The following is a 144179-nucleotide window of genomic DNA, read 5'->3' on the forward strand; positions in this document are numbered from 1 at the left end:
AAGGTTTTTAAGTACAAGCTGTTGTGTATGCACAAACAAATCTTAAACTGATGTTTTCCTTGAAATTACTTTGTCTTAAGCATACAGATGGTTACCAGCCCTTCTGCAAACTTAAGAAAAAGGGTACTCATTGCAAATAAACTCCCTATATTTAATTAAGCACTGGTAGGACCCTTATCCCTACATACAGTCTGTAAGGAAAACACAAATACAACAAACTCTCAGAGAATACACCTATGAGGAAAATGGAAAGGGTTAACAATATGATATATTGTTTTTCTACTGAACGAAAAATCTTAAGTATAATAAAATAGTTACCATACTCCAAAAATTTGTAAGTGGGGCAGCACTAATGTATTTACTACCTTGTTTCTGAACACTTTGTATCTTTGGAAATATTAAGATACCTGGAACTTTTAAATACTTAGCTTTCGGAGGTTTGTGCTTTTCTAGTTTCAAAGGGACTGAGTGGTGTTGTGCATGTGAAATGACATAAATGTGAGTGTTTGGAGTAAAGAGAAATTTCTAAGTCTAATGACTAATTATTTATTAAATACAATATTTAAAGGGCATAAAGTTCTGTGAAGAATAAGGAATCTTTCACATCTTTTCTCAGCTTAATGCTTTTCAGCAGCTGTCTCTTAATGATGGCAAGGAGTAAATCACTCAAAGGTTTGCTGTTATGATGTCAAAAAGACTTTCAGGACTGTCACAAACACTGGCACCTACTGCACACCTAAAATAATATGTTTAAAATATAAATTGCAATCCCGTCATTGCTTGCATTGATTGCATCAATTTATCAGTATGATAGTTCTTTAAAATACAATGAATTAACCTGTCTGCCTTTATCTTATTCCATATACATTTCTTTAAAGTACTAGGAATGCTAATAGTATCTGTTTTCTTTAAAAGCATCAAAGTCTTGTTTAGAAAACATACAAAGTTATGAGCTTTGCAGGGAACAAGTTAAAATATAGGTTTATAAATATTTTCAGTGTTATTTTTACTTTTAATTGCTTCAGAAATGTGGCTGAATACATATACTGTCACTGTTTTTGAATGTCTTCAAAAACTATCCTCTGGTTTGTTTTTTTGTCTTTCACTTTCTGCTTATTATTTTTGACACACAACCATTGCACTTTAATAGACAATGAAATTATGACATCTGTAACAAGCAATTGAAACTTCTCCCTTTAAATTGTAAGAAAAGTGGTTTCAGGTGTTTAAGTCAAATTGAATAATAAAGTAATTGAAGATATTTCTCCTAATGTGCCTTGTTACATATATCTTTAGGGGAGAGGATTTAAAAAAATTGTCAATTGTCACATCTTCATTCTTGTTCTATTTTGATTTTTTCTAATTCATTTGGTTACTTTATACAGTGTCTTGTTCAACAGACTTTAAAACATTTTATTTGACAATCTGGAAATGCTTATTTGGATCAAAACCAACCACATCATGAAGCAGTATGTTCAGTAATTTAGATTGTCTCATGCCTTTATCTCACACTGAAACTTACTTACAGGTTCCAAATTTCCTTGAACATCTCAATCCTTATATTTTATAGGAGGCTATTATGCTGCTACTTCTCAATGGCTTGCTGTCTTTCACTAAGTTAAACAACAGCAGACTGCTCCTAGCTGATGAGATACATATGCTTGTATTGATGAACTTCATTCTTCATTTTAATTACTGTGCCAATGAAGTTGTTGCCATTGTAACTCTCCCCCTTGGACAAGGAGGCATCTTTGCAGGTTTTAAGCTACCTTTCTTCAAATGAATTTTATTGCATAGGTACTTGTATTCACTTCTAAGATGTTGTCACGCGCTTAGCTGTCTCTGCATTGTATGGCATTATTGCCTGGCAGCAAGGGACAGGCAGATAATGTAATGCTTAAGTGGCCTAACAGGGACAAGGCTGTATTTGACAGAAGTTTGTTTTCAGCTGTTTCTTGTGAGGAGTTTATAATGATGAAAAGTTTGTCTGTGAAGTGTTCTTTGATGACAGCATGAACATACTGCTTAATAACTCAAACAGTGAAAGAAATCGTAAGTGGCCTTATGTCTGCAAAACTTGGAACTTTCATTCCATATCCCTAGAAACAGTGTTGTTAAGCATAAGGTGCTTTAGTGTTTATGTGTGTGTGTATATATATATATGAATGAATGGTGGCTTTGTGGAGTATGTTTTTATACCTGACACGCTAACAGCTGAAATAGCTTTTTCAATAAAAAATAAAATTACTTTAGATAGCCTCCCCTCCCCCTGTCCCTCTTAATGAAGCTACAAAGATATCTTGTGTGTGAATGGCACAGATGGTACCCTGGTTCACCCTTGGACAATGCAGTGTTGTCCACACAGGATGTTTTAGCACTATCTTCAATCAGCTCTGCCTGTCTCTGCATTGTGTCACTGGGCACATTCTGCATTGTGCAGAACAAATAATGCATCGACGCAGTTTAATATTTGGAAGAACGGGGAGTACTGAATATATTATTTAATGTGGAAAAGCTACTGTTTTTTTTAGAAGCTGCTGCTATCAAAGATTTAAACATTCCACACACTTTCAATTTATCAGTATAACCATAGAATTAAAGAATACTAGGTTGGAGGGGACCTCAGCCATGGTCTGGTTAAATGTTTCCTGTCAATAGCATGGTCTAGACAAGGTGGCCCAGCACCCTGACCGGCCAAGTCCTTAAAGTGTCCAATGCTGGGGAGTCCAACATTTCCCTGTGGATTTTGTTCCAATGGCATTATTCCAGTGTCCTACTGGAATATCACAAAGTAATTTGTATGAATGACCCCTCACCTTTTCCATGTGACTGCTTGTAAAAAGGGAGTCTCTTCTTTGTAGCCACCCTTTGAAAATTGGAATATGGTGATAAAGGCTCCCTTAAGCCTTCCTTCTTCAAGGCAGAATCAACCCAGTTCTTTGCCTTTCCTCATATGTCAGGCTTCCCAGACCTTTGATTATCCCTGTGGCCTTTTTCTGGAGCCTTTCCAGCCTGTCCATGGTTTTGTGTGTTTTTTGCATGTCAGGGACCAAAGCTGAACACAGAGAACCCAGTATTGCAGGTGTGGCCTGGCAGGAGGCTGAGTGAGATAATGGTGATTTTATCTATGCTGGTGATGCCCTTGTTGATGCAGTCCATCATATCAAGGATCCCATTGGCTTTCTTTGCCATAACAGCACACTGCTCACTCACATGGAATTGCTTGCTCACCAGGACCCCCAGATACCTTTTCACAGAGCTGCTCCTCAGACAAGTCCATCCCAGCCTGTGCTGCACTTCTGGATTGTGTTTTGTCAAGTGCAAGATCTTACCCTTGTCCTTGTTGAACTTCCTAAAGTTCTCTGTACATCCTATCAATGTCCTTTTACTTCTCAATGTGTATTTTTCTGCTTTTCCATCTCTGGTACACTTCTTTTCTGGATTTGAGCAAATTCAGAGATTCACAGTTAAGCCAAGGAGGTCTCTTGCTCTGCCTCTTTCCTGACCTTAAAGAGGATGAACTGGTTTAGTGTTTCCAGGAGACTGTTGGTGAAAAACTCCCAGCACTCACTAACTTCTTTATCCTCCATGGCATCCCTGCCCATGGGCTATGAGCGTAGTGAAGCTTTCTCTTCTAAATCTGAAATGTTTGTTTTAACACTGACCTTCAGCATGCTCAGCAGGATCCCACTACTGTGATCATGGCAGCCGAGGCCATCACTGATTGGGATTTTACAAAGCAGGTTTCTTTGGCTTGTGAGTAGCAAGCCCAGCAGTGCCTCACCCTTGACTGGCACATCTAACCATCTGTATTCCAAATATGTTGTCTACATACTCCAGGAATGTGATGGATAACATGTGGCGTGCTGTATTGTTCTTCCAACAAGTGTCTAGGCAGCCAAAATCACTCATAGAACCAGGTTCTATTGACCCAAAGCTTTCTTAAGTGACCCAAATATTGTTTAATTGGTGTTATTTCCTTGGTTTGGACGTCAGTAGCAGATGCCTACTTGGAGATTCCCCTTGGAGATGACCTCTCTGACGTTGACTCAGGCATTCAGTAGAGCTTCCACAATCTGTGTGCATTGGTACGCATATACTGGAGGTGGTTGCTCTTTTGGTTCTCATCTTGGGAAGCAGCTAAGGAACATTTGGCAACCACTCTAGTTGGCTTGACTTACTCCCTAGATCAAAAAAATTTGTTTTGATTCAAAACCTGCAGCTATGTTTCTGGGAAAAAAGCTTCCAAATAATTATTGTCTTTAATTTTCTGGGTAATTTTGAGTTTATGAAACTAAGCTGTATGCTGTGGCTAGCCATGATTTGCTGTTGATTTTTTTTTAAGAAACAATAATTTAACCAGTTTTGAACATTCAACATGGATGTGAAGCTTGTCTAAACTTGTCTAAAGTAGCTTTCTATGTTTGAAGTACACTGTTTTGATTTTGATAAGGAAAATAGTGTTTCCCTCTCAATATATTGTATATTGATATTTATTTTGCTTACAATTTGTATTTGAGTTCTGTTGTGGGGGGCACATATATAATGCCCTTTGAGCAGAAACTGTAATGGAGTCTTAATAACTGTAAGAACTGGGTTTTTTTGTTTTAATTTATGTATTTCATGCACTAGGCATATTTTAATAATACTTTGCCTGCATTAAATCTAAGTATTTATATCATGAGCATATTATACTGGATGTTTTTGTACACAGCCATCCAACATCACACGTGTATAATTCCAGATGAATAGACACAATAGCATTGCTTGGTGTATTGAATTGTGGATTAATCAGTTAGCCCCTCTCCCCAGAAAGTATGTGACTCTAATAAGGCCTAGAAATGCAATTGTGAACCTGAGAATTTTTTCAGTTGCTCTTCTGTTTCTAGAAATAGGTTTTTTCTTCGTATTTGTATTTCAGTTAAGGGGAAAAACATGGAGCTAGGTCACAGTTTTCATCCTAAAAGCCCATCTAATTCCAAGCAATTTGAGACAAAACTGAATTCTGAATGTTGTTCATAAATTATGATGGATTATTACATACACAAAAATGCTAAAGAATAACTTTTTTTCAGAGTTACCAAAATTTAACATACAATTGCATCAGCATATTGATGGGATACCTTTTGAATTATAACTTTTTCTTAGTCTTTAGACTGGGAGCAGCTCAAGGTGGAAAGACTGTTCAAATCCTCAGCTGAAGTAATAACTGTTCTTTGAGCAGAGATGAATTTAAGAGAGCTGAACATTTGTTTTGGGCTAATGGTCACATATTTGGTGGTGATGTTGGTCACCACCATCACAACCTTTCAAGTCAGTGGGAAAACTATTCTGTCCTCTATTACACCAGTGGAATCTTCACCTGGGTTCATTAATTTGTGTATGCAACTGCACACACTTTTGGAAAAATGAAGTTATCATAGAAAGTAGAATTCAGCCTGAGTACATATGTTTGATACCCTAAAATTGTGACAGATTATGTCCTGAAGCATGCTGTTTCTGCTGTTTCCCATAATTGTGCCTGAAGTTACACATGAAATTCAGGCTGTGCATTAATTCTAAATGTAATCACAAGGACATCTCAAAGTCTGTGAAGATGTATTACTGCTTGGGGTATTCTCCCAGTGTAGCAGGTATAAAAACAATCAGGCTCTAAAAAAAATGATCTAAAGAAGTATTTTCTTTCAGGAACATACATTTTGTCACTTCTAATTGTTCATCCTCTAGGTACTGAAGAATTTAGGAAGCTACTGCATGAATCCTAGCAGTATTTGACAGCTGTTGAAGGGAATGGATAATATGTCCTTTTGTACTTCTTCTGTGGACTGGAAAACACCAACTCTAAGGCAAAGTAAATACTGAAGAGACATTTTCAGTAAAATAAACAATACTTGATTGATACAAATGGCATTCCTTTTTATTTGAGACTTAACTTTCTAGGTTTACTTGAGAAATTTAGTATCAACACTAAAATAATTTTGGATTATTCATCAATATAAGGTATATGGGAGCTAAAAATCTAAAACCTTTTAAAATTACTTGGCTAGAGGTTTTACTTGCTTTAAATGTGCCTAAATTTTATACAGATTATGAAATTCTGAAGGTCCTTAATATTTTGGGTGTTTTAGAGGATGATCAGTATCTACAGAACTAAACTTTTGACTGTGACAATATATAGAATAGCACACAATTCTTCAGAAGTGATTACAGAAACCACTAAGAATAAATACCTATTTTACAGTTAGAAAAAGTATTTAGCATCTGTGTTGATAACTTTAACAGTTGTACTATAAGCTTTACAAATACAAGTGTTATAACCATTTGGATTTGGCTGAACAAATAGGAGGAGAGGAAAATGAAAATTTTAAAATCTTTTAAAATTACAAAGGTAAAAAATATCCATTAGTCCACTGACAGACTTGTGCTCCTTCAGTACAGCTTTTCATCAAGCATGACTTAAACAACATAACATTGTTGGTGTCTTACCATAAACTGTCTTGTTGATAGATTGCATTCTTCGAACTTGTATTAGAAATAGATGTTCATATCTTCACTTTTTGAAGTTACCTAAGCTAAAGTGTTGTGACCTAGGCATTGTTACTAAGCTCAAAGATAGCAACAACAGTGATGGAGAAGAGTGATTTAACATTTAGTTGATTTATGCTTTGTACAGGACTCTGTTATAATGTGCAAAAGGTATTTGTTTTGAGTGGTGGATGTCCTGCATGCTCATGTAATAGTTTAGCTCCAGTTAAAAAAAGGATGGGATTTAAGTTGTAAATACTGTATACTACTATATTTCATTTTTAAGCAACTTTTTTATTTCCCTGTTTGTGTACAGTTCTCTATGTACATATTAAAAAAAAACTCAAACAAACCAACCACAACATTTTGAGAAACTTTTGTAGTTATCTTTTGCATTTTAATTGTGTTAGCAACCTAAATATGTCCATCCAGCTGTCTGTTTAGTTTGAAGTTTTCATTGCATGCTTTCAGGTTCTTTGAAAAGCAGCAATAACATTTGGACAATTATTTAAAGTAAAACATTCTTCTGCACAATTTCCACTTCCATTCTTTAGAATGCAGACACTGTGGAACAGTTGTCCAACTGTAAGTTTAAAGAATCTTTAATTAATTATTTATATTTCTTTTTCTTTGGTGGTAGGAAATGTCTCATAGTAGCTTATAAACATAATTTGCAAGTTAAACATGATTCCTCATGCTCCTTTATCTAACTAAAGTTTTCTATTAAAATATTTTCATAAACTTTCTGTAGCTTATTGCATGTTCTTCTAAGTAATCATGAAGCTATGTGTCAACCTCTGTATGAAATACTCTGACAACACAAGTTTTACATTTTGTGGCTCTGGTTGAAATGTACAGATGTACACATAAAATAAAGCTAAAATTAGTAATTCAGTGATGTACCTTTTTGTAGACCACAGTGGTGTGTTCCTGCAGTTGTCTTAATTGTGATTTATAGATAGAAAAAAACCATCACTGGTGCCTGTGTTAGCAGAAGACTGAAGCGTGTTGTGGGCAATACCTTCATTTCTCTGTGTTGTTTCCACGCACAGCTTTATAACCTATGGCCTCTGTTTCTTACAGTTGAACTTTAGCATGTGGGGAAAAAAAAAGCCTGAGCAAATGAATCATCTGTAAATGGCTGGTTACAGCAGAAACTGAGGCAGCTGCTTCTGTGGTTATAATAAGGATTTGTTTATGCAACTGGGTGTATGTAGTTTAGAAAACAAATTGGTTGCAGAAGTGAGAACCAGATTTATATAGTTCATCAGGTTAAGCCAGTTGACAAGGGAAAGCTGTTTGGGAAAAATATGCTTAGTCAATGTGATTTAAATGTTTTTATAGGTGTTGTTTTTTTATGTTTTGTTTTGGTTTTGTGGGTGTTTTTGTGGTTTTTTTGGTGGGTTTTTTTTTTTTTTTTTGGTTTTTTTTTTTTTTTTTGTGGTCCTGCTGAGGTATATAGCTGCTAGTTATTCCTGGTTTTGTCCCACGTACTTAATTTTTAAGGAAGTCTAATTTACCATGATTAGTCATTCTCTCTTGGAGATATTTGACAGACTGTAGTGTAAGCTTTTTATTGCTTATTTTAAAGAAAAAAGTTTGATTTACTTTATATTTTCTAAAATAATCTGTCTGAGAACATTCACTTGTAAATCTGTGTGTCTTCCATGGAGACTGAAAGTACTGCATTTAGAGATGGCATTGCAGGAGCTGACTTATGAAGTACTTAAGGGGCTTTAGAGAGTATAAAACTAGGTTACTTTGTCTCAAAGTAGTGGTGGGTTGTGAGGTTTTTTTGTTTTCTTGGTAATTTTTTTGTGCATTTGAAATTTTTGTTTTGGATTTTTTTAATTTGTAATTTAAAGTTGCTTTCAAGATGAGCTTTTATTGTGAGTAATGGAGGTACAAAAGGGGAAATCAATCTAGAGGAAAGGATTCAAAATACTTGAATCTTCTGATTATAAACTCTGGATGAAGTTGTGTAAGGCACAAGGCAATGCTGTGCAAAAGTATCAGCTTTAAGAGTAACTGCCAGAAGCAAGCAGCTACTTTGATTTTGCACCCTGCATGGGGTGGGGTACCTGCCTCTGCAGAACAGCTGGGTACCCTCTGGATCTGCCTCTGGACACAGCAGGGATGTTCCACTGGCACCCTGCTCCCTGGCTGCCTGCCCGGGACCTCTGCTGGAACATCTGTGAAATCTGGGCTGTGTCCCCAGCGGGAGCCAGGGGACAGCAGGAGCTGAGAGCACAAGAGCTGCTCCAAGGTAAGTCATCTCTGTGTCCAAACTGGAGCCCTCACCCCAGGAAGAGCAATGTCCAAATGCTATTTCCATTTCCCCACAATGGCTCATTCACAAATGATTTTTTTTTCTTCTTAAAAAATAAGATGTGCTTATTTATAAGACACATACTCTCCCAAAGAACAATTTTCTTGTTTTCTGAGAAGCTTATTTTCAGGAAATGCTGTTAAGCGTTGCATCTTACATTGCTTCATAGAAAAGTTTTTAAATCAGTTTCCCTCTTCCTGACACACAAGAGAAATCATAGGTCAACTTTAGAATACCAGAAGTAATTAGCCTGGTGGGTTGGGTACAACCAGAATAAAACTGTGTTAAAGTGTTCCACATATTTTAACATATGTCTACAAACATATAGGTAAATATAGACATGTAAATATATATATCCATATTTATTTGAGCTTCTCTTCCTGGCTATACTTTGTAAATGGTGGTGGGGTCTACCTTTTCTTTTAGAAGTATTTGTTATTTTTCAAATATTCCTAGTAAGCTTGGGCACAGAAGTACAGTGTAGGTGAAGCTTGTTCAACTGTAAAATAGGATACAAGTTTAAATTTTTCAGGGAGCATGAGGACACAATTTTTATTTCAAGTATGTTCCTTTTGTCCAAATAAATCATGGCATGTGTCAGCTCAACTCTGTTGATGGATAATAGAACAACACTGATTACTGACATTCCAGGCATGATAGATACTGGCACTATCAGGGGTTTTTTAAATTGTTAAAAGCTGACTGAAAATATTATTGTAGAATAGTAGCTTGAAATGTTATCAGTGGAAGGGGAGCCAGAGTAATCAGTAGTCTGAGCCTATAGCTTCCTATTTAACATGGAATTTATCCCAACACAACTGTTTCAGAATCAGACGAAGCTGCCCCTTTGCACAGCGCCTATCTGCTGAGCAGCACCTTTGTACTGTGGTTGCATTTTACTTTAGAGCTGCCTAAACTGTCCCTGGTGCTATCTTAAAAAAAAAAAAATCAATCATGGTGTCTTAACAAAGAATATTTCTAATGCCTGCACTATTTGTTCTCTCTTTAGCATCGGAGCAGTTAAAGCTAATGGATGCCTTTCCATTTCCAAACCTTGCCAGGCACAGCTTCTGCTTTTAGCACAATTCCAACTACCCTCCCTCATTAGAGGTTATTTGTTGTTCCCTAACTACTCTGGCAGAGGTGTGCAGCCCTGCTCCTAGCACTGGACAGCCTAGAGCCTTGGTCCCTGACTGTAGCCCTCTTGTGCTGGCATGCATGCACAGGACCTATCCTACAGAGGCTGTAACTAAGTGTAAGACTAGAAAACTGTCACCTAAAGGCAGGATGGGGGAAGTACGAGGCCACAGCATTGTTCAGCATGCTAAAATGATACGGTTTAGAAAATTGTTTTTTAAAAAGTCCAAATTGAGGTTGTTACCACATAGCTGTGAGTGATTGTGGATAAAGCATAACAGTGCTTGAGAAGTCAGTCACTGGCACACAGTGCCGTGACAGGCTCACTGGATGTAGGTGAAAATGCCCTGGTAGTCCATTAGGTGGCCTGAGTGGCACATACTTTGGAATACCTTAAAATAAAAGCATGGAACGTAGCTAGGGTGGGGAAGACAGGGTGGGCAAGACGAGGATGCACTGAATTATGGTGAGGATCTTTGTAGAGTGTGAAAGGAAGCAAGGAAAGGTGTATTTCTCTGAATGGGGGAAAAGGATGCTGCAGTAACAAGAAGGGAGGCTGCATGAGCTTCATCTGAAAGGCTAGGAGAGTTTTATTATTCTGAATATAAAAAGGTAGATATCCACATCAAAGATCATGCCTCAAGTTTAGCATTTTTAATTATGGCAGTTCTGTACAGGAAGGGAAAGAAAACAGTGAGATGGGAAAGAAAATAATAATGCGCTGGAAGAATTAAAGACAGATTCCAGACCCATCTTCATAGTTCACCCAGCTCTCCTTCAGAGTCAGGTGCTGCACAAAGGTACACACCCAGGACTGTTTCCCTCATGCAGAAGGAACACTTCCTCTTTCATTAAGTACTTATTCTGTGTTTTTTGGGATCCCACCAGTTTAGAAAATTCACGCTTCTATTAACTACTGACAAAGTAATTAATTAAAAAACTGTTCATGTTCAAATAATATTTAAGTTATTTTTACCTAAATTGTTACTTTGGGGGATATTAGAACAAGTGCTTAGCTACATTGGTTTTCCACAAATTCAAGAAAATATTTTTCTTGATAGTTTTCAAAACAAGCAAACAAAAAGAGCTAACGAGGTGCTACGTACTTCACTGTACCAGATCGTGTGCTATGAATTTTTTCGTAATCCTGAAGCAATATATAATCCTTCCTTTAGGGGACCGTTGTTGTATAAGGGCTGGATGGTTTGTTTCTCTGGCACCAGGAGTTTGTCTGGTATTTAAGCAAACCCCCTGCAAAGCAGAGGTTCTGTCACTAGGTGGTAATCTTGGCCTGTCCATGATTTCTCTCCTTTCCTCCCATACTGCACTTCTAGATAATGACCAAAGCAACAATCCTGTTTTAATGCTGCTTCTGAATATTATGTCTACAAAGGTAAATAGTCCTAGCATTTAAAAGCTTTGGACAGACTGAAACTATTCGTTCTTACAGATTTCCTCATAACTTTATCTTTGTTTATGATGTCTGGTATTCAAGGTATTAGTTATTCTTTATTCCTGGTCGCATGTTTAACATTGTGCTATATGACACAAATGTTTCTAAACTTCAAACTAAAAAATACAGGAGGAGATGAGAAAATCCAGATCTCGAACACTTAAATGTAAAATTCTCTTTACCTGACTCAAAAGAGAAGTGTGTTTTTAGTGGTGGTGGTGGGTGTTTTTCCAAATAAAGGAACAGAGCAGTAGTGCGTTGACTTGGGAATTCAGGGCACAAGATTTTGCCTGGTGAGACAGAGTAAGGAAACAGGAAAAGTGGGAGAGTGCAACAAACTGGGACAGAAGGGAATCTCTTCTTGAGGCTATACTTCTATCTGACTTGCCACAGCAGGTACTTTCTTTGGAACACCTCCTTTCTTTCCATGCAGTGCAGCTCTGCAGGCTGACAAAGTGGGCCTGTAAAACGGGGAGTTTTCAGGAGCTGAATGTGACGGTTTTGCCATCTGTGTTCGCTCGTGCAAGCTGGGACTCAGAATCCCATAGGCCAGCTTTAGGCTTGCCTCTCTCTGTGCACAGCCATTGCATTAAGTGCTCTCATTTCACTGTGTGTTTTGGAAAATGAAGTCCTGCTTGGCTTTCTAGTTGGTCAGATTGAGATATGAGATACTTCAGGAAGAAGCACTTCAGTGCCAAGACAGGGTCTGGCATTTAAAACTTTGTAAAGCACTTCCCAAGCGTCTGGCAGTCAGAGTAATTACTTTGCAGACAGAAAGGATCTTGGTCAACTAATGCCTTGACTGGCGTGTCCAAGGAAGATCAGCCTGAAAACAGCCAGATCATCAAAGTCACATTAAAATCTCAGTGAACTGCAAGAGAAACTTACAGTTCCCACTGGAAGTAGAGCTATTTCACAGGATTTCATGTCCCGTGGGAAAGATTCCAAACAGTTCTGTAGTGAACTTCAACAGCTTTACAGTAGAGAGGGAAAGTGCCTGAAATTCCTCATATAAGCATTAAGCCCCCCATACTTCCACTTATCTGCCTAAACAGTCCCATAATCACAGTGATTGCATATTCCCAGAGCTGAGTCACCCATTTTCATATTGACGATTTATGACTATTTTTATTTATTTTATAATAGTGTGTTATCCTGGAACCCATCAAGGGGAAAATAAGAACTTCAGCCTATGACAATCCTCTTGATTTCAAATTAACTCATTTTTGGATCAGTAAGATAGTCAGCTCCTTATATTTAACTTTGTCAGGTTATGAGTACAGATTTCAAGTAGGTTAATAAGATAAAGAAGACTTATAATATCCAAATTTAAAAGCTGTGGGAGATTGTTTGTTGAGGTTTTTCCCCCCTTTTTCTTTTTCAAGTAGGTTTAACAGTCTCCGGAGTGCTTCTTCTAACTGAAGTCATCCAACTAATTCTTTCAGCATGGTGAAATCTCTTAAATCTAAGCTATAAACATCTTTTAGATATCCTGTGGAAACTTCCAGTTGAAAAAATAAATGGTGAGTACCTGTTGTAAACTTTCAACAATGCCAATAACAGCAATATTCTGCCTTTTACCATAAGTCTGAAGAGTGACTTTTCTAGTAATTTTACAATTCAGTAGTTGAATCCTCTTGCTTTTGCTGAAGGGCCTCTAAGCACAAATAGTGTAGTGTGTGGATCATGTGCTTGGAAGGTACTTTAAATAAACTGTAAAGGAGAAATTCATTACTTCAGTAATTAAACAGAAAGAGTAAAGCAAGCAGGTATTTAATGCCAGAGATTGCATGAGGGATCATTGTTCCATGTCAAAACACAAACTTACAAGTGGTAGAAGAGCCATTAAGTAAGTTCACATAGTTCCACTTTTGAACCTGAAACTTGTAGAGCTATGAGTTTTGAAGACATCATGCCTTAATTTAAAAACAAAACAAAAGGCTAAATAGTCTGAGCTATTGCAAAACAAGTCCATACTCAAAGGTCAGACTGAGTTCGGGAAGAGCAGGAGGAACGAGCATGGATATTCGTCTTCTGAGAGCAGAGAGTCCAGCCTAACCCTCTGAACACCCAGTGCTCCTCAGCAGAGCACTCAGGGTGGACATGTGCAGCTATGGCTGGTCAAGAACCTGTTTCGTTGACTTTTCTCTCCAGGTGAGAGAAGGGGATAGCTTCCTTTAGTGAAGTCTCAGTGTTAGCTAAACAATGAACCCTATTCACCTGTGAAAATGTGCATATGAGGCTTTATCTGCTCTTTGATAAAATGGCTATTACAAATCTTATACCACAGGTCTGCAAGGTACAGCCTGGTCTCAAGCTTCTTAAGGGTTGTCTGCTCTGATCTTCCTGCAAGTGTTTGACACCGGTCTCCCTTGGTTTGTAAAGATTCAACATACCAATTTCATCCTATACCTAAATCAGTGAGCTAGGACTGAACATTTAATAGCCCCATGCCAAAAAGAGAAGAAGCAGATAGTGCTGCACCTGTGTGAAAGTATTAGTGATTGCAACACTGCCTGCCCAATTGCTTCCTATGAACAACAGATGGGTCATAAACAGGTTATATCAATTGATCTTTCCAGCTTCTCTTCAGTATTTGCCAGGAAATTTCCCTTTCCAGGCTCAGTTTCACAAACATGTTATTTAATGGGGGCATGGTTGAATTGCTTGGCTCCTATGGTTATGTAAAAATAAATGCTGAGAGCTCAACACCAGAGCATGCACAGTTTGGGGGGACAGAGTGGAGTGTCATAACATTTATTGTTAGTCTGTAGTGAAAAAGTGCCCTAAAAAACCAAATATGGTGTAAATTTTGGGTTCTCCTTTCTGTGGCAGTGAATATTCTGTGAAATCTCTCCACTGCCTGCACAGTTTCTGCTATTGTGTAAACAGCACAGGGAGTGGTGTGTAGGCAGTGGTTAGTGGTAGCCTGCCATAAGTTCCAGGTGTGAATATCTTTAAGGCTAGCTTCTTTCTCAATAGTTCCTACTCACTAACAGCTGCTACTCTCTTGCCTTCCCTTTGAAAGGTTCTTGATGTGGTTTTTGCAGCAGGACTCTTCTAAAAAGCTGCTACCTACTTGCACTGGTTCCTGCTCCCTACTGGTCTCCCTGGCCATCAGTAACTCACCCCTTACAGTGAGCATGAGATTAAGAAAAAATATGGGATCCATTTTTTTCATTGCCATAGTCAGCTGAGATGTTTTGATACAAAGCAGTAATCCTCTGGGTATGCCCTGTCTCATACATACATATATTTATTAGAGCAACACAAGCTGGGGTGAAGGAGTAATTCAGTCCTGCATCACACACAATAATACTCAGTTGGTCTTAACAGAGCACTTAAAGGGTTTCTAAGTTTCAGTAGTCTGCCAGATCATATACATGTTGTATGTTTGCCAGCACACATGCTGACTATATGCTTCTTTTTCAGTGAAAATAATTTTCTTTCAAAGAGCTTCTAATACTTCTGGAGACTTCTCTCTGACATACTCTGTTTTATTTAAGATGACACATTTTTTTTAATGTTTTCATTTATGTTCTGATGTGAAATTACAGCTGCTTTTGCATGCTCCTGCATTACTCTCCCCTCTGAACCCAGTTCCAGTAAAGCTTGCTGCAAGATATTCAAAATTATTTGTCTTGAACTGCCTGGGATAGTTGATATTACAAATATGATGCTATGCATAAGTACTGTCAGATATTCCTTTTCACCTAGGTTTACTTTTGGCTGGATTCCTTAAATGAGCTGTGGAAAAGAGAACTTTATGTTCATGCAGCTTGAGATAGAAATTATGCAGCCTATAACTGCTTTCTTAAAATATATTTTTTAAATTAATTAAAAGAAAAAAAAAACCCACCATTATATTATGGGCAAGAAAATTACTGTTTTTTCCCTAGATACTCCTGAGTATCTTTTTCCAGTTGCTTTAAGAACATGCAGCATTTGTCTGACTCTATGCATTTATGACTCATTTTAGTTATATAAGAGAAAAGAAATAACTGACTTATGCCAGACAAAAGGACACCAGTACAGAGAATGTGTCTCTTGGATTTTAGGAATGAGGGGTAACATATGGGTGTACAAAAGTAAAATCTCCTCTCCTTCTTGTTCTGTGGTGCTCTAGGAAAGACAATCTGCCATGGAGCAGTAAGGAATTTCAAGGTGAAGATGAGCAATATTATTGCAAATGTGTCTATCTTACAGGATATTGTTGTTCATTTGCTTTCCTGCCTTGAGGACTTAGTGTTGCAACTAGAGTGAAGAAAAGGGGAAAGATGTACTGGTGTAGTCCAATCTTTTATTCTGAGACCCAGAGTTATTTTAGAAAATGGCAATTCTAGGATAATAGCTTAAGTTAGCTAGATAAGCACTACCACAGCTTTAGTTAGCACATGTACAGGGTTGAAAATTTACTTTTGTAGATATGCATATCTTAAAATCTCTGATATCTTTTTCCTAAGCTAAAAGACACTTAGAATAAAAAGAAACCAAACCAAACAAGAGAAAAAGAAAAAAAAAAAAAAAGAAAAAAACCCCACAAATAAACAAACCCCCAAACCCAGACATGGGCATTTCAAAACTTTTTAATTATGCAGGATATATTTAGAAGTATATTGATGATTTTAGGCTTTGCAGAGGGCTGTTCATATTGCAAATGCCGCCAGAACAAGCTACTAGTACAATCTGAAGGATGACATGTAATGAACGGGCTTGGCAGTAGAATGGCTTTCTTCCTGTAAGTGTTTTTCCTGTGACAATGATATCACAAGAGAAGTGGTGAAGGTGTAGAGAATGAGAATATGAAGAAGTCCTATTGCTTTTTTCTGTGGCATCTTGATTTATGGGTAGAGAGAATGTTCCCTGTCTTAGTACCAAATAGTATTTGTCAGCCCTTCAGGAGAATTACTGTTATTTTAAGCATGTTTTGATTTATTTTCATAGAAAAACTTTTGAAAGATGTTTCATGCCACTGACCTTTGTAAGTAAGTGCTCCGTGTTTCACTGAAGCAGCAGTAAAAGCAAACCATACATTAGGGAATGCATTTCACTCATGATTCTTCATTGCAGCACACTTCACGGGGGCATTGACCCAATGTCAAAAGAAGGGGTCAATTTAGTTTTAATTCCTTAGCCTTGTGACAGTGGTTCTGGATCTGAAGAAGGATAAGGTGTACCAGGTGCAATGGCTACAGAAACAAATTGCCTATGGATAGGCGCAATCTCAAACACTTCAAAAACCACAGAGACTTGCAAGGTAAGATGTGTAGGGCCTGGCTCCCTGTGGATGCCTTTCACATTATGAAGTTAAGGTGGAAAAGTAATTAATTCTGAAGTAAGAAGGTCTACAGAAAGTTACATCGAGTGGTTAGCCTGGATCAAGTGTAGACAAGTGTTGTTAAAACAGGCCTCTAAAACTCATGTGTCATGTGAAAGACTTAATTGATGGGTCCTATATGGCGCTGACAGAGATATCTAAAGACCCTTACGACTTACAAAAAAGTGATTGCAGTAATTATTGGCTAAAGCAGCAGTGACAAAGCCCTAAAACTTTTTCCTTTGTTCTTTTCTTATTTAAAGAACACAGTGAACATGAAGTAGAAGTTGGTCACCATGCTACCTACCCGTGCCTGCAGTGCGGTGGCCTGTTGCACACCTCTACTCCGCTTCTCCTACGTGAAGCAGAAGCCTCTATTCCTGCAGAAGTGACTTCGGCTGTCAACAGCAGTATGCTATGTCATATCTGGAGAGAAAAATAGCTCAATATGTCCATTAGGATATATTTTTTTATGGGCAAATGAACAACTGGTGAGAGGAAATGTCCTGTGGAAAAAGTTGCTGAGTGATGTAGGACGGTGAAAGGAAGCAAACAAGCAGTTGGTGATTTAGAGAGAGAGAGAGAGCAACAAAGATGTTACAGGTCAGTTCTGGGAGTAGCAAACAAAGTATTTCACGCTAATTAGCTAAAATAATATTGGCAGTTTTAATTTCCTGACCAATTAGAACAAATAGAAATGTCTTTTGCTTGCTCTGAAAAACATCAAAGAACATCAGGTTACAAAAAGAACTAAGGATCTACAATAACAGTAATGGGAAGTGTAATAATCTGCTAATTACACCTGGACAATAGATCCAGACCTCATAAATAAGATCACTGTCTGTCTTCTGGTTGGCACTGAATGAAATCAAACCTTTTGCAAAACATGTTTTGAATGAAAGCTAATTCACTTCCATATAGTGTCTGCTTATTTTCTCAGGAAAAAAAAAGAGTATAATAAAGCAAAGTACCAGGGAGTTGATCTTGTAAACTGGAAAGAGAAGTGTGAAATTTCAACAGAGAAATTTTATGGAATGCCAGTAATCCTTGGGAGAGCAGGTCTCCAGTTGGTACAAATATTCAGAACCTCATTATTCAGCTTCATTTTGTAGGTGGTTTTGCTGAAGCTGTAGGTTGCCCCTGGGCAGCCCAGATGCCAAGTCAAATTATTCCACAAATGGTATAAATGGATAAAATCGTTAGCTGTGTGTTCAGGCAGCTATTCCTTCCTATGTGGGAAGGAAGCACTGCTTCTCTTCACAACTTAAAGGCTCGCCCCCCATTTCATTCTCAAACCCCAGAGCATCCTCATGGCAACCTCATTATTACTTTTCTGGGAAGCTACTCCTAAATGTAACTTGTGGCCTCCTTGAGTATGATCAGCTTTCTGTCCTTGCAGGGCTGTCCCCTCTGTCACTGTGAAGCAATTGGACAGCAGAGCCATGCACGTGGCTCTCTGTGCCATATCAGCTCTACCAGCCCTGCTCAGAGGCCCCTGCACTGGGCTGTTGCCTTCTTCTTAAATTAATCTTTTTGGGTTCAGCTTTGCCAGAGTGAGTTCCTGGGATAGGTCCTGTTTTTCACCTCTGAACAATAAACTCTGAACTGGCACACTACCAGGAAGGGCAGTGGCTCGGGTGGGTAGGAAGGAAAGAATCATATAGGAAATAATTGTGTAGGAGGTTTTTAAGTATGAGGAAACAGAAAATAAGAGCCAGGATTTATATAGATTTGTGATGAATACATATGTTCAGCTATAAGTGATATCTGCATAGAAAACTAATCTATTTTTAGTTGGCAGGCTTTGAATCACTGTTCTAATTTGCTATTCTTGTTTTTCCCAAATGTATTAATCCCTGCAGGTGAGCCTAAACTGGAAGATTAAATGTGAGCAATTTATAGCGATGGTGAAAATTCAGGCTGCAAATCCCAACCTGAGATTCATACTCATCTCTGGTATGTGTGAGACTTTGAGAGATAATATCACCTGGAGATTTGAGCTTTGTTGGAAAACTGGATGACTGCCCAGGATAGGGAAGGGATGGAGGAAAGGAAACCTGTGATTGTTGCACAGCTCAGGTACTCACAAAGACTGCTTTTTCTGTAGCTGCAGAAACAACAAAATGTCCTGGCTTCCCAAACCCCTGTAATGCTCTGGCCAGTTGATGGCTAACTTTTTCTGTCTATCCAGAGCGGGCAGACTACTGCCAGCAGACGTTATTTGGGAGGAATGGGAGGCCTGTGAAAGTGAATGACTGACATTGCAACTTTCCTAAATTTCTAAGGCTCTGTGTTTCCTCAGAGGCACAGATGGGGGCAGAGGAGAAAGGGAAAGCTTTTTCAGTGTGTGGATTACCAGTGAAGCAAAGGGCTGATTGTCTTTAATGCACTTCTGGGAAGAGAAAGTAAAATTAATGGCAACCTTTGGACTTTTCTTCAGGAGGCAGTTATGAAGGCAAATTGCACTTGTTAAAGAGCTTATCAGCACTGTCTATGGTCCAACTGACACTTTCTCTGTTCTTGGTTACAAGCTGCTGGAGTGCTTCAGGATAATTTTTGGTCCTTGCAAGATGTGAATGACTGGTAACTTGCTAGCCTTTATTTATTTTTTTAAAATATGGTGATCCAAACAGTTCCTTCTGAGGGCTATTAAGAGGTTGTCATGTAATTGTAGTCAGAAATAGAGCACTACATAAACAGTAAGACAGGCAGAAAAATGCCATAAGAAACTGTGCCAGAAATGGAAGTTATTATACAGGACATCTACATGGTTTTGAACAGTGTTGGTTTCCTGGCTGTATGGTGTTACACTTGCGCAGCAGATCCTGTTCTAGAGGCTCTCTTTGTAGCTGTTTTCTGATGTAGCTGTGGATGTGTGTGTTTCATATTCACCTATGCATAAATTCTGTGTGCCTTTGAGAATAAGGAGTCAGTGCCTACCTTAGCCTGACTTAACAGCTTTTGGGGATCCATGTGAAAAACATGGCCTTGCTACAGACAGCTCAGCTGTGATCTTGGCAGTCTTTCAAGCCTTCAGTTTTGCTATTTTTTCTTTTTTTTCTTCCAGGTTTTCTACTTTTTTTTTTTTTCTTTGCAATTCACCTAATCATCTCTGGCTCTGGAGCTTGGCACAAAGGCCTTTATCCTGCTGAAGTGGTGTGTTGTGAGGTGCACTGTGATACTCTGCTAGGGAGAAGGGATCTTTGATGATATCAAAGAATTTTTACGAAGCAGCACCACAAAGATCTGGGCTGTTTGTACTGCTATTGGCAGGAATATCTGGAACAAAGGAGCATATGAGCTCAGATAACTTTCAGATCTGAAAGAGGAGCAGCAAACCTCAAAGTTGAAAGCAGGGTGAGGCAGTAAGCTTGATCTGATTCACAAAAGAACAGTGTTGTTACTTTCTGAATTCTGGGGCACACTTGATCTTTCCTTCCTTGATTCTCAGGACACCATAAGTTATGCTCTACCTGTGGAATCTCGTGCTTCATACACACGTCAGGATTTTGTCTGTCACCTTAGCAAGGGTGATTTATTTGGTCTCCCATTCCTTGTTCCCCTCTCCCACAGACCATGGGACTTGGCCAGTCAGCCAACATCAGTAATTAATAGTAAATAACATCTCCTCTGTGCAGTTATTTCATGATCTGTTTGCACAAACTTGTCCCTGAACAATGGCAAACAGAAGGAGTACATATCTTGAACTGTTTACTCTCAATTTATGAGCAGCAATGAAGTGACTACTTATTTATGAAAGCAGTGCAGTATGCAAATGAGAAAGGTAAGAAAGCAATTAAAGAGATGGCTTAGTCTAGCTGATGGCTAACACTATATTAAAACAGGTAATTATTTGTAATGTACTGTGGAAACATCTGTTTACCACCTCTTTATTGTGGCATTTACTTTATTTTCAGTATGTGGCTGCATATGCATATCAATTTTTAACCTCCTAAAGGTTAGAGATTCTTACATCTCTTTTCTGCTGTCAATTACACAGAGGCTTCAAGACAGACTAACCCTAAACGTTCGGTGTTGTTTTCAGAAAGTAGCCAGAAGTGACAGAACCTGCCAAATCTTTCCTTTTCCTTGAAAGAAAGCACAGTTGTCTTGAGGGAGTGCTGCTTTGCAAGGACTTTTGCAACCTTTGTTTTTGACTCCTCTGGAATGTGACACATTGTTATCGCACTTGCCTAAGAAGGCTTTGGTTGCAGGTTTATCATATACTCCAGGCTCATGAACTATTTCCCTGCGGACCACGCTGCGTTCTTGATTTGCATGGCGTCTAGTGGCAAGCCAGCACCATTCAATTCCTGTCCTCTTGGCATCCTGTCTTAGAAAATGACCTTCTATTCTCCCTCAGTATCTCCAAGTTGCTATTGAAAAAGTGCCTGCTGTTCAGGAAGACCCACAGGCGGGTCTGGCAGGAGAAAACAGCATTTGAGTCTAGGAAGTCTCAGTGATGCATATGTACACACACACACACACACACACAGAGACACACACACACACACACACAGACACAGTCATCTCAGGAAAAGCCGAGCTGTTTATGTTCCTGTCTTTGAAATGATGAAGAATACAGAAAAATTCCAAATATGTACAGTATGAAACAGGTGCAGAGCAGCCCAGTGACAAACAAAACGCAGGCTGAGTTTGTGCTTTACAAAGTGCTAATTCATAAGTTATTTCCAACATACAGCTGGGCAGATGCCAGGTTTTCTTTGATTCTGCCTCTTTTTTTTTTTTTTTTTTTTTTTTTTTTTTGATAACTCAGTTTTGAGAGGAAAACAGTAAATAATCCCTTTTTAGGAATTCATTGCCAAACCATCTTGCATCTCTCACATGGTAATACTGTAGACATTAAGGCATTTGTATAGTTGACAGGATCCCCCTAGAACATAATTTTTAATCCAATATGCACTTAATCAATTATCTTAGTTGAGGACACAGTGAAGCTGTCACATTTTTGGAAACAGGTACCCACTATCTCCTCTCCACCAAGTAACGACCTTCTAAAAATCACACTTTGACAGGAAAAGTTCTTCTTTCCTTAACTACCTCAGGAAAAATGTCAATTGTAATATATTTCTTTTTAATCAATGAGAATTTTCATAACAACATGGAAAAACATTTCTTTCACCTTACATTCATTAAACTGTCATTCCAAGTTTTTACAGCACATTCCTAATTGAGAAAATGTGCCGAATTTATACTGTAGCAGTCCCTTGTAGATCTTACCCTTTCCAATTTAGCAAGATGGGTAAATGCACATTCAGCTGCACACAGGTTGTTTTCAACAAGTTAAAGGTGGGGCACACACTCAAGTTCCTTGCTGATATGCATCTGCATGTGAAGTCCATGCAGTTTGGTATTTTTAACAAACACAGCCAAGCTGCATTCTAGAAGAGCATTGCTCTTATGGAAAGCCAGTGTGTAGGGAGGAAAGGAGCAGTTTTTCCCATCTATTGCAGTCCTATTTGGGCTCCACGTGTGGGGTTAATGGCCCTGCTAATTATTGACCCTAAAAGAGCATGGTTAAGTAAGTTTCTGACTGCAGCCCTTTCACCCACCTGGAGGACAAAAGGATTTCTGAGGCACAGAAACAGGTTCCTCTGGCATGGCTGTGCCTCCCCTGAGTGCCCCAAAGGTGAGTAGCTCTCAGTGCTGGAGCAGGGGGTGTCCTGCCTGCCTCCAGCAGGCATTCGAGCATCTCCAGGGCTGGTTTAGCCTTATCAAGGAGCATTGTACTACGTCTATTACTTAAAAAAAAAAAAAAAAAAAAAAAAAAAAAAAAAGTTAAAAACAATAATCTGCAATGTTTAAAAACCCAGCTAAGGAACAGTGCCCTAGGAAACCTTGGCTCAGTACCCAAGCATTTTTCACCCGTTTCAGTTTCAAAAATAGCTCTTGTTTTTAAGGCTAATCTCAAGACAATAACAAAGTGATGATGATGATGATAATAATAAAAAGATCTCCACTTCCCTCAGAGATTGGGTAGCAGTTTATGCCTCTTTCAAATCTTATTTTAAATGATGCCTTTTCCTATCATAGCCCTTAAGGCAATTTGAATGCTATTAGTGACCAAACAAAGTCACATCACTGTGGAGCAAGAAGCAGGAGATTTTCCCTTATTGTTTTAACAAAGAAAATAAAAAAGTGTAAGTTTTTCTCTTCAAATATTTATCTTTAGTACTGACAAAACTGATATCAAGAGCCAGAGGCATATGTCCACAGGTATGTGCTTTTCCAATCCTCCCAGTCTCAGTAAGTTTTAAGCTAGTGCTACATTGGTTGTGGTGGGCAGGTTTTGGGGTGGGAAAGGCTCTAAAATACATCTTTCCCTGATTTCAGACTTAGAGGGCACCCTGCTGCTCTCCATGTCAAGCTGAGGCCTCCCCAGTTTTCTCAATAGCTCCACTCTCAATGTTATTCCCAGGTCTTTGCCTCAAACACTGAAAGCAGAGGTGAAGTGTGCCTAGGTCTGACATGGTTATATGCTCCTGTGCTGACTTTTATGTTTGATTTGTAGGTTCAAATTGATTATGCAATAAGCTCTTCTGGTAATGCTGAATCTAAATTGCAGTCAACTATTACCACTTTAGTCATTAGTAATATTTGTTCTGATAAGTTCTCAGGACTTGCTATCAAAACAGACCAGTTTTGCTTCTTCTTATTAAAATAAAACAACATTAAAATGTCAGTATTTCCTTTTCCCTCTCAGGAAATAGATGGATATGATTGAAGTTTGTTGTTGTTTTTTTAAATATCTTATGACACTTTAATGTACCTGTTGAATAGAAAGATGTAAATAAAAAACTTGCATATAACATTGCTGAAAATTTTTGTAACAATTTAAAAGAAAATCTTTGTTATTTGAAAACTTAACAAAAATACAAATATTTTTTTCTAAAACCTGGGTTTTTTAGTTAAAAACTTTCCAGCATAGAAATATTTATATAGTTTCCTGAAAAGTTCTTTTTCATTCAAGTAGGGTTAACAATAGCAGTACAATCATTTCTAGTTATTACTACAGTCACAGATTTTTAGAGGGGAAGCATACTCAGTGAAGAGACTATCTGAAACATGTTGCAATTTCTTCTTAAAACAAAATTTTGCTTATCTGATAATGACAGATTTAAAAAAAAATTACTATAAAATACTGCTGAATGAAAATGTTCATCTGAAATTTAAAAATATTTGAAATCTGGGAGATTATTTGCTTAGTGGGAGAGAAAGCCTAGTTGAAATGGATCATATTGGGAAATTGTTGATGATAAAGAAAAAAAAAAAAGACAGGAAATTTCTCAACTGGTCTAATACTGGCTCAGTGTACAATAACTTTTCATTCCTGACTAGTTAGATGATGTTTCTTTGCTGGAGCAATTACACATTCACCTCCCCAGAGGCCCATGTCCTCATGGAAGTGTTAACACACATTCCTCTCTAAAAGATTTTGGGCATGTCCAGCTGAGGTCATGGTAATTAGAGATAGAAAAGACCCTTTGGATCACAACGTCTTTCTCCCTGCCAATGCAATTCTGTTTCTTCAGGAGGTGTATTTACAATTGACTTGACAAAGCTTTGGAAAAGTGACTCAAGATGAGGCTATGGAGACTGTTACACAACCAAGAGATCTTAAGAATACACTTTTTTTTTTTTTTTTTTTTTTTTGCATTTTCCCTGCTGCTATTATTTTGTCATCTGATAGGCACCTGGGAATCCCCAGGAACAATCCAGTTTGGAGCTTTTCTGTCATTAGCAGCTTCCTACTTCGTCACATTGCACATTAGCTCACTCCTTGAGCAGACATTCAGAACTCAGCACATGATGTGGACTTCCTTACCTTTTTATTACTCTGTTGTTGAGGCACTTGCTTTCCTGGAAATGCTTAAGCCGTCCTGGGCTTAAACTCAAGTTCGCTAGGTCTGAAAAACAGCATCAAAGTCAGACCTGAAAGTACAATTATTGTTTTGAGGGAAGTTTGTGTGGGGGAGCAATATTTTTTTCTGATTTCTTCTGCTACTTCTTGTTCACGATACTGCCTCAGTTATACTTTAGTTACTTGCCAACATTACCTCTCTCCAACACCTCCTTTGACTAGATTGAAAAGCCTGATTATGAGCTCACTTAGTCTGGGCTTACATCACTGTAATTCCATATGGCAAAGCCATAACTATAGATGCCGAAGGCAATACTGTTTTTTACCTCTTTTCCCTGAAGTTAACTGGTACAAGTCAGATGTCCACATTTCCATTGTCTCCGCGAATCCTTGCTTGTATTTGCTGATGTGTTTATTTACCAAGAGAGGCTTTTCTTTCCCTGCCTTGTTCACTGCTCAGTGGAAAAGGCTTCATATTAAAATAAATACCCTTGTACCTAAAGAAGAAAAAGAAATTCGTATGTAATTGTTTTCAGAAGCTTGATGAGGAGGAGGCTGCCTTCTAGTCCTAAGTGGTGTTTAAGATATAAACAAAAGGAATTGGGAGATTTGTTTTTTGAAACCCCCATGTTCACAGCTGACTCCTTTGTCAGGAGGCTGAACTGGATGATCTCCTTAGGCTCCTTCTAACTTGGCTCAGTCCATGATCCTACAAACCTACTTGAGGTGACAGCAGGTAATCTAAATGCATCACTTGAGGAAATTTCAGTAAAAAAAAATATTTGGTAGAAGTTCATTTTATGCTTCTCTCTTGCATAGCTGTTTTTCACAGGGAGACACAGTATTTCAGAAGTAGGTCTTTTAAAATAATTTTCAGAATTTATCTCCATGCTTCATTTGTTCTATTCTGATATCAGACACTTTATGAGACCACAGTTTTGTTACTTGAGAGTTAAATTGCCTGCCAAACTCTGCTTTAATGTCAAACTGTTGCTTTTACGGAGAAGATAAAAGCTCAAAACAAACAAAAATTTGAAAGAAAATCACACAAATCCACAGCAACTTTCGAATAGCATGCAGACAGCAGGGTGCCTTATAAACATCCCTGCTTACAAAGTCACCGTTTGAAATACCAGCAATTATACTGCATGAGGCACAGTTGCTACTCATGTGCCAGTTGTCACTTTTTAAAAGATGACTTTTAGTTATATTTCCTCCCTGTGAGACATTGTGAAGCTGCTTAGCATTTTGAGAAAGCAAGCATGTTTTCCAAAATGCATATATCTTAGAAAAAAAAAAAAAAAAAAAAAAAAAAAAACAAAACCCAAACCCACAACCAAACAACTTGGCACTTATAAATGGCATAGGATATTCATGGCATAACTAGAAGCTCATTTTCTGTTGCAGGTGAGGGCTGCTGTCTGCACTCTCACTGCAACCTCACCACTGGAAGACTGCCATAAATATGTAAAACATGTAGGAGACCAAAAAGGAAGAAAGCAGGAGCAAGTTGTGGAATAGAAAGTAAGTCTATAGCTCCAGCTCTGGTGTTAAAACATTTTTGTATCCATTGCACAGAGTTCCGACTGCTGTCCTCACACCACCGTGGTTTTTTAAGCATTTTAAAAATTTGTAATAAAAATGTTCTTGTAGGTTCATTGAACACCTTCACATAAAAAGAAAGAAAATAATTGAAAACATGGCTCAAAGGCTGTGAAGTAACATGGGGCTTTTAGATGCTTCTTCAACCTAATGTTGGTCTCAACCCATACTCATAGAAATTGGGAATGCAGAGACAGATTTAGCAAAAGGTTTTGGTTTGTAGTAGCTTCCAAATCTCTCTCTGTTATATTTCTTTTTTACTCTGTGTCTGACATTAAAGATGCCATTAGAGATGGAGAAGTGGCAGAGACAGAAATAGAAATACTATTCTTGGGGTGGGGCAGGGGGAACAAACCCAACCAAAGATTTTTCTAGAAGGCCAACCAAGGCTTCACATCGCTGCTCCTTTCTGCTCTCTGCGTGTTTAACAGTGAGTCAGCTGAACAGACATGAAACAGGACTCAGAGTCATTGCCAGAAGGGATAGAAGGTGGGCATGATCTTTCATCACCTTTATTTCAGCCGTCAAGTGCCCTTGCACAAACTGTCTGGCACTTTCTGATGGCATCCTACCTCCTGTGTCACCTGTTGTGTCCTGCTCAGCCATTCAGTGACTGGATGCCTCACATGAAGACAGCCTGAAGAAGATTAATTAAACAAATGGCACTTGTGCAATAAGGTGTTCTTGCCACTGTTCCTTGAGAAGCAACAGAGGCCTGGGATGGGAGTGTCTGCTGTTCTGGCCTTTCTCAGGAGCTCTGTGTTGTGTGAGCCTCATGTTATGTAATTTCTTGTGTCTGCCAGATTTACTTGCAAGCCTTTTCAGAGCTTGGGAATAAAATGGCTAGTAAAAAGTCTCCAGTGTACAACTAATCTATGCCACTCATTTTTCATTGCAATATTAATATCATGCATGGACAGATGAATTTATTAGAAATCATTGTATTAGAAAGCTCTCATTTCTTTCCTTAAGTGGTACCAGTTTTAACAAAATGCAAGCTGTTCTGTGGTCCTAAAGAGCCACAAAAAGTTGCTTGGGAAAGGCAAACTAGGTGTTTCTTTTACATGCAGTCAAATGAAATACGGTTGATATTTACCCCTCTAACCTGATTCTGAAGGCATTTTATGTCTCAGTTAGCTTCCCAGACTTTATTATAGCTACAGCCTTTATTAATGTGGAAGTTGGGAAGGGAAATAAAAAAGTAGGTGTAATAAAGGGACTATTTAAATTTTGGGTTAATAGGAATGAACAGTATTTTTAATTTTAATTTCTGAACTGTTATATTCCAGGTATAAGCCACCATGGGGTCTGATACCTACCGCTCTAAAATGTTATTGCTTCTTATTTCCATTTAGGGAGGAAACATCTTCATTGTTATGGGTAAGTAGTCACAGGAGAACCTGCATTAAATCAAAGCTAATCAATACTGTGCTTAACAATGCATTACCTGGAAAAGCAAAACAGATGCTTGAGAAGAGCAGAATTACCATTCAGAATTACCATGTTTTGTGTAAGTCAGTTCTAGCACAATTTTTTGAGGAATCCTGACCAGGTCCCTTCCCCTTATTTTTTGAGAAAGAACAAAAATTTTCTGCTTGCTATATCAGATCTGACCTCTAGCCTCTTATCAAAGAATTGTCTGCATCTTTTCCTCTTAATTTTGGGTATTCCAAGAATAGTTGTCTTCAAGGACTTGGTTTCATTAGCTCTGAGATCTAGAAAAGTTTGTTTTTGCCACCATATTTGAAACACCTCTAATTCTTGAGAAAAGGATAAATCTTACCATTTAATTAAACTGAATGTGATTTTTCTGTGGTTGCATTTATGAGAAAGGAGGTTACCACTCCATGACAAGCACAAAGTATTTGGGTAACAACAGATCTGTGAGTCCCACAAATAACCCTTGCTTTTTACAAGTTTTGGTGGAGGACCACTGCTAGATTTGAGGATAGCTGGCAACCTTTTCTCTCTAGCTAGAGAGCTCAAGAAGAGCTATTTAAGGCTCCTCTATATGGAGAAGCTGTTGAGGAATAAGCTAGCGGGAGAAGTTAAAGAACAAAAGATGGTCTCTGTGAAGAGGCTGTAGTACCAGACTATTTCTATGGAGTGCAGTAGCCATGTTGGAAGCCCCTAATTCCCTGAATGGGGGTGGCATCTTGGTTTAGAGTCCACTGTTCTAGTGTCACTTAATTGTGAGGAAATCTGTTTTTTCATAAATAGAGCACAAAAGGCAGAAAAAGAGATTCTAGACATCATTTTGCTTCTGAGAACAGCACAGGGCTTAAGGGGTCTCTGGGCAGAATACAAACAAAAAGAACCCCAAGTTGAAGTACTCTTATGTCACAGTTTTTCAACATGGCATTTAAAGTCAGTGAAAAGCAGAGTGTGGTGGCAGACCACACTTATCAGTAGCCTGAATCTCTAAGAGGCACAATTAAACTGAACCAAGCAGGGCTTAAACAGGTAACACTATCCACAGACTAGTTTCCAGATATTGAATTCAATTAATAAGCTATTTTAAGCTAACTTTTTGCAAATTTTATATATCAGCATTCATCACTGTGATCTGAGCATAACTACCTCATGCTAGCTCCTTAGAACCAAAAACATGACAAGCTGAATATAAAAGTAAAATGCTCTCATTCAACAACACAGTCCAAGATAGGTGAAATATAAATAAGAAAACAGCCATATATAGCTATATAGCCATAGTAGTTTACACAACTACTGACAGTGATGCTAAGAACAGAATTGGTTGCACAATTTCAATCTTCTGTGTGCACTTTTGTTTCAAAATACCTGAATGTGTGCATGTGTGATGCTCGTGTCTTTGGATTCTGTCTGAGAGTGAAAGGGGAACAATGTCCAAATCCCTTTTAATCTCTCATTATTGCTTTGGCACAGGGAGAGCTTTCAGTCAATCATTTGCATCCACTGGCTTCAAGCAACCTGGCCTGAAGTTTAATTCAATGTGCTTTGTCCTTTCCGGTGGTGTGTCTTTGCTGTAATATCATTTACTGCCACGTGGCTGCCAAGGTACACACATGTCACCCCTGTCCCAACATCACTTTAGATGGGTACAGCAGTTGGGTTGAATTCAGCTGCCCACACGATGCAGGGTCACTGCTCACAGCAAAGCTGCAGCTCTACTCCAGGTGGTATGCTGGCAGTACAGCTGGGGAGAAGGGAAGGCAGGACAAGAAGGTGAGTGTATGGGAATAAAACAAATAAGGAGCTGTAATTGCAAGTAATGTGCTTTGCTTGATTGCTTGATAACCTCTTTTTTCAGCTCAGTATGATCATGTGAACTTTGTGGCCCAAACTTTGCTGAAACAATAGATATAGCTATAACCTTTGCTAATTAGAACCACAATAACAGCACATGGCTGTACAGGAGGGCATAGCTGGGTGAATGGCCAAAGCTAAAGCCCAGTGGAAATATTTTTTGCGTGCATTGATACAAAGCCCATTTAAGACAAAGGGAATGAAGTCTCTGCCAGAAGCGAGAAGACCCAGATCCTCTTCTGATTAAGTCTGGAATGTTCTGTCCAGACCTTCTAGTTTCAGGTTGTTTTGAAGGTAGTTTTTGCTTTAAGTGCTCTTCTATTTCCAGGAAATCCAGTTTGATTATTGGAACACCTTCATGTATGGGCAGAGAAATATGCTGAGTGATAGAGTTGAAGTGGTAGCAGTGGCCTGTCCTGGACATCAGCAGCCCTGTCATGGAAGAAACCGTGCAGTTCCTTTTGTAGGAAGGTTGGGGAAATAGAATGAGAAAAACAAAGTGGGAGAGCTGGAAGCAGATGGTAATACTAATCAGTGATTATTCTGAGTTATATGAAATTTTGGGATCATCTAGTCAGGTACAGGGAATTTAGCAGGGCACAGACTGGTACAAAAATGAGGGGGGAAATGGATGGAGAGGTTTGAGAGCCACCTGCAAGCATGGCAGATCTTTAGGGCAGACTGAGAGCTGCACCATGGGAAAGGACAGTGCATTTCAGACTTGAATTTGCCATCATAACAGACTTTTCCTAAAGCTTGGGTCAAAATGACACCAACAAATTTCTTCCACAAGCAAATGCAAGTTGGGTGAAGAACTATATCCTTTTTTTGTCCCCCCTTTAGCAATTGCTGCTTGTAGGGCACACCTGAGGTGCACAGACCTGCTCCCCCACTGAACGATGGACAAGCTGTTTTTCCTCAAAGCCACGTGCCCATCCTGGAGTCCAGCGAGCAGCAGGACGCTTGTGTTGGTTGGGCAGGGGTGGAGAAAGCAGCTCTTCTTCCACCCCCTCCTTCTTTTCATCTAACAGGAATACCCTAATCAGGGAAGTATGCACAGGCTGTTTAGCAAGGGGTCAAATCCATTTGGATGAAATTCCAGGGCTTCAAGGATAACAATGGCAGGAAGAGAGGTTTTTAAGCTGGCCCACACAGTGCCTTGTTGACAGATATGGCCTGCTGCCTCATGCTGCCTGCCCTTGGAAAGCCCTGGCTGCTCCTGACACCAAGGAGAACCAAAAGCTCACTGCAACTGGAGTGAAATGAAAGAACCCCTCCATTAATTAATAAATTATTCTGTGACCATACTTCTTGCCCAAACCTAAATCTTCTTTTCAATGCTTTGGACATTTTAGGTGTTTTATGGGATGGTATGTTAGCAAAAAGGGAATTCTACTTTGCCCCTTGCCTCATTCCCACAGAAAAACCCTCCTATACAAACCCCTATCTAAGCATGGTTATCATTACAAGCTCAGGTCTCAGATATTTTCCGTCTGTATGAGGAAAATCAGGCTTTACTGATTGTTCCTCAAAGCATATGGGGCAGCACACAAGGAAGACACAACACATAGATTTTGTGTGCTTACTGCCAATGTTGGTTACAGTGGCTGGTTTTTCATTCCTTCAGCTGCTGTTTTTCCTGCTTCCTTGAAATTCCCCAACAGTTAACGTAGGTGGGCAAATGGACCAAACCCAGGGCACAGGACTGCATTTGGCATTTGCTTCAGGAATGTGAGTGCTGTAGACTGGGAGATGTTTCTCAATCTGGCTCTGACCCTGGGATGGGGAAGGGGGAGGAACTGGAGGGCTAGTCCAAGTTAGAGCACATTTTTTCTTTTCTAACACGCCATGCAGTGTTCTGCTTGCCTGATAGTGACTGTATGGGAAAATTCTGTCTTATCAATTTGTTAAAAATGCCTTTCTCATTGGGGAATAGGAGACGGCACTCACATGCACAGACAGAGAGTGTAGGAGTGCTTTGGGAGGGCTCTGATAATCGGGAAACTCCAAACCCCAGCAAATCAGCAAAACAAAACAGAAACTGCTAAAAGGCACCACAGCCACTAAAAGGAAAGGCATTTTTTCTGTCAGTGTAATGACCAGATCAACCTAATTTCTGTCATGACTGTTTCGTTTCATTTCTTGGTATGGTTTTTTTTCCCAGCTGACCATAAGAGTGCACTCATGGAATGATGTCCTGCCTTGTTTCCTCGGGGTCATTTCCTTTCCCTCAGCTCTGGAAGCAGCTTGCAGCATGTGGAGGTCGGGGGGTCAGACCTGGGCCCACGTGTTGTTTCTCTGGACATATAGATGCCGTGTCCCCCGGGGAGGAAGACGCTGCAGCTGTACATTGAGTGGCACATACTTGCATGATGAGTACACGGACACACCGACACACGGACACACGTCACCAGGGACACATGCCGGGGGGTACATCTGAGTGGCACAGGCTTTGCCCACAGGCTGTGCTTTATGTTGGTAATTATTTTCTTCCTTATAAGGGATGGCTATACTTAAAGAGCATATCTGACATTCTCTCACAGTCTCGTCTTGCTGTATAGTTGGAGTTTGGGGTTTTTTCCTTCCCTTTTTCCCCCCCTTCCAGTGTTTCTCTACTACTCTTCTGTGACCTTCTAACACCACAGATCATTTGTCAAGGAGCCAGGAACGGCTAAACAGAGGCCCATTGTAGCAGGCACTTGCAACAATTTGTTAACAATAAATATGATGTGATTAGTAAATACTTCACAATTTAGTTACATTATGTAGAAATATCAGCTTTGGTATTCGCCAGAATGTTGTGGGTTTTTTTTTTTTTATTATTATCTTTCCTCTGAAATAGTTGTGGTGACTTTTTTTCACTTGCTCATTTTTTTTTCTATACCTCTGATTCAGGACTGTGGTCAAAGTTCAGCTCTGAATTTGTATCAGAGTCTAGGACTGAGACTTAGGATGACTAAGTAGATCGATGATAACAAGTAGAAATGCGAAGGAAAACTTGAAAGTCGATTCTGACACCACACATAGTGTGCATGTGGTTTTGACCTGCCTTGCAGGGCTTTCTTTATCAGTAAATGTATTGCTGATGGAAGATGAATGATCTTTATATCCGGAGATGTACAACACAGAGAACAACAGTATGAAGTTCCACTGGTTCATGAAGGAGCCTCTTTCATGGCCTGGACTACTAATAGCAGAAAAGTCAAGCTGATCCTTCACTGGAATTTAATGAACTACACATAAGAAATAAATTCAATTTTTATGATGGCAGTTCAAAATAACTCATTTTTTTTTCTTTTTTCCCCCTGCCTCAGTGTTTAAGTTTTGAATTCAATACAGACCAGACTGCCCATAAGCTACAGCCTATATATATATATGTGTGTGTGTGTGTGTGTATGTATATATATATATATATATATCTCTGTGGGTCTCTGACCCTTGTGATTTCCAGATATTTCTTCTTCAGATAATGTATTTCTCCAACCAGGAAGGGTAGCCATTTTATGTCCTATCCTGAATCTTCATTCAAAATGATTTTTTCCAAAATCAGAGCTGCATAAAAGTATCATTTAAGGTGCAACTGCAAAACCACCAAACTCACAAATTATATACAAGTTGTAGTGATATGAATACTCAAATATTTGTGGTTTCACTTCTGCAACAACACGAAAACAGCTGCATAAATAAACACTTCACTATCATTTAATATAAAATCTTTCTCATAATGCTTTTCTCTCTTCCTTCCCCTGCAACTTTCTTATTTCTACTCCACCCTCTTCCAATGTTCCTACAAGCTTTTCAAATTGTTCTGCTCCTTTCGGCTTTATTTGTGCTGTACACCATCCGTAAAGGCATCTCTGGAACTTTTAAGTAATTTTGCAAAGACAACAGTGGGAAGGCAGTTGCACATCATATTATTTTTGGCTAGACCCTTCAGGAACAATGGCTATTGTTTGGCAAGCTAGCAACAAGGAGGCTGCATTAGTGATATAAGGGTTTAGAGCCTGGGGGTGCTTCCACAAATGATTGTCAGGCATTTTGGAGTATGTGTGATTCAAAAACATTTGGCAACATCTGTTTTAAAAAAAAAAAAAAAAAAAAAAAAAAAAAAAAAAAAAAAAAAAAAAGGGGGGGGGAGGGGTGTGGTAAAGAGGGGGAAAAACTGAAAAAAGTGCAAAACATCCATAAACCTGAACCTATGGATAAAAATAATGTGCTCTATTAACTTTTGGGTTTTTTCCTCTTGCACATTATTGTTACATGTGTTATCGAACTACCACTCTGTTCTCCCTCGTCCTGTGATTTTGACTTTATAAGGTGGTGCTGGCTGACTGTGAGACGCCGCAGTGGGACACCGCGGGGATTTGCTCTCGGGCTGGGGCTGCTTTGGGCTCGCAGATGTGCGAGCGCAAGAACGCCTGTGCCGAGGAACTGCCCCCGCGCTCGAGAGGTGAGCGCTGCTGCATCTCTGGGAATCCATCGGGCGCGTCCGGCAACGAGTAATTTATTAACGCTGAGCCCGCTGCACCCCGGAACGCCATGGGCAGCGCTGAAATCGCCCACCCATGGGCGATGCAAGGAGCTGCTGTGGGGAGGACGTGGCAGCTTCCCGCCGTGGGAAAGGGCCCTTCCCGGCGCGGGGGCCGGCGGAGCCGGGCCGGGCGTCGCCCCGGCCTCTCCCGCTGCCGCCCGTGCTCCTCCTCGGCGCTGCGGGGGCGGGCGGGCGGTGGCGCCGCGCCGCCGCCAGGTGGCGCTGTGGCGCCTCGGGAGCGGGGCCGCGCTCCCGCCCTGCCGCGCTTCCCTCCGGGAATCGCCCCTCACGGAGCGGCCGCGGCGCCGGCTCCTTGGCCGGAGCGGAGCTCCGGGCTCTGCCGCGCCGGTTGTGGCGCTGGGGAGCCCTGCGGCAGCGGTGCTCCCGCTCCTGTGCTGGGTGCAGCGGGTGCTCGGTCCTGTGTCCGCTTCTGGGCGCCGCGCTACAGCAAGGACATCGAGGGTTGGAGGCGCTGGAACTGGCTGCCCACAGAAGTCGTGGAACCACCGTCCCTGGAGGTGTTGAAAAGACGCGTGGACGTGGGTGGCATTTTGGGACGTGGTTTACTGTTGGACTTGGCAGTGCTGGGTTAATGTTTGAATTCAATGATCTTAGAGGTCTTTTCCAACCTTAATGACTATGATTGAAAGTGTGGTTCTTCCCTGTTTGAAGCACACTTCCACAATTGTGCTTCTCTCTGTCCACAACTAGAAAAGCCTGATGGAGAGAAATGCTTAACTCCTTTTATACAGGTGTCCTCATTTCCCACTTGAGCACTGATGTTTGGGCACACTCACTGGAGGTTTCCACATAAAAAACTTGAATTAACATCTCAAAACACAGTCTTGTGTTGGTACATATTGGTTTCCTTCTCCTCTCCTTAAGGAACATAGTCCATACCAACAGGGAAGCCATATTATCCTGCATACTTAGAGGAGGTAATTCTGCTTCTCTTAGGTGTAAAATAAAGCATTATTCTCTATATGTGTGCTGTACTCCAGGTACTGAGGGAAATTACCCTCTCAAGGTGAAAGGAACTTGAAACTTTGCTTAAAGCTTCATAAGCATGGCAGGCAGCTTTATGTTTATGTTTTGAGAGCATTTGATAGAAAATAACATTGAAACACCAAGTATTACTATTACCCTTTATAGCTCAGAACTCATTGGGCTATATCCTAGAGGTTTAACTCAAACCCTTGTTTTTAGACTCACCATGTCTGGAATCTAAACTGAAGGGTAGTGACATCAAACACTAAAGGAATGTGGTTTGCTTTTCAGGAACATTGAACTCCTTGCAGTGTAGGGTCTCTAGAGACCTTAAAAGTTCTGCTTTGGGGCTTTTGACCACTTGTTCTGAGGTCTGGCCTATTGTAATTGTATTTGGTTTTTACCTGATGCTTCTTTCCAAATGGTTAGTTCAAGAACAAACAATTTTTAGCTGTAAAGCAGGAGCTTTAGTTCAAGAGTAGTTCTTGATATTTGTGTTATTTAAATAATCCACACTGCCGATAACCTCTTCCTCTGAGGTAAGAGGTTACTACAGATAATCATCAAGATTAAATACTAAATCAGAAAGAATAAATACTTAAAAACAATTATTATGAACATATGTATGACTGCAATGATTTTTTTTTCAATATTTATTTATTGAATATCTTTCCTGGGAAGTAGGTCTTAGTTTGACTCTCATGTCTGATTCTAAACCGTCTCTTACCCATACCCCTGAGACTCTGGTTAATTTTGTGGCACAAAATATTTAATTATGTGCTTTACCAAGTGAATACAAGGTCTCAAATTGAATTTCAGCATCCCAGGGCAACTATTTTAGACACTTTGGTAGAATGTGAATGCATATTTTCTGCATGCCAGATCCTGGCTCCATATCCATCAAAGCAAATCCTCAGTAGTTCCACTGAAGTCTTGCAACAATCTTAAATTATGTTGTTGAGGTCACATTGTGACCCTGAAGCTCTGGCAGAGACCCAAACCAAGAAATTTGTGTGGGAAACTGGAGAGGCAATAAATTAGCACTTGCCTATGCTTTTTGTGGAAGTAAACTGTTACAAAGGTGTGAGTTAAGATGAAAGCTCCTCATGGTGATGGATATTGCTTTCCAGCTGTTTCTGCTGGAAACAGCTCAGTGTGTGTGTGTATGGGATGGTCCTTATTTTCTGATGGTACTCTGTCTCAAATAACAACCAGTTTTGCATTTCCATCCTCCTCTGTCCCTTACCCCTCACCCCCTCTAAACAAATATCACTTAATCTTATAAAATGAAAGTCCAGGGGTAGGGTCTAGTCTTGGGTGGGTTTTTTCCCCTCTGGTGATTTCAATCCTTCATTTTCTCTCTCTCTGCCAAATGCAAGTGGCAGGTCTAAACAGTATTAGGTAATCGTGGTTGTCATCCTGCAGATTGCACTGTGGAAAAAATTAATTGCTGTTTTTTCACCCAGGGGTTTGAGCCGTGGTCCCTTCGTCTGCCTGGGACAGCGTCATTTCCCTCTCCGTTGGGGCTGCGTTCCGTGGAGCAGCATGAAAGGGCTCCTGTGCAGCTGCTCTGGGCGAGTGGGCTGGCACCTCCTTCAGTAATAACAGCTAATTTATACAGCCATGAACATCAATAGCTATAAATAAACAGTTCTGACTGACTTCGCATACTTAAAATGAAATAAGAGAGACTGATGGTCTGGAAAGAGAAATCCGGTGTAAATGTCGTCAAGGCCAGATCCTTACACAAGGTGTCTCAGTAAAATCTTTTGAAAAATCACAGGGAAAATGTTGGTTTGTGAGCAATGACACATTTTCCTCCTTTCAGAGCTTTGTGGATATGAGAAAAAGAAACAAAGCAAATCCAAGATCCCAGCAGCTGTATTTTGGGGACAGGCATTCCTCATTGCTTTCCCAAAGTGCATGACTGGAATCCAGCTTCTCTCCATAAAGGATGTAGCAGAGAAACGTGCCTCTTCTGAGCCCTTTTCATAGAAATTAACAACCTTCCCCATGATTCTCCTCAAAGACCAGCAGTCCAGCAGCTCAGTCACCACATTAGGTCCCAAAGGCATCCCTGGTGTGAGCAGGAGCTGAAGGTGGGGTCTGCCATTTGGCTCCTCTGGTTGGAAATGGAAAGACCTATCCCTCTGTGCTGGGGCCCAGGCTTCGTTTTGAGTTTCTGACAATTAAACTCTTTGTACTGGAGTATCAGTACAAAATAAAAGAATTTAAAAAGAAGAGAGGTAGAGACTAAAATACCCAACAAACCTGTACAAGGAGTTTCCATAACTTTCTCTTCTTCCCTAATTGCCTCCATGTTTTTTCTTCTGTCTCTCTCTCCAATATATTTCCTTTGACCAGCATCTTTCAGATTCAACAAAAAAGGAGGGAGGAGTGTGTAACTTTGTACCTTGCTGGAGCAAGCTATCTAGGTAACTGGGAATTACTGAAAGCATGCACGCCTCTCATTGAGTTCACTCAGTTTACAGTCTAGGCCTAGCATGTTAACTTCCCAGATTAGAATTTTTATCAGGTGCTTAACATGTGAGAAGAACAATCTTATGTATACACATTATCTTTTTATTGCTCACAGGGAGCTTACAATGTGTTTTGTTTTTACTGAGCTCCAGTGGCATTTGAAAGGTGAAAATAACACCCCGGTTAACAGCATGCACAGTAGGTCTAAGCGAGGGGTTTTGGCAATGAGGATGGAGTTAGATATTTAAATACTGCAACTGGTTTCAAATCCTCTTTGAATGCAGGAATAATAAGAGAGATTTTTCTTTTCCACATTGACCATTAAGGAACACTTGTGCTACTCTCAGTTTTGCATGTTTATTGGAGTTTACAAAGCAGATCTCCAGTGTTTTGGATGTTAACAAAATGTTGAGGCTAATAACAGAAATCAACTATATTGAGGAAAATTAGTAAACATGTGAATGGAGTGTAATTATATGGCAGGCAGCTTTATGTTAAACAGTGCTTTAAATTAACATGCTTTCTGTCAAAGCAATCATACAGTCAGTATAATTAGGTTACTTCTGCTGCGAGATTAACTGAAACCAAGAAAAAGGAAGAAACTGTTGCCTTCAGATTTCCTGTTAAAATGGAGGGGAGATATTAAGCACAATATAAGCATATTAATATTACAGAAAGTTTCTCATTTGAAGAACTCAGCTTCTTGGTGAACTTTCTGAGCAGACATTTCTAATTACAGTGCTTGTTAGCCCAATTTGTTATCTAGCTAGCTTGGAAGTCACAGCACTGTTAAAATTATCTCTCCTCTTAATTTTTTCCAGACTCGATGAAGGGCAATCCAAACAAGAGCTGGCTTGGATTCACAGGTCTTTTACAGAGTGGTGTGAGGCTCATGAGGGAGTGCATTTACCAGTGACAATTTTTAACCATGGACACATCCTCACGTACGTTGTGCAAGAGATGAGAAATCTGTGTAAACAGATGAACACAATTTTCTTATTCATAGCAGTTGCAGAGTTATCATGAAAGAGATAAACATTTCCTATTTTCCACCAGTATTCCATATGTCTGATGTCATAATGGCTTCACCAGAAGCTGCAATGCATTGGAGAAAGGATTTATCACAGCTACATTTATTTTCCTCTACTTCATGGCTTCAGCATTCATGGAGAGATTGTTTGGCTTCAAGAGGAGGATTCACTTGCCTTTCCACTTGTGGTCCAGTATTACTATTGAATCTCCTGTTTGGAGACAGAGGAGAAGACATTATTGGGATGTGAGGGGGAAGGCACAACAGAGAAATCCTTTCACACATCAGGGATGAGGAGGATGTGAAACTGGCCCCAGCCTCCCAACATCCCTGGGGAGCTCTACCCATCTGGGAGTGGGAGTGAACTGCAAGTGCATGTCTTGGACCAGCTGCTAATGCTAAGAGCTGCAAAAGTCAAATGAGCCTGGGATGTCCCCAGCAAGTAACAGATTACTCAGCGACTGAGGAATTATTTTAAATCTGCCATGGGCCACACCCATTGAGAATAATTGGGCTTTCTTTGCCAGTGGGAGAAAGTATCTGCCACCAAGCAAACCTAGCTTGTTGTAAGAGCATGTGAAAAGCTGGAGGATCCTTACATGGCTGGTCAGGACAGCAGAAGACCTACTGAAATCCCACAGCTTTCTGAAGCACCAAGTTATTGTGCTACTGTGGGGCACCCAGTTGGCAATAATCAACTGTTTATGAGTACCTTTTCTAACACACTGTCTCAGCCTCTCTTCCTCCCCTCCGATGATCATTCACTCCTACGAAACTCTCCTTTAAATTATCTTTCCTTGTCCTTGGACCTCAGAGGCTCTGAAACACTAATTGCTGTATTGTATTGGTGTGTACTGATCAAATGGATGTTTATGGGTGAGGGAAAAAAAATCCAAACCACAAAGAAAAAAAATATCCTGGCAGGCCAGGACCAGCGTGCTAACCACCACTTCTTAATGTTTGGCCTCCACTGATTAATTTGTAAGCTCTGGTTTGCGAGAGGTTCCAATCCAGTCTGCCTCCAGCAGATCACCAGATAGACTTATTAGCAAAAATAGGACCTGTGCAGGTTTCCTTTACATAGTCAGTCATCTCTGCCTGAGGGATAAACTACAGCTTTGGGGAGTGACAAATATGAAGGACATAAGTGTGCCATCACAGGCTTGTGGTACAACTAGGACAAATGGATGAGTCAAAAGTAAATACTCACATTTAGTTTGCAAACTCTGTAAAATCCTGTAAAATCTGAGTTCCATTCATCATCGGGAATATAGTGAAATTAACATTATTTGGTCACTGAAAAGAATAGACAGACTCTGGACTCTTATTCTTTGCATGATATAACAAATCCTCTGGAAAGGAATCTCAGTTTAAAAATCCCTCCTGGATATTGTAATGAGAAAGGGTGGAACCTGTGTCTGGAGTAATAACTATGTGCAGAACATCAGCATTTTAACATTCATACAAAAACTGCCGTTGATAAGCCTGTACCAGTACAATGGTAGCACGGCTTCATGCTCCACACAGTTGCCCTTTGCATCCCTTTATTTGCCATTTGGGTTTCTGCAATCTCAACAGCTGCTCGGAATAATAATGACAGCATCAAGAATTCAATCTTATTATAGTATTGCTTTGTATTGCACAGATTTGTGAGCTGAGCTGTCACATAGGCTGGATTTCCCAAGGCTACAGGGTATTAGGGAAGTTTGTTTCAAAAGCCTGTAAATACAAAAGTAAAACTCAGGGAAAATAATCAGTTGTGAAAACATGTTATATGATTCTGGAAAATGCATTGAATGCAAAAGTACCCCAAAAAAAAAAAAAAAAAAAAAAAAAAAAAAAAAAAAAAAAGAGGAAAAACAGACTAAAGAGAAGATTGTTGTTTAATTTTATTTCAGCCTTAGGTAAATAGGTTTCAGCAATGTCTTCCCGAGATATTTAAGAGCTCATAGAAGATCTGGAAGAGTGAATCCATCTCTGCACTGAGCATGAAAAAGGTATTCCACCATAAGTTTTCTCTTTTCCCTCAAAGCAATGGCTCTTACTTCTGTTGAGCTGCCTTACCCCTTGCATTATAATATCTTTAATTTTTGTTTTGCCCCTGACAGTGTTCCTCAGCCAGCTGCTAGCCAAAGCTTTCACTTCTGGTGGAGAGAAAGCATCTAGGTGGGTCTGTTGGAGCTGCTGTTCACTCCAACAATCAGCCTCCTTTCCTCCCGTTTCTCTCCCAAAGAACAGTTCCACCATGTAGGGATAAGCATTTCTCTGGGAGAGGCCTTAGGCTCATAAAATTTTGCAAGTAGAGGCAAAAGCATCAGGAGGCTTTTCAATCACTGGTGGAGTAAGTAGCTGTTGCTAGCTATAGCTCCTCTCCAGCTGCATTTCAGAGTATTGAAATGAAGCAGCTGATGAATGTTATTTTTTCAGTTTTTTTTTCAGATGGGTTAGGTGGAAGACAAATGAATGTGCTCCATCTTCAAATGTGAGTTCTAGATAAGAGACCTCACTTGAAAGGTTGCTCTGTCTGATGTGGAGAACTTTGATCCAAATTTCTCACAAGGATCTGATTGTCCCAACAAGAGCAAACCCCAAGCAAGCACTGCTTTGCTTTATTTTTGAGGATTCTAGTTTGACTGGTCGAAGAAACATGAGATCAGTTGCCTGTGTGATGTTTTCCACCCATCAGGAAGGGGAGAAACTATCGCACGGTTCATCTTTGGTACTCAGACCCTGCAGCCAAGTTCTTGGCTGAGGTAAATTTATGGCAGTAAAAGAATCAGCTCATTGTTTCAAATTATCCTCTTTGGAGTTTCTCTATTGCTCAACATTGTCTTGTACTCTAGAAACTCTGGGATTTAAAACAAAAAGAAGTCATTACTGGTACTATTTTCTGTGCCTCTCAGGCTGTGCAGCTGGATTGCCTTAGTTACCACCAATCCAACTGTGCAAGGGGAGGGAGAGGAGAGGCACATGAGAGATAATACATTTTTAAAACCTCCAATACTGTAGGAAACAGTTTGTCTATAAATAATAAAATGAATTTAGGGTCTGGCATCCTGAAAAGGAAAAAAAAAAAAAAGGTTATATTATTCTACAGCCTAGATTTTCCTTTTCCAGCTCTCAGAAATGATCCTGCATCTTTTTGGTCAAGCACAGGATGTAGATTTAACACTTACTTGCTTGAAGCTGGGAGCTGCCATCTATAGACTTTGGAATAGGTTGGAACTAAATATACCTTTAAGTGGGAAAAATAGTAAATATTTATGTAGCTGGTTTTAGGAAAAATAATAATGGCCGGGAGTTATAAGGGAGCGTGGAAGAGCCTGTATGAAGCATGATGTGCTGTGGAACAAGCTTCATTAGCAGCCTGCAGTCTGCCACAGGATGTAAGTCCAGAAGGGAGCCAGACTTGCGACTCTGGTGGAGCTGTTTGTTAATCACTCCTTGCACCTTTGAATAAACACATCTCGGCAACTGTTCTTCATTCGAGTGGGAAAGAAATAAAAAGAAGCAACAGCCTTGATTTTTTTTTTTTTCCTTTGGGGAGAATCCTGGTGCCAGCAGCCCAGAGAGCTCTGCTTTGTCAGATACCACCAGCCTCAGGTCTAATTGTTTGGTGGTTTCATGTGTTATTAGACAAGGTGTTTTCAGGTGTGCCTATAGGAACCTGATAGATACTTGTAAACCAAACTGCCTTTGGGGAATGAGAAGGAAGCAAAAGAGAGATCAAAAGTGCCCTTCCATGTACTTTATCTTTTAAGGGAGGGAGGGAGGAGGTGGGCAGGGTGGTGAGTATGGAAAGATGAAGAGGTCTGTCCTCTACCACCACTGATTGTTTTGCCTTGTGGGAGGGGAAGTTGTTTTTTGTTTGGTTGGTTGTTTTTTTTTGTTTTATGCATGACCATTTCCACTGCATCCTCTGCCTTATTGTGATGGGAAGGAGAGAGAGGAAAGGGCAGGATGAAAAAAGTACATGGAGACATTTTTGCTGTGGGAAAAAAGGTATGTTGGAATTGCATCTTCATACAATTTGCAGCTCTTTTTTCTCTGGCAACACTGAACCAAAAATTTGTCTCAGTCAGGAATATATTAAAACTCTGGCACACTGTAATTTGGAATAGCTTCCCTGTGGCTATGTTTCAAGGCTTATTGGGACTTCGTTATTGATACCAGCTTAAGGAAGTCCTACCCTTCTCTTGGGTGGACACAGCTGGGATGTGGATCAGAAAAAACACTTGGCAGCAACATGAGGAACTGTAACTCAAGGGGAGTGTCTTGCACGTGGATGAAAACACCATGTAATTGTTAAGGCCAGGATTTTGTGGCTCCTTTGAAAAATACCAACTATGCATGGAGAGGCAGACCCACCACGCAGATGAGGCCTCCAGGGATCACAAGAGCACACCAGATATCAATGGAGAATATTGTGTATTGTTTATATACATACTCTGAGGTTACATTCATGCTACCACAACTGTGGTGCTTTTCAGCCTCTCTATGTGCACAGTAAAGTTGAGTGCTTGCCCAAGTTTCTTTAGTCAGCTGTTGAATATGCTTCTAATTTTTGCAGTTAATTTGATCTCTGCTTGGCACAATATTTTGTCCAATAAGTTAACACACTGGAAATCAAATTATTTTTATTCTGATTATCTCCAGCTTATGCAGCAGGCATACTCTAGCCCTAAAATTACTAATATGTACTCAGTGATGAAAAAATCTGATACATAAATGTATCAGATATCTCATATAAAGACTTATACCATCATGTGGTGATGGTGTGGTCTTTGATTAGCAGAAGTTACTATTTATATGTGATGCCTCTTAAACCAGAGCTAGTGCAGAAAAGCTACAGATCTGTTTTCATTTACCAGCAATCCTCATCTCATATGATGTTTTTGCAGAATAGAATGTGGCCAAAATCTCCAAACATGGACATGTAGAGCAAGCATCTTGTTTGCAAAGGTAGCAAGTGGTGAAGTTGGTTATTCAGCACATTTGAAAGCCAATCTGCTGCTGTTAGGTAGCTGTGTATGGATGGTGAGAGACTAGCTACAGACACTCTACTTTGGCTTGACAGGCATGTGAGACTTTGCAAAATGGATCAGGCATCAAATGTTCCCTGAGAACAGAGGGAGGTTTTCTTATTTATTTTCAGAGGTGTTCTTGCAGTGTGTTTTCGTAAATCAAAAAGCTAGTTTAAGAAATTGCAAATGTTTCCACATTTGTCCAAAATAAAATACACGTGTTTTCCTGACAGAACCACTTTTATCCTCAAAAATCCAATCTTGAATGAAAAGGGAGAGGAAACCAGAAGGAATAATAATGACAGAAACAATAATAACAATATTAATAATAGTATTCCATGCCAAACCCCCAAAGGTGCTTCCTCAGTTCTCTCTTTCTTCCACTTGTTAAATATGCTTTCCTAAACTACGTTTTTTCCCTCTCCTGCTGCCTATTATGTCCAAGGAAGCTGCTTTTCACTTTTTTTAGGTCACTACTGGTTATACCACTACTACAGCAGAAAGGAAAAAATTCTCAACAGTTTGTAAAACTTTCCAAAGTGCTGTTTTAGTCATGGAGCTGCTGCCACAGTGCTTTTGCTTGGATACACTGATGCATTCCTGTAAATTTGCAGTAAATGCTGCTAATCCCTAGTCTCTGACAAACAACATGTGATGCAGGTATAGGAGTTTTAACCCAGGACATGTGGCTTCTCTGGACCCTTCTTTGAGCAGGAATTAAAAATCCAGTGATTATGCTGGCAAGAGGTGCTTCTTGACCCAAATTAGAGGAAGCTGGTCCAACCTTTGTCTGGTAGGGTTGGGATCCTTGCTCCAATTTGTTCTCTATTTGTTAGCACGTGGGTGACACCCAACAATGACTATCTGACACCCAAATGCCACCACCCCAACACCTTCCCCAGTGTACTCATGCCCCCTTCCTCTTCCTGCCTGCCTGGGCAATCACAGCAATTCATTTCAGGGGTATTTTTTTCATATGCATATAAGTAATGAAGAAAACTTGGACTGACCCCATATCATACGGTTGAGGAACTCTCCAAAGTTGTATAAGGCAAAGATGATGGCAAGGCTACCGGCAAAAAAGGCTGCTAGTCCAAGGGGGCTGAACAAAGCAAAAAGAGGATATACCCACTCTCCCGTTACCGAATAAATCCACAGGACCCTAGGCAAGGAAGGAGAGAAATTACATTTTGTTAGGGCCATTCAATTAGAAGAACCACTTCAAAATTTCCAGCTCCTGAGGGGCTGAGTTATCAAAACAGGCTTGATACAGAGAAAATTAGCTCGGCTGTCAACACATCTCCTCGGCACTTGGGCTATTTGCTGTGAAGCACACTTGAGCCAGAGCTAAATTAGATGGGTTTTAGTGCAGGTTGAAATGCACACAATATTCTGCTGTCACCCTGATGGCATTGGCTATTAACAGCAGTAAAAGCACAGTAAAATAGCAAAATGCTCAGAAACAGGGATGTGCACTTGGCTATGCTAAGAGAAGCTTATTAAAATAAGCTCTCACATATGTTTGCTCTTTAGATACAACAGCTTTTCAGCCCCTATGCAGGTCCCTAGAGTCTGTGGAGACAGAGAGCTGTTCCTCCCTGTCTCAATCCTTCTGCTGTTGACCACTGTTTTGAGGAGTGGAAAGTTTTCAGGAGGTGAGACGGCAAGGGGAATTCTCCAGCAGCTTTTCTTTTGTAGGAGAAGAAAAAGAAGAGGAATAGTTAGGTGGGAAACAGATGTGGTTGCTTCACCCTTTTGTGCCAGAACTGTTTGCAAAGTATGGTTTGGGAAAGAAAGAAGATTAATATGCCTGCTTTATAGGGTTTCTTTTCTTCTAATTGTGCCATCTCTTTCTGCCTTTTTTTTTCTCAGAAAATATCTTGTAATGTCTGTCAGCTCACTGGTAATATGTTCATTGTTTATGGCTCACACGAGTGGTTAATAGAGAATGCCTGAACTAAAGAATATAAAAGTGATATTTATATATCTGAAGTATAGGAAAAAATGCTTCCTTGTGAATATTTTTTGTGAATAAAATTATTTGTATTTGTATTGATTATGTAAATAATTTAAGAAATAGGGTAAGTCTTCATTGGTTATTATCAGGATGTGCCATTTCAACAAGGACAGTACTTCCCTAAAACAAACTTTGGGTCCGAATGATCCTAAAATGTTTAATTCTTTATTAAAAAAAAAAAAAAAAAAAATCTGAGGATTAGGCCATACTTTCCCCCACCAGTGCTAACATAGGAATGCAATCACAATTTTTTCTGATGTCACTCAGCCTACTATCTTACACTGAGCATCATGCCTCAAAGAGAAGTTACAAACGGGCTGCCACACCATCCTGGAACTGTGTCATGGCACGGAGGAATGGGAGAATACTAAAGAGGAAAAAAAAAGCTGAAAAGATGCTTCTTCCTTTCTCTAATAAAATAAGGAAGGAGTGGGGCATAAAAAGGTGGTTTTGTCTTGCCTGTAAATTAAGATTTACTATCCTCACCTAAGGGATAGAGAGAGAAATGGAGGGGATTGATAGTAGAGTTGTCTGGACTTAGCATGGAAATATTTAAATGTAGGGACATTTTTATGATTTGAATAATGTCAATCATTTTTATGATTCAAGATTCTTCCATCTAAAAAACAGAGCTGTGAAACACTTAAGTAATTTAAAAATTTTAAAAAAGGAGAAAAAAAAAAAAATCCTGCAGGAAATGCCCCTGCTGAGAGGCTGAGCAGAGCCACTGAAATCCAAGTGCTAAGTGGAGCCTGTGCAAATGTCAGCCTGTGTTTTTCACTTCACAGGACTCCTCATTTCATATTGTACCTCCAACAGTGAAACAGAGTGAGAACCACCTTTCTCTTATATAACGAGGAACTAGATTATCTTCATGCAATTTGGCTAGCTGGTGTGTCTCATATGAGGCACTCCAATCTGTATTTTCAAGCCCAAATAAATGACTGCTCAAAGCCACAGTGACACACCCTGCTCAGATGCAGGTGTCTGGTGCAAGGTATAACTGGCTGCTCAGTTTCTCTGCTGCCTTGGAGGGAGCAGTCACTTCTCAGCCCATCGGCACAGCAGCAATGTCAGTGACAGTCCAAGGAGAGGCTTGGAGGAAGGACTCTGTTGCTTGTGAAACATACAGTGCCCAAATGGGGCTATTAAATCACCAGGTTGTAGTACCAACAGTAAAACATGTACGTGTGTTGAGATTTTGGTGCACAGGCCAAAAAATGTTTCTGTTGAAATCTGTTGTCTGTGGTTTGCAGGGAACTACGAAGTGGAGGCAAAAATAAAGCAGGCAGGAGGTTCCTTGCTGATTTGAAAACTGCATTGACATCCTAATACCTTTTATCCAGTCATCAGGGCCCTGGCACACAGGGGACAAGCACTCTAAGGGACCACCTTCCACTCAGGACCCTGGCAACACAATGCAGCACCAACCCACAGAAGATACTGGGAGGGCTCAAAGGCGTTGATGCTGGTGTTGATCTTCATCCTTTGGTGTAGACTCAGGTCCTAATATGAGCCATGTCTCCTGAGGGATGAAATTGCTCAGCTGATAAGGATTTTAGGGGAAAGCATGGCTCACATGGCTGTAAGAGCAGTCTGGTCTCTAAGACAGTAAAACCCAAATGTTGTCATAAGACAAGCAAAACAAAGCTGGCGTTAAGCAACTGGGTGAATCAGAACATAGAAAGGGAATTTAGGAAGCCATGGTTGTAATCCTATTAGTCTCTGGGCAGGATTAGAATAAATGGTTCCTAATTTGCTTATGTAATGTATCAGTGAAGTCCCCTGTTAACACAGCCACTCTGACGGTCTTCAAGTCACTCCAGTGTTTCATCTGCAGTTTATTTTCTATTTCAGATTTTCCCTCACTGCACTGAAGATGGTGTCTAGATGAGAGTGAGAACTGGTGAGTAGGAATGGGAAAGATGGGTTTCCTCATAGTTCCAGTGCCTTCTCAGAAGTCTTTGCATGAGGACAAGTCACTTCCTTGCTGACCGGTATCCTCTTGTTGTTATACACATGCTCTATATTCTCCACCCTAGAGCCTGGATGTTTCATCAGATCTGGAAAGTTGCATCATACTCTGAAATTATACAGCCCCCTTCCTGAGCTGGGTCTCAATAAGGCATCCTCTGAGACCTGTGAAGTGTTGGCATCTGCCCATAGTTACATGGTGTGACAGTGCCTCCATATCCCGGCACCGCACTCAAGATGCAATGAGCAGACCCACTTCAGGGGTGCATCACACACACACAGCAGGTGGACAGATGGCTATGAGCTGTGGGAGGTGCTGATTAGATTTAGTTTATTCTCTCAGGATGACTCTCCAACAGGTTGGCGATCAACTGGTGCATTGCTGGAAATGTGGGCAGTGTCCACTGGTGGAGTGGGAGGTGGTGGTGGGCAGATGCCTCCTCACTATCCACCAGTTTGCATCTGGCTCCAAGTATCATTTTCTGTCTCAAGTTTCTAAAACCAGCCATGTGTCCCTGCCAAACACTAAACTGAGTTTTACTCCTCTCCTGCTCCCATGACCTCCAGACCTTTTGGGATTTGGTGGTTTTGCAGGGAGCAGGACAGTGAGTGGAGGTAAATTTGATGGTACTGGTAGAAGTAAAAACTCCAGCCCAGAAGAAGTTACTCAAATTATCCCTGCATTTAAGGAAATTTAGTTACTTTCCTATGAGGCCTTACAAGAGCAGGAGACACTGTGTAAGGTCTCAGGACCTGTACTGTATTTGAAGAAACCTGCCTTGCTTACATTTGGGAATAGTTTTCATGGGTCTCAATTGAAGTTTAAATGATTTCTCTACAGAAAAGACTGCTGTCCTCCATGTGTCTGGGTGGGAACTTTCGATCTCAAGTACAGCATTTGGCCTTATTTTAAAAAGTAGATTACTTGAAGAAAATATACTTAAATTCTTACCAACTGATATAGAGAAAAGCGACAAATCCCAGTAGGATCAATCCCTTCTTCTTTGCTGGGTAACGATGCGGCAAGGCAAAGATTTCCAGGAGAGCAAATGGCAATACAGCCGTGTGCTGAGGATAAAAGAGAGTCTGTCACTGACAGATCACAGTGCCTTGCCTTCAGTCATTGCTGATCACAAAGTTCAGGCACCTGCTCAGAAGCAAAGAATTATTTAACAATACTGAGTATAATTGTATACAAATGTACATACTTCATATTTTATAATTAAGAATCACCCCTAGAGTAATAAGCACAATGATTTTTCTAGTTAATATGATATAAAAATGTGTCTTGCCTGTAGCATGGTCTATGTTTATAACAGGTGAGCTCTCCTTTTGCATTTTGTAATGCAATATTTTTTTTATAATTCCCATTAGAGTATAAAAGATATTGAGCTCTATGTGTGGTTGAGGATGTCAGAAGAGTGCTCCTTGAACTCACTAAGCAATTACTGAATTGCCTTCATGTTCTCTTCTAGTCATTATTGTATTTTATATAGTGTCATTTATTACTTGCTCCAGTGCAATCCCAGTGTGTTGTGCTTCCCTTTGTAAATGGAAAAATGGGCTTGTAAACATACAGGAGACCTAAGTTAGCTGTGATTGAAGGTGATGAAGGAACTTCAAACAATCTTATCCCAGAGTCAGAAAGGAGTTAAATTGATGGAGAAATGTATTATTCTTATTTTTCTTTTTTTTTTTTTCTTGTTGAAGAGTTTGAAATGCAGCTTCAGTTTCAAGGACTTTAATGATAACTGTCTGAGCATGGAGGATTTTCAGCTCTGGGCAGACAGTTTGGTGGCACTGACTGTTTTGTGGTGAGGAGCTGCCTCCAAGAGGGATGCTCCTCACCATGGGGATGTTGAGAGCACTGCAGAAAGCCTTCTGGGCTCAGATGTTAAATGGCCAATGCAGGGATTCGTGGGATGCTAATGCCTCAAATTTTTGACTGATTTGAAACAATTTCAGAAAATAATTTGCCTGGGTGAAATTTCCCCACTGAAAATTTTGTATTCCCTGTACAAGCAAACAATACCTTTGAATTGTAATACCTAGGATAGAGGGCTTAAACAATGTTGGGGAGCAACAAAGCAAAACTAGTCAATGAAATACACAGGAGAAAAACTATAGTAACAACTGTAGCTGATTAGTTGCTTAAATTCCTGGTAATTAAAGAAATATTTTCATTGGTAGATGGGGGAGGTATGGGAGGAGGGCAACAGAGAAAGATAAATAGAGTTTTAAATAGAAAAAATGTCAAACTAAGGATTTTATTTTTTGACTTTCTCCCTAAAGGCATAACCTGCTGGGTGTATGGCATGAAGATTCCTCTTGTCCCAAAGAAATGGTTCTAACATTTTTAATGTATGTGTTTTTCAGAAGCTGTGGTCAGTATCTGATATGGTAATATGGTGTCAAAGCTTTTTTGCCTTATATTTATGTTATAGGTTGTGAAAAATACACATTAATTTCTTTACATGCACAGTAAGCTATAAACAGCATGCATGTATTTAGCTATTTGTTTGAGAGACAGTCATCCACTTTCATCTGCTGCTTCCAAGTGACCACTGCCTGGAAGCTGAGTGTCCTCCCTCAGCCCTTCTACCACACCCAGGAGCTGCTATTCATACCTGGCTATCCTTCTATCAAAATAACCATTCCACCTGAGTTATGCCTTTTCAGAGAAAAGAGAAAATATTTCTTTGATGTTCCAGTTCCTTTCAGTCATTGGCAGTGTTTTTTTCTTCTGTTCTGTTTCACAAAGATATTCTTCGGCTCTACAACCTGCTTGGTTGATTGCAGAAGTCTCGTATCAGTACAAGTGATTCCTGAATTCATTTAACCAGAAAAATATGTTCAGTGCACACAGTTTTCAAATATAATCCCTGTAACTTATTTTAGTCAGAAATCTATGTGTTAAGCTGCTTTCAAAAAGTTTTAAAAGGGTTTATTTTCCATAGCTGAACAATAGTTTGTCCTTGAACAAAACCCAAAATGCCTATGGCAAGGCAGCAGTGATGGAAAACCTGCACCTTGTCCTCATTTTTAGGCTTTAGCCTAAGCCTTTGGCTGGCACACTGATTTAGAGCACCTCATTTTGACAGGTATTTTGGAGCATGCCCAGGAAAGAGGAGCATGAAGAGCCAGAAAATATGAACAGTGAAGCAGGCATAGTAACTGTGAATGCACTGAATGTGTTGTTGCATCTAGAGAGGAAAGCAAAATAAGAAGTTTCAAAGGCTTTAGAGATTGTTGCAGTGATGACTGTGATGGGCAAGTGTTCCGTGTCCATTGTGTCCATGACCAGGGGTGAGTGGCTCAGTGTTCCACAAGAGAGATGTAGCTTCATGCTGGGAAGTGCATATGCTCCAGCAGCACACAGATAATGTGTGGACAGCAGGATACAGTCACAGAGAGAGGCTGGGGGTGGTGAGGGGCAGCCTGCTGCTCAAACACGCCGTGTATTGGCACGGCTGCTGAGCAGCAGGCTGGTGATGCCTGCAAAAGATTGCTGGGAGATCTGCTTTTTAGTCTATGCTGGTTTTGAAAAGGCTGATATGCTTTACTACTCATTTTTGTCAGGCTCCTCCATTTATGTAGGAGTTAGAGAAAACACTCGGAGGCCTGTAAATCAATATAAGCTTGAAAGTTACTGGCAAAACTGGAAAATTTGGCTGCTTTTGGGAATAGCCAGGAGTTTAGTGGAAGGGGTAGGTTGAAATTTCTGCTATTCCTGATTCTATGAGCTTTCCACTGCTTGTAAGAGTGTTACCATGTCTAAGGACAGCAAAAGCATTCAGGAGTTGGATTGTCTGCCTCTTGTTTCACAGTTTCCTAAAGTCCTTGGAGCTATCCTGATTTGGAAAACTAAATGCAAAAAAAAAAACTCAAAAAAAAAAAAAGCAAAAGAAATTTGTTGTGGCATAGGAAAACTGCAAGCTTCTCTCTGCCCAAGTCCAGTGATGTCACTGGCCCATGACTGTGTGCTGTGTTTCTGTTCAAATAGTTGCATCTTTTAAAATATGTTTTGCCAAGTATATTAACTAGATGTGGGGGTTTTTTGTAGAGTCATTTAAATTTGTTGTGAAAATGCCTTCTTGAGACAGATTTCTACAACCGTTCTCAGCATCCTCAAGCACCCCCAGGACGATTTTTAAAAGATTTTATTATTTTTCCTTTGTGGATATAAAGGGGGTTTTTTTCATTTTTCTCTCTGTCACCCAATTCCTTCTCATGTATATATACATACACCCCAAGCTCATAAACATGTGGGAAAATCTTCCCTCGCACTTCTGCTATCCCATAGTCTATTTCTGCCAAGCCGAATTTGTGCATTAATGGTAAAATCACAGAGGAATTTCTTTTGAATACCCGAGCAAGTTTATGACAGCAGATGCGTATTTGTAGAGCAGACACTGGGGGAATGTGTGGATGGCTACAGGGCGCAGAGCCTGCCCTTCGCCTACGACACACAATTGGCTTTCCACATGACTTCCCTCTCAAAGCCCAGAGACGTTGACTTTGGCAACATCATTAGTGATAGAGCATATATCATAGTTAATCAGATCTGCTGAAAGGCTATAAAGGTTTCTCATATCCTTTTCAAAAAGAAAAAAAAAAAAAGGGAAGGGTGAAAAAAAATGTATTTTCCCATCCGCATTATTTTTAACTGTAGGTCTCTGGTGCATAGTCATTAAATATATCTTCAATCCTACTTAGCAGCGTTTCATATTCTTAAACTGACGTATGTCTGAGGAGCACAGTATTTGTATGGGGCCAAATTAAAGTATACAGTTTTGCTTCTTCCTTTAAAGAAAACTTAATAATTAAGATCAGATTGACACAGATCAAAACACTGGCAAAACTTGCTGGAAACAGTGACTCATTTTTTATTTCAATTAACAGTTTCTCAGTTTCACATACAAACAGTGAAACTGTCAAAAATAATTATCACAGAGGGAGGGGAAAAAACCCACCTATTTCACTCCAAGATAAGGAAAACAGGCTAAAACAATAGCTGTGTATACTGATCAGGCTATCAATGAACCAAACTGAATCAGAGAGCTTTTCCCTACTCTTGGCAAGGATCCTGTTGGTACCTATTTTTTATGTTCTCTGAAATATTAATATATTTATTTGTCTAAAAACCTCTGTTTATTTAGGAAAGCTTTCAGGTTACGAATTTTGCAAGAGCAGATTTTTTTTTATTTCTTCTTAAAGTGAAGACATAAAAGTGATGGGACTTTCAAAATTATCAGAGACATTTAGCTAGCTAATCACACTTTTAGCCTAAATTCTGCTTCCAAACATTCAATTTTAAAATCCTATGTGTCTCTTTTTGGCAGTCATTATGATTTTCCAGTTGGTTTTAGTTTCTTTGCTTCTTTCCTGAAAGATTCAGGTGAATCTGAACTAGTTAGAAAACTACAAATTTATTTTTGTTTCTCATGCAAAATCTGGCATATGAATAGAGGGGGAAGAAAGTTTCTTAAACATATTTTGAACTTTATCTCAAATATTGGCACGTTAACTTATCTCCTGCAGACAAGAGTATTCCCCTGCTTCTTTACTTTTTGTTTCCTACCCTGTGTTGTATGTTTCCCAGGATACATCTTAGGTTCATGAGTTTAAGCTGAGATAAATAGTCCTCTCTGAATATTATTTCCAGTGTTTGCTAAGGACATATGGAATTTTTACTTCCCATATTTTGAGTAATTAGTGTATTTATTTACTGTTATATCCTCATTTTGCCATTGAGAATTCAAGAGCGAGCTTCCTGGGGCTGAGAAGGCAGGGTTGGGTAGAGTTTGTGCTCGGCTGCAGGCTCCAGCCTAGGCTGAGCTTTGAGCCCATGAATATTGTCCCCAGAGCTGCTGAGATCACTTGTGTTCCTGACGCGTGTGTCGCAGTTGACTCGGTGTGACCTTGTTTGACTCCAGAGCGCAGGAAATGATGCCTCGGCTGACCAGAGCTGTTTGTTTCTAATTCGTCTGCATTTACATACCCTCCATGTCTGCTTTCCATTAACATGTGAGACTTTAGTGGAGGGATCTTTTCACAAACAGCTACCACTGGCCAAACTAAACTCCATTGGGCACAGTTGGAGACCATCAAGTGCTTTTGAAAAACTGCCTGTGTTTCTCCTTTCAGACCAATTCCCCACAGAGCCTGTGTGCTGACAACCAATCGTGGCCAATACTCGTGCTTCTCTCTTCCCCATCGGTATGTTACTGCAAAGTAAAAGGAAAAATCCACTTTGGTGCTGCCTTATGAGGCTCATAAGCCTGTGTTCATTGGCTGTCCCTTGAGGTGTTTACTCAGATACTCAGCTCTTTGTTGGGAAATGTCCCCTTGTCTATGGAAATTTCCTTCAGTTGGATGCTTTCATGAACAATTACAGCCCGTGTTATCTGAGCATAATAAAACTAAATGGCTTCCTGTCACCATAACCTCTGTTTACTTTTTATACTCATAATTTTTCAAATCTCTGTATGGTCTCTACTTTCTTGGCTTAATTTTGGAACTAATTCCCTCTTTTGATTTATTTTGACATTATTTTGTCTGTGTTCAAATGCCTCCTTCAGAATTTGCTTTTGCAATCTCTCCCTATACATGTTTCTTCTTCTCTTATCCTCTATTTATCAGGGTGGAAAGGGCTTAAGATTTATTGTTCATTTTATTTCTTTAACTAGTACCTTGCCATGTTTGGTTGAAGATATTATTCTCTCTTAGGGTTGCTACATGTCTTTTGTGTTTCCAACCATCAGTGCATTTTCAGGGAACCACAGATTTATTTTATTGATAGAGCTGGAGGCACAGGGAGTCCTATTATCGAGCAGGTGTGTAGCAGATTAGTGAGGAAGCTATTGCTCTATTTAATTCTAGCAGCACTCCACTCTGAACCATCAGCCATTACCTGTTTCTGCCCTTTCCAGATCCATTCATACCCACCTGTAAAGCAACATAATTTTTTTTTTCCTAGACGTATATGTAGTTTGGGAGCATTATCATGAAAAATGGATGAAACATTAGACCAACTGTATGATCAAAGGTAAAAGAGCTTCAGAGATAGTTTCTTGCCTGCACACATGCATTTTTGGAAATAAGACCCTGGCTGAATATCCTATTGCTTACTAGCAAATGTTTTGTCTCAATGTCAATGCCAGAATTTTAATTGCCTTTCTCCCTGACATTAGATATGTAGTCTAAGAAACTGATGTTGCACTGCAGCTGGAGGCTGACATGAGACTGAAGTGACACATCCTTTGCTGTGGAGTATTTTTCTCCAGCTGTTCCTTTGCAGGGAGAGTTACGGAGACTGCACCTGTGCACGCTGGGGTAGCAGCAGCCCGGGAGGATTCCCTGCCATAACATTTGTCTGTGAAACACATATTTTCTCCCTGAGGAAATGGGCTTATGTCAACAAAAATGGAAACTTCAAAAAAATCTGTGTAGTGTTGGGAAAAGCTAAGCATCTTTGCTCTTAAATGTGTGGGGTGATTAATTTTGTGTGCCATATTCCTCACACACACATTCTTCTTCTTTTGCCAAAAGCTGAATGTAATTGGCAGCCTGTGAATGTCCATAGTTGCCAGACAGCTTAAAATTGAGATACTGTGAAATGCAAACAAATGGAAATGTTTCTCCCTTGTGTAAATATGCAAGAATTATTAAGCATTAAATAACACTTGCAAAGAGAATAATTTAAGATGGTCAAAGATGAACCTGAGGTTGTTCTTGTGTACACACCTGGAGCAGGAGTCGAGTTTGAGTGGCCTGGACAAGAGGGTTCTGCCCTACAAACTGAATTTGCGCCCCCTTTTTTGGTTAGTGATGAAGCAGTTTCCTAAAATAGCTGTAGTAAGATGTAATCCTCCACACAGATAGCCTCACATCAGGGTAAGACTAACTTATTTCACATAACTTACATTTTTTCTAGATGGACGTAAATCACACTGATTCAAAATGCCATTTCTGTTGATGTAGATGTGTCCACATTGGGGAAGGTGAGGTATAGGCAGAACACAAGCAGCTTGTATATACCAAGAAGATCCAAGATGAGAGGGGACATAGTCCGGCTGGTACTCCTACTGTCAGAGCATCAGTGGCCTGCTTCAGTGAAGGAAAATTACCTGTATGTACCTTGCTTGTTCTCTCACTCCCTAACATTTTCGTTTTTTATTTTCAGATACAGCTTAGCCACAACAGGGCAAAGTGCAAAGGAGTTTCAGAAACTCAGGCAATGGAGGATCTGTTGTCATCTTTGCTGAAAGTCTGTCAGGTAAGAGATGTTTCTTCTGAGCCTCCATTTACCTTCCTTCCTTGTCTATTCTCAGCTTTATAGCTTACAGTATCTTCTGAACATGCACAATTCATAACCATGTGTCAGTAGAGTGCCTGGGGAACTAAAATGCTGTTTTTTGTAAAGGTGAAAGGGCAACACAGCTACAGGGTAAATTAGAAAAAGAGGTGGCCAAACTCAATGTAGCTGCAGTCTGAAAATAAAGAAAACTGTGCCAACAGACTGAAAATATAAATCTTCTTTTACAAAAACACAATTGTACCATTTCTATTTTTGTGAACACATCTGCTCAACATTTATATGTATCTTTTGTTATAGATCAAAAATGTTTTTGAGTTATCTCTTCTGACCCACCAATGGCCCATTTTATTTAGCATTCAATTCTGTCAGAGCTTTCAAAGTGTAGTGTTCCCCAATACTGCCATTAAATTGAATAATACATGCACATGGTTTAATCCAAGCTGTCTCCAGCAGTTAGTCTACTTCTGGAGAGTATCCAGATGTTGCTTGAAATGCAATGACTGGGAAAGAAATAAACAAATTCACTTGACAAATTGGCCAGCGTATCTTTTGTCTCAGCTATCTTCCACTTCAAAAATCTTGTTCAAATAAAATAATTGTGCTTGAGACATAAGTATAGCAGACTTTTTTCATCCCCAAAGGTCAAGGTTTTTTATAAAGATGGTAAAACAATATTATCCCAGGCAAACAGAAGTGGAAACTGAGGCCCATCTTTTGGGTTAAACTCAGTAGAAAAGCAAAGAGAGAAACCTAGATAGTCTGGAATATTTGGTCTCCTTCAACTATGAGCAAAATTCCTTTCTGCATTAACCATCCTGTCTGCAAAACAAAATGTTTCTGTTCAGAGTGCAAAAACATGACTAAATTGTAGTGCTCACTCTTCAACTCTGGGCTACCAGGTGGGCAACAACAACCCTTTCCCACTGTAAGAGCAGTCCATGTGAGGAAAAAATTGTTATTAATTTCTGCAAGGAAGGTGCTGCAGCATCACTATTAAGCCAAGGAGCTCAGTATTCCTGAAGTGGGTTTGAATGGTTATTTTTTAGGTACACTCTCCAGTTACATAACAACATATGCTTTCCCTATGTACAACATTAAAATAGACGGAGATTTAAAAAAATGTACTCCCGCTGCAAATGATATGGCACTGATGGTTACTACTGATGCACCCATGTTTTTCTCCTCCAAAGCCAGCTACATGCTGCTTCAATCTGCCATGAAATGCCTGTGATCTCAGAGCCATCATGTAATATCAATATGCAAGGAAATGAAACCAAAGAAAAAGTGTCTGCTTGGCAATCAGAACTTGGAGATTGTCCCTTAAAGTGTTGTATGCCCCAGATCTCCCAAGTGTTTCCAGCGGATATTTTGTGTTGGAAGAAGGAAATGCCTCAGCTAAGCCTGAAGGCACCTGTTGGAAGGTGTTCTAAACCACAAGGATTGTCAATTGCAGGGATCAGTCTATGCTGGTGGCAGATGTTTTATGCTTGATAGTGACTGGAAGGAAAATTTTTTATCCAGGAACTGTCAAGCAGAAGATATCTGCAGTGTATTAAGAGCTTTAGAAATAAAATACCAGACTGTGATAGAGGGATGCTTTATGTGAAGTTTCTCTCTCGTCAAAATAATTTTCAGGAAAAAATGTTTTTCCTTTTTTAACACCTGTTTCTGACATTTCTGATACAAAAAAGCTTTTTGTTGTAGTCAAAATTACTCTGTTATGATATGTAGATGTAGGTAAGGTAAGAAGATGTTATAGCTGATATGTTTGAGCAGTTCCTGCAAAGAGTTCCTGCACATGAAATAAAAATGTATGTCCTAACACCTCTCAACCTTCCGATGTCATAAACAAATGTGGAAATGGAAAGGGCAAATTCTCAGCTGTGAGCCAGGATTAAAACAAGCAGCAAAGCTTATCTTCTCTGAGCTTCACTTTGTGCTATTGTCCCCTCCCCCCTTGCCCAGCACCTCCACCACTGTGAGGGTTTTAAACCAGTTGCCCATACCAAATCCTGGACCTGAAACCAGCATGATGCTGAGGACATGAAGAATCTTTCATTTTGGTGGATGATGGTTTTCAGAAAGAGCAGAGCCTTTTTGCACCTGTGCAGAGGTTTGGACAGCCACAGAAAGGTCCTGGTGGAAATGAACTAGTGGACAGAGAGCAGGTGATGAGGTTAAAAGTGCATGGTGGCTGTGGTTCATCACTCGGGTATCAGCAATGCGGACATGCCTCTGTGTGTTTGGATTCCAGTCACAGGACTCTGAATGCACCTGTCTAAATCAAGGGGCTGCTCAAACCCTGAGCTGTCCTCAGCCAGACACCCCAAATCCTCCCAGATTTACCTTCAACACTCACTGGGGACTGCTGCAATGGATGGCAAGGTACTGTTCTTAAGAAATGAAGTCTGGAGAGAAACGAGTGTTCTATGCGATTATTTCATACTTTTTGGCTTCTCTGATTCAGCCTAGCACTGAACCTCTCCCTTCTCTCCCACTTCCTATTCGCCCCACGAGGCCTCCCTGACCTTGCAATCCACCCACAGTTTCCATGTTACTGTCAGCCTCCTTTCACTTGACTGATGAGAAATATGTGATTATTCAACACATCATAAAAACGGCCAGAGCAAATGAAGGAGAAATCTGGAAAGTATTTATAGAAAATCTGTAAACAATCATTGCAATCCAGCTATTCAAAGCTGTGCACACATTAGCTTATTAGCTGTAGAGCTGTCAGATTCTCTTTTGTTATTCCACCTTTTTTAAAAATTAAGGGCTGCTTTGTTACATTCACAGCCATTTTGTATTTCAGAGACTTCTGTTAGCAGACACAATTTCTTTTTTGAGCTACAATAAGTGAGATTTTCTTTCCTTATGACTACACATAATTTCATTGACTTCAGAGGTTTGACAAGCACCGATTAACTGATGTTCCTTGTGTGCTAAAAGGCTTCTTGAGGCAGCTTCAAACACATGCATCTGATTGCTGCGTACAGCTTAACGTAAGATTCAGATAAGCAGGAAGGAGGAGGTGAGAATGGAAAAGCTGTGAAGCTCTTCTGGAAAACAGCACAATACAGTGGTGGGGCACATGTTGCAAAGTCTCCCTTTTCTCTGCAAGAGGCTGAGGTGTTTCTTACTCACCATAGCATGATTTAACCAGAGCGGGATGACTCCATCAAGGCTTTTGGGGTAAACCAGCTCTCGGTTGTAGGTATACAGTGTCCAAAAGGATATACACACAAACTAGAACCAAAATGCAAAGTGAAAGAAATTTAAAAATGGAAGACAAACATAACTGATAGGATTTGGTTAGTGCTTTCATTTCTGAGAAGGCAAAATGTCCCCATGCTTTTTTACATGAAAAATGATGACACTGCCAGATAAACTCATGTTATCTCACATTTACTCAGAGATGCAGTGTTCTGTGTTGATACTGAGAGAAAAAAAAACCCTGCTTTATAAACTGCCAACACTGACATTTTCTGTGGAATCTGAGATTAGCTGCTGCTTTTTTTTTTCCTCTTTGCAGATGGGATCTTTTGATGGTCAAGTAGTTCTCCTCAAGGGACTGTCTGTCAAGCCTTTGTTTTGCTCAGTAACAAAGTAAAAACAGATCTTAATAAGGCAGTTCTCATAAACTTACCCTTTACCTTCACAACTCATAAGCCTAATTACTAAATTGCAGGTGAAAGCTGCACACTATGGGAACCCATTTTTTTCCCCAATAAATCAGGAATTACAGAGGGACAACTTAACTGGAGGAAATGGTCCCTGGTGTCAGTTACCTGGATACCTGGAAGCTGATTATTAATTTTTGGCCCGGCTTTGTATTTGAGCACACTTTGTGCTTGGGGTTAGAAATCAGGGGTGTGAGATGCTGGAAGAGAGAGACTGTGCCACAGTCCTGCGGGCATGGTGAGGATGCCTGGTGGGATATGAGGGCAGCATGGTGAACACTCTGACTCCATCCCTGGCTGGGCTTTTTTATGGAGCTAGCTAGCTAAGCTGCTTGTGGACCATGTTTAAGCAGTATTTCTCATCCCTCTGAGATTCAGTGGTGGCTGCAGACATCACTTTTACAGAGTGTACCTACATGTTTAAATAACCCATCAGTTCCTGTCCAGCCCACAGCATTTTGATAAACAGCATTGTCTGTGAGGGAGTAGGTGATCCATGATGAATCTGACGTAGGCTGTGACTATAATTATTTTTCCGTGTATCTGTTTCTCTCCAGCGGTTATTTAAAGCTACTCTGGCATCAAAGAAGGAGATGTGAGGTTTTGCTGCCTCTTAGGTACCCTCTCGTGTCCTCCTGACCTGTGTTGCCCTTTAGAGAAAAGCCCTAAGTTGATAAATCCACAGCTATTTATTTGGACCATGAGATTAACACAGAGGTTACATCTCATTCACCTTTTGGGGTCAATCTGTGTCCACTTGAGGACAGCAACCCTAATGTTTGTGCAAGAGGCTTTGCTTTCAACCATGACAGGCTCAGCATTGTTTCTTCTTCTAAATAGTCCAAATCCATTCCAAATTCAATGGTAAAAGAAAGCCCTTAGTTCTTATCTATTTAATGCACATACTTTTGGTGCTATACACCCCTAATCATTTATGCAAATGTTATTTTCACATACAGAGACAAAGGGTACTTACTGTGGACACTGGGAAAGCCAAGACACTGAAAAGAAGGTCTCTGCTGGAAATTATGCACTTAGCACATCGCAGTTTCTTAATTAGTCTCAACACATCAGCCAGGAAGGACACCCCATAGAAGACAGCCTGCAAAACCTAAAGTAATTACACCTGATGAGGGAAACTCATCCAGCGTTCATTAGCATGTTCCTCAATGAAATCTGTTCTTGCTCTTCAGGGAGCTGTTTTGTTCATGAGCTGCGAGCCTGTGTGAGGGAAATAGCTGTTGGCTAAATCTCTTTTACTAACCCAAACTGATTAAATAAAGTTGGTCAGGATATAACTTTAATGGTATCCCAGTTAATAGATTAAACAGAGATGTGTGATGCGATTCAGATGGGTGAAGTGAAGGGACATGTTGAAAGCCACCTCCATCACACTTCCTATGTTAATGGTTGACCACTGGATATATCTGAGCAGGAGAGAACAAATTATGCCAGGACATATTTCCTGTAAAGCAATTGCTAGATAGCTTTTCCACTATCTAGCCAACACAGGTTCTTCTTTCTAGGCACTCACAGTTGATCTTATGGCCAAGTAGCTCAAAATGATCTAAGGTGAGAATCAGGTGCAGAAGTTACAAAAACAGAACCTCTTTTGCTGAACTCAAAGGGATTCAAGAAAGGATTTCAAGTGCTTAGACATCAACAACTAAAAATGAAGTTTTACTTAAGTTTAAATGAAATTATTTATAACTAATGAATTTTAGGATTGGGAGGTTGTGTTTTGAAGTTTTTTTCCTTCTTTCTTTAAATCATTTATAGGTAGTGAGGGTGGGATTTTTTGGGAGGACACTAGGATGATTTGGTAAAGAATTGGATACATGCACAGCAACAGAATTCTCCAAATTATGTGTAAAATTGTCATGTTATTGTGGTTTAAACCAATATTGCTTTTCTAATTGCTTTATTTTCTCTCCTAACACTATACAGCAGATCAAGATGAACCAGATTTGTCAGACACACAAAGGCAGAACAGAACCTTGCAGAAAAATACTTCTCCCACTGTCTGCATTTAGCACCAAGTCAGTTCAGTTCTCGTAGCTCACCTCTTCTTTTTAAGGCTAGATTGTCCCAGAGTAATGTGATGTGGGAAATGCAGCCTACTGCAAACACTGGATCAACTAGTGATGCTTAAATGGAAAGAGGGCTACAGCTTTCAGGATGAGATCTCTTTTACCATGATCTTACTCTGACTCAGATATTTATTTAGAGCAAAGTCACTGAAGTTGTGGCTGGTTATTTCATCCATCTCTGAAGAAGCTGAAAAGGGTGGTGATTGGGAGGGGACAGGATTAGTGCAATGTTTTTCCATCAGAAATTCCTCTATTATCAAAATACATGAGGGGAGGAGGAGACTATGATTTCACCATCCATGTTTTCAAACAAGGGCTTTTCAGTTGTCAAACTGAGTCTTCCTGGGCAACAAAATTTCCATAGTTTGCAGCTATCTGCAACCATCCCCAACATTTTGTTTCTTTCCAGCACATGGAAAAGATACAGTCTTCCTTCCCTATCCTTTCCACAGCCCAGAGAGCCACGACACTATGTACCACTGTTGGATTGCCCCTCTCCCTGTGCAGACCCACAGCAGTGGAGGTAGGGTAGTGTTGACACAGGCTGAGTAACTGGCCCAGGGTCACCCAGGACCAGGGACCAGAGGTTGTGCATCACCCAGTTCAGCTGCAAAGCCACATGTTTCCTATCAAGGCCTAGGGTGAATAGACATATCTTTACATAAAAAAAAAACCCCAAGCAGCTTCATCAGAACCCACAGAGGTTTTTGTTCAATTCTGAGGCACCCAAAGCAGCTCTTTTGAGTGTGATTTTTCCCTCCCCATTATCACAATTAGCAAGCAGTCCTTCAGTCAGTAGGGATTCAGCCATCCAAGTCATGGGTCTGGTTCAGTAAAGTCCATACTGGGATGCAGTGTGCACAAACACATGTTCGGCCCAAATGTCTGTCCCAATCCTTGCCCTCACCTGGACACCAGTACTGAGTTCTCGAAGAGCTAAGAAAAGCCTGGTAATAAACAGAAGCTCTTGTTACACCCTGTAGAGTCAGCAGTAACTTTCTGTAAAAGGCATGAAAAATGAATGTGAGGGTGGTGACAGTCCAGTGACACATGGTGACTAATTGCCAATAAAGCAATTAGGGAGAAGCCTGGTTCCCAGAGGATGGGGCTATTATTATCTTGTTCATGGTCAGCCTTACATTAATCATGGGACAGGGATAGGCTGCTTCTTTCCCTGCTTCAAAATTAACTAAAATAAACATTACTGAAAAGAAACAGTCCCAAAACAGCCACATTCTCAGCCTGGTAAATATTCTGTTATTCACAGGGGAGGACAATGTTATCTTCTGTATGGAAAATTCTTATCTGAATGTGTAACCTGACCCATTTATCCGGCTAAACATGGAGAAGAACAACTCCTGAAGAAGTCTGAACTCAGCCTCAGGAGCTTGGACTTATGCTGCTGCAACTCTACCCTTGTTCATCACCATAGATTCAAAGGTGTTTCAGACAATTTAGTGCTCACCCTGTATTTTCAAGAGCAATGGAAGGTTATACAAGTAATTTTCAAACCAGAAAACTAAACTTAGCTAGGATCATCCCCAGTACTGTGCAGTCTGGCATTGTACACTCCCAGTAGATTAAAATCCGAGCTCCAAAACCACTGGGGTTATTCTTGTAAGAAAGGTGCATCCAAATCTTGTAACCCTCCATTAAAGGGAAAATGTTGACATTAAAAAAAAAAAAAAAAAAAAAGTGAAAACATCAAATTATTCCAGATGTCCTGTGAATTTCCCAAGCAGCAGTGCTGGCACTCAAATCCATTGCAGGCGCTCATGGAATATAAATCCATTGGCTGTAAATAGAAAGGATTCCCTAAAGTGTTCCCACACGAACAGAAGGAAGACTGGAAGCATTCAGAAAGCTAATGATTAACCCAAAGAGGAGAATATGGATATGATTATCCCTGCTGGAGTTCCATGGTGCTGGGTGCTGTAGAAACATTTAATTTGGCCAGATCAATTTTCCAAACTGAGACTCACGGTGACAAAGACAAAGCTCAATTTTTATCTGGTGCAGTGATCAAGAGGGTGTTTGTGTTTAACTAACCTGACATGATTTACTTTTGTGTATAAGATCTTGCCATATGTGTATATTGAAATCTCCAACTAGTACAAATAAATCAGGCTCCAAGCTCTGCCCTTTAGGGAGGGATAAATCCAATATTCTGAGCAAGTTATTAGACATAAAAGTCAACATTTAGCGTAGACACACATCCATTCACATGATAGAGTCTTGGAAAATATCTTTACTAAATACTGGGCCTATTCTGAAATAAATACAAAGCAGTTTTCAGGACAGTTGAAAAGTATTTCCATTATGAAAGACAAAAGTGTAAGGAATAAACTGAGGCAGGAACACAATAGTTTTAAAGGTGCAGTGTGCTCATTATGCAGTGATTTACTAATGGATTTACAGCTGTGAGCAGATTTTTATGAGCTCAGATATTTCAGGAATGAATGATTCTGCTTGCACTGTTTTATGTCACAGATGAATTAAATTAATACAAAACTGGTTTTATCTGTCATTTCAGCTTCTTCAATAATGGGTCAAAGAACTTCTTTGATACAAAGCCTACTTATTCTTTTTTTTTTTTCCCTACAAAAATATTTCCTTACTGAATCTTGATTGCTATGATCATTAAGAAGATGAATCTGAAGCAATGTCAGAGATGTAGCTCTCTCGGGAGAGCCACATGACTAGCAAGGAATTGAATGAGGTGCTAAAAGAGGGTAATATCTAGAAAGAATTCTTCCAGCATGTCTCCAGCAAAACTGGGAGACAAGCAGCATTCCCATCCCCAGATAATGTTACTTTTCCCACTATTTCCATTTCAGATCATGGTGTGGCAGACAGAGCAGCTTTCCACAGAAAGAAATTTTTAAATGCTATTCCAAAGAAATAAGAGAAATTTTGGAGGGAAAATTTCCAAGTGATTCAGACAGCCAGTGCCAGAACTCAGGCAATCCCAGTCTGGCAGGACCCAGGCAGAAGAGCTGGACAAAGGCTGTCTCTGTTTTCCTGGCTCTGGGGAAGCTTCCAAGGCACTGCCCAGGCCTGCCCAGCACAGCAGATCCCCTGAACCAGAATAGCCCAGTGTGAAGCTTTTGCCTGCTCCTCTTCCTCGCAACCATAGCTCCCGACATCCCCAGGTGTTTTCTAGGGCTGTGTCCAGACTGACAGAAATTCAGTGCGTTAGATGTGCACCCAATGGACAAGTGTGGTTGACAGGCACCTCTTGTTCCTCGATGTTCCTCAGCAACAATAGGGAGTGGCTTAATGCCAGACCATGGGATGAGTCCTTTAAGTCCAGTGGAGCCCCACAGAGAGCACCACAGCATGTGGGACATGTTGTCATCTCACCCTCTTCCTCTCTTATACAGCAGTTCAAGAACCTTTTGCCACCTTTTTGCTGCCGCTTTACCAAAAAATGCTACCCAGTTCAGCACGAGAAGGGGGTGGCAGCATTTCTTTCCCTAATGCCTCTTCATTTTTTGGCAATCCTTTCTTGAAATAAATAAATCTCTTAAGAAAAAGGACCATCCATGAAGGAGTAATTTTGCACACCCTTTCCTATTGCCATGTTTTCTGCATGAGATAGGCAATATCTTCAGCCCAAACCTTCAGCCCTGTTGGCTGGCAGCTCTATTTTAGTATTGGGATCAGATCAATGAGTGGTTAAAATTTGTGAGTCAAAAGACTGGGGAAGTGGAGCAAGAGCCCTCACTGATGGAGATTTAGTAAGTCCTGAGATGTTCAGCAGATCTGTAAATGAGCTGGAAAAGGGAGCAAATACTGAGGTGGTACACTTTCATGAATCTGATGGGGTTTTTTTCCCTGTCAAAGCGACCAGACTGTAAAATTGCCAAAAAATCTCAGGACACTGAGTGCCTGGGTGATCAAATAGTAGGCAAAAATCAGTGTTGATAAGTGCAATATAAAGCATTTCAGAAAAATATTAAAAAGCAGCTTAAATTATATATTTTTCAACAGTGGGTTCTGTATTAGCTGTCACCATCCAGTAAAAAAATATTAGACTCAGTGTGGATAGCTCTCTCAACTTGCTGTCTCCTTGTCTACCAGTGATCAAAAAAGACAAATAGAGAGTTAAGAGTAGTCAAGAAGAATTAAACTACAAACAAGGAAACACCTTTAGGCCACTGTATAAACCCATATATGCTCATAACTTGACCACTCCAGCCTGCCCCACCTACTCCCTCCTGAAACTTGAAAAACTGCTGTAAAGGGTGACATGGATGCTTTAATGAAAGAAGCAACCCTTTGTGAAGAGAAATGAAAAAGGCTTGGATTTCCAGCCTGCAGAAAACAGTAACTGAGAGGATAATTCAATGCTGCTTTAATGAGTGGCAAAGAAAATGTGAACAGGGATGGATGATTAGATTACAACACAGAAATAATGAGGCATCCAGCTCAGTTGTTAAGGAAGCAGGTTTACACCAACAAAATGAACTGATCTTTCACACAAGGCACGCTTGCCTCATCATACAGGGGATAGGGAAAGTACCAGAAGTATGAACAGGCATGCTTTTCCTTCAGGTAGATGAAAGGAAGGCTTTGAATGGGTATTAGCTACCTTAGCCTGGATTTATTTTTTGGCTGGATATGCTATTGGGACAGTAAAGCTATCGAAACTTCAGTTCATGCTTGTACATGCTCTTGCCTTGTGCAGCCTTTCCCTGACCATCCACTGCTGGTCACTAAGGGAAGCTGGATGACAATTTCAGTGAGTATTTTTTCACCCCAAAATACTGGGAGATTGGTTACTTGCTTTGTCCTTTTGATCCCATGCTTTAGAGCTGAGTGGTAAATCTCAGTATAATGGTGCCAGGGGGTGGGGGTGGAGATGCTATTTTGCCTGAAAGTATGGGTGATATTTTAGTGGGCTCAGCTATTCCCCCAAAATGGCAATACTGATAAACAGACAACATTGCAATTAGCAGTACAAATGCCACCCAACTGCAGTGATATATATGTGTCCTCATCCTTCCACAGCTGGCTTGGCCACTGAGGAGAGTGCTGGAGCTCCCAGAATCCCTAGGTTGTTGTGGTCACTTCACTTGCCATTCACTGCCTCTTGGTTGCAAATGTTTCACAGAGTCACAGAATGGTTGAGGATGGAAGAGAACCAAATTCCCCACCTCCCTGAAGGTCTCCAAAAGCCCCACTTGGAGCTGGGGAGCCTTTAGGCTTCCACTGAACTCCAGCATAGGGTGTCGCCTTCTGAAGGGTAAAAGTAGAGACAAACATGCCCCAGACCTCACTGGTATTTAACTCTGATGGTCACACAGAATGAATGAAAGGCTATGTAGGTCCCTGCAGTCATCCTTCAAATTAGCAAGTGTGCCTGAAGTTTTTCCCTCGCAGGAAACCGCTCCACAAGCCTGGTCTTTCCACCCCACCAGCACTACTTCCCCAAGGTGCTGATGAACGCCTTGGACTCTGAACAAGCCTTCTCCCCTGGGTATCTCATGTACTTTCACTTTGATTTCTGTCCTGTGAAATGATCGCACATTAGAAGAACCAGAAGACATTACAGTCTCTCTTTTTCTGTGTGCTTTTAGGAAATGTACAACCAGTTGAAAGCACTGCTGAAACTCGTGTAATAATATCACAAGCACCTCTCTCCACGGGCTGGTATTTCTTTCCCTTGTGCTCTCAACTGATTGTCAAACGAAGCAGGTACTCTGAATGGCTAAATTAGCACGGTGGTCTGCTTTGTTTCACTTTTCCTGTAATTTAGAGGACATAAAAGCCTATTAAAAAAACTGAAGTAAAACTCCAAGCAGTGTTGAAATGTTTTGAATCAAAGGTTAGAAAACAGGCACCAAACTTGTATGTGTCCTGGCAGGACATACCCCCACTTTTCTGTCCTTCACCTCACTGACAATGTCTCTTTTACAAGGAGGCAGCTAACTTCAAAACACTTTCTGAAAACCAAGCATCTCACCAGTCAATATTCTTTCTGCATGAAACCTATGAATACATTTCACAGCACAAGCACAGATCCCTCCTTAGTTTCCTTTGGGGTAAAAACCACCAAAGGAAGCAGTTTAACAGCAGCAAATACACCAGCTGCATATGTCTTGAGGCGCAGATGGCAGACAAACAAATAAACATATTGGTATCACTATACAACACGATTTGCTTACCAGATTGAGGACTGTCAAATATTTCCACTGCCCACCATAAAGGAACACTTCAGATGGCCGCTCCTCTGTTTTCACGTGTGTGATGGAATAGGCAACAAAAAAGTACCAGACAAAAGCAAGGCAGTGGTACGTGGCAAGAGTAGAGATTTCCATGCTTCAGCCAAGAGCAACTGACAGCTGCTCTGAAAGCAGCTTTTCTCTTAAGGTGCTCAGTGCATGGGATAAGGCAAGGCAGGACAGTTTACTTCAGAGCAGTCTCAGGACACAATGCCACTTTGCTCTAGTCAAAAGGAAAAATCACAAGGCTGTGAACTTTACTTCTATTTGTTTCCCTTTTCACTTTACAGATAGGCCGGGGGGTGGGGGGGGATGAGAAGAATAGGCTTATTCCCTGGATTTATATGCCTTGCTCAAGATTAACAAAGATTAGTCTCAGAGTTACATAAGTTTTGGGTTGGCTTATTTTTTTGCTAAAGTGGGGGGGGAGTTTTGCTGCTGATTTTGTGTAACAGGCTGTCATGTGTTGGGTAGAGAGCGAAAACAAGCAACATTTTCCTCACTTGTAGCTGTGTGTGCAGCCATGTCTCCAGCTCAGCTTGGGAAGCCTCTGTAAGTGTTTTTGCCTTGTGCCAAAGAAAGAAGTGGGAAATTTAATGGTCTGTGAAAGAAAAACCTAGCTGATTTGTTTATAGACTATGGAGGTAGCAAGAAAGCTGACAGGATTCATAGGCAAAGGTCCTTGGGCCTGAAAATCCCTCTGGCTGTTGACATTTCTTTGTGGGAAAAGGCTCTGCCACCTTTATGCTGTGCCCAGCAGCAGGAATTCGTCACAGCTGGGCATGGCAGGTTGGATAAACCCTAAGTCACTCTGAAGCTATGGCAGGGATGGAGACACAGGGCAAAGGCCTTGGGTGACAAACAGGAAGTGCTGAGCAGCGTGTCTTGCCTCTCTGCTTCTTTATTTGCTGCCATTCACCTTCAGACAGCCCTTCTTCACTGGCACAACATCACTGCATCATCAGGGCTGAGAAGAAGAGGAGAACCCGCACAAAATGGCCCTAAAATTAAGCAAACAAAAAAATTCTCATGAGAATGGTTGCTTGCCCTCTCCTCCTGCCTCACCAAACAGTCATAACTGGCACTGGAAAACCTAGAGTCATCATAACTGCTGCGCTCTCAGCAGTAATTGCCACCTGAGTGTTTCTTGTGGGCCTTGATGGGAGCAGGTATCACACCCCAGCCCATAGCTGGACCTTACTCATGCAGGATGGGGAGGCAGGATGCTCTTCCTGCCCCTGCAGACATTGCCCGGTGGGCAGGGCTCAGCTTTGGCCATGCAGACCGCATTAGCAGATCTCTTTTTCCTCCCCTTTTAACTGGCCTACAGACAGTATTGAGCAATCTGCTGTGTTTTGGTTTGGTTTGGTTTGTTTTTATCTGGCTTTTTTCCCCCCTGCCTCCTACTGGATGCAAGGCTCCATGTGGGGTAATTTCCTATGAATTCAGACAGCAATGTGCCTGCATGTTGGGCAACAGACCTCATGCTAAGGCATTTCAGTATTCTCCTGTGTTTCATTGACTTCTCCCCTAATTCAGATTGCCCGCATCCAGATCCCCCAGGCATTCCAGACACCACAATCCCAGTGAATTGTTGCTGCCTTATTTATGAAAAATAAAGATGTAGAGCCTTCTGTGGTTGTTTGAGGTTGGAAGAGAAAACTCCCTGCCAGGAAAAAAAGGGAAAAAAAAAAGAAAAAAGAAAAAAAAGAAAACAAGATGGGATTATGTTTTTTGTACTCTGACAATGTCACCAGTCTTTTCATAGAATCACAGAATCCTAGAATTTTTTGGGTAGGAAGGGACCTTAAAGCCTTAAAGATCATCTAGTTCCAGCTCCCCTGTCATAGGAAGGGACATCTTCTACCAGAGCAGGTTGCTCAAAGCCCCATCCAACCTGGCCTTGAGCACTTGAAGAGATGGGGCATCTACAACTTCTCTGGGCAGCCTCTTCCAGTGCCTCACCACCAATGAAGGATTTCTTCCTAATATCTAAGTTAAACCCCTCCTCTGTCAGTTTAAAGCCATTCCCCCTTGTCCTGTCACCAAATGCCCTTGTAAGAAGTCCCTCTCCAGCTCTTTTGCAGAACCCCCTTTAGGCACTGGAAGGCTGCTCTAAGGTCTCCCTGGAGCCTTCACTTCTCCAGGCTGAACAACTCCAGCTCTCGCAGCCTGTCTTCATAGCAGAGGTGCTCCAGCCCTCTGAGCATCTTTGTGGCTTTCTCTGGACTTGTACAACAGGTCCATGTCCTTCTTATGAACAGAGGAGGGGGGTAGTGTGGTCATCAGGTCAAAGTAGTGTGGCCATCAGGTCAAAGGAAGTGATTGTACCCCGCTATGCCACTCTCATGAGTCTCCACCATTCAGCAGGAATGGTGGGGTCTCATGAGGGTGGCACAGGGGGGCAGAATCACTTCCTTTGATCTGATGGCCACACTACTTTTTATGCAGCCCAGGATACATTTGGCTTTCTGGCCTGCAAATGAACATTTCCAGGCCATGCTGAGCTTCTTGTTAACAACTCCCAGACCTTCTTTCAGGGCTGCTCTCAATCCATTCTCCCCCAGCCTGTATTTGTGCTTGGATTGCCCTGACCCAGGTGTAGGACTTTGTACTTGGCCTTGTTGAACTCCATGAGGTTTGCACAGTCCCATCTCTCCACCCTGTCCAGGTCCCTCTGAATGCCATCCCTTCCCTCCAGTGTGCTGACTGCACCACACAGCTGGGTGTCTGCAGCAAACTTGCTGAGAGTGTACTCAATCCCACTGTCCGTGTCACCGACAGAGATGTTAAGTAGCACTGGTCTTGATACCACCCCTTTAGGAATGCCATGTCCACTTGAACATTGAGCTGTTGACCACAGCTCAATGAAATGGTTTTCACTTGCCTTTACAGAATTTCTGGGTGGGGCAGTGCCGTTATGAGCTGCTCTTCCTTGTGAAGAAAGGAAGAGAATACACTCATCCCTGTGACAAAAGGCAGGAAGAGAATAGGCACGGGAGGGTCCTTTTTATTAATAGCTTGCATACCAAAGTCACCAGGCAGTCAGCTCTTTTAAAAAGTAATCTTCACACCAGTCTTTCTGAGGTTGAGTGCAACTTAAGAAATGGGAAGGCTGAGCATTCTGCTCAGTAGGTGCCTGAATGCATGCAAATGAATGTAAATGTATGCAAAATGGCAAGGTGTGTTTTTTCTTTTCTGGAGGATTTTGGCCAGTATGGCTGGGAAGGTGTCAAGTGCGGTGACAGTTTTCTGATGTGGACATCTGTCCCTCAGACTGAGACCATCTGCTTTGTTTTCCCATATACAAGAAGGAAGATACATTCCCTTCAGCCTAGCTAAGGGATAAAATTTGGATGCAGAAACATCGCAAGGAAAGCATGAGCACCAAATAGGATCTGAAATCTAACACTACACTTCATGGAGTCTTTCTTATTCCACAGCCAGTGTGATGTAGCAAGCAAATACACGGGAAAGGTCATATCTTATGTCATCTCTCCATGGGTATGAACATCAACTGAAGGTTCAGTGGAATAGGGGATTTCAGCCCACATCTTTTCGCAGTGAGTGGAAAAACGAAGAAGGTGCACACTGGGGTGGAGCAGATGTGCTGCTGCAGATCTAGTGGGACTGTTTAGGGAAACATTATTTTCCATCTGCTTGGTACCACACCCCAGCTTGCATCTGCTTCTCCCCTGGAGCTGAGCCACATTCACACACTCTGACAATGCTCCCAATCCACTTCAGGGGCTCATCTGATTTGTGCAGCAATAGCTGACTTTGTGCTGAAGCAAACCAGGAGCTCACAGTTAGTTCATTAACATGGTTCAGCTGAAGGATAGAACAAGTGACTGGAGGCGTAAATCACCTTGTGTCCACAAAATGTCCTCTGCTCATTCCCAATTCTATGAGAGTGACGTAGACCAGCTTGCTTGGCTGCACTGAAATGGGTTTGACTCACTCATGTTATTAGTATGGTTCAGGTACAGAGGTGATAGCAAACAGTGCAAAGTGGCAATATCTTAGATAATTGTGTGTCTTCACTGATGGGCATGGTATTTCCAGGCCATCAAGCAGCCCCCATTTAAGTCCATCATTATCATAATAGTGTTTCATTACCACCTCAACCTGCGCTAATGAAGCAGCTGATAGAAACAAATATTCTTGCTTCCTCACTTCTGACAATTTGTTTAGGGACCAGATAGGTGCCTTTCAAATCTTCTTCAATATTTTTGCAGTGGCAAGACTTCCTCTCTGCCATGGCAGCATCTAGTGATGGCAAAATGAGTGAGAGCAAGGCAGGAAATTACTGGCATGTGAGAGCAGTTAGGATCAAGTCATAGGAACAGACTCAAAGCCATGGAAAAGCATTGGAAAGGTTTGGGGACTTAAAAAACCCCCATATTGTGCCTAGCTCACCTTTCTAGGTACTATCTAAGAATACAAGACTGGTACAGAAGGGGGTCTTGCTTCTGCCAGAGTGATTTTGTAAGGGGAAAAACCACAAAGAGTTGGGCAAGTACATCTTTCCTCTAGTTTTTTGATGTGTATTTCTGTCCTTGACGCCGTTCTATTTCACACGTAGATTTCCCAGTTTGGTTGTTTTTAATTTACTGCTGTTGTCAGCTGGCTTGCATTAGGGGCAGCATCTCTTGCAAGGGGGGCCTGGGGCTGTTCTTGTGCAGCATCCTCTGTAGAGAATGTGAATGTGTCTGGGGGCTCTGCTTCTCTCCTTCTGGCTCAGCTGCAGGTAGTGCGGGGCTCTGTGTGGAAGATGTGTTTTCTGACAAGCCCTGTCTGAGAAAGCTTTTTAGCATGTAGTGTGAGGCTGCCTGAGCTCTATGTCCCCAGGGACATCTACAATGACAATTCATTCTATGACAGCCCCAATGTGTGAAATGAAACATAATTGACAAAATTGCTAGCTCCGCATAGTCTGCTCCAGGCATCATCAAATCCTGAGGCAAAGTTATATGGTTGGTGTAATTCACAAGACTTAATTCTCTCTGGTTTTATTTGTCTTGGGCTTTGGTAGCTTCTGGGAGTTCTGGTTGAGTTAACTTTTCTTTGCAGCCGTGTAAGTAATAAATGTAAAAATATTTTAACTTCTAAGAAAAGCTGAGGGCTTTGCCCAGCAATGCAGCAGTGATAGCAACAAGTAATGAAGATTGATTAAAAATATCCTGAAAGATTTCACTACAAGTCTGAGAATAAGCAATGCTGCAACATCTACCTAAAGTGTGTGTGGCAAGCAGGAAAATTTTACAGTTCTTAGACAGCTTATGCACCCTCTTGCACACACCTCTCCTCTCTCTTGTGTAATATTAATATTTTTAATATGTATTTTTATGGAGAAGGCAGGAAATGGCTTACCTCATCTTGATATCTTTGTTCTGAATTGAATTAAAAGGTTGTTCCAAAAAGCCAAAATTCAGAGGGATTTCTCAGTCCCAAAGGGATGACTTGTGTACAAGCAGAAATTGGATTCAGTAGTTGGAAGTATTTGCTTAGATTTCAGCGTTTCTCCTTCTCATTGAGTTGGCTTTTAAACTGTGTGTTTATTCAGACTGCTAAATGAAATGTCACTTTGATCCAAGCCCAAAACTTCCAATGTAACAATGATTTGACATTTCTGACTCTTTTAAGTGAATGAGAATTATGACATTAATCAAAACAAAACCTTTTCAGCTAACAACTTGGATTCTAAAAGTAGATATGTTGAAATTAAGAAACATTTTATCAGAAAAATGCTTGCTTATCTCATTATCTCCTACTCATAGGGGAAATTAGTAATTGTTTACCTTACCACCAAACCCCAAGAGTGTGCTCTGTCTTAGCAAGGTTAATATTGTTTAGAAATAAAAGGCATGTTTTTCACTTATTTTCAACAGCTTCCAAGAACTTATATACTTTTTCTAAAGGGATATATAAGTTGCTTCCTAATTTTACCTTTTCCCTTTTCTGTCAGAGAAACAAAATTCATATTTGACTATTTAAAAATATTGTGCACAAACAGCCTGAAGTTCAGAGTGAAGAAAACACACCACGTGTACTACAGAAAAAATGCAATGTATTTATCCTGCATACACAAAGTAAAACTGGCTCTCAGACTCTGTCCTTGTAGACAATTGTGTTGGGAAACCTAAGATATGCATTCATATTAATTTTTTTTTTTTCTTTCTTTGCTTTGGCCTTTCTAGAGTGGGGGTCAAGAACTGGTCTTGTAAATAGATGTGTGTTTGATAACATACTGCATATCATGTTACTCCTAATGCGGTCTATTTATAACCATAATTATTTCACATACAAGGCAATAGAGATCCAGCACTGACTCCACTAAGTGCTTGCTGAACAGGTGTTATTTATGTGCAACTCTATCTTAGATAATAAGATAAAGTCCAGTCTATAGTGTGTATTAGTATAGTACCTAAATCTGTTTTTACAACCTTTGGTACTTAATTTGCAACAAATGCAGAGCAGAGCATGGAACTGCTTATCCCTGCCATGTGCATGGAGAAGTGCAATTCAGAGCAGCGAAACAGTGTTCCGGTCACATGGAAATCTTCTGCTGAAATGTAAATTAATGATTATCCCCATAAAGTCCTGATAACCTCTGAATCATGTTGGAGGAAAGGACATCATTCTGCAAGAGATGTTGAAGAGGTGCTGGTTTGCTTCCAACTACCAGTATCATCTTGATGGATGACTCAGTGGGTTATAAAACATTTGTAAATGCCAAGAATTTCCTAAACCCCACTAGATGCTGGGACCTTGCAAGTTGGCTGGAGAGGCAAGTACAAGGATCTCCTCTCCCTAGGGACACTAATATCCTTTGTACACCAAATCCATGTCCAGTTCCTGCTCACTACTGACACTGAAGAACAAAGTAATTTTTTTCAGTCTGTCAAAGACAGGATAAAACAAAGGTTGCGATGTTTTAATGATGCTAACAACTTGTTAACAGAATAATGAAGTTTGAACCAGTGGGTTGGTCGGACTGCTCTTCAAGGAATGGGTACAGAGAGTGGCTTTTCTACACAAGAGCTGCTGCTGTGGTTTTCACAAAAAATAGCAGTGTGTGACACAGCTTGTGGCTCTGAACCCTACTTGTGTGCTGAGCAGTCAGCTGCTAGTAGGCCCTCGCTGGAGCAGGGGTTACTCAAAGGGCTATTCCGGCTCAGGCACAGTCTAAACCCCCTGCTCAGCTCTCCAGGGAGGCATTGCCATGGCAATCAGAGTCTAGCTGGGCAAATGTTGGGTTTGCCAAGTCAATGCTGCTCTTCATCTCCCCGTTCTCAAACAAAAAAGCAAATCCTGCCGTGGAAGCTGTGTGTGATACCAATGGCATCTCAGTGTCTTGGCTGTTGTTTTTCATCAGCAACTGTGAAGAGCTGGCAAATTGCCCCTATTATTCAGACCCTTTACCCTGGGAAGCTCTCTGAATTTGCTTGCCTCTTTGATGAAGATGGGATAGGGAAGGGGCAAGCCCTGCCCTGCTTCCCCAAGCTGAAGTGGCCTTCTGCCTCCTCTTCATTTCTTCTTATCCTGATCACCAAGACCGTGGTAACCCCTACATAAAGATGTTTCCTAACACTAGCACCTTTCTAAGGATGTCATTCCATTTCCTCCAGCTTCTTCTGAGTTGTCACATGTATCCACGCTCACTGCAGCTCCTATTTTCACAGGTCCTCCTCCCTGGGTGGCTTCTCCTACCTTCTTAAAGTGCAGAGGCGATGTGTATTGCCCAAAGAGCTGTGCCAGGCATGACCAGGTTCTGGCCCACAGCACCTACCTGCAGTATAGCTGTGCTCTAGCAGTGCTACATGTGAGGGAAGTGGCAGTACAAGCAGTTTCTTTCTGCTTCTGAGCCCGTCTCGTGCTTTGCAGGCTGTGCTTAGGGCACAGCTTGAGCTTGCCCACTGCAGGGGAGTGAGAGGCAATGGGGAGCCCTGTGCTTCCTGTAGCAGCTGTGGCTTACCTTTGTATCTGCAGCCAGGGCCTCTTTACTTGATTTAGCATGTCACAATTTCATGGACTGGATTGATTTAGTGGTGGCTTCTCATAGGGAATTTTGCCATAGCTGTTCATAAGACTGGCTCCCATAACAAAGCATTATCCTTCAGGAGTTATCCTGTGTAAAAATGAACTTGAGTGAGGTGAAGAGGGAGGAAAAAAAAGACAAAAAATACTCACCAAAAAATCCACTTTTTCATACACCTAAAATTTCCTTCTGCCACTGTCAGTTCCATTACATGATGTGCATTGGCACATTTCCTTTCCTTACAGCTATTTTCAGTGCTGAGGAGAAGTGCCTCCAGTTTTTGTAACATTTTATTTGATTACTGGTCAGATAATCAGATGCATTTGTGAGGAATCTGAGATTGGAATAAGGCCATTTGGTATGAAACTCTTGTGCTGCCTCCTTTTCCCTGCCCTCTGAAATCATGCTGTGCTTCATTAACACTAAATGTGTTTGCAGAATCTGAACCTTCTCAAGTCATGTGTTTTAGCTGCTTAGTGAAAACATAGGTAGTTTCTACACCTCTGTGTTTCTGGGATCAGCTGGTGAAGGGGGGCAATGTTTGCTGTTCACTTTCCATCTCAAAGTCTTGGAGTTTTCATGCATTCTTGCTTCCTAAAAGTAGGGGTGGAAAAAAAAGCGTGCTTTTGCCAAATTCAAGATGCTGGTTATCAGTTAATTCTACTGTTTACTGTTCACACAGCAAGAGAACTGCTTGTGTTTGGCAGTGAGCTTGAGTTCATCTGCAGAGTGCAGGACAGAGTTGCCTGCTTGTTTTCTTCAGAAGCTTTCTGCTGGTGTTTAATTGTAGCACTCAGCAGTGATGTGCTGTACTGCTTTCTCTGTGTGCGTTCTAAGACCCTTTAAGGAAGGAGGGTGTCATCTCCCTTGCTTTGAAAAAGGAAGCCTGAGTTTCTCGACAAGCAGTGCAGGTGTGCTGGTTCCAATACATCAGATGGAAGCTGGTAATAAAAAGACAAAGAACAGTTAGGAGTTCAGAGAGTTTTGTTTCTTCACAAATTTTGCCCCATGCTAACATGGGCTGATGCTAAGTGGTGCTGCTGCAGGTGTCAGACTTGTGATGACTCCTTTCAGTGTTGGTGATCAAGGAAGGAAAATATATGGTGCAGGGAGGATAAGAGTGTAAAAATAATCAAAAGTATCTCAGATCTGGATGAGGCTTTCCCTGAGTACCATCAGCACTGGCCTCATGCAAGTTGAGCTGGCATTTTCCTGGGATACCATGCCTGGAGCTTTTCTTGCAGCCAAATGTATATGGGTAGTGGTGGGCAGTGCTGCCTTCCAGTTGTGCTACTCTGGCACAGAGAGCAGTGCTGGTGTCACCTAAGGGGATGCCAGCACCAGCTCTCTTGGCACTCCGGGCTGCCAAGAGGAAATACCGGCCCCTGCGTCATTAGTGACAACTTCATGTTGTTGAACTAATCTTTGATTCCTTCCTCCTCTGCAAAACTGCACAGTGGGTGGTAAATTAATCCCTGGAGTTTAGCCCAGCACGTATGCAGAAAGCACAGGGGGGAAAGTAGGTGATGTGCTGATGCTGAGAGCCCAGAGCTTGCCTGTGCCCTTGGTTTTAGCTCGGTGTTGTGCCACTGACTTGGGTGGCAGGAGCTCTCACACCCATGTATGTCAGCAATCTGTGCTTCTTTCCTCATGGCTGCTGGTGCACTCATACAATAAGCATGAATCCAGATGCCACTGCTCTTCTCACTAAATGCTGTAGTCATTGTGAAGTAAGAGTACCTGGTTCAAACTACCCTGGCTGAAAGGAAAGGTAGTGGTGTCAGCTAAGTGGGCTCGGTGCTGGGAAACTGGCCAGTATTGCTTCATGATGAAACCAGGAGCAAAACAGTGGAGAATGACAACTGAGGAATAACCAAATAGCAAATTTAATTGGTTAAAGGAAGTGACTTGCACACAACAGTTCACACAACAATGGGAGGAACAGAGGCTGCCACATTAAAAGGATGAGCCTTCACAGTTTCACATATTTTGCTCTTTTACCCTTTTCTTTTTCTTTCTCTCCTCTCCATTGAGATGTAAATTTCCAAACTCAAAATCTAATGTGTTTTAGGACACTCAAAGGGGAAGGAACTTTTGCTCTGTATGTGACTGGAAAATGCAAAAAATACACTCTTTACATGTAAAAGATTATAAGATTTGTAATCTGCTAGACAGCTTGGTGTGAGAGCTGAAGCAAACTGATGCTCTTCCAGAAGAAAGGCTTTGCTGAGACCCCAGTGACTGGAACAAACTACTGTGTCTAGTTCAATCCCACTAGCTGTAGCTAGGATGTGGCACATGCCTGCAGCACATGCTGAGAATGCTTTGAAGTGTCTCTTTTGCTTTTATTTTTGCATTTAAAAAAATCGAGCTGTAAAGTATGCAGTTCAGGAAGGTCAAGTATCACATGTGAATATTGCTGACTGCACAGCACAAGGAAGGTCTGTGCGGAATGAAGTTGGGCCTCTGGTTCTTTGCAGATATTTAGTAACAACCTTGAGCAGAGCATCTTTGCTTTCCACAACAGTTCTTGTAATTCAGCAAATGCATATTCCCTCAAACACAAATCTATATACCCTGGAAATTGCTATTTTTGTGTAAAGCTCTATTTCATTTATTATTGCATAAGAGTTAGCCTGTGTACATTTTCAGGGAGCTTGTCCAAGGCAGAATAGCTACTCTAAAGATAGCACCATGGGATAATGACTTCCAGACTGTCCAAATCTACATTCCTTCAAGCTTCTCCATCAGTGCAGTAATAAAAACTCTGAGCCACCTGGGCTGCATCTGTACTGTGTGGGAGGTAGAAAGTGCTGCACTCTGAAGCCCTGCTCCCCTGGCTATCCAGATGAAGCATTCTGTTGAACTTCCCTCCTGCCACATGCCTGAGTGTCCTTCCAGTAGAGCCCTGAAATGCATCCTGATGGGATGTGTGCACACAGGCAAAACAGGGCAGCATCCATGGAAATAGTGAAGACTGGATCATGCTGGAGATGGTTTCCATGAGCACAGTGAAAGTCAATTAGGAGAGGCCATGCAAAGGACTGGAAGGGCTTCTTCCCAGGACAACTTATACAGGTTTGGGACCCGCAGCTGGCAGAGGGATTTGCAAGTGCAGCTTTGCATTGCCCTGCCAGAAGCCAGTTCCAGAGGAGATCTTGAGCAGAGTGAAATTGAAGCATAAAATATTGAGCAGATCTGAGCCGCAACAAAAGTGGCTTGCACCTTCATGGAACAGAAGCTTGTTTCCCAAAAACATGAAAGTCAGGGCATGTGAGGACTTTGCTACAGATTAGTGAAAATGTCATCTATGGGGAGTAATCAGATAATTTAAAATAATAATAATAATTTAAAAAGTTAAGCTGCCCCAAAGCTGTTTCTTCCACAGAACTAGTTTGTGACTTCCAAGGGACTCCACAAAATTCATGGCTATGCAGGACTTGCAGAAGCCACTCCAGTAGTGGCTCCAGCTTACAGGAGAGAGAAGACAACAGATTTTGCTAGCAAGCCTTGTACAGTGGGGAGAAGCAGACAAGATCCAAGAACAGAAGCCCTTCTTTTAATCTACAACAGGAGCCTTGCATTTCAATGTTGGGACTTTGAATGCCTACAGCCAACAGCAAATGGATATCATGTTTACTCATTGGTGTTTTTTCTAAATACATAGCAGAAAATATGAAATAATGCCAGAAATACATATGGAAACATGTAGGATAACATAGATTTAAGTGGGTTCTGAACTGACTCAGTAGTGCAGTAATCTGGGCATCTTTAAATGATGAGCTTGAGGATTGCTGTTGCACATCTGAAGTTAGCCATATAATTCTGTGGGACATATATGGACTCTTAAAATTTACTTAAAGTGTCTTTTTACAGTGGAGAAATAAGCTGTCTGTTCTATGTAATTGGTTTTACTGAGTTTACCTTCTCTTTCAATGAGCCTCAATGTTTAGATTTGAATTTAGGCCACTGAGAGAAGTGTGGCTGGCAAGAAAAGGTGAAGTCAAGGATTCAAAAATATAATGAGAACTACAGGAAGAAAGCAGCCTAAAGGGATGGAAAGAGGAAACAGCAAACAATCTCCAGGAAGCTGGATCATAACTTCTTCCAAAATATTTTGCTTTTCAAATGTAGAAGATCACCTGTGCAAGTAGGCAGTTAGGTCAGGAGCAGCAGTTCAGAATGGCCTTGTTACCTTGGATATTGTTTCCTTAAAGGAATATGTACGGCATATTCAAGGAATATGCTTGGTGAAGCAGGGAGGGGCATTCTGTCTTCTGGAGTCCTGTGTTTATTTTAATATATAATGTCCATGTGTGTGGCTGACATGCTGAATGGCCTTTCCATGGGTTGCTCCATTTCTATCAGATGCCATGATGGAAGGAAGAGTCTGTCTGCATTGGACTCCCGTATGAGACCCTGGTGATAGATAATCACTCTTCAGTCAGAACTCACATTTCACCTGTAGCTTGCTTTTTCTTTGGCTTAGCCCCTACCCAGAGCAGGGTGAATTGAAAGCTTGAGTAAATCCAGTATATTTCCAGTGTGCTGCTAAGGATCTGGAGCTGGAACTGGAATTAGACATTAATGAAAATGACAAAGCATACACATATCAGCCTTGTCCCCAAACCCAGGACCTGACCTACCCCCAAAATTAGGTCATCCTAGCAGCTGCCTGTGTGGATGTGGATGCTTACTCTGCACTAAAGTGTTAATTCCTTTGCCCTCATGTGCTTTTTTTGTTTGTTTGTGGGTTTTTTTGTTTGTTTTTTGTTTTGTTTTGTTTTTTGTCCCAAGGACCTCAGGAAAAGCTCTCTTGATGCTACTCCCTGGAACCTGCTGAGGTCTGTGTGTCCCCAGTGTCAAAACTAACTCATTTCCCTTGTTTCTCAACTGTTGAGAAGAAACAGCAGATAGTAATCAGACTTTTCCTCTCTCAATAGCACCCTCCCCCCAAATGTGGGAGACTCCATGTAATCCTATCTTTCCTGTGTTTCTGTTCAAACCTTCCACTGAGGACAAAACTGTTTTATTTGGGAGGTACAGAAAGTAGGTATCATCTTTCACTTTTGTTTCTGTTTTGGTAAACCTTGCTTGAAAGTCACTTGAAGCTCACTGGCCCAGAGTGCTTATTTTGGAGAGAATACAATTCCTATTAAGCTACAGCAGTAATTGTATGTAATGTGTATTTTTTTAAGTGGATAAGTTATCCACAAATCCCAGATGATGATATGTGTTTCAAAGAAGATGCTGAAGAGGGCCAAGATTCCAACAGCACAGTACAAAGGAAACCGTGTTTCATCAGAAGGTGAACAAAATGCAAATGTTTGCTAGGGGAAAAGAACCAACTATCCAACCTTGTATTCGCAGCCTCTTTTTGCTGTTGCTTTGAGCCCTTGTCCAGTACCTGTCCCAGACTTTCCCCTGAGACTTGAACACATTTGTTTTGTTCACTGTTTGTTGTGAGTAGTGAGGAAAGGTGATGTGACCTGTGTGTGGTAGGGCCAGTGCCTCACCTGCAATCTCAGGCTCCCCTGTCCTGAGCTTCCCACCACAGGTACCTCTTGGGCTCTTCTGGAATGGTTGAATTTGGGATGCTGGAATGATGGCGTAAATTGAAATGGATGAGGAGTTGGGCTCGGACACGTTACTGGGGTGTGATGTTCAGCGCCTGCTCCACAGGGCAGTGCAGCCAGTGAAGGTAAGGACTGCTGCTGCCACACTGGGAAAGTGGTCTTCAAAATGGGGAGCATTAGGTGGGGCTTCTTCTTCTGTTTGCTTTCCTATTTTTTAAATAAAGAAATAGAAATAGAAAGTTTTGAGACTTTCCATCTGCCTGGAGACTTTCTAAGCTATCTTTTCTCAGGAGTTACCATTTTTATCCTGGAAATGATTGTTGTTTTAATCCTGCCTCTTGTCCCTCACAGCCTTATTGCTTTTTTGGGCTCTGCTCCATCCCTCCCCACCGCCTTCTCTTTACCCCTTTTGGACAAACTGCAGCAGTGTTTGCCTCGGTTAAGAAAAATGGGGCTAGACAGGGTTGGGCACGGCTCCTGCCTTGTGACGGAAAGGGCCGTGAGGAGGAAATGTGGCCGCAGCTGAGTTTATTTTGGAGACCGCCCACTGGTGCCCTGCCCTTTGCCCGGGGCCCTGACACAGGCTCCAGCTGTGCCGGGCAGACCAGCAGCGTTCGGGGCCGGTCCTCGTGGAGGAAGGAAGATCCTGGAAATCCCCAGTGCAAAAGAGCAAACGCTGCATTATTTTGTTTCAACTTGGGACATGGAAACTATGTGGGTTTGGTTTTTTTTCTTTTCCTTCCTTTTTTTTTTTTTAATTTTTTTTTTATTTAAAGCAGAAGAGAATCTGCAGATCTGAGTTAAAAAAAAAAACAAACAAACAAAAAAAACCACCCAACACAACAAACCTGAGCACTTGCATTCCTTTCATTTTCACACACATGTCATGATTTGGATAATCCTGCTATTCTCAAAGAGTGGGTCTGAATGTGCACAAGCTGAGGAAAGCCAGTAACCACTGGGATGGCCCAGCGGCAGGACTGGCTTTCCCAGAGCTGTGCCCTCCTCGGGGCTTTGCTTTTCCCTTGCCCTCCCGTCCCGTCCCCTCGGCGCTGAGAAGGGACTGATGCAGCCGAAATCTGACAGTTTTGTGCAACAGCTGCGAATCATTTCAAACCCATCCTTGGGTGGGAGCGGGGCGGGGGAGCGAGTGGCTTGTTTTTGTTTTGCTTTCCCCGAGCATTGCGCAGGCTGCGGTCTGCTGGCCGAGGCGCCCGGCCCCAGCAGCTTGTGACTCAGGGTGCTGGTGGTGCTCCAGGGCTGGAGGAGGGCTGCCCGCAGGCCAGCGTGACTGGGGAACCACGAGCCTACGTAGGCGCTGAGCTCAGGGATGGGGATGTTCCTCCTCCCGCCACGGAGGAGCCAGGAAGATCCCTGTCACCGCTGGCAGTGGTTAGGCACGAGGCACACGTATTTACAAAGGTCTTTGGGACCTTTAAAACAAACTGCCTTTCCTTTCTTTCCTTTGCCTTTTTTTTTTTTTTTCCTTTCCTGCCACACTTAAAAAGTCCCCTGGTGCTTTCACCCTCCCTCGTAACACTCCCACAGCTCCTCTGCCAGCATCTCCCTTAAAACCACAGCTGAGCAATTACCACCGCTGCTCCCAGGGTGCTGGCTCCCAGAGGGGTGAGTGAGGGGCCCCCAGGAGATCTCCCCGCTTGCCTGCCACTTAGGTTTACCAAGGATGTTACATCGGGCAAATCCCTTGTGCCTCCTATAGGAGTGAACCAACCAGGCGTGCTATACACTCCGTGTGTGTGTGTGTGTGTGTGTGCATATGTGTGTGTGCATGTACAGAAAGATATCATTTAGTGGCGTAAGCCCTCATTAATGGCAATGGGATTTGTGTGGTTTACAGCCCCTAGGAAGCTATTCGATAGCTTACTCCTAATTTGCAAATCTTTGAAGCCAATCACCGTACCTGGTGATTAAGGGTTTTTTTTCAATAATCTGGAGCAGAGAAAAACAGAGGCCTCTCAGTGGTTTGCATGAAAAGGCTGCTGAGCGGGTCCTGTGATTCACAGGCCAAAAATAATGTGTTCTGTTTAAACAACGTTTGCTCTGTGATACAAACTGACAAAAGCCAGCGAAATTTAAAGGGACTCTGTCAAATCAGGTCTAAAAATAACCCCAGCCAGCTGTGTTTTGGTGAGTGGGCGTGTATGCTCATGTGCTGTGCTCCCTCTGCACTGCCAGTCTTGTCCTGGGCTGTGGGTTTTTTTCAGAAACAAGCTAATATGACATTTGAGCTTTGCCATCTGGTCTCTCGGTGTATGAAATTACTCTGTTCTGGGAGAAAGGGTCTGGCTTTGGCGTGGGAAAGAGCACCCTCATCCTTGGCCAGAGCGTAGCCCCATCTCCCTGAAGGAGGTGAAAAGTTGCTGGTGTGGGATTTAGCCTCCCAAAAGGATGCTGCAGCAAGACTGCAGGGTATCATCCTTTAATTCAGCAGGATGGTGGCAGCACAGGGTCTCATCCACGCCCAATCCTGCAGTGTTTAGTAGGAACCCTCAAGGTGGAGTAGGACTTCTCCTCACTCCTCTCTGGGCTTTGGAGGCATCACTTTTTTGGGGCGTGCTGTGACTCTCACTTCCCTACAAGCACATAGGAGATGGGCTCCTTGTCACAAGATAGCTCCTATTTGTAGGATAAGGCTCACTTTGAAACTGGGGTTCTCCTTCTGCCAAAAGTACCCCATAGCATTAACAGGCATAGCTCTGCTAATTTGCACCTTGTCTGACTTCACCTTGCTTTTCCCAGGAAACAAATCTAGGCTTTCTACCTCTGTAAATGCAATCATTCCCCATGCCCTGTCCTCCTCTTGGGCATGTGAAAAGATGCATAAAAAGAAATATGCCCATACAGCCTGTGTATGTGTGTGATGCAGCTGCTTAGAGGAGTAGAAGCAGGCTTCAGTTGGTTTCCTCATCTAAAGATACCCTGTGCTGTATTTCCCCAAGTCTTGTCTTTTAAGTCAGAAATGGCAATAAATAACTGCTGGGGAATTCCCTCCTGCAGAAACCTCAGGAAAGCACCTTTGCCCCATATCCAGGAGCAGCTGGCCCCATTTGATCTTCCCTTTCCCATGCACCCACCAAATTTCTTGCTACCCTTTCTGCCCTCTTGAGGTTTCTATTGCAGAAGTCCCTGCCCTGTGGTTGCTTCCTCACTGACAGCAGGATGTTGAACATCTCCTTCCTCCTTGTATAGAGATCTTCCCTGCCAGGCAATGGGAAGAGGTTGAACACATGCAGCATCTGGACAACTTTCCCTTTGATGCCACACCAGAAGCTTAGTGCAGGATTGAGGTTCTCTTTAACTATCCCTTCTGTTTTTTTTTTTTCCCCAGGGGTAATTTTATGTTAATTCCAACTAACATTCCCAAATTGCACTATTTTTTCCCAAAATATATTCAATAATAAAAACTCAAATCTTCCTCTCAGCATGCTTCAGTGTAACTGGAGCATTTCCGTCCTACTCTTTTTCATGAGGGTTTAGGTATTAGGTCAGGTACCATGACTGACTGAAATTTGAAGCAAAGGTGGCTTTGGAATTAAGTCAAAGAACTTTATTTTAGCACACTGAAACTGTAAATACTGCTATCAGATTCCTTTTTGGTATTGACAACATTTACTTTTTGATGTTATTTCCAAAACAAAATGTCAGCAAAACTTGACATCTTGGCAGGACTTTGTGCTTTTCTGATTTTGCTCTAAGGCTGTTTTCCAAGGGAAGTTGTGCTCTTCCAATGGTGGTTTTGCTTTGCTGTATACTTACTGCTTAAGTCATCTCCCGCATGGGGGTGAAATGTGCATTTTGCTGTAACAATGTAATAAAACTGATTACAAATGAGGCTGATAATAGGGTATTTATACCGATGTTTACATTTTAGTAATTGATTTTTTTTTTGTTCTAGAGCATTCTTCCTTGACTCTAGGCTTCGAAGTGTAGTACAGGACAGCAGTGTCCAAGGATGAAGAGAACATCTGCTACCAGGAGAAAAGTGGCAGATATTCAGAATATCAGATAGCCTCTGGTGTTCTTCCAGGTGTTCACTGAGGGGAAGAAATAAGAGCCCTTCATTTTGATCTCATTTCTGGCACCGAAGTGCCAATGGAGTTCAAAAGAACGTTTCATCTTAAGAAGGAGAAAGGAAACTTTCAAGACGTTCCTTTGAAAATAGTTAAATGGAAGACATCCAGATTATGGTCTTTCATAGGTACTGATCTGATCCTAGGAAAGAAAGATGGAGCAGGGAAAAGAAAAATAATTCTAAAGCACTTTTGACTTGGTATCGTCAAATTGCTCACTGTTCATAAGCATGAATTCATTATTTTCCTGAAAAATCAGAGCAAAGTCAGAGCAAGCATTGCAGAAAGCTTTTACAAAAAGTCCGTTCCAAATTTCTACCAGAATGCATCCTGGAATACATTTCTGGAATACATCCTCCTTTTCTGTTTACTCTCTGCAAATGGATTTAATGGTGAGAGAGTTACAGAATTCAAACCAAAAAAAAAAAAATGAAGGGGTGGCAAAATCACAAGCAAATATCAGAGTAGTCCCAAAAAAAGCAGATTCTGAATTCATCAGAATCATAAGTCTGGAGTTTTTTTTCCAAAAACTATGGAGTTAATCATTCAAATACAGTAAGGCACTGGCTGATTTGTGTGTTCAATCAAGACTAATCACCACAGCTTGAATTTTGAATATTAAGTGTTTGTGGAGTCTGCTCCCAAATTATGTGCATAATTTTTGTCATGCAGATTAAGTTATTTGATGAATTATGTCAGACGACACATGTCTAAAAGTTAGGAAATGCTGGTGAACAAAATGCATACAGGGGAAGAAAGAGGTAATTTCTTATGAATAGTTTATTCATTTCTGAGTTTGATTCCAAGATTTTCAGGTCTTAATTTTTCATCAATAGCAATTGATGTGTGACTGAGTTTTTGCTGGGTAACATTTATGGGGAAGCTGTCTCCCTTCAAAGTGAAGATTTTGGGAGCTGCTGTCTGCTGCTGTACTGCAGAGCTGCTTCCTCGGAGCTGCGTAGCCACAACTGTTTGGTCTGCTTGTGTCCTGCATCTCCTCCTCATGTTGCCTCCAACTGCAGCCTGGGGAGGTAGGCAGAGCTAGTGAAAATTGAAATTGCAGGAATAACACAAACAGCCTTCGGTATATGAAGCTGATGGTTACTCAAGTGGAAGTAGGAATTAGAAACCTTCTTGCTGAATCAGAGAGAAGCAATGGCCTGATTAAAGAAACTAAAGAGAGTTTGTAGGTGAGAGACAGTAAAACGCAGGAGTTCATCAGTGAGTGAAACCAAATCAAGCAGTGAATGACAGAGCAAAAAAAGAATGTGAAAACACTGTGTAAGACATAGAATCACAGGATAGTTTACGCTGGGCAGGAACCTTGAAGATAACCTAGTTTCACTCCCCTGTCACAGTCAGGGACACCTTCCATGAGACAGATTACTCCAAACCCCATACAACCTGGTCTTGAATACATGGGGGGAAGTGTTGTATGCAACTATGGATGGGGTATCCACAGCTTCTTTGTTCGCTTCAGGAAAAAGATACAAACAGCCCCAGGGCTGTGTGAGCTGGGTTAAAAGTCGTGTTCTTTAAAGTGTGGCTGAGGTGCTCTCACTGCCTTGTGTAAATAGGATGATTTATCAGTGTCTGGCTGACTGCTTCACTCCAAGGAAAGGCCAGGACATCCCAGGGAAGCATTTTAGCACTGCTGAGGTTTGCATGTAGATAGTAATTGTTGCCAGTAGAGGCAGGCAAATTCTGTGCCTGTGCTTGTGATTCCCTCCTGGTTTTGCTGGGCATCTGGGTATGGCTGTTGTCTCGTACACCTCGGCTGGGTAGCATCACGCAGGAGAGATATTTTATGTGTGATATCAGTGTGTCACAGCTGAACCCCATCTCTAGGGTATGAGCATGATTCAGATTTTCTAATGCATTTTATAGGGCTAAGGACAAAAGTAATGCTGTGATTTGTACTCTGCTTACAGGATAGACTGTGCAGTTAATAGAGAATTTAGTGTTTTGGCACTTTTTGTGTTTGTGGAAAAAGTATGAAAAAAGCCCTGACATAACAATCAGATGTATGTGGTAGAAATGAAAACATATGCAATATATTTTCCAAAGCATTGCTTTTGAAGCAGTTTTGTCAGCTTAAATTTCACCTTGTTATGGACAAATACAAAGAAACACTAGAAGTATCTCTGTAGGGGAACCCTGGGTCCTCCGATTGCCACTGACTTCCTGTGACCTCTGGAACAATGATTCTTCTGACGCTGTCATCATCTGCATCCTTAGGAATGTGTCTGTGATTTGCCACAAATTAGGCAATGATAGGCAAAGAAATGCAGAAGATGTTTCTCTCTCTCTCCCTTTTTTTTTTTTTTTTAAATTCCAATGTCAACAGCTGGTTTTCATACAGGATTCTGTCCCCTCCCTATTTCAGCCTTTGCAATTGAATCAGCCAGTGACATTTAAGTGTAAATAATAATGAAATCAGCTTGATTACCAAAGCTGAGATACAAGGCAAATGAAAAATATAAGCTGATGCAGGCCAAATGTGTCATGCTGATTTTTTTTTCATTAATAGGGTATTTTCAATTCTCAGTCTAGGCAAGAACATTAATTATTAGCTGAAATATTTGGGCTGTTAAAGTCACACCATCCTTCTAATGAAGAATTAAGTTAGGATAGCTATTGGGATAAACAAACCTGTAATACAAGACAAGATTGTTTTTAAAATGCAGTCACTACAGTGAAACAGTACTATAGATCTCCCTGCTAGTGATAAGGCAAGGAGACCTCAGTCCCAGTTGCCCCTGACACCTTCTTGAGTAAAACTCACACCCCAGGGCAACTTATTGTGGTATGCTTTTACAAAAAGTCTCAGAGAACAAATTGGAAGCTTTGCTCTCAACCTGCTGAAGCCCAGAGAGATGGGTCCTAATTATTTCCACTCATGCTGAAGCAGGAATATTGTAACACCTAACAGGAAGACTGGAAAGTTCTGGGGAATCTGTGCCAGCTTCCAAAGAGTACTTTGTTGAGCATAAGGTGAAAAAAGTTTCCTAAATAAGGGACAATTGAAAAGCTTGTTTTCACCACAAGTCAGTAAAGTCAACAAGTTAGCAAGCTACAATTCAGAAAACCAACAAAAACCCACCAAAATCAAACCCCCCAAAATTCCAAAACAGCAACCAACCAAAACAAAAATCAGGCAAAGAAAAACACAAACAAACAAAAGCCCCCCAAGAACAACAAAACCCATGCCAAAACCCTCACCACCACTCCCAAACAATCAGTCCCAAGGTTAACAAGAATATGCAGAGCTGTACTAGTATACATTATCAAAATTCAGAAATATATGTACTGGTGGCTGAAGGAATCCTCAAGTGTGGAAGATTGGTGAGAGATCTGGTCAGGTAACCCCATATTTAATCACTTCTTTGTTGTTACATGGGCTTAAGTTTCCCCAGGGGAAGAGCAGGAAAGTGGCTGAACTGAAACTTGCTTAGTCACTCCTTTGTCCACAAAACCACACATGTGACCCATGTAAAATTTCCAGGTCTGTCACCCCTACTGCCACTCATGATGGGACAAGATGATTAGAAGGTTGTCTGTGTGCTTATTGGACATCTTGGTAAAGGGCTCCCTCCGTCTTGGTAATTCCCTTTGGTGGCCCAGTGACACAGGCAAAGCGTGGGTGTTTAGAGAGGAAAAAATGTTAAAATGCAGAGAAAAGAGAAAGTGGGTTTTTTTCTCTCATAAGAAGTGAAAGGATTGATTGGTGTCATGGGAGAAACTAATGCTCATTCTGACCATTCAGTATCTTCAGGCTTGCTCTATTTTCCCTTACGTGAGAACCTATCCATGATCTATGGGATTTATTTCTTGTGGAAGGACAGTTTGAGTAAGATAAGGCACTTTTGTGCATTTATATGAGGTAAACAAATGCTTCTAAGTATACAGATATCCATCTTCAGAGATACTCAAAAATCTTCTGGACATGGTTCTGAGCAACCACCTCTGGGTGACCTCACTTGAACAGGGAAGTTTGACCAGGTCAGATCCCCACAGGTCTCTTCTGACCCCACCCAGGCTGATGTGATCCACCTCCAGAGTTTTCACTTAAAGCTTGCAAACTTCCCATGTCTTCATGGGGAAAGGATGGATGCCAGTTCCCAATAACTTAATATTGGAGAGAGAGAGGGAATACCAAGAGTGGCAGAGCCTTTTCAATGCCTAAGGGTAATGAAAAGTGAACTCCCTTTGTTTTAGACCATGCTGTAGTAATTGCATGTATGTTTTCTCTATTGATAAATGTCTCCCTAACTCTGGCTGGTACTTCTCCTAACAGGAATATCAGGAAAACAGATTAAATATATGTCTAACAGCACAACTGAACTAACAAAAAACCCCACCCTTAATGCAGCCTTTTCCAACTTGAAGCTTGGAATACAAAAGGGGAAACATGCCAGAATCCACTTTGTGCCTTTAAAAACTGTTCTTTCTCTACAACTTCACCCGCTCTGGAGCAAATACAGGAAGAACAGGATTCTGACCTTTTTTTTTTTTTTTTTTTTTTTTTTTAATAAATGCTCTATTTCAACATCAGGTGATGTTTGTCTAGGGTTTCTCTGACCCTTGCAGTGCAGGCAGTGTTCATTAAGTTAGAGAAACCTGTGATGTCACCCCCTCTTAAGTCTAACAATAGCAATGGCTGAGGTAGGCAATTAATGAGTACTTGCTGCTGCTTCTGTGTTTGCTGAAGGACCAGGGGATATTAGAGTATAGGCTTTGCCAAAGACAGTGCAGGACAGGCATTTTATTTTTGAGAGAAGTGACATGATAAGCTGAGAACTAGTTGGAGAAAATATATGTAGCACGGGGTGTTGAAACCTCACTAAGGAGAGCTTTCTTTGTTCTCAGTTCTGCCAATGAGTATTTTTGTGGAAATTTAGAACTGCAGCATCTCAAACTCTTCTCTAAATGCATGGCCCATTTCTCCTCTTCCTAAAAGACAGAACAAAAAGGAAATGTTTTCAATCTATCATTTAAGGATAGCAGGGAGTCTGGTGGCCCTCTTTGCTTTCTTGCTGGGGAAGAGCGAGATGTGGCAACTGGGAACAATGTTGTGGAATGACTAATGGAAAGGGAGGTACTGTAATTTGGCATCTTCCATGGCACATGAGCAGTCATTTTAGAGATACTTTTTCCATAGGGACATATTTTAGCATTGCTAGCAGTTTTTTTCTTTTCTGGTTGTAATCAGCTTTGTGAACAAGACCCAAAACTGTATTCACAACTGACTTATACATATAAGCATGGCATACAATAGATGTGCAGGCTTCAAAATAAATTCAAAGAACAAATTGTCTTTTTTGATTGTTCTTGTTATAAAACAATTTTATTATTCCAGAATTTTACTGAAAGGATAATATGTTGTTTCTCAAGTAGAAAAAAACACCCAAGCCCTGGAAATGAAAATGAAGTGTAGAGTTTTCCACCTGGCAGATCAATAGCTTTTCAACATTTTCCTTTTCTTGTGTTTCCCAAGTGAATGCCCAAGTGAATGTTATTTGGAAGCATAACAAAAATAAGACAGAAAATTACTGTAGGAAAATTCAAAGCAAAGTCTTTCATTTAAACAACTGTAACACATAAAGAAGCAATGAAATCTGATTTCTTTTTTTTTTCTTTGAGAAAAGAAAGTGAACGATGCTGTATTACTGCACAACACTCTTGATTTGTAGGTGTTGGACTGAGCGGGCTCTTTTCTAATGGCAAGCAAATAGCTGGAGTCAGTATCTGGAGGAGCTTACTCCACTTTGGTGGCATTTCCAAAGCATGTAATGTAGATGTCCACAGATTTTGCTACGTGCTTGGCACTGGAGATTTTGATGGTATTTTTACATGGATAGCTGAGTGCATGAAAAGAGATCCCCAGTAATGCTTAAGTACAGCCAAAAAATAGGATTTACCCATGGCTGCAGAGGTGTCTCCAGGAAAGTCTGAGTTCTGCTCAGAGGGAGGAAGATCTGGCCAAGTTGTGCAAGCAATAATGCAAGAGCATTGTTAGCTTTCAAACTTCTACATCTGCCAGTGAACTTGATCCTTTTGAGGGAACAGAGTTACCTATGTGGTGGTTTGGGGCTTTTTTCCTTCTTTCTACTGATGTATGACGCTGCACTTTTAACCTGAAACATTCATTTGCCTTCAGCACCTCCTGGCTTGTGTGCAGCTGTGCTTTGCTGGTGATGTTCAGGAAAGCACCAATGTCAGCAGAATAGTCTTGCACAGAAATGCGTCTGCCAGTGGCACTGAGCAGGGGCAATGGAGTGTCTCCATGTTTCCAGTGAGTTAGGAAAGCAATGCTCAAAACAGCAGCTTTTAGGGGGCACTTAATGAAATTAACACATCAGTGGAAACAAACTTAGAAGTGTGGCCAAGCCCAATATTGCTGCCCTACGAGATCCTAGAGTGGCCAGAGCAGCATGGTTGCTTTGCTGAGCTGATGAGTGCTAGGGAGGGAGGTTGCTGAATGCTTGGAGAGTAGATCTTGGAGCAGGGGTGTGACTCTGCTCGCCATCTCCCCAGGCAGCAGGTGAGTCCCAGTGGTCTCAAGCATAATGGGTTTCCCTGCCTCACCACCCCCTGGGCCTTTGATACGGGAGCTTTGGACAGGAACAACAAAGGGTTGATGTTAGGATTATGGTTTGGTGGGGCAACACTTCAGCACCACTTGTTTCCTGGGAAAAGCGGTTCATTTCCATATGCAAGCAGGGAACAGTGTCTAAGACAAGGCTGCAAAAAAGCTGCCAGCTGCCTGGAAATACCTGAGATATCTAGAAGGCTGGACCTGTCCTCGCACCAGAAGATAAAGCCATTACACTATTTACTCTCAGCCTTTCTCTTTGGGAGAAGGGAGCTTCTACCCCATAGTGCCACCGGCTGCCTTTACACTCATGTCGTGAGCACTGAGATAGGACTTGAGGAGAAGACCTGAACAGGCGAACAAGCACCAACTATAGCAGACAACTGCAGCTGTCCAAATCCAGCAGAGCTACTACAGAAACATGCTGGATCCGGAGAGCATCCTTGGTGAAGGAGCAAAAGAAGCACAGCTTCTGGGACACCATTTAAGGAAATGTGCTGCTTGGGAATGCCAGGGGCATGTTTGCATCACCTTTCCCCAGCACCTTCTCTGTGCCCTCCCTGTTATGCAGAGGGAGAAGGACAGCACAAGAGCCAAGGGCTAGGTGCGGGATGCATGACAAAGGTATGAAAATCTGGGGAGAATGAGGAGGAATTTGGGTGATAATTCTAGACCATCCATGGGCTGTGGCAGCATCCTCTCCTGCACAGGGACCTCTCACAAGCAGGACTGCTTCATGCAGTCCCTACTGACTCCTTCTGTAAGCGCTTCCCCCTAACTGTCCCTGAAGGTACTGTGGTATCTGCTCGACCCTGCAGAAGAGGAGGGCTCAGATTGTCCATCACCATGCCTGTTCTCAGCCTATGGCCGCAGTGAGCAATTATGTTTGGCACTGCACACCCCTCTGTTTAATTTGATTTAATTTGATTTTAAAACCTCTGAGGAGCAACAAGTTTTGCCTGATGAGTGCACTCTCAAAGCCACAAAAAAAGGGTAAAGAGAGTGTAATGGGTGAAAGCACTGGGTCTGGATTTCTCAAACATCTGACAGGCGATTTTGAGGACTCAAAAGGAAACTGATAACTGTTTTAAGGAGAGATGATTTTCAGCAGGCTGTAGGCCACTTTGGCTATATAAGGGTTATTAGGCAACACTTGATACATTCCAAATCACTAAAACTTGTATTTCCAATCTTGGCTATGTTTTATCCTAGCCATCACCCTGAATGCTACCTTTTATTCAGGACAAGTTGTCTTTTCAGCAGTGTTTAAATGCATTCTTAATGTGAATTATCATGTTTTATGGTAGAGTATCTGAAAAAGAAAGAGGCTTGAAGAAAGCTTTTTGCTGGCAATAAATTAGATCCAAGTTTCTGTGATAAGCTGTAATGGCTCTCCAGAGCAGATGTATTTTATCAATTTAAGAACACAGAGAAAACATGTACTGCATTCAGACTTTTAAAAAAGTATTTTCATGTTAGTGTGTTCACAGTCAACAATAAATCCAGAGAAGCTATGATTGCCTTCCAGTCAGACATGATGCAGCTTGTGCTGTGTCTGTTATTTATATATAGGAAGACAAAGGCACTTTTCAAGCCACAAGTTGCTCCTTAACACAAAGCTGAGTACTGTTGGAAATGATGGGCTGTTGGCTCAGCTTTGGTCAAGGGGCAAGGCATGCTCCCAGGCAGATAACTCACCCACATGCAGGTTTATGGACCCACAGGACAAGGAGAAACTGCTCACAGTTATCTGTAATCTAGTTTCCTGGCTCAGAAGCCTTCTCAGCTTCTGTGGTTGCTGCCATAGTGTGAGATATGTCATGGACACCAACTTCCTCCTCTTCTTCCTCCTCCTCCCAAATGTCTATGTTCCCAGCCCCCAGGGAGAGAGGCTGGCATTATCTGCCAGCTTGGGCTGTTCTGGAGTTGCAGCTATGTCCTTCATGCCAGCAGCACATGTGCATCTCACCTGACTCAGAGGGGTGGCCCTGAAGGTGATAAGGCTGTAGGGGATATGGGAAATCCCAGCCAGGCTGTCCAACCCTGGAGTGCTGATCCACTGAGAAATCAACATGGTGCCACTCTCCCAAGTGTTTCTGTGGCATTTGTCTGAGCTTCTTTGGAGAAAGTAGATCCACCTTCCCTGGATTTTATACAGTGGGTGTGGAACATGGTCCTTTTCCATGCCTTGACATCTTCCTATTTTTTACAGTGCTAGTCTGTAAGTGAGGTGGTTTTGCTCACCCCTCAGCTATACAGGTTGATGAATACCATCAATCAACACTTTTCTTGCTTTTAATTTTTTTTTTTCTTGAGAAGAGAGTATTTTGAAGAGAAGTCTTCTCAGTTTTGCACAGATTTGCATCTGTTTTCCAACTGGGCTGTGAAAATAGTCAACAGAATTTTCATTACTTATTCTCATCAAAAGACACTGGCAAACAAGGGAATATTTTGCTAAACAAAGGGTTGATTTACACACCTCTGTAGAGGATTGTGTATCCACAAATTTAGGCAAATCTCTAGGACCTTACAGATACAGACTATGTGACTTCTGTGAATGGAAAATTTTCCAGTCCTACTGGCAGACTAGTTTGTTAGAATTAGAGAATTAAGAGAACAGAAAAGCAGCTACTTTGAATTTCATTGTGTTCTAGCATGGCTTTTCTAAGGAAGCAAGTCTTATGCAATCATGTTGGCTGCCTGGCTTGAACCTCAATGTTTGAATTCTTTGGTCATTTTTAGGCACATTTTTCAGAGGGGGAAATGTCTGAGATGTCATTAAATTCAATCAGTCATGTGAAAATTAGAGTCTTCATTAAAAAAAAAAAAAGTATGCTCCAACACAGGCAATGTCTGCAACATGATTGCAGATGGTGTTAACTGCTGGAACACCCACATGAGAGAGAGAGACTTTATGAATGTCCCAACCACAGGAAAAGCTTCCCTGGGAGTTTGAAATCAACCGCAAGACACAGATCTTCAAGAAGCCAGATTATGTTGAACTGGGGTGTGTGAGGGGGTGGCTCTCAAACATCTTCCCCTTGCCAAGGCCATCCCTTTATCATTTAATTTGCTCTTCATCCCTGAGAAATTTGCTCAGGTCTCAAACATCTAAGAGAGTTTCTCCTGAGCAAGGTAATGGATGTCAATAGATGTGCATATCCAGAGCACACAAGGAATTTTTCAGAAACCCTGCTGAGCTGAGGTCAAGCAGAGTAAAGAGACATTTTCTCTCTTCATTGCCTCATTCAGTCTTCTCCCAACCACAGGCAGGCAGACTTGGGCGAGGAGGTTTCCAGAGGAGCAATGCTGATGTGACACTTTGTTGGTCACATTGCTTCCTCCTTTAGTTGTGTTTGTTTCTGTTTCACTCTGTGGTTGGACCAACAAGGGTTGTCTAAGGTTTGCACTTTCCACTTCAGTTCCTTCTTTCTGTGTGGAGGGAATTTGCAACTTCCGCTCATGACATGATGTGATGTAGATCATGAGTGTCTTTATGAAAACCCTTCCCTAATCCTATTCCCCTTTAAGCTTAACAAAAGTTACCGAACCAGATTTGTTCACACTTAATTATTTGGCACAGAGTGGAGCAGCTCCACCAGGAAGTGCTGAATCTTTAAGCAGAGTAGCCAGCAGCCTTGTGGTTCAGAGATCACTGGGGAAGGCCCATGTTAAAGTCCCCAATCTGCCTGATTTGGAGAGGGAAGTTGAAGCAGGACTGTCTGCTGGAATGCCCCTGTCTGCCAGGGTGAGAGCTGCTGTCCTTTGCATTGAGGATAAGCTTTAAACCAGGTCTAGATTAGAAAATCAGATAAATGCCCATATAATGTGTAGGAGAAGAGGTCTGCTAAAGAAAACCAGAGAATCAGAGCTTTGCTTTACCTTGCTCCTACCCTGTCTATCTCAGTGCTGTTTGTACATGGTCACAGACAATTAGATCCAGGATAAAATGTAAAAAGTACACGAGGCTCACTGGAATGAAAGATGGTTTAGCAATGGACTTGTCAGTGTCAGGCTTATGGTTGGACTCTATGATCTTAAAGGTGTTTGGAAACAAAATGATTCTGTGATTCTATGTCTGATCTGTCTGCTCTTCTGCTCTTTGACTGCTGAGCTGGGTTGTCGCGGGCATACTTCCCTACTGAGATGAGCTTTTCCTCTCTCTAGGCTCTGGTGCTCCTCAGGACAAGTATTGCCTCTTATGGTGGGTTTCTGTAAGGCCTGTCACCATGAGCAATGTTGTGACACCTCTTACCATGATTCTAAAATGCAGAATAACAACCCCTGTAGAGTATGTTAGTTGCCTGTAGAGGCCTGGTTTGTGTCTAAATAGGGTTGGGAGGAGATATTATAGAAGTGGCATAAAAAACTGCTTGCTTCTCTCTGGGCTGAATAGCCTTCTGGGTGGTCAGAAATTTTGCTGGCAGGGAAATGTGACATTTGCCTTTTTCTCTTTAGTGGATTTGGCCCCAAGGGACAAGAGCTGGAGGATGTGGTTTCTGCAGTTGAAGATCAGTTTTCTAAGTCACTGTCCCTGGCAGATTGGCATATCTACATATTTACTGTGGTATGTGATGGTAGAGGTTCTATGCTGTCAAGGTGCTCTCAATGAATAAACATTACATGTTTTAATTTTACATTATGATTGGAGCAGAAATTCATTTCCCCTTAGATGCAATCCCTGTTTAAAACAAATTTTCCATGTGCCAAACAAAATCCTGGCTTTGGGTCCCAGAAAGGGAAAAAGCAGTCATAGTTGTTGTCATGGTTTGACACTGGCACAATGCCAGCACCCCCATGAAAATGCACTTTCCCAACTAATTGCTGTGAGATGTGATCAGGAACAGAGCAGAGCAGGCCCAAGCTTGATAACAAAGGAAAAAAAAACTTTATTAAACTACGACCACTATAACAACCACAGACACTAAATCCAGGATGAAGACCTTCCAAAACATTCCTCCTCCTCCCACCCAATTTCCAAACAAACCCACAGTGAGACACCACCCAGGATCCTGATCAAGTTGCCACCCTTCAGATAATCAACACTCAGTCCATCAAGGGAGACAGGAGTCTCTTCTGTGCCACAGACCCCTGGGAAACACAATTGCCACCCTTGTGTTTCCATGTCACATATGGCAACCGCCCAGAGAAAATCTGCCATGGTGACACTCCTTTCCATGTCACAGTGCTCTCACCACCGTGCATGGACAGACTGCTCATAGGGCTCCTTTAAAGGATGCTTTGCCAAGGACCAAAAGAAACAACAGTTCAGCATCTCATCTCGGGACTACAGTCCCCCCCATTTCCCCCTGGTGCCAAGGGTCCAAGAACAGAGATCTTCTTCTTCTCTTCTTCTTCTCTGAAGACAGAGGGCCTCTCCACACCCTCTTCAACTTTCCTCTATTCTCTCCAGTCCTCTGTTGGTAGCCACTAAAACAGGTCTCTTGGCCCACCACCGCATCCCCATAAGTGCAGCCTCTGTCAGGAGAATTTGGTTCAGTCTATGGCTAACAAGAAAAGTCCAGCCACAAGCCACTCCATCATCTCCTTCCACTCAAAAATTCCTTTTTCCAACATCTCGGATCCCAGACTGTCTCTCTTCTACTTCAAATCAATGAGAAGTAATATTTTACAAAGCCTTCATTTCTCAGGAAAGGGTTAAAAGTTCAGACTCCCTGGACAGCTGAAATCTCTGCCCAGCAGCCGATTCCCAAGGCCAAGGCTGGGCGCCTTCCCCCCACCTCTCCTTCTCCTCTGCCGGCAAAGTTACAGGTGCCGTCCGGACTCTCTGTCTCTTCCCTCTGGGTGGGGGGACGACAAAGGCATCTCCGCTTCTCTCCACCCTTCCGTCCGAAGGAGCTGGCTTGGTTCCAGTCCTTCTACCCCTCGGCTCACCTCGACCAGGCCTCATGGCTTCCCCTCCCCCACCCAGCCCGTGGCTGGGCAGGGGAGGTCTTCACTGCACTCTGACTGGAACCGAAGAGGACGAGCTCTTGGGATTTCCTGCTTTTAACCCCCTGTGTTCTCAGAGGCGTATCCATACCTTCAGTGGTCACTCCAGGTGCCAATATCCAAACCTGACCACTGATTGGCTTGACCCAACTTCCTGAAAAATTTCACTTCCATGTCAAACCACGACAGTTGTACACCACCATTCTCTTCATTTTCTGCAACAGCTGAAACTTTCCAAGAGACAGCAATCAAGGGTACTGAGCCAGATAAACTCTCTTATCAAGCATCAGATATCTTCTAGACAGATTCATATGAATGGCGTATTCTAGAGTTCAGAGGAAGAGAATGAGAAAACTTTTTTGGAAGGGCTAAACTTCACTCCTATTCAAAGGAGGCTTCCTTATTGAATACTTCCAGTGCCAAGGGTGTTACTGGGGCTTGTTAAAGGATAAGACTTGCACGAGGGTTTGCATATAAACCCCTTGACTAGAGCAAGTGAAATAGTGAATTTGAAATGGCCAGAAAAGATTCTTAGCAAAGCCACAAGACATTACTTTGTTTGGGAAAATTCAAGGACATGTGACCTCAGGATGCAAGTAGCCTGAATTTTTCTTAGGGAAAGGGACAAACCTCTAAAAGCTTAAAAGCTCCTGTTGCAAATACAACAGCAGATGACTGAGCCTCAGACAGCAGAAACAGTTTTTTGGACATGTTTCTATTCACAAATTCTCCCATGATTTTTTTTTAATTTAATTAAATACCTCCTGAAAAAAAAACCTGATTACTTTATTACTTTATAGTGCTTAGCCTAAAACTGCTCTGCAAGTCTATATATGACACATTGGGCTTCACAAAGCCACAGCTTGGTGCACATAAGGTCTGTGTCCCACCACCGCCCTGTGAACAGGCAATGGATGGAGCAGTCCCAGACACTCCTGAGTCACTGCCGTGGCACAATCAGGTTCTCTGTTCTCACGGGTGGGAAAATGCTTGTCCCAGTAGTGTTTGGACTTTCCATAGCTCCAAGGGTGCTTGTGGTGTTATAAATAGCAGCGGTGGGGCTATTCAGGGGTGCAGGGCTGTGAGTAACTGTTTGAATAGTGCGTTCTCTGCGGTAGATTTATATTTTTATTTCCAGCGTTTGTTCAGCATTTATAATCTTCTCTTCCTGGAGTTCAAGATGAATCTGGAAGGGAGAAGCTTTGCTTTCTCATTTTGTGAACTGGAAGAACCCTGTACATTGGGACTCTTTGCAGATCTCTGTCCAAAGGCACCCACAGTATAAAGCAATGTACTTTATCCTCCTTCTTTTTTCTTGGTTGCTTTAAAATATGCCTTTCACCAGATTAGCCTAAGTGTTAATTCTCTGACAACTATCTCTGATTCTCGCCCTCCTACATGTCATCTCTGACAGTGTAAAGAGTCTCCCCCTTCCTAAGCACTGGGAAAGAGGGAAGACAAAGGCAAGAAAGCCTCTGCCGAAGGCTGTAGGAATGGCTGAAGTTACAGCAGATGGTGCCTGATCTGCTGCATGTGGCAGGTCATGCTCGAGCACGGGAAGGTCTGAACCCAGCACGGGATGTAGGGAAGCTGCCTCGCGTTTCCACAGCTGCCGCTGCCCATGGCTGGGAGACCTCCCTGCAATGATGTGTGTGGCTGCTGTGTGAGAGGCAGCAGAGGACAATGAAGTGAAACCCGGGATTCCTCCAGCACAGCCTGGCATGCCAGGGGAGGCTGGGATCTGGCAGCAGGTACCACCAGCACATGGCTCACACCAAGGAGGTGAAGCACCACGGACATACCAGCTCTCTCCCTCCCTCCACATGCAACTAATGCCCGAGACATCCCTTCTAACAATGAGCACTCTTGACAAGCAACATTGGAAAAAAAACCCACAAAACCCATTGCAGAAGAGCTGACACAAATTAGATATTCAGGTAAAATATTCAGCAAGAATACCTCCTGCTGAGTTAGCTTGGGGAAAAAAAAGCACGGAACAAAAATTCAGTGCAAAGGAAGAGTGCAGATTTTTAGATACGGACGCATGAATTTGAAAAGCCTCTTTCCTAAAATAAGGAGGGCTAAAGATAAAATGTGGAATATAACTCAGATATGCAGATGTAAGAGTATCTTTCAGGAGTGGATGTTTTGTAAAAGCTTACCTTTTTTTGTAAATAAATGGAGCTAAGAATCCCTACTGGCACAGACCTCATCTAACAAGAAACAGTCTAATTATTCCTCAAGATTTAATGGCTTTTAATGAGGATCTCAAACCTCAGTAATAGGAGTGGAAATATCCATTGGAAAATGTATTCTTGATTTTCTCAAAATAATGTGAAAATCCTAGCTTTTTATTGGGATTGAAGTTGGCCTTTGAGGAACAATTGGAAGTAAATATGAGTATTAGAAATATCTTTTTAGAAGTCAACAATGGCATTTTCCCTCAGCTTTCCCATGTGTTTCAGGTAGGCACAGATTTATTAATGCAGACAAGTGTTACCAATTGCACCCTGAGAGAGCAGGTCCAGTCAAGCAGAAATCTAGTTTACATAACTTGCCTTCACCCCTCTGTGATTATTTTGCTCTCTATTAAGTGGTTGGTTGGATTACTAATTAAAAAGGCACAAAAAAAAAGGCTTTCCATTTGCAATCGTTTCAGGGCCTTAATTTCCTTGGAGGTCTAACAGTGTGTGCTGTTGACACAGCTCAAACATTCACATCTCAGTTATCCTGAAAAAGTGCTGCAAATAGGATAATGAACTTAACACGTGTACCAGCATGGGAAGTTGGAGAGGCCGACTACGACCTGTTGCACTCCTCCAGCAGCAAAGAGTGGAGGATCACGCCCTGCATGGAACATCTGTGCAAACACACACTGCCATGCCTATTGAGACATCCTGCCCTGCTCCAGCGCTGCCCTTTGTCACACAGGGCTGTCACCAGCTTACTCTGTGGCCCACAGCCTTGCAGGAGGCTGAGTTCTGGAGATGTCTTGTAAGGTGGCAGCTGTTTTTCCACACATGCAATGGCATGGGGGAGGGAAAAAAAGCTTTGTGGTTACCCCAGTGAAACCAGCAGAAGATACTGGCAGGTGTGATACCATCTCGTGAATGTGGCACAGAGGCCTCCAGGTTTTTTTGCCTTATTTTAAAGTACATTGGCAGGTCTGTGCACATGTGTGAGCTCTTACCTGCTCAGCCCATCTGAGCGGTCTTTGCCCAGCACACACCATTGCTATGGTGGCATATTTTATTTCCTCCTGCAGAGAGCATGATCTAGTGGCTGTGGCCACTCTTCAGAAAAATGCAAGTCAAGGGCTTGAACAGCCTGACAGAACATAGCTTTCTACAGAGACGAGAAGAGAGAAAAGTTGTAAGGGCAGGAAAGTGAAGCTACTCTCTGGTAACAAATCAACATGCTTAATCTTGCTCTTACTGTAATTCAATCCTGGGGTCCTCTGCCATCACATGGAAGGCTCCCAGCAAAGTGCACCTGAGCTGGTGACCCTTGTGACAGTGGGATGCCTCACAGGAAGGGGCTCAGTGGAGGAAAAATAGCTGCCATTTAAAGCTCTTGGCTTCTCTGCTAGGTTCAAGCACAAGCTGCAAGATGTGCAACAGTAACTCTGGGGGCAGAACCCAGTGCTGGGAGATTTCAGATAAGCAGCCAGTGGCCTCTGCACTCCTTATGTTCTTAGATGTTCCAAAGGGTCCTGAAGGGGATACGTGTCTTGGACAACTATTGATCACAATCCTCCAGCCTCTCCACATGTCTGACCCTGAATTTGAGGGCAAAAGGAGTGTGCCCTCATGATGCAGGATAGGTGAAATCATTGCTTGGGGATTGCCAGAGGGTGCTATGTAAGAGACTCATGTGTTCATCCTCTAAATGTGCCAGTTTTGCTCAGTTCAAAAGACAACCTTGTTGTCACCTCTAAGGCAGTTTCTTTCCAGAGAAGTTGTTACAGATGGCAATAAAATTTGCCTTCTTCGCTCTGCTTTCAAGATGTCTCGGGTCAGGGCAGCACCCTACAGGCAGTCAAGAACTGCAGTGCAAGACTGTGACTTCTGACTTGAGGCCTGCCTGCCCCTGACAGCAGCTCTGCCCAAAGAGGGCTATGTGACCCCTAAATAACCTATCTGCAATCAGAAGACAACTCAAATCCAAGCTGCTCACATGCCTTCCCCATTCTCCAGCTTGTCAGGAGAAATTGAGGTGGATTATAATCAGAAAGGGAACATGTTCTGCCTATCAAGCTGCCAGAGCAGTCATCGTAGTACATGGGATAGTCAGTTGCTGGCCTAGGAGTAACTCTGCAAGTGTATTCAGTTTTTGTGGAGAAAAATGGACTTGTAGTCAGTATTTCAGTTAATGTCCCAGTATCCAGGCTTCTGAGGGGAAGGCAGAAAGAATCCAGTCACATGGTCACCCCATAGGCTAGTGGCTGTAGCTCCTTGGTGATGCTTCCTTAGGTCCCCAAGGACAGTGCAGGTGGCCTAGAAAGTGGCCAAATGCTCCAAGTCCCCCTGCAGGGAGCAACAGCACTCCTGCCCTCTGTGTAGTTTTGAGGTATGGGAAGGAGTGGGAGAGAGGGCAGTGTTTGCTGGAAGGGGATGATGTCTGCTGATGAACAGATGTCATGAGGGACCACAGTGCTGGTGTGGCCAAGCTCAGCCCTGTGGCTCAGCACCAGAAGTGACAGATGCTCATTTGTGAGTCCAGCATGTGTGGCACATGCTTTTATAAATGTACACACTGCTCCCAGGCCGTGGTACTGATTTCACCCAAGTTAACTTCAAATTGCTCTAGTTCTCAATAATTTCAAGAGCTTTTATTCTACCTACTTTTGTGCTATTGAGTGCCAATACAACTGCAGATTTCTGTTTCATAAAAACAGGTTAAAGGCAATGTGGAGTGTAACCTCCTTTGTGCCCAGCTGAAATTTAATGGGATTCCATTGTTTCACTCTCCTGTGATTATAAAAATGCTGCCTTATATTGCAGTCTGCAAAAGCATAAATAAATCTGTACTTTTATATATGTAGATGGTCATTTAACTGTTTCGGAGAAACAAATCTTTCCAGATTGCTCTGTCTGGGTATAGGAAAAATGTAATGACTAATGCAAGTAAAAGAAACAGCAAAACAGCAATTCTAACTACCCTACTCTAAAATACCAAATGTGGGCAAGAAAACAGGGTTTAATCAGTATTTGCTTCAGTGTCTCTCAAAACAGGATTCCTTTTTTCTCCATTGGGACACAGTTTATCATGTCACAAGTGCAAGTAAACAGTGCACTAGGGGTCATCCTTACTTTGAACTGTGGGTAACCAGCTTTACTGGGTACTTGGATGTGACTCCTGCTGGTCCCTGGTCAGCCAGAGGGTAAGTGTAAGAGTAACTCTGCAGTCCTTCTGTCAGAGATGATTTACTGCACAAGTCTATCCCTAATAATAGAGCAACTGAAGCCAAGGAGCACTGCAAAGCAAAGCAGGGATTTACAGCAACCAGAAAGCATGGATTTAAACAGTCAAGAAGATAAATAATTGTAACTTGCAGCATAATTTTGTCTTAATGTCAGGTGCAAAACTAACCTAACAGCATGTGCTTGTGCAGACTCATACAAAATGCTTAAGGATTTTGTTGGCATCCACCTCAAGGATCCCCAAATGCAGGTGGAGCAGAAACCTGACCCAACAAGGCTCTGGATGTCCCCAAGGATGTAGTTGGAGTTTGAGAGCTCTCAGAATCCTGCAGCGCCTGTCTTCCATTTAGGATTGATTTGGCTACTCAAGGTTCTGTTAAAAATGCTTTGTTGTTAAATCCATTTGGCAAGATGAGCTGTATTTACTAGACACACGCTCCTCCTGTCATATGCGTTGTCTGATTTTATGCACATAAGCTGTATTGACCCTGGAGAAGACCACATTTTGTGGATGATTTTAGAAAAGTTATTAGTAACTTGAAAAAAAATCAAAGCCATTTCAACAGCCATTTGTCTTCCAGGACCCCATTGTCACCATTCCCTGCTACTTAGAGTCAGGAGAGGACTCTCTCAGTAGCTTCTATTCTGTTTTACAAGAGCTGAATGCTGGTTTCAGATCTCTGGTATGGCACTGCTTGATGCTGCTGGCTTTTCTGCTTTAGATCATCCATGTTTCAATTTGTTGCTGTGCTTGTAAAGAAAAGGCCTTTAAATGTATCCCTTTTTCTCCAACTATCTTTGGGTTTTCTCTATTAACTACAGACATATAAAAGCAGAGGTTTTTAACTTAATTTTGTATTCAGAAACAAAAAGTGTTGAGTTGTTGTGGTTATGCAGGACAAATTTAAATAATATCTGTGGCAGCCTGGCTTGGAGAAACATTCAGAGTTAGAGATAGAATAAAGACAGCAGAATAACAATGTGTGGACTTAAAAGCACATATTCTTTCTCCTTAAAAAGTATTCACTACTTTTAACACTTTGAAGGTTGCTAAAATAACAACCTGATGGCTGTGCCTCTGCTGGCCTCAGAGGACAGGATGGAGGACAATGAGCTTCTGCTGCTTTGTGTCCGCTTGCTATAAACCATGGAGTAGGTCAGAAAAATGTTCTTGTTGGAAAAAGATACTCAGTTACCCTTAGTCTTGATGGGAGCTGTGACCTAACCTCCGATCCATCACAGTCTTGTTTTCCAGGTCTAGTCAGAATAGCTGCTGAACTGACACCCTTTCTTGCTCAGATGTGTCAGGCCATGCATCAGCTGGTAATGCCCTAACCAAAAAGTATTTAAACAATTATCTCTGTGTCTCAGAAAATATTAGTATTGCTAAATTAGCCCCTTGGCCCCAGGCAGCACACCCTGTCAGTGATTCTGGCTACACAGCCTTTATCTAAACACCTTGACAAGCTTAAATCAGTGTTTCTATGGCAAATCTTCACCCAGTTTAAATAGACCTGATTTTATCTGTTTTAAAGATATGCTATTTTATACCAGCCAACATAATGGCATTTTCTTTACAAAAAACAATCCTGAAAACTTTGTTAGATAGAATTTTTCTGAAATGTACACCCCAGATGATTTTGCAAAATCATCTACGCTATGTTAATGCAGAAAGAAGGAGTTTTACTGTTATTGTATTAAATGGTTTTGTTTTTATCTTCTTAGAGCAATTATTTAACTTGATTATCATAGAAGAATTTCATCTGACATTGAGTTTAGGTGTACTTGAATTCATTATACTGTCTAATTGATATTTGATATAAAATGACAATAGCTTGAAACTGTATTGACAGACCTTTATTGAAGATAATTACTCAACAAGAATCATTCTGAATGAATTACATTGAAAATTCACTTCAATTTTACAGCACTCCAGTGATAAGAAACATAACTATACACGTTTCCTTTGCTAAATTGTAGCTATAATTTTGTTTAAAACTCTTTGAATTCTTTCAGGTAAATTTGAGCTCCCCAGAGAAGCTTGTAACACCTAAGCTCAACTTCTGAGACTTGATTAATTCACAATTCAAGATGATATTACTACAGGCAGATGTCTTACTCTTTTCCCTGGAATGGCAGATTGTCAGTTGTTTCAGGGAGACAATTTTGTGAGAAGGGTGGGAAAAGTGGCCACCTTCCCTGCTCTTACCCAGAAGAGGGCTTGTTCCCCATTTGCAGAGCTAGTCGCTGCAATGTGTGTCTGGTGATGTTTCTCCCTCTGCCCAACTCCAGGAAGTCCAGCTCCAGGAAGGAGCTGGAGGGCTCAGGTTGCACCCCCAGTCCCTCTCCTTTGGCTATTTCAGTCTGTGATTGCCATAGAACCAGCTGTAGGTTCACGACTGAGCATCTGCATAACTTTGGGATTACAGAGGCCTTATGCTCAGCACTTTGCAGAATCAGTACATAGAAATATTTGTTTTAGCTACAGTGGGTAAATACCTTTTACCTCAATAGATTGCAATAATTTATTCCCTCAATTTTGATCTATTTCTACCAAAGAGACCTGTCATAAGTGAAAATCTAAGATTTGCCTTCTATTTTCTTAATCTATTAAAAGTAATTTGAAAGCACAGGTACTATGTGTGATATAATGGTTGTCATCCATCTTGTATTCTTTGGCTACAAACTGGCATGTGTGCAAATGGCTTTCCAATATTTACCTTTCAGAGAAATTTTCTAAAAACTATACTCAGCCAGGATATAAACCAGCAAAAAGGAGAAAAAAAATTAACAGTAAGCCATGGGAGGGGAGAGAAAGGAAGAAAGGTAAAATATCATCAGTACCTCTGAAATACAATTGTGGTGTGTTCACACAGAGAAGGCATTCAGCATCCACAATGGCTTGACCTAGTAAGTAGTGTAATTGTCACTCAGACATATTGTAGTAATATTTGTTTCATGTCATGTTTAGAAATTAACACAAAAGTTGAAAATGAAGAATAGGAATATTCCTGAAGACAGGAATAAAGAGGTGGAAGACAGAAGAATAGGGAATGATCACACTGAGAAATCATACTGGGATTGAGTGTGCTACAGATAAGTTAATTCCTTCATAGACTATTAATTAAAGGTTTATTTCCTTATGTTGAAGTATCTTTGTCCTAATGGAGTTAGAGAGGAAGGAAAGGAAAGAATGGGATGGATGTAATTCATCATCAGAAGAGGAAAGCCACCGCATGTAATACAGTCCTTCCGTCCACATGGTCTGTGTCTCCTGGTAAAACACTTCTGGATTTTCCTCATCATCTTAGAAATAATTTATATTCTTGTGCTTCAGCTGGTTTATTAGTATTCATTTTCCTCTTAGCCAAATGGAATTGTTTATTGAGAAGCATTACTGCACATCACTAAGTATCCAAGCTATTTTAGTTTGGCTGTGCTTACTTCCCTCAAGTCTCAAAGGTTGCCAGCTGCTTTGTGCTAAGGATCTGAGCCAGCAAATTGTTGGTACCCATCTAAACATTGACTGCTAGGGGCTTACATGGGTCTGCACAGGAACATGTCCCAAAGGCTGCTGTCACTTTCTTGTTGCTATTCCCATCTGTTCTACCAGCCCTGCAAAACTCTTCATGAGGGATGCTATGTATCAGGCACTATGTGTGTGGGGAACAGGAGGTGGTCGTTGCCTTAGAGGCCATGCACATGCTCTTTTCTTGTTCTTCACCCCTAATGGGACAGCTTCTCCTCACCAGTTTTGCTCTTCTGGCTCCAGTGGGGTTCTTCTGATTCATTCCGTTGTGAGAAACTAGAGGAATAGTTGGATTTTGAACCCTTGTCTTGCTAGCACCACTTGGATAGCTGTGTAACTCTATTAATTACAGTTGAATAAGTTCATGTGGTGAGAAGTGAATCAATTTCAATATTGCAAAAGTTGCTGTACCTTTTTTGCATTACCTTATATCACATGTATTTTCCTGTCTCTATTACAACACACTTTTCCAGACTTAATAAGGATTTGCAGAATTTCCAGAAGACTTTGGTTAAACAACTGTAAATTTTGTGCAAATTTGCTCAGCCTTTCTAGGAAAAGAAATAAAAATATTGAGTAGGACAATGCAAAGGATTTTTCCATACCTTTAGGCTAAGCACAGGAATAAAAAGTAAAGTCTTATGTGAGAAGATTTTGCTAATTTTCACAACCCTAATTACAGACCTGTGAATTAGATGCAGGAATAGACTGATAAATTCTCTGTTACGTTTTACTGCCAGTCAAGTATTTTCACGCATGAATTATTATATAAAACCCATAAACCACCCGAAGGAGAAAGCAGAAACCTCACTGGAAAAAAGATGCATGTGTGTTGACCAGCTGTTGTTCCACCAGGAACCAATTTTATCCCGTACAAATTCCCACTGTAAAAGCTAATTTGGAAGCTGCTGAACTTTCCATCCATATAGATTTTGCAAATAGAAGATGAGGGGAAAGGGCATACAATTCAGCAGGTGGACTTAGTCTACCCTGTTGATGATGACAGGAACTCATGGAGAATGCTCAGATGTCTTAAAGAACAAAAATAGTATTCATAGTCTATTCAAGTATGTCATATTACACTGATAAAGTATAAATATGGTTTCAAGCAGGACTGCTGGCCATTAAACTAATTGTGTTCCTCATCTTTAGACAAGGAAATGTATCCTGGCGTAGTCCAATAACACAGCATTTTAGAAGAATTATTTTTAAAATAAGATTAAAAGCAAATAAATATTCAAAAATTTTAGATCCTACAGAAGGGAAAAAAATATGGAAAAAAACCCACTGGGCTGAAAAGCCTGAAAACAAGGCTTTTCAGCGTATTTTTCTTTCACCCTCTGTCTTTGAACCTTTGCTGATCTACACTTGCTAACCTCAACTAGTCTGGGACAGAAAGGGCAAAAAGGGAATATGGAACAGTAGTGAGAGAATGTTTGCAGAAAGGCTGCAGAAAATTAGAACAGAGTTGAGGTAGCAGCTTCCTCTGGATTTGGTGTTTGGTGAAAGGAAGCCCAAGAGAACCTAGGACCTGTCAAAAGATGGATGGAATATCTTTTTTTTAAAACAAATCTATACTTGGAAGAGAACATAGAGAAGTAGATGACTGCAGTTTTCATTTTCCCTATGTCTCACATGCTTGTAACAACCTTTTGTAAATAGTGAACAATTTTAAAAATTAAAGTAATGTTAGAAGAGTGTGAGTGACAAATATGACTTCATCTGGGACATCAAACTGAGTTGGAGCTGTCCCTTGTCTAAAAAGATACAGCACAAAGATTTCTGGGAGAGAAGAAGAAAACAGCTTAGTTTGGGCAAGAACACAGCTTGTCCTTCTTCAGGAAGTGAGGGGGCATTGGACTGCTGGAACACTAGAAAGAAATTCCTCTAGCAGGAGGACTTAGTTATCCCTTAGTTATCTACTACAAAAATTATTGTGTGCCCTGTAACTTGTATCGTGACAATACAATTTCCAGCAAAGGAAATTTGGTGCAAACTTTTAATACCACACATTCTCACTAAACCATAGTTTATGCTTCAAAGAAAAGTCCATGGGACAAAAAGTAGACATTCTGACTATACCCTTTATTTTTATTGCTCAGTCTGTTCTAAGGCACCTCCTAAGTCAAATTTGCAAGACTTGGTTTCAAGTTATTCACACTTTGTGATAAATCTGAGAGTAGCACCAAGGTTTTTGGAAGGAAGGAGGGCTCTGCAGAGAGACTTAGATCAGTTGGATGGATGGGCAGAGTCCAACAGCATGAAGTTTAATAAGTCTAAGTGCCAAGTTCTACATTTTGGCCACAAAAACCCTACAACATTACAAGCTGGGGACAGTGTGGCTGGACAGTGTTCAGGCAGAAAGGGACCTGGGGGTTCTGGTCAACAGCCAGTTGAATATGAACCAGCAGTGTGCCTTGGTGGCCAAGAAGGCCAATGGCATCCTGGCCTGCATTAGGAACTGTGTGACCAGCAGGAGTAGGGAGGTCATTCTTCCCCTTTACTTGGTGCTGGTGAGGCCACACCTTGAGTGCTGTGTCCAGTTCTGGGCCCCTCAGTTTAGGAAGGACGTTGAGATGCTGGAGCACGTCCAGAGGAGGGCAGCAAAGCTGGTGAGGGTCTTGGAACACAAGCCCTGTGAGGTACGTTTGAAGGAGCTGGGAGCTGGGGTTGTTTAGCCTGGAGAAGAGGAGACTTAGAGGTGACCTTATTGCTCTTTACAATTTCCTGAAGGGAGGTTGTAGACAGGTGGGGGTCGGTCTCTTTCACCGGGCAGCACTGACAGAACAAGAGGACACAGTCTCAAGCTACATCAGGGAAGGTATAGGTTGGATATTCGGAAAAAAATTTTCACCGAAAGAATAATAAAGTACTGGAATTGTCTTGCCAGGGAGGTGGTAGAATCACCATCTCTGGATGTGGTTTAAAAAGACTGGACATGGCACTTGGTGCTATAATCTAATTGAGGTGTTAGGGCATAGGTTGGAGTTGATGATCTTAGAGGTCTCTTCCAACCTCATTATTCTGTGATTCTGTTTAGGGTTTTTATCCTTTCAATAATGTTCTTATCTTTCAAGGTCTGCAATAAAAAGTTGGACTTACCCAGGTCCCCTTGCATCACTATCTGTGTTTGAGGAAAGTTGGTTTTGGGAGTGCAGATACAATTGTGCTTGATTTAAGTATGAGGGAGGGTTTTCTTGTTTTTATTGGAAAGAGCATTGGATTTGGCATATGTTCTGAAACATTTTATCTCGTGGTTGAAAACTGGACTTTTGAGTTGCATATATAGTTTTGCTTAAACTCACACCACACTGTACATGGACTTTTTGAACTATTTTAATGGCAATTCTGTAACCTACCACTTGAAACAACTAACAAGGTAGACACATGAGAACCAAAATTATTTCAAGTGTTGTCTCATAGGTAAGGAAACTCATACCGAAACAATTAAAGGTAATATTAGTGGTTTCATTCTAGAAAACCATAACTGACAATTAAGTCACTGTCATTGATCATAAAAGGTACTGGACTTGAATTATTTCTCCAGACTGTTCTGGAGCTACTTTTTCTTTCTTTGACTGATAACAGAGATATCCCAGGAATTGGAAGCCTGAAGGCCAGATGCTGAGATCAAATAATATGAAGGATGTGTAACTACTGCACAGTAATGGCTATCATATAAAATAAAAATTTATTTAGAGAGTGAAGAACATCCATGCTTGAAATTTCCTGTGATCTGATCTTGGCTTATAGTATTGGATAACTGGTTAACCTGCAGCTTTTTTCCAATGCAATTAGGCTAAATTATCAACTGAAGTACACAGTACTGAGACAAGGTACTAAAGATGTGCCAGCACTGAAGACTGTAGTCCATTAAAACAACAAAAAACCCCAACGACAAAACCTCTAATGGACCACCCCCTATGTTTCTTAAAGAGGTAAAATCCTTTATTTGCCCTCACTGGAGTGAGGGCAAACTGCCTAAGTAAGAAATGTGGAACTGGTTTATGTATGTGTTATCATTCTTCCCTCAGCTTGACTGAAACGACCAAGTATCTCAGCCCAGCCTTTCTGCTACCAGTCTGATAGCAGAAACTCATGAGCCATTTTTCCACTCTTGACCCTGATACCAACAAATAAATCCCAGGGGCTGAAAAGGACAGTTAGAGTGAGAAGAATAAGAAAACATATGGCAAGATCAAGAGATGTGTCTGGTTTGTAATCTGAAGAAATACACCTTCGGATTTTCCCTCTTGCCCTGAGAATGCAACTCTTAATCTTCTTTCTGCCACAGAGAAGCTTGGTCACCCTTCTCAGATAAAGCAGTCTACTTATCTCATCAATTCCCACTCACCCATTACTTATTTCATAAGTTAGAAAGCTGTCATCATTGCATAAGAACCATCAGCATGAATATTTGATGACCACAGCTGCCATAAGCATAACAAATCTGATATACTGCTAGCAGCCATTAAATATTCTGTTTACTCCATAAATGTACACATTTAGAAATCTATGGAGAGACACTGTCCAAGGAGATTTGAAGCTGGGTATTTAATATGAATCTTAGTTTTGAATATAAATTATAAACTTCCCTGAGAATCTATACAACATTTACATCCTCAGTGCATATTTCTGCATTTAATGAGTACTTAGAATGCGACATCATTTTTTGCTTCTGACTATTGTGTGTGATGAAATGCAGTGACTTGTCAGTTTACACTCTACTGGAATGCATTTGAAAGCCACATGAATATGTCTGTGTTTTAATAGGCACCAGTATTTTAAAAGGGTGGAATAATTTTAAATTGTTCTTTATTAAATGCTAGGTTGTAATTGCATATTTTTCCAATTTTTAATCCTATTAGAACTTGAGCAGCTTTGCTTTTATGCATGAAAGTCTCCCTGGTTTTGTAAGCAGACTTCTTTTTGTTTTGCTATCTATGTTTAATGCAGCAGAGATTTCATTTATCTGTGCTGGAATGTGCTCCAGTGGCTTATACAGTGAATAACAACAACTCTTTCTCTCAATTTTGAGTTACTTTTAGATATCAAAAATCCCCCAAATTTTCAGCCTGATTTGTATTATACTTATTTTTTTATTACAGAACTAAAAAAAAAATGCTAATGCTTTCAATTAGAAACTGAGTCAAGAGTGTTTGTTATGGACCAGTACTCAGCTTGTGAGACATTCAAGTGAAGATGCCAAACTGAGCCAATGATCAGAAGAAAGTCTGGCACTCAGTAATTTCCCCATAGAGAAGCTGTTGAGCTTTCTTGAGAAAAAAAAAAAAAAACAAAAACAAAAAAAACCAAACCTATTTATTTCAGTAAAGATATTAAGTCTTTCTTAAATTATTTTCATAGCAGGAAATCAAAATGGTCAGTGTTCAGTCAGGAGCCAGAGCAGACAGAGATGGTTTTCCTGGGGGTGCCAAAATGAGCGCCACACACAAATTGGCTATTTGATGTCCATCATGCCCATGCCCATGGAAAGGGCAATAGTATTCTTCCATCTTCTACACTGTTGTTCCCAAAGGTTACATGACAGAATAGAAAATCTGCCTGGTGATATTTAACATGCCAGTTTTACCATTTGAGATGAAATCTCCTTCCACCAATGTTTATGTATTTACAGATTCCAAAACTCGCCGCATTTGCCAGCAGCCTCTGTAAACCTTTTAGCCACACAAACTGCTTCATGCACTTTTACAGACTTTTGTGGCCATATTTATGATGTACATTCTTTATCTAATATCAGATCATTTTGCACAAATTTTTTATGAAGTCCAGTTTAAATAGCTTGTCATTAGATGTATATAGTTTAAAAACCATAAACAGTGAGCAGAAAAACCTTAATGAGATTATTCTTACACTCATCAAAAGAAATAAAAAATTCCCTGCTTCAGCTATGTCTGGCAAAAGGTAGGGCAGTGGTAGCAGTCTGAATTAATCATACTGTGTCTCCTCTCAGAAACACCAGCCGTTAGCCTTTTCTTCCCTGCAAACAAAGACTATGGATCTGATTGAGCTGGAGATTTAAATCTGCATCTTTAAAAGAATTGTTGACACAATTTTAGTAGACAAGGAAAACAATGCAAAACATTCAGAATGAACATGAAGGATCAGCTGTACCTTTTAAAATTATTTTTCTCCTCCTTGCCAGTGTTTCCAGTATCTCTCTAGGAGCCTGAAATTAAACCATTTCCCTGTTGATTTGGGTTGACTTTTTCCAATTGGAAAGAAATAAAAGAATATGCTTTCCTTTTTTTCTTCTTTTCCTAGCATTGCAAAAGCCCCTCAAGAATTATCTTCAAAGAAATCTGGTCAGTGATTTAACACAATATAAAATGTTATGTAAAAGCACTAAGAAATATTCCCATAAACGCCATTTGGGAACAAAAAAAGAGACAACAACAAATGTTTCAGCCAACATTTCCAAAGGAAGATCTATCATTTTTATTATTATTATTTTTAGACTCAATCTTTTTCCTCATTCAAGCACATGAAGAATTGGCTTTTCATATGCATCCTATGCCAGAACCCAAGCTGGGAACAAGGTGCTTGTCTGCTCTTCAGCATTTGATATGCTGGAGTTGAGGATCCTGAGGGGAGGAGGAAAGAAGGCTCAAAGCATCATTACAACACAGGTCTTCAGGAGACCAGGCTTTGGACTTTGATCTGCTTGGAAGAATCTTACAGGAAACATCCCTGGAGAGAAGAGTAGTCCAGGAGAGCTGATTGATTTGCAGAGGTCATCTGTTCCCAGCGCCAGAATGGTCCATCCCAATGAGCAGGATATCAAGCAAATGTAGCAGGAGATGGGCATGGATGAACAAGGAGCTCCTTACCAAATTAAAATGTAAAAAGAAAGTATGCAAAAAGTGGAAGCAGGTGCAGGTGATCCAGGAGGAATACAGAGACATTGAGAGTGCATGACTGGGGAAAGAAAAGTCAGCCCACATGGAGTTGAATATTTAAGGGGCAGTAAAGGGTAACAATAACAGCTTCCCTGGGTACATTAAAAGGAAAAGGAAAACTAGGGAAAATATGGGCTTGGTGCTGTATGGAGCAGAAGGGCAGAAGACTTGGTGGCAAAGGGCATAGAAAAGGTCAATGCCTACTTCCCACTGCATTTTACTGTAAGACTGGACTTCAGCAATCCAAGGGCCCTGAGACAAGAGGGAAAGCCCAGAGCAAAGGAGATGTGCTCTCAGTGCAAGAGGACTGGGTTAGGGAGCATTTAAACAAACTGGACACACTTGAGCCCATGGGAACTAGCAGGGGGCCCTCACAGGCACTGAGGGAGCTGGCTGACAAATTGTGAGACTGCTCCTGATAACCTTTAAAAGGTCCTAACTTTTGGGAGAGGTACCTTAGGAATGGAAGAAAAAAAAAATGTCACTCCCTGTCTTCAGGAAGGAGGATCTGGGGTACTACAGGCCAGTCAGCCTCACTTAGATCCCCAGGAAGATGATGGGAAAACTCATCCAGGAGATAGTTTCCAGACATATGAGGAACAAGTAAGTGACTAGGAGTCAGCATGGGCTTCAGAAGGGCAAAAGTGTGCTCAATCAACCTGATAGTCTTCTACAACCATATTAGTGTGTTAAATTATGTGATAGGTAGTACAAGGGAGGGAGTTAGATGATTTTTGCAGGAACAAAAGTGGGAAAATAGCAGGGCAAAGGTATAAAAAAGGGTGATTGTCCATAAGCTGTTGACTGGTCAGTGAGGTTGTATGGCCATGCCCTGCAGCTGTATTCAGTCCTGAAAACGCTGAGACTGTTTCATGCAGAGCAGAGAAGGCTTGAGATGGGTCTTGTGTGTAAAAATATCTGAAGAAAAGATGTAAAGTGGCAGGCTCTTTTCAGTGGTGCCCAGGACAAGAGAGAATGGGCACACACTGAAATACAGGTATATACATTTAAGCCTTCACTCCGAAAGTGGAACACTGGGATAGGTGTCCAGGGAGGTTGTGAAATCTCCATTCTTCCAAATCCAACTAAAAATGGCTCTCAAAAACTGCTCGTAGCTGTCCCTACTTTGAGAAGGGAGGCTGGACTGGATGATCTCCAGAAGTCCCTGCCCACTTCATCGGTTTTGTGGTTTGGTGGCGTCAGTGTAGCTGAGGTGCAGCACACCAAAAGCTGGGAGCACAAGACATCTTCTCCTGTACTGTCACCTCCAACAGCTCCACAACTGCCAAAGGAATTGGTGAGCATATGGCTTGCCTCTGAAGGAGCGAGCAGAAGAGGTGACAAGGAAGAGCTGCAGTCTGTCCCTCATAAGTTGCAGTGGGGAAGCTTCAGTTCTGCTCCCAAGGCTGGTGTTGAGATTTAGCTGCTGGTGTTGTCCTGCAAGTACTATTGACACCTTCCTGCTGCTGCACATCTCCACCCCTCGCCCTGCCCCAGCGAGGCACAGCTGCCTCTTGGCATGCGCCTGGTGCAAAGCCTCTTCACGGAATCACAGAAACTTCGGGCTGGATGGGATCTTAAAGGCCATCTAGTTCAAACCCCCTGCCATGGGTAGGGACACCATCCGCTGGATAAGGTTGCTCAGAGCCCCTTGGATGGTTTAGGGTGTCCAAGAATGCTGCTACAGAAATAAGACACAGGCATGAGCACCTTCCCCACGTTGCAGGAAGTGATGCAGCTGGCAGCATTTCCCAGACCCCTGCCAGCATGGCAGCTACCCTTGCTTGGCCACACTGCTTGATCCAGAGTGGGAGGTCACTTATGAGAGTCCAGATGCCATTCCCATCCCCTTCTCTGCCACAAGCCAGGCTCCTCTCAAGAAGCATCCCACTTTAGCATAGGGTAAGCATTATTTAATCTAGTAAAATTTCTTTGGAATGCTCTAGACCCTTTAAAAAAAGAAAAAAAAAAAGGCTGCCTGCTAATTTTGGGCAGTTGTTACTGAGACAGTAACTCCAAGGGGAATTTTATTGGCCTTCTGTAATGCAAGTTAAATATAGGGGCAGCAGGAATTTCCCTCCAGGCCAGATAGGTCTCACACAGAATATTTGAACTTTGCAGGCATGCACACCCCATAAGGCAATGCTGAGTATTTCACCCAAGTAACAACATACTCTCCAGTATTAGAGCAGCCCTGTGTGTGAGTGAGGGTGGCTGATTCCTTTTGTCTGTGTTTCATTCTTATGCCACTATGACAAAGTCTGCATACTATCATCCTTACTCCTACCTGATCGTTCCTCTTCTTTGATCCTTTCTAGCACCGTGAATGAATTTCTAATTCATACTTACTCCTTTGTGTGTACTTACTTCAATAATTTCATCTGGGCTACTCCACATTTCCACCAGCACACCAGAAAGAATTCTCAGTTTATTTACCTATTTTGTAAAGTTCTGGAATTTACTCTTTCATTCATTAAAATTCCATGGGAGATGTTTGATTTGCCTAGCATTCACTGTAAAGTTAATTTGAAAAAAAATAATAGAAAAGAAAAAAAAAAAAAAAAAAAAGAGAGAGAATGGCTAGCTGCATTTCCTTCTCCTTGATTAAAGCAACTAATTGGTCTGTCCTGGAAGAGCTCCTCTTCGGAGAAACTAAAGACCTCCACACCTTGTGCATACACCTAAAAATCCCCAGAGAAATGTTACTGTTCCAGTGTAAACTACTGCTCACACGTAAGTACTCACAGACAGCTTGCAGCCTAAAGAGGAGGGGAACAAAAGATGTCTGGTATGAAAGAGCAGGTCAGTGGAAATGTCCTAGAAACTTTTCAGATATTTTTCAAATGAGCTCACTGTGTTAATCACTGTGCTTTTTTTTATTTTTTTCCTTTTTTTTTGCAATGGTTGTGTATTCTGGTAGAGTAGAAGAGGAGCGTGCTACAGCCAGGCCTGGAATTTGTGTGCCTTACAACCCTGGCCAAAACGAAACGCTCTCTTGAAATTTTTTTTTTTTTTTTTTTTTTTTTTTCAATTTATTTGTTGGTAAATTGAGATCCCAGACTGCACTGAAAAGATACGTATTGCTCCAAACAGTACCTGTCTTGGTAGCGAGATACTAAGTGGATTAAATATGTAATGTTTCCCGAAGGAAGGAGTGTGCTTGTAAAAAATACAATTCTTAAACCTGACATTTCTGCAGGATAAAGGAAGACAAACAGTTCCCATTAGCTTTCTTCCCTTCAACACTACATGTCACTATGAATGGAGGTTCACAAGTAATTAGATACCTTAAGGAGGAGATGAAGTTCCCAGAGAATATTGATTTTTAAGTAGTGAACATACTTTCTTGCTTACTTTGTTCAACACATATTTATCCTTTTCTGTCTGCAGAAATCCTTGCTGGGAGCATATTTTCACTTGCCTTGCCCATACAGATGCAAGCTGGGTGCCACATTAGAGAGGTCCAGGTGTAATGCCAATGCTTGCTTTAACTATGGGCTGCAGAGCTGGGGCTCTCATTGTAAAACTGCATCCAGAAAACCAGAATTTGGAGAGGAATGGAGAACAGGGCTGCCATACTTATAAATATCTACAAATAGATTTTAGACAATCTGGGACACCTTGTCATTGGGTGTCTCAAGAATAATATTATTAATTTATTTTATTATTTAAACAATTTAGGTGGTTTAAATAAAACCCATGGGAAATTTGTGCTCCCTGTCTTTGGGTAGCTTGAAGAAACATGTTGTGCCTCAGTTTCCTTAGGTAGGTAATTCTTTCAAGGGGGACCCATTTCTGCTCTTCTTTTGGGGAAGAAGGCTGTCCATTTTGTTGTAACTGCTGGAGGTAAACAAATTAATAACATGAAAAAAAGCCAGCAAGAAAGCAACACCTACAACAGAAAGGACAACATATACATGCAGTTAAAACTCAGGATTTGTTCCAGAGGTGAAGAGATGAAAAAAGCCATGCAAGTATGTTTCTTTGTTTTGTAAGCTGTATTTTCTGATAAGCATCATTTAAAGCCTATGCTTATTCTGTTCTAATCACCTTCAAGTAAAATAAATAGTAAAAATAAGTATTTTTAACCCATCTTTGTGGCACCAGCTTTTTATATTTAAAGAGAATTGAGTTTAAAGTAATCATCTTGTACAAGGGAGAAGTTTTATTGTCTCAATCATGTCTTAGAGCCTTCGTTTCAGAAATATTACTCTGCAGCATTCTCCTGTGCCTCCTGCAGATATTAATAACACTGTGTCACTCAGACCAGACTATCAAGCGAATTTACCAAACTAACTGCGGAGTAGAATAATTGAATTGTCCTCACAGTCGAGTATCTTATCATCCATACACAGCAGGTAAGTTGGGCAACTGCTGTAAAAACTGAAGCCATGTGCGTGTGCTTAATGGTGATAAACAGAAGTAATTTCTGTGCAAAAACTTCTGATGCAGCCTTCCTTCATCTACAGAACTCCTCCATCCCCAGTTTATTTTCCTGTCCACCTTAAATCAGATGCTTTTACTGGTGAGCTCAGCTAACCCCAATTGTTGTAGCTTTGCTACCTGCAGTGTGAACACCTCTAAGCCAAGGGAGCCAGGTAACTGTGCCAGTGTCCATGAGGAAAAGACTCTCACCAAGGTCTAGGCATGTCAGCAGCACCAAAAAGGGAAGGTGCAGCATGTGAACGGGCCTCTGCCCAGAAGCTGTCACACCAGCAGCAGCACCCAGACATCGTGTGACATTGCACCGATGCTGTGCTCTGATCTGCTTTCTTGCCACCTTCCTGCAAAGCTGCAGTCATCAGTTTTGTAGTGAATTGTCTTCTTGGAAGTGACAGACCAGGAAATTCTGATTGAAACACCCACTTATCAGGTTCTTCTCAGTTACATGCAGTCTGCATCAATCAGTAAAGCTGTGCTATGAAAAGTCATTTGGTTTTGTGAAGGATTTTGATATTGCAAAATCTGTGTTTTTTTTTTTTTTCAAATTGGAATGAAACCTAAATTTCAACATTTTTCCATGAAAGGGAAAACCCTTGGGTCACTGCATTTCTGGCAGGCTGCTGAACAAGGGAGGGTGCTGGAAACCCTCAGTCTCTCATCGGAGGGCTTTTCATGTGACTGGCAGGACTGGGACCAGTGAGCCTGAAAACCACAGGGTCTCCCGTCTTCCCAGGCAGCTGCAAGGCTGCAAATTGGTGATTCAATTCATCATTCCCCAGCATTCCACATGGTGATCTCTGGAGAGCTTGGTATTGTAGCCCTTCTCTCCCTCCTCCTTGTGTGTCTTGGTCCAGTCTGCTACGTCTCTTTGCTTCACGACTTTGGATTTCTCAAAGGATTCCCAAAGTGCAGACCCTCTCTGAGCATCCCCTTATGAGAACTGGGACCTTGGAATTCAGTCAGCCTGAATACCAATTCAGGAGGAGTTTTGGAGCTGAATGCCAAGTTTATGAGCAAAAACTTTGTAGTTGATTTGCCTTTGGTGCCAACTCAGATCTTTAGTCAGAGTGAACTTGACCTCTGTGTAATGGTTTGCTCCCGCTGATGCAGATCCTGAGACTGCTCTCAGGTCTCAGACACTCCCTGATGGCTTAATCAAACTCTTTCCCAGAGCACTAGCTCTGTGGATATTCTGGCAGGCCACCTCCTTGGGGACACATGATAGCTGAAGTGAATACTGCAGCATTTGCATGAGGTTTCCAACCACATCCCAATCCTCCCCCTTACAGCTCCCTTAACACTATTTTAGGCAGCACAAGAGAAATACAGATCTAGGCAAAACAATAACATGTCTGTGTGCCATACCATGTCTCAGTTTTCTAATCATGCTGAACATTTTTGAGAGCTTTCTGGGGTCTTGCTCTCAGAAATGTAGAGCCTCTTATCTCTGGACCTGACCCCACAACATTGACCAATAGTTTTCCTCTCCTTTTTGTGAGCCCTAACCCCTTCTTTCTTCAAACATTAATAACAAACAGTCAAAATTATGCCTCTTTTCACTATTTTCTTTATCATATCTATTGCATATCTTTATAATATCTATTGCACTGTCTAAATCTGTTAAAAGTGCCAGTGACCCATCTAATCCCTTAACAAAGACAGAGCTTCACCTCTCTTTCACCTTTAGCACGCAGATTTTATCCATCCATTACCCAAGCACAAGTCCCAGGAAAGATCTCTGAAAACAAGAGGGTCACACAGCATCAACAACTGGACATTTTCTGTAATCAGTCTCCTCAGAGGATTTAGTGTGGATGAGTCAGCTTTCTCCAATGGGCAGACAACACTTCCTTTGGACAGTGTCTGACCAGTTGTGATTCACTCAGAAAACGAGAGAGGCAAGTTGAAGTGACTGGAAGAGCAAAAAGGGTTTCTAAGGATGCAAGAGCTTGCCACCATTCTCAGCTGTCAATGTACCTGAGGATGTGAGATGCTGCATCCCACTATTGTGTGAGCACAGACTCATTCTACACCAACCTCAAGAGCCAAACCATGCTTTTAAGGGCTTTGTCTGACCATCTTCAACTCCACCTGAAGTCAAGGAGGGTCAATGCTGCTTAACATCTCTGAAAAACAGGCCTAACATGCACTGGGTTATGTTGATGTTCAGCCAGGGGCTGAAACAATATATTCCTTTTGCTCCCTCTGGAGCATTGGGCCAGTCTGTTCTCTTGCAACAACACAGAACAGTACTAAGATTTTATATGATATTTGCAAGGTTTTCATTTGATGGAAACCTGCATATGGAGGTCTGGATACAGGTCTGCTTTTGTGGTTTTTTGTTGTTTTTTTTTCCCAGTTAGTTTGTTTGTTTTGGTTTTTTCAAGTTGCGGGCTTTGTTTGTTTGTTTGTTGAACCATCTAGAAACTTTCTATGTTGGACTATCTAGAAACTTTCTGGAGGATACCAGGAGAGTTGAGCTTGTTTACCTTGTCAAAACCAATGCTGTGAGAGATTATGAGAGTGGTGTATAAATACTGGGTAAACAGTGGAAAGATCACTGACATGAAAAGACTAGGTTAGTTAAGAAAAGTTCAAGCTGGAAGCAAGGTGTTTCTGAACAGACAGTTTCTTTTTAGAGGAAATAATAGAAAGAATTGCCTTACCCCTTTCTTCCTTGGCCCTTCCTTTTAAAGACAGGGCTTTGTCATTTATATAAATTCAGATTCAGTGTGTTCTGCAAGCCACAGCAGGGAACAATAATCAGACACACAGAAAATCTTCCCAGCTCTAAGGTCCTGGAAGTATCCTTTCCACAAGGGTCTGGGCTATGGAACTGACAGAAACCCGCTGGAAAAGGAATGTTATTTGAACTTAAGCTTGCTCATGGTGAATTAATTTGAAAATTCAGGCAGATGACTTCAGGGAAATTATTATTATGTTGCTTGTTTAGCTGCAGCTGTGATTTCCTTTTTGCATAGTGTAGACAGAGTTTCACAGAATATTTCCCAGCACCTTCTGTGGTAATTGACAGCTATATGTAAATCCAGCCTATTGTTTCAGATAGCACAAAATCTTAATGTTGGTTTCAGATTAGAAATTTATTGAAAAATGAATAGACAAAGCAGTAAAGTATATAGAATTTGTTTCACTCATTCATTTTTTATATGCACTCTTGGGTATATTCTCCTTCTGCCACATGCATGTGAACTCAATTGGTGTTTAATGGAAGCTTTGTGAAAATGCTGAAGAAAAACCATACTTCCCTGAAATTCAAGTAGTACTTTGATATCAGGTTGTATCATATGGGCATATGAGAGACTTTCTGTCCAAAGGAATATTGTCTGGCTTATTTCCTTTGCCCTGTTATCTTTAGAGATTATTTATTTTTAATAAGGCAATGGCATCAAAAAATTGCAGAGTTAGATTGTGCTGCCTACGCAGAATGTTGTATAGGAGTCTAATGACTGTTTTTCCTGAAAAAAAAAATCCCAGAAGTATGCAAACTGCCCCCAGATGACCCTGCTAGGATGAAGGCTGAATCATAGAATCATTTAAGTTGGAAAAAACCTTTAAGATCATTGAGCTCAACCATTCACCCTGCACTAGTGAGTCCACCACTAAACCATGCCCTCAGGTGCCACAGCTACACTTCTTTTAAATATCTCCAGGGATGGTGAGTCAACCACTTCCCTGGGCAATGTCTTAATGTCCAATCTAAACCTCATCTGACACAACTTGGGGCCATTTCCTATTGTCCTATTACTTGGTACTTTTGACACAACTGACTCCCACTCACTACAACCTCCTTTCAGTTTGTGAAGACACACAAAACCTCTGCAGAAAGTTTGCTGTAGGAATGAGGAGGTGGAGGAGACAGAAAAAATATTTGGATATAATGTACATTTTTCCATTAAGAGGATTCTTACAAAACAGGCTTGAATAGAGGATTGAGGGACTTACATTTTTTAAATTGTAAAACAAAATCTGAAACACCATCACTAATCCAGTAGATCAGCAATAATCAGAGAGCAAGAGCATACTGTAATGCAGATGATGTCATTCTTTCTTTGAATGAGTGCTATTAATCTGCATCTGAAGCATAAAACCATGAGGTAATGGAATACATTAATTACTGCAAGCTGCCAGTGTCTCTAGGCCAGTGGTTACCAACATTTTTGGAGCCAGCCTCTTAGCACTTTTCCTCCTGGCCCTTGTCCCCAGCAGATAACTTCAATTTTTGCCCATATCAGCTGAAATTTCCCATTTTATCTTGCCAGACAGAGCCTTTACTGCTCTCCTGTGTCCCAGGTCCCCATGCTCCTGCTGCTTTTTCTGACTGCCAGCTCCCAAGAACAAGGCCACAGACACCAGCAGAGCTTATTCACTTGGCCCCTTGCACTGTACTGAGCCTCACCTTCAACATGAACATACCTCACTGGTTGGGAAGTCCTAAGTTACCTGAATTGTTCTGCTAGCTCAGCAAGAGTGGTGAAGGGAATGTGAATGCAGGGGATCAGTGCGGCGTGTGTTCCATCACAAATTATGGAAGTGCATGAGAGCTCTCTGGTAGGAGCCCATGATTGCGTACTTCCAGGTCCTCAGCACTTGCTCAGGAGGGAACCTTGGGGGATTTTCAGAGCATGGTGTAAATGGCCTTGCAGAGCAAGCTATCAGCATTCCCAGAGTATGTCCAGAACTAGTAAATTATACTAAGGCAATAGCACTTCTATCTCTGTTTGGAGGGTTTTTTTTTTTCCTGACTAGTTTCTTGGGGTGGGTTTTTTTTTTTTTTTTTGGTCTAATTAGATTGTACATCCTTTGAAGCATATTTTATAATGTCTAATGTAAGTACAGGCAGATAACTGATCCTGATACTCAATCCAGGTTTTATAGTAATGTATTAGAAGGATAAAGATAGTCCTGGCTATTTTTGTAGTGGTGTAAGTGCCAGGTCTCTGACCCCAAGGTTTGGCCTGCCATTCCCTGAGGACTGGAGCTTAAGCTCTCAAGCTGTAAGCAATCAAGAGACTTTATTTGTGCAACTGACATGCTAAGGTACTTAAGGTGTCTGATATCATGTCAAGGTGTCTGTAAGGACAGAGCCAGCAGCAGCTCCAACTTAGACCTTGGGTTGAAGGGACAAAACTAGACTGAGTCCCCTTCTTTCCGTCTTTGAATATCCATCCACATGGAGCTACCAGCCAAGCAGTTGGTAGCTCCAAGAGAGAGAAGTTGTGGAAGAGGAGCTGGGAACCAGGGTTTAAGGGATAATGAGACAGAGGAAGCTAAAAGGAAATGGAAAAGGAGGATGAGTATGGGAGCTGGAAGAGTAGAGTCAGAACTGGTTCAACAATGTGAGACTGTTAGGAAAATCAGAATGACCGTGGGACAGGGGAAAGTAGCCAGGATAAGAAAAGTCAGAAGACTGGAGCTAGATGAAGGGTCTACAGAGGCACCCTGGTGGGATGAGAGCCTTTTTAGGTGGAAGCTTTGGGGTAGAGCCGGGACTGTCTGGGCAAAGTCGCAAAGGCAGAGCATTCATCAGGGGCAGAAAGACTGTACAGCAGGGGGATGTTTGTGAAGAAGAAGGACTGAGGGAAGGAAGATACTCAGGTAGGGCAAAGTGCAGTTTGGCAAAGAGCCTCAGACGGGGATTCACAGCTCAGAGGAGGAAGGAAGGGATTCAGCTGACAAGGAGAAATGGATAGAGTTGAGGAGTGCCAAAGGAAAAGGATCAAAGCAGAAACATCATAGTAGGACAGAGTCAGTTAAGCTCAGAAAGGAAAAGCAGAAGAACATGTGTCTCAATGGACATCAGTGATAAATGGTATCCCTCAGGGGTCTGTACTGGGACCAGTGGTTTTGTAGGTGACACCAATCTGAGTGGTGCGGTTAACATGCCTGGAGGATGGGATGCCATCCAGAGGGACCTGGACATGCTCAAGATGTGGCCCATGGAAATCTCATGAGGTTTAACAAGATAAAGAGCAAAGTCCTGCACATGGGGTGGACAACCCCTTATAGGCTGGGGGATGAACAGGTCAAGAGCAACCCTGCTGAGGACTTGGGGGTGCAGGTGGATGAGAGGCTGGACATGAGCCAGCAATGTGTGCTTTCGACCCAGAAAGCCAAGTATGTCCTGGGCTGCATCCAAAGCAGTGTGGCCAGCAGAGTGAGGGAAGGGATTCTGCCCCTCTGCTCTGCTCTGCTGAGACCCCACCTGCAGTGCTGCATCCAGCTCTGGGGTTCCCAGCAAAGGAAGGACATGGACCTGCTGGAGCGAGTCCAGAGGAGGCCACCAGGATGATTAGAGGGTTGGAGTACCTCTCCTATGAGGAAAGGTTGAGAGAGTTGTATTTGTTCAGCCTGGAAAACAGAAGGGTTCAGGATGACCTAATTGCAGCCTTCCAGTACTTGAAGGGAACGTACAAGAAACATGGGGAGGGACTTTTTACCAGGGCATGTAGTGACAGGACAAGGGAGAATGGATTCAGATTGAAATATCTGATATTAGGGAAAAATTCTTGACTGTGAGGGTGGTGGGACACTGGATCAGGTTGCCCAGAGAAGCATTGGCTGCCCCTTCTCTGCAAGTGCTCAAGGCCAGGTTGGATGGGGCTCTGATCAACCTGATCCAGTGAAAGGTCTCCCTGGCCTTAACAATGGGGTTGGAGCCAGATAATCTGTAAGGTCCTTTCATACCAAACAATTCTATGATTCTATGACTCTTTGTGCCTCTTGCAGCATATATTTCTTTGGTTCATACAGTGTCAGCAAATAGCACTGAAACCCACTGGTAAAGTGTGTGTATGTCTTTGTGGTATACATATTCACATACACAAACTGCATACCAGGTGAGAGCCTGTCAGATACACCAGGCAGTGGTCAAACACTAATGAAAATTGTCCTTTAGTTAAGTAGATGATGCTTTCAAGAACAGTATGCAGGCTTCTGTGTGCTGGGGTACTGAGAGAAAACAGAAGCACACTGCTGAGCTTTCAGTGTGTTTTTATAAACTTAGGAAATAATGGCCTTTTTTTTTCCTTGTTAATGTTTAAAAATATCAAGTCCTTACTTTTTGGGCAATGCTAGAATTAAGGTTGCAAAATGCTCTCAGCCCCGAGACCTAAAATTTTAACTGCATCATCATACATACTTTTCCCCTCAGGACACTTCTTTGCTGAAGACAGAGGATGGATCTGCTCTGGGACATAACCAGGGTCCCCTTCCTTATTCTATATAGAAATTGGCAAATGGGTATTGCATGAGTCAAAGAACTGAGGATAGCGACTAGAGATTGTCAGAGTTGTATCTTGGTTCTGCTCTAATTCCTATAAGATGGTAATCAAGCTTTGACAGTTTGACAGCTTATTTAAGCAAGTGTATTTCTTATGTACTGTATTCCAGATTTCAGGTGCTGATGCTTATGTTTGCAGCAAAAGTCAACGTAAGTTGTTCCCTTGTCAAGTAAAGTGCTGTATAATGCTAAAGCTTCTGAAAGAAAAAAAAAATCAAACTGGGTATTTAAAATTAATGAACAAATGGGTATTTGTGATATTAGAGTGGCGGGTGTTATGGATATTAGTAATTCTGTCTCCACCACAGGGTTTGAGTGGCACCATTACTAAGGTTTGGTACCATGCCTTGAGCAAGATAGTAAAAAGGAATATTGAACAGGAGCTCATTAATGGTGCAATCACACAAAATTTTCTGGCTGCAATGGATCCTGTCTCACGGGTTGCTGACCTCTCAGGTCTGCTGGTAGAAGAGCACATCTCACTGTTCCTCGGCTTTGCAAAAATGATCTGCCTCAGCGTGGGCACTGCTTTGACTGCCATTTAAAAGCACACACACCCCCGTGCTGCCTCCCCAAAAAACTGGATCATTTGACAGAATTTGAGTTAGGAAATGACTACAGATGGAGCTGTGCTGGCAGATTAGAAAGTGTGATTATGTCCCTGGTAGAGAAGGGGTGATGAGCAGCTGGTGGTAGCGCCAGGGCAGTGACTCTTTCTTGGGATGAGCTGTGATCAAAACACATCTGATCCTGTTTCACTGGGGTCCCACCCTCAGCAACATGCAGAGCATGGGTTGGCCTTCACGCACAGCAAAGGAGCAAAACCCGATGTTGGGCTCCAGTACTCACTGCACAGGACTAAACTATGCTGCACAGGTGACGTTTTTTATGGTGTTTCCCAACTGATAAGTGGTGAACTTTACGGTGTGAAATGTATTCTGAGCACATTTTTATATGTCAGTACACATGGAAATACATGTTACATAAGGTATATGTGTGCCATGCATATGTATGGAAATATATTTTTGCTACCTTTTCTTTGCTATGTGCTAGGAAATACTCAAGGGGCAGATGAATCAGTCCTATGGCCCAGTCAAAATTACAATGAGTCTATCAAGTAGACCTCACAGAGAAATAGGTATTTCAGAGACATTTACTAACTTCTGGTGCTCCTTAAATATTAACAGCTGCTCTAGACTGTTGGATGAAAGATCATTTGGAAAGTGTTTTGTGCAGATCCATGACATAATGGTGTCTCAATTGAAAATGAATGATTCCTTTAATCAAATCATTGTGTAACATGTTTGATTCACCACGGAGTTGCTAAGTAGTGTGTCCCAAGTCTCTGCATTAGACACAAGACATAACTGAGGTGGGGGGTGGTGGTGGGGGGAGTTGAAAAGTTTTTTAAACCATGCCCATAACCTGAATCTTTGGCCAGAAGTGGACAGAACAAGTTTCCTAACTGGAGTCTGAAAGCTTCTTTGATTTGTGCCAACTGGTGATCCCAAGAGCGGTTTGAAAGCAGAAGCAAGTAGGCTGAGGGCAGCAACCAAGCATCGACTAGTGGTGAGGATGGCCTAGTCTTAATCCTTATGCCTTTCTCAGAGAAGATAAAAGGATACATAAGGTGCTCTGCTAACTTCATATTAGCAAGTTAGGCAACTCCCTCAGAGCGAAACCGGATGGCTTTTAGGACATTTTGGTTTGTCTCTGCTATTCCAAAAGACTGTAGTGAAGATATGTGGGCTGAGCTGGGAAACCTGCCCCTCTGCTGTGGTGTACCTTGAGTGATATTCATGTATGAAATGCATCTGTTTTGATTGAGAAGGATTTACCAATGGCAAGGAGGCTTGACATTGGCAGAACTATCATTCCCACCACCGGGTACAGTTTTATGCACTGAAAGAAGGTAGTTAGAGCTCAAGACCCATTTTATAGAAATTTAAAAGACAAGAGGTGCACCACTACAGTGACATGAGTGTTGTACACAAGCCTTGAAATGCCTTACAAGACACTTTACCACTTTTCCACACAAACCTTCCCTGAGGGAACTAATTTTGCCTGTTGGGAGAAAAATAATCTATTCTTCTTTGAATGAGAAAAACTGAGTTTAAAAATGGAAATCATCTTCTGACAAACTGCAGCACAAAGGTGGAGAAAGCTTCCTGTGGCACTCTTGATGTGATAACCTAGAATAAATGCCAGTTGGTTGAAGAGGTTGTCCACATGGTAACCATTCATGCTATGTACAAGTGAGGCAATTGATTTTTGTAATTCCAGACAAAAGTAGACTCTTCTGAAGCATTGTCAGCCTGTGAAAAGCTTCCAAAGACCAAAGCTGCTGCTGAAAAGTCAATGGTGTGGCCAGCTTCCAGCTTGGCATCTGCTGCTAATGTTCCATCTACCTAAAATTGCCATTATAACATAGTTAGAAAAGGCATTTTTCATTTCCTGCTCTGCACTGATGTGTAGAGTTACTGTGTGCTGTTAGCAACTAAGTGCTGATTTTCACTTCGGGAACAGATGCCTTTCATTGAAGGCTGGATCCTGGCAGCCCCTCCATAATTACAGAGATGGAAAAGGGTGCAAGAAGCTGCCTGGACTCAAATGTGCATGTGCAATGCTCTTTATATCGTTTGGTTTTCTCTTTTCACTGTCCTCATCTTTGCTTTCTCAGATGTGAGGCTTCTTTTCTGATAAGAACATACTCATTAAGTGAGAAGAGGAGCCCTCACTGCATCACTCCAGCATATGAGGGTGTTCCTGGATGCAGATAGCTGCAGTGCCTGCCCAGATCTTCCTTGTGTGAAATTGTTGGTTCAAGCCTTATGGGCTACTCTGTAGTTTTTAAAATATTTCAGACCTCCTCCATTAGGATGTGCTAAGCAGCTGCCAGTCTCTAAAGATCAGGGCATGATGGGCACTCATGGTGGCCAGAGTTTAGTGTGAATCAGATGCATTTTCTCTGAAGCAATTTGAGAAGCTGAAACTGTCCTTGTCCTCTCCCTGGATAATCTCCTCCTGATGGTGGTCATGAATCATCCTTGAATAACTCTTCCATAGAGATGGTTTTGATGTTCTGTTGAGTCATCTGTGTAATCTGGGAGGCTTTGCTGTATGCTGGCTCCACACCTGCAATTTCCAGAACAACGCAGTGGGAATGGCCCATGCAGTCGCTTGTACTGTCCCACATGCGGTACCATGCACCGTTCTTGGTCATCCCCCATCTCTTTTCAAAGGTAATGTAGCTTTTGCAGCATTCTTGCTTTCCACGTTTTAGCTAAGCCAGGTCATAAGCACATGTTAATTGTGAGGTTGTTTGTTGAAGATAGTGCCTCTGAGAGTTACTGGTGACTGTTCTAGTGCAGAGGTCTCCATTCCCACTGATCGGCCAGCATGTGGAAATGTGTTTACGTACACCATTTACTTCTTTACACAATGAACTCGGTTATCTCAAACCACTGAAGAAGGCAGTCTGAACTAGCCCATGGGCAGTGGAGCAGCTCAAGGAGTGTCCACACAATCCCTTCTGCTGGCAGAGAAGGAGCTGTGAACTTCAGGTGGGACTCTGACACACACAGTCACAGCTGAAAAAGTAGTGTGAGTAGAAAACATTTATCCACAGCCTGGAAATCCATCTGACTTCAACATGGTCTATTTGAGGTAATGGTAGCACATGGACAGGATTTGAAATATTAAAAAATTCCAACATAAACTAAATTAAAAACTAATTACGCAAACTTGCAATGAAGAGGGAAGAATAAACATAATAACTGAACTCTATTAAGGGATTTGCATTTGTACGGGAACATTTGCAAAACTAAATGTTTTAAAAGTTGTTTCAGATAATTTGGCCAGGAATAATTATCACATAAAATCAGACTGTAAACACAGAGAAAACCAAATTAAGCTGGGACATGAGGTAAAGTAAGTTATTAATAAGAATCATTGTTTCATATTTTGTACACTTTTTTTCAACAGCCCTGAAATGTCTTACTGCAGGATAATTAGAATATAATCTTGTTCCAGGAAATCCAGCACTTACAAGCCCAGCCCTGTGTGTGTTTGCATTCAAGTCTGTCTGCACACTGCTTGGAATAACCTGACTGACGAGCCAGATACTCACTAGTATCTACTAGAGAGCAAAGAGAAGGCAAGCAGCACTAATTTTTCAGTTGATTTTTAACTTAGGAAGGAGTACAGGTGCCACTAAAGACCATAAATATAGAGAGCATCTTGGAAGTTATCCTTGTGGAATGGAAAGATCAAAGGGAGACTCAATTTGGGGAAACAGTCTAAAAGTGAGCACAACAAGTAGTAGTAGAAGTACAAAGCAGTAATGCAAAAAAAAAGAAAGGATGTGGAAAGATGTTGGAAGCGCAGAACAATTCTTTCCAGATTTATAATGATTTGTAGACAAGCAAGCTAGGAAGCTATTGAATAGATTTCAAAGTAGCCTGAATGCAAATTTGAATGCAGGCCATATTATCTGCAGCTTAAAACTTTTGCCTTAAAATACTTGCAATCCCTTTATTGCAGTTGTGTCTTTCTTTAATTTCCTAATCTTTTGCTTGCTTTGTGACATCAGATAGATTTTTAGTGTTAAGGTCTCTTCCAAGCCTTAGAGGTTCTAAAATCATAAGCTAGATATTTGGAAGTGGAGAGAGGGACTTAAGAAACAGAGAATTAACATAATGACATATAGGTTGTATATATATGTATCTGTAATATACACATGTTTGTTTATTTATTTATTTATTTATTTATTTATACATGTATATTTTGCAGTTTCTTTTGCTTATTCTCTCAATCAGGGTCCTGAGAACACCTAACAGTTCTCAATAAACCTGGCCAGCCACATCTGGGACCTCCATCCAACCTCCTTAAAAGGGAGCAGATCCCCTTTTTAGTTCAGCTGGGGACTGTCAGCCTCTGTTTGAGCGGTTGGGGGAGATTTTGATCTCCACCTCAGCCTGTCTAGGACTTGCTATGGAGACCTTTTCTCTGGAAATCGTTGTCTGGACTGGTTTCCCAGCCCAAACTGAGCACTCTTATCGTCATGTCCCTACTATCATTGGACCTGACTTATGAACTGGCTTCCTAGTTCTGCCTTCCTGGTTTGATCTTGGATCTGTCCTGTCAGCATGGTTTTGCCTTATGGTCTGGACTCTTGGTTGCTATCTCTGAGCCCATCCTGCTTGGCTCACTTGAAGCTGTGGGGCAGGCTATGGGGTCACCTCAGTTCCTGGCTTGCCATCCCTTTGAGAAAAGAGCTGCTTTTGCTGCTTTCTCTTCTGCTTTCCTCAAGTGTGTGTGTGAGTGCAGAGAGGTGAGGTACTGTGCTTTCACAATGACAGGAGGTGGTGGCTCCTACCCACTCTAGAGAAGTGCTTTAACTGAAGTCATGTTTTTGCCTAAGAAGGAAGGAGCTGTTGTTAACAGTCTACTTTTCCCCTGGAAGCAGGAAAGCAGCAGCAGAAGGCAGTGACATGGAATAGAAGTCTCTTGCAGCATTGCTATATTATCTGCACCACAGGAGGAAAATCTAGATAATGGTTTTATTTTCAGATGTGAAGATCTGTGGTTCAGATTTAGCTGGAGGACTTTGCCCACAAATATAGATAATGCTCTATTCAATGTTTCACTTCACTGCAAAGCCTTGCTTGTTTAGGTAAGAAATGTGCACTGGCTTGCCTCTTGTGTTTACGGAACTCAGTGTTTAGGTCACACTCGGTACTTCTTATCAGTCAGACCGATCCACTTGTGTTGTATAGGTTAAGGGGACTGGGATTCTGCAGTAAGCTTCCAGAATCACCTTTTGATCACTTTTGGTCACTGCATCCAACCAACTCCACAATATCAAGGAACGTTTTTGGCCTCAGCAGTAACAGAGCTGGGCAGCAGGTCCCAGATTTGAAAACAAGAAGCAGCTATTTGTATTTCCATGTCTTCTCTCTGCTTCCACTGGGAGCTTCTTAAGAGGTATCCACCAAATGGTCAGCCCAGAGGAAGGATGGTAGAGAAATTAGTGAAGGAAGCTTCAATCCTTCCTTTCCTAACCTGCAACTTCTCAAGGTATATCCAGATTGGGAAAAATAAGATGGAACACAGTATCTCTTCATGCAGCCTGGGTAGGGAAAAGGTGCTTTGAAACTGGGAGAGAAGTAGTGTGGAGAACAACTGGATAAAGAGACAAAACACAGCAGGAAGACAGGCCTTGGGAATGGGAGTAGGGAATGAAGAAGTACTTAAAAAGAATGTGTAAGTGGAAAGGGTATATTAAAAAGAATGTTTATATGCAGCCTGTGGGGCAAAAAGGGGAGATACAAAGGTAGGTACCATGAGTTTGGCCTCCATAAAACAGACTGAATTATCCTGTTTACTTTATCCTGCAGTCCATAGCAGTGGAGTGAAGTGTTTTTGCATCTCTTGGTTTGTGTGAATAATATGTTCTTGGCATCAGCTTTGGTTTTAATGTGATTGGTTTTTAAACATAATTAGAAGTGTTTTTACAGCTTTGTGTATTTCTGTTTAAGAGACAACAAAAAGTAATGCACGGATATGTTTTTTTACCAGAGAAAGATCTCTAAAACATAACACCAGAATGGCACTACTGGCTTGATAGTAAGTGCATGCATGGTGGATCATTGCAGAATTGGCTCTGAATGTTTGCCAGCAAAGACTCTGACTCAACAGAAAGCACAACCTGTGGTTTGTTAGCCCCATTGATCTCGGTGCCTCGTTGTGCAAGCTGTTCACAGGATCAGATACCCCAGAATAGAGCCTTAGATGGGGGAGGTGTTCAGTAATGTTTCAATTATGAACTTCCTTGATTTAATAATATTCACTTTCTTTTTTCATTTGAGTTTACTGTGCAGGCTACAGTAAGATCATCAGGGACTCCAGGAATGCATGGTCCCACTAAGCCAAGGGGATAACTCACATGCTCAAATGATGCCTGTAAAACTTGATACAAGAACCCCTTAAGCACATGCTCTGGTTTTCTGAGAGTGCATTAGTGGGACTTAACAGACACACAAATTCTTTCCTGAAGATAGGCACAGGAAAAATTACTCCACAAAGGAAATGCCTCTCCATAGAGGGACTCACAGCTGTGCTATGTACTCTTCCCCCTCACTGCACTCTGGTGCCTGAAGCCTTTGGGGAGCTGAGCTGTTCTTCACTAGGAGCTTGTCTCCTATCTGTGTCCAGCATCTGCTTCATGTGGCTTGGTTTTCTTTATCTCAGCTGGCCTGGCCTCCATGCTGGATTTCTTCTGGACAAGCAGACAAACCCAGTATTTTTAAGAAGTGAGTGCACACCGTTTTTGGGTTTTATGGGTTAACTGGCTGCTCCTCCTGTAGCATTTCTATGGCAATAATATAATCTAAGTATCTTGAAGGAACTTTGACAATCTAAGCCAGTGGAGGATTCAATGTCTTAACCTCTGCTTTTTCTTGTGTTTCCATGAGCTTATCTGCAAGCTTAACAGTGCATCAGTGTCAAATTCTACTTTCCACAAATGTACCAACATTTAATTCATCAGAATGGCTGTTCCACAGTTTGGTCAAAATAATATATAAACCACATTTTTGTCACTTAAAAAAGGCCTTGACACTTGCTTTAAAGATAGGGCTGGGGAATAATTCACCTCTGAAGGAAATAGTGTGCTCTTTCTGTTGTACTACTTCTTAAGCCAACAGACAAACAGCTTTGAGACCTGCTGCTGCACCCTAGAACATGTTTTGATGTTGCCTTTCAAGTGTTTAAACAGAAGATAGAGTCAGTTGTGAAATGTCTTACTCCTTTTTGATGAAAAAGAGCTTCAGCTGGAATGTGATGAAGCCATGACACAACTTTCTGGAAGGGTGAATGTGCAGCTGGAGGTGAAGAAGTCGGTGTAGAGGCTGCCAAGCCAGACTGGAGCAACAGCTTGGGTCAGGGGCAAACAGGGCTGGATGCTGCAGCAGCCATCAGCTAATCCATGAAAAACCAAACCCCAATTATTTCTCTCCTTACTGCATTGAGAAACCAGCCTTGCCCCATGTTTCTTACTCATATCACTGTAGTTCTCCTTCGTCTGTCTTTATCTTGTACATTACGTGGATAATTGTTTTTCAGTGTGTGAAAATGGGTAAAGGATGCAGTCATACTGCTGTGATAGGATTTTTGGAAAATGAGATCCATGGCTTTTACACTGTTGGCCTTGTGAAATTTTGGGACAGCTGTAAGAGTGCAAGTGCTGTGTTTTCAACTTGCATTTGTTTCCTACAGTGTGTTTTTAAAATTTTCTATACTCCTCAGCATAGGAGCTTGACTTTCTTAGCCTTAGACTAAAAAGATTTATAAAATCACTGGCCACAGCTAGAGAAAATGATTTTTCAGGAGACCCCATAAACAGGGAAATGACAGAACTGCGATAATTCAGAGCAAAGCCATATGTTTAATTATCGTTGTAGCCATTTGGATTTAAGGATGACTGAACATCTTTAAATGATAGAGCATAGCTTGCAAAAGATGAGCTGTGTGGTTTGTGATGCACCACTGCAAATATTCTGTGTACTATTTGAATGCCACTTCACAGTTCTGAGGAATAAAGGCTAAAGGAAATTGAAGCTTTGTTGTTGATCTGTACCTAGTGATCTGCAATATGCCTACAAAGTAAACATTCCACTAATCAAATAAATTTTAACATATTTGAGAATTTTCAATAGAATGGGGATTATTTTCTCCTTTGTGGATTTCTTCTATTCATATCTGTACTGGGAAGGAGGCAAGGGAAAACATTTCCACAGAAAATAACACTGTTTTGCTTATTTCCTTTTAACCCTGCAACCTTTGAGCAGCTAAGCTAACTTAACGTGCTCAAAAAGTGATGTTTAAAAGACCTCTCCCACACATGTCTGTGGCAAACAATACTAGAGGGCCACTGAATGGCAAAAATACCTGGGGAAGAAAACATGGGTTGGAATGCTTTTTAATCATTCAGATATGTTAAAATGTTTGTGGTCAAACCAAAAGAAAAAGCATACCACTGAAGGCATCTTGGCAAGGTGCACTTGTGTTAAGTGCCTTGTGTGTCTCCTGTTTCTTTAACTGATAAAATAAAAGGCTTAGGAAAAAATGCTGGCAAGCCACACCATATTTAAATGAGCAGTTCAGAACCTAGAGCTACTGAGAAAGAAAGATCAGAGTGAACTGGTGGGGTGACGTAAAAAGGAGATGCAGTGGAAAATATGAGCAACTTAATGAAAAAGTTCAGAAACCTGTCTAACTCAGAAGTAAAAATACCAGGGTGGAAGGGAGTAAAAGGCTGTGAAAGTGCAGATCCTGCTGACCTATAGAGAAGCAGCTCTTTGTGAAAAGACAGAAGCAATTTTCAGTGGAAAGCCAAAAGCTCTGGGACTTGCTTTTCATGGGTACATCTACACTAACTTCAGAGCACCGGCCCAAGCTCAAACTTGCCTCATGTTTGGACACAAGACTCTGCTCAGGGCCTTGGGTGAGCTCCACCTCTGGGAGGAGGTGGGGAGTCTGTGCTGGCTCAGCCCTTTATTATAACCCAAATGGTATCACACCATGCACTTCAGATGAGCCTTTGCCTTCTCCCATATTCTCCATTCCAGATCTCATAATTCTGTGTGGCAACTATCTCCCTCTTAGAAGTGCTTAATGTCACATCCCACAAAACCCTGCTGGATGTGTGGTGTGCTGAGTACAAGGCATTCACAGAATGTCAGTGGTCCAGCCTGCTCCTTATCCTGCTAAGGGCAGGTCAGCAGCAGGGCCACACTGTCTGCCCACCACTGAGGCTTCCTCTTGGACAAAAAGGCAACAGTGGTTCAACCAGTAGAATTTTTTTTTTTTTAATTTATATTTATTTATTTTTATTATCTAAGGAGAAAAATAATTAAATATAATTATTTTTCTCCTTAGACTTTGGCATGCCAATGGTTTGGTCAGACAGGGAGTGGGGTCAGCGTGGAAAGTGCTGAGGATGACTCCTTGTCTCTTGGCCTCACCAGATGTCTCATCCTCCAGCAGGGAGGATGCTGCATGAGGTGTGGGCTCAGCACTGGTCTCACCAGGGCTTGCAGTACCAAAGGACACCTCACAGGGATTTGGTTAGAAGGTATCCTTCTCATTGGCTGCTTTGCTCTGTGGCTGGTCTCTTGTCTGATCTCTGTCTTGTGACCAGCCACATGAGGCCTCGTGCTGGAAGGAAAGAAGGCTGATGTCAGGCTGTGGTGGTAGTGGTGGTAAAATTAGGGTTAAAGTAGGATTTCTTCCCCTGCCTCCATGAGCTGTCCTGTGATTACCCTTGGGGAAGCAACCCACCTTCCCCAGAAGTTGGGACTCTTCCAAAGAGGGAGAAGGACAAAAAGTCACCAAAAGAGATTTTAGCATGGCCTCTTAAACACAAGTATTCTTGTCTGAGATGCTCTGATATCATTAAGATGAACATGATATAAATAAGTAGATATGGTATCAGTGATGTTGAAGTTCATTGAAATGTTTGGTTAATAATACCTGGAAAAAAGGTGAAGCTCTGTCAGTGAACTGTGCCCTATATCACATGATTAACCTGAAGCTGGACATATTTGTACCTCTTCCTGGCCACAGGACTACCAGGTACCACCACACAGACCTGCAGTATATACACATAAATAAAAAGGAAGGTTGTGCCAAAATTCTTTGATGGAACAGTTTGCATTATTTAATGCCAGTTTCTCCAAATCAGAAAGAACTGAGCCAGCTTATGGGACAATGAAAAGCAACCCATCTTCAGGACATCTTGAGAAGGGTGGAGATGAAGGATATTGCCATGCAAAATGTCCCAACCAGCTTCTTGTTTGGAGCTGCAGGCTGTGAGGAGTGGTGCATGACCAGGTCCCTGTGCTGTTGCCTTTGCCTACCTCCAGGAAAGCGTCTGGCTGCTGCTGACAAGGGAGACCTGTGAGTATCTGGGGTGACAGCTACTGCTACAGAAAAGGGGAAAATGACCTCCCCTCACATCAGTGGGTACTGCCCTATCTCCCCAGCTCCACTGCAGGAGTGGCAAGCCCTAGAAAAGCTCTAAGCACCCGCTGGTACCTGGTAAGCCAAGATCCTCTGACTTTTATATGGAGTGCTCAATGAGAAGCCTCAGAGCATAAGCTAATAGACAGCAGGTCTGTTAGTGAAACCTTTATGTTAATTCAATACAGACTACTTATGGAATTTCCCTTCTCTGAGAAAATTTCAACTTCTATAGAGAACAGCACTCAGTCTTGTTCTTTTTCTTTTCAGAACTTCAGAAGTTCCCTTGAAAATTCCCTGAAGCCTTAATAATAATGATTCTCAGTTGCATGTCAGGATGTAATGTACAATGTAAAGTTTTCACATTTGACGCTCTGCATATTTAAATTTACCATGGTGCTTCACATTCAATTTATCCCAAGAATTCAAGCAAAATCACATACTGTTCGACTAGAGATTTATCATGGGGTGCTTAACAATGAATTATTTAAGACTACCGAATGTATCATGGTTTCTTGAGAGCCTAATGCGTGTATGTGTATATATTTATATATAAAATAACTGTGAGCCATTACAGAAAACCAGTTTCTGAACAAGGTTTCAAGAGTAAAACGAGAGGATGTTTAAAAATAGGTGTCCTCCTGAAAATACGGCAGAGTTTTAGAGAGAAGAAAACCTCAATAATCTTCCCTGTTCAGCTATATACATAGTTGTTTAAAGAGGATCTATATCCTGCAGGATTCCTTTTAGGTGAAATTTTAAAAGTACCTAAATTCTGCAACAAAGGTGGTGGTGTGTTTTTTTTTTTTTTTTTTTTCCTATGTGCATATTGATGTGGCATTTTAAATCTCACTGAAAAGTTTTAAAGAATTTCCCTCATTTGCAGGTTTGAGAAGATTACTCTATGCCTCCTACTAGCAATCATCCACAGTACTTTTCCCAAAGTACTTTACTGAGTGGGTAAGCACTTCCTTTTTACTGATGGAAAAACAGACAGAAAAAGATGAAGTGGTCTGCCCGGGATAAACAGCTTGGTATGCTGCCTTTTCAAAGCCCTTAGGATTGCATTTTTTACCCGGCCAGGGGGCAGCCTGCTGGAACGACACTGAACTGGGCTCAAGGCAGCCCTTAGTTCTGCTCGCTGGAGGGGAACAGGCTGAGGAGAGGCCCCAGCTCACAGCTGCCTCTTTGGCCACTTTTTCAGATGGCCGTGGAAATAGCCCCAAGGGGCCAGACTTTCAGTTCTTCGTTTTGTCCTCTGACCCAAACTGACTTTGCGATGACTGGTTTTATGTTCAAGGGAGGATCAGCTGCCACCATATGATACGCGTCCCTGAGGACCTGTCTCGTCTTTGACACCTCATTGAGTCTTTCTTGTTAAGACAGTTGTGCTTGTCTGCAGGAATACAATAAGGGCACTTATTATATTCCCGTGCATATAGGTGTGGTGAGAGGGCTGGATTTTCACTGATGAGTGGGAGGTAGTTTGACTACTTCTAGCAGAAGAAACTTTTCCTGCTGGCTGCAGGGGGTTTACTATGGTCTCATTTCAACTCGCAGGCTGAAGCATCTATTTTGAACTTACTCAGGTCCTTGAGAAAAGATGAGTAACCTAGAACTCCCTTTGGCACCAGCAGCAGCTGCGATGGCTCCTTTTTCTGAAGGCATCTTGTGAGGAAGGGCCACTATCTGACGCTTTCTCCCTGATGACTCTGATGATCACAATCTGAGGCTTTCAGACAATGAGTAGCAAAGAAGAATCTAGATGCTATGTGTCCCAGAGCCTGCAGGACAGACTGTAAGGGAGAGCTGAGCAGAACAAGTAGAGGTTCAGACCTAGCTTCACAGGTCGCATGCTCCTGGGTTTGTGACTGGTCGGACTTGGTACACTAATTTAAGTTTATGGCACTTGTAGGATCATATTCATGCCGATGCATTTAGGGTAACAGCAACTCTGTTCTTTAGCAAGTCAGAGTCCCAAGTCTAAAAGCCAGACAAAGGAAGAACAAGGGGCGGGGGGAGGTGGGACAGACAAGGGAGAAGACAAGCATTGTCTCTAACAATAAAAAATCATCATTTGCTTGTCCAATAGGAGCAGCAGAACACATTTCTCCTGAAGAAACTCTTTGAGGGTCTGATTTTTCCATTAATCTCTAGTTCAGCGATGAATACAATCTCTTGCCCTAACCTTCAGTTGCAAACTAGCCAGGGATTTCACTTACATTTGCCTCTCGTGTTGCCTCTGGGCAGGACATAGGACAGGTTACCCACAGCAGAGAACCTGCCACCACTGTAAGCTGGAAGTGTTCTCAAGGTATAACTTAAGTGAACTCAAGAGGAAAAATAGCCCAGAGACAGCACCTGTGGCCAAAAGCTCAGGCAGAAGTGGTGTCATGTCAGTCCACAGCTATGCAGCGAGCTACTCTGCATCTTCCTGTCTTGGTTTCTCCCCTGTGAAATGGGGATTAAAATAGTCATCTGTTTTACAAACATGATTAAATGTAGGTTGAAAGAACTCCCTGAAAAAACCTTGAAAACTCTGAGAATGGTGGTCCGGTTCGCTTAAGGCAAGATCTGGTCTGGACACTGAACTCCAAAGGGCAGGACATAGCAGGGTGCCCACAGCTAAGCACACAGACTGCCAGGGGAGTGCAGGCACGGGAGCAGGGAGAACACAAAGGCGAACAGGAGGTGATGCAAGAAATATTTATTTGGGTTTGTTTGCTAAAGACATCACATACTAGCTTCAACAGCAAAACCCGATCGAAAAACCGAGTGGCAATGAAAAGCTGGCAACACTGCTTTGTCGGGGAGTTTGGGTGACCAAAAAAACAAAAAAAAAAAAACAAACAAAAAAAAAAAAAAAAAAAAAAAAAAAAAACAAAAAAACCAATAAAAAACAAAAAACAACCAACAAAACGCCAAATTCCCCTCCTCAGGACCCAAAGCCCAGCCCGGGCCCCCTCGCCTTCTGGAGGGCGGCCCAGCGCTCCCTTACCCGTGCCGTGGGGGCGTGGGAGAAGGGAGGGCAGCCCTTGGCCGGGCAGGGTGACCCGGCACGGAGAGCGCGCACACACAGAGACACACGTGTGTGCTGTGCACACACACCCCCGCAGCTGATGCAGGAAACCAACCACGGCAGCACAGCCCCCACCGGCAAAACTCGCGTCCCGGGCCAAAAAAGGGGCGCCGTGGCGGAGAGCACGACGCGCCTCCTCCTCGTATTTCCTCCCCCGCCCACTTCCAGCGGCGAAGGGGCTCGCTGCCGCCGCCGGCTGCCGCCCGGGATGGAAAGTTGTAGCCGCGGCGGGATGCGCGGCGCGGCGGTGAGTTTCCCCGGCGGCGCCGGGGCGCGGCGGGCCGGGCGGACGGGGGCGCGGGGAAGCCCGTCCGGGCGGGCGGCAGGGAGGAACCTCCGGGATCTCCGCGTCAGCCCCGTCTCTCTGCGTGTCCGTCCGTGTGTGTGTGTGTGTGTGTGTGCGTGTGTGTGTGTGCGCGCCCGGCCGTGCCGGTGCCCCGGGGGCCGGGCCCTGCCAGGGGGGAGCGCGACGCGCACCGCGCAGCGCCCCGAGCGGCGGCGGCGGCGGCTCCGGCCGTCGGGGGGAGGCGCTGCCTCGTGCCGTGCCGAGCGGGGAACCCCCCCTTGAGGAGACCCCCGGGAGGTGCGGCGAGGTGCCCCCCCTGCCTCGGGGCAGGAGCAGGGGCCGGGGTGGCGGCGCCCGGGCAGTCCCACCGGTGAGAAGAAGGAGGAGGAGAAAGAAGAGAAGGAGGAGGCAGCGGGGCAGCAGCGGCCCCCCGGCGCGCCGGCCGTGCCTCCCCCACCGGGCCACGAGGAAACCCCCTCGGTGACCCCTCCCCCGACCCGGGGAGGGGGCGGGACCGGGAGACCCGGTGACGTCACTGCTCCGGCCGCGCTTCCTGCAATAGAAAGTGAGAGAAGGTAAAACACCCCCGCCCCCCCGCGCTCCCCCCGACGGTGACCGGGGCGCCGGGGGGAGGGGCGGGGCGGGGCGGGCCCGGCGGGGAACGCGGCTCTCCCCGAGGGGACCCCGGCGGATGCGCCGAGGCCGCCCGCCCTCCCTCCCCCGCCGGGCCCGCCCCGCCTCTCCCGCCTGCCAGGGGAGGCTCCTACTCCCCCGCCCCCCGTTCCCCCGCATTGTGTCCCCCCCCGTCCACCGCCCCACGGCAGAGGGGCAGGGCGGCGATGGGGGCTCCCGAGTGGGACGTGGGGGATGGGGCTCCCGGAGGAGGGGTCTGCTACCGCTGGGGGCGGGCGCGGCCAGGGGCCGGGGGGCTGCGGAGCGGGGCCGTGCCGGGGGGCGGCGCCTTGGCCGGCCCGGGGGGACGGTGCATGGAGGAGGGGTGGGTGCCACTGCCGGGCTCTGTGTGTGCGTGTGTGTGCGGGCGCGGTGGCGGCTGTGGCGGCGGCGCTGGGTCATGTTTGTGTTTGAGGTTGTCAAGTGAAGGAGGCTCCCGCCCCCCCCCGCTCCCCCCGCTCTTTCTCCCTCCCTCCCTCTCCCTCCCGCCGCCGCCGCCGCCGCCGCCGCCGCGCAGGGGTCGCCGCGCTCCCCGCCGCTGCCGCCGCCATCAGCCGCCGCGCCGGCCCCTCCGCCAGGTTTGCAGCGGGCCCCGCGGGGGGCGGGAGGGGGCTCGGGAGGCGCTGCGGGGACGAGGGTGCGGGGCGGGACGGCCGCCCCCCGCCGCCCCCCTCGGCGTGGAGCTGCGGCAGCCACAACACAATGTGTCCTCCGCCGGCGGCGGAGGGGGGAAACGGGCGGACGGGGGCGGGGAGGACCGCAGGCCCCGTTCCCCCCCCTCAACCCACCGCGCTCCGCCGCAACCCCTCCGGGACGCGCGGGGACTCCGCGCTCCGGCTGCGCTCGCCCGCCAGCGCTACCCCCGGGGGTGCCGGTACGCCCCGGCTCCCGGTGGGTTTGTCCGGGCGCCCCCCCCCCTCCGCCCCGGGTCTGCAGCCGGGGTTTCGGGGGCTCTGGGAGGCGCGGAGCCCCGGCCCGGCTCCTCTCGGCCCCACGGCCGGCCCCGCAGGGTGCCGGGCCGCGGCCGCCCCCCGTCCCTCTCTGCCCCTTCCCCCCCACCCCCCCGCGGCATGTGTGCAGCGCTTTGTTCGGTGCGGCGTTGCAGAGGGGTTTTCCCAGGCTCCTCCCTCTTTATTCATTCATGGATTTTTTGCCTGCCTCCCTTCCCCTTCCCTTCCCCTCACAGTCCCGCTTGCACATACCCGCGGCTCCCCGGGCCCCGGGGCGGGCTGCCTCCCGCCCCGCTCCCCCATTTTTGGGTGGATACAGGGGGATGTGACCGCTGCGATTGCAAAGGCCCGTTTCTCCCTCTCTCCCCCTTTTTTTTTTCTTTTTTTTTTTTTTTTTTCTTTTCTTTTTTTTTTTTTTTCTTGTTCAAGCGAGAGAGGGAATGACTTTTGGCGTGGGTCCTGCCCGGTGTTTCCACCGTGGCTCTCACACGGCCATCTCTTCCCCGAAGGAGAGGGTCTGCTGGCGAGCGGGGAAGCTTGGTGGCATTAAAGGGTCATTAGGATGTCGTTTGTGCTGCAGGAAAGCGTGGGGAAGGGGCTCCCGATTTACGGAGACACCGGGGGATTTCAAACTCTCGCTCCAAATAACTTGTGTAAAGAAGTGACGGTGTTTATTAGCGTCTTTAATAACCTGAGCCCAGCCCCAGGGACTTTCCCAGTCGAGCCAGAGGAAAGGGGGGAACTGGGGCTCAGGGAGTGCTGGGTCGCTTCAAGCCATCCAGGCACTTTTCTCCATTTCCAGTTCGTGCCTAAGACCTTGGAAAACGGACCTGCTAGCATAAGCTTTTATTTAATTTCTAAATATTTCTGTTATGCTTGCAGATAAAGTGGTATGAGTTAACAGCTTGACAGGCACTGTGCTCTGTTTTGGATTTTTCCCGTCTTTTTCCTTCAACGTGCAGTAATACCCTAGTGAAGAATCATTTAGTCAGAATAACATTTTCCAGCTTTCTTTTGTGTCAGTTGCAGTATTTTTTTTTCTCCTGTTTGAGTCTTTTCATGCAGCAACAGACAAAAGAAACATTAAAAATTAATGATTATATTCCTCAACAGTATGTAGACTGAAGGGGTGGTTGCAAGTACTCTATTTTAACTGGGCTTCAATTAAATATTCACAAAAACGTGGTTGCCTTGAAAAGCAATGTAAGTGCCCCTAAAGTAATACTTACAACAAATGCTAAAATTCTGCATCCTTCCTCCTTCGAACAGCTGTCTGTAATCAATTTGCCTATATTAGGGACCATTCCAAAGTTCATATAGTTTTAAAAAAAAATCTTCCTAGTGTTTATTAAAAAGAAAAATCTGTTAACATGAAGTAGAATTACTATAAGAAGATGCAGAAACTTGGTTTTAAATTTAGTTTAGCTGGAAGAGTGTAATTACACCAGTCATTTTCTTCTTCAAGTTCTTGTGTGTAAGTAGTTTTCCACAGGTCTTTGAGAGATTTCACATTCTGCATCAGAAACTGAACAAAACACTCACTGAACTGTTAGCAATTCCTAAGAATGTTTGAAAAGTAAGAAAGTGCAGGTAGGTCAAGAGCTAGTGTGATTCTCGGCTGTACGCTGATATTTCCGCAGAAATATCCCATGGGGAATTCTTCCAAATTTACCTGCTGCATGTAAGGATTCTGTAGGTAATGTTACAAATAGGATGATGCTTTGTGTGTTTGCCCTCCCCTCTGTACTTCCCCCACTCGAAGCTGAAGATGTGTATCTGAAAGCCAGATGCCAAATTTTGTTTAATTTTTTGGATTTATTTGCATGAGACAAGGGTTGTTGGAAGATGTTTTTTGGCTAGAAAACAGCTGACAAATGTGGAAAAATGTTTGCGTTTTCTCATGCTTCCTGAGTAATCCTAAAAGAAGTTTCAGCCTCGCGTGGTTTTCTCAAGATACTGGAATGCTTGACTCTATAAAACCTGTTGAGGAATCCGTTCAGTGCAGGGTGTGCAGCCGCAGTGGGAGCTGCAGGTTGAGCTCCGGGTGGCGGGAGCCCGGGGCAAGAGGAAGGGAAGTGGTTCCGACGCTTTGCACAACAAAGGGCACGAGGATCTGTGGCCCTGCCAGGGGACAGGGACACAGCGGGAACCCAGGACTCGGCTGGAAGACCTCAGACTCTGACCCGAATAAGACTGGGAGGGTGTAACAGCCCGGGGGATCCTTGAGGATCCCTGCTGGGAGGCACCAGCTTGGGTTGTTACACTGTTGTTGCACCGTGAAAAAATTACTTAAAGGGACCAGGAGTCTGTGACTCTGCTGTAGGAAACGTAGGTTGAGCCGGCAGGGAAATCTTGTCTGTGTGAGAGTGGAGAGTCAAGGGAGTCAAGCCTGCTGGGAAGAGAATTCGG

The 144179-nt window shown here is 42.1% G+C and overlaps 2 protein-coding genes and 4 long non-coding RNA genes across 7 annotated transcripts in view; 5 read left to right on the forward strand and 1 right to left on the reverse strand.

Annotated features, from left to right (window-relative positions):
- TMEM170B (transmembrane protein 170B) overlaps positions 1-1271 on the forward strand; it is a 14259-nt gene extending 12988 nt beyond the window's left edge. The window contains exon 3 of the mRNA XM_068199491.1: positions 1-1271. This exon is cut by the window's left edge and continues 835 nt beyond it. The gene's annotated coding sequence lies outside the window, so the exon portion shown is untranslated.
- A 9678-nt stretch (positions 1272-10949) lies between these two features.
- On the forward strand, positions 10950-32811 carry LOC137479194 (uncharacterized). Of its 2 annotated transcripts, XR_011002035.1 has the most exons (8): positions 10950-11384; positions 12833-12967; positions 14473-14672; positions 15368-15522; positions 16515-16701; positions 18624-18717; positions 27535-27625; positions 31695-32811. It is a non-coding gene; the product is annotated as an uncharacterized lncRNA (long non-coding RNA). The 2 variants fall into 2 exon arrangements; XR_011002033.1 differs by having other exon boundaries at positions 10951-11384; positions 27535-32811.
- Positions 32812-37664: 4853 nt separating this feature from the next.
- Positions 37665-68204, reverse strand: ADTRP (androgen dependent TFPI regulating protein). The gene is made up of 6 exons (XM_068199523.1): positions 67835-68204; positions 60551-60685; positions 59039-59140; positions 48527-48642; positions 44594-44745; positions 37665-38770 (listed from the first exon to the last, which is right to left on the reverse strand). The coding sequence occupies exons 1-6, from the start codon at positions 67985-67987 to the stop codon at positions 38727-38729; spliced, it is 702 nt and encodes a 233-aa protein (XP_068055624.1). The 5' UTR covers positions 67988-68204; the 3' UTR covers positions 37665-38726.
- LOC137479212 (uncharacterized) lies at positions 42427-58109 on the forward strand. Its single transcript, XR_011002043.1, has 5 exons — positions 42427-42561; positions 47458-47506; positions 49867-49935; positions 53722-53793; positions 55760-58109. It is a non-coding gene; the product is annotated as an uncharacterized lncRNA (long non-coding RNA).
- Positions 68205-131167: 62963 nt separating the features above from the next.
- On the forward strand, positions 131168-132388 carry LOC137481082 (uncharacterized). The gene is made up of 2 exons (XR_011003326.1): positions 131168-131435; positions 131747-132388. It is a non-coding gene; the product is annotated as an uncharacterized lncRNA (long non-coding RNA).
- A 3470-nt stretch (positions 132389-135858) lies between these two features.
- Positions 135859-139273, forward strand: LOC137479220 (uncharacterized). Its single transcript, XR_011002053.1, has 2 exons — positions 135859-136861; positions 137670-139273. It is a non-coding gene; the product is annotated as an uncharacterized lncRNA (long non-coding RNA).
- The last annotated feature ends 4906 nt before the right edge of the window (positions 139274-144179 follow it).

Source organism: Anomalospiza imberbis, chromosome 1 (genome assembly GCF_031753505.1).
Source record: "Anomalospiza imberbis isolate Cuckoo-Finch-1a 21T00152 chromosome 1, ASM3175350v1, whole genome shotgun sequence".
In the NCBI taxonomy this organism is placed as follows: domain Eukaryota; kingdom Metazoa; phylum Chordata; class Aves; order Passeriformes; family Viduidae; genus Anomalospiza; species Anomalospiza imberbis.

Coding starts and splice junctions, on each gene's coding strand:
- ADTRP (XM_068199523.1), bottom strand. CDS start 67,987: ATGGAAATCTCTACTCTTGCCACGTACCACTGCCTTGCTTTTGTCTGG. Junction 48,643..59,038: donor TCTGGTTAAATCATGCTATG/GTGAGTAAGAAA, acceptor TTTTATCCTCAG/CACACGGCTGTATTGCCATT. Junction 38,771..44,593: donor CCTCAACCGTATGATATGGG/GTCAGTCCAAGT, acceptor GTCTCCAAACAG/GAGATTCAATAGTAATACTG.